This window comes from Canis lupus, chromosome 9 (genome assembly GCF_011100685.1).
Source record: "Canis lupus familiaris isolate Mischka breed German Shepherd chromosome 9, alternate assembly UU_Cfam_GSD_1.0, whole genome shotgun sequence".
NCBI lineage: Eukaryota > Metazoa > Chordata > Mammalia > Carnivora > Canidae > Canis > Canis lupus.
This window is the reverse complement of record NC_049230.1, coordinates 16,286,619-16,430,797: the sequence shown is the minus strand read 5'-3', so window position 1 is coordinate 16,430,797 and position 144,179 is coordinate 16,286,619. Positions and strand designations below refer to the sequence as shown.

At 38.7% G+C, this 144,179-nt stretch overlaps 2 protein-coding genes and 1 pseudogene across 13 annotated transcripts in view; 2 read left to right on the top strand and 1 right to left on the bottom strand.

Annotated features, from left to right (window-relative positions):
• LOC106559243 overlaps nt 1-41,387 on the top strand; it is a 52,792-nt gene extending 11,405 nt beyond the window's left edge. The window contains exons 6-15 of one of the 2 annotated variants that reach the window (XM_038546985.1): nt 10,916-10,969; nt 11,561-11,661; nt 15,873-15,923; nt 24,637-24,690; nt 25,423-25,527; nt 27,074-27,178; nt 34,441-34,494; nt 34,967-35,071; nt 40,191-40,244; nt 40,948-41,387. In XM_038546985.1, the coding sequence (XP_038402913.1) occupies nt 15,899-15,923; nt 24,637-24,690; nt 25,423-25,527; nt 27,074-27,178; nt 34,441-34,494; nt 34,967-35,071; nt 40,191-40,244; nt 40,948-41,072 (627 nt within the window). In that variant the 5' untranslated portion in view covers nt 10,916-10,969; nt 11,561-11,661; nt 15,873-15,898 and the 3' untranslated portion in view covers nt 41,073-41,387. Of the gene's footprint in view, nt 1-10,915; nt 10,970-11,560; nt 11,662-15,872; nt 15,924-24,636; nt 24,691-25,422; nt 25,528-27,073; nt 27,179-34,440; nt 34,495-34,966; nt 35,072-40,190; nt 40,245-40,947 lie in introns of those variants that run through there. The other variant, XR_005364320.1, reaches the window with a different exon arrangement.
• A 14,075-nt stretch (nt 41,388-55,462) lies between these two features.
• LOC100688281 lies at nt 55,463-56,668 on the bottom strand (annotated as a pseudogene).
• An 8,971-nt stretch (nt 56,669-65,639) lies between these two features.
• Nucleotides 65,640-141,727, top strand: EFCAB3 (EF-hand calcium binding domain 3). Of its 11 annotated transcripts, none has more exons than XM_038546962.1 (19): nt 65,640-65,686; nt 73,551-73,634; nt 75,890-75,943; nt 76,586-76,690; nt 78,080-78,133; nt 78,588-78,693; nt 83,846-83,881; nt 88,947-89,000; nt 90,481-90,585; nt 99,359-99,412; nt 111,030-111,120; nt 114,788-114,864; nt 121,625-121,768; nt 123,479-123,550; nt 124,638-124,758; nt 130,855-131,048; nt 131,404-131,588; nt 138,229-138,351; nt 141,253-141,727. In XM_038546962.1, exons 6-19 carry the CDS (start codon nt 78,633-78,635, stop codon nt 141,577-141,579), a joined length of 1,644 nt encoding a protein of 547 aa, XP_038402890.1. In that variant the 5' UTR covers nt 65,640-65,686; nt 73,551-73,634; nt 75,890-75,943; nt 76,586-76,690; nt 78,080-78,133; nt 78,588-78,632; the 3' UTR covers nt 141,580-141,727. The 11 variants fall into 11 exon arrangements, with proteins under 11 accessions (XP_038402890.1, XP_038402887.1, XP_038402888.1 ...); XM_038546959.1 differs by having other exon boundaries at nt 83,846-83,899; XM_038546960.1 differs by lacking the exon at nt 78,080-78,133 and having other exon boundaries at nt 83,846-83,899.
• Nucleotides 141,728-144,179: the final 2,452 nt, after the last annotated feature.

Genomic DNA, 144,179 nt, shown 5'->3' with positions numbered 1-144,179 from the left:
CTGGATTTCAAGCTGTATTACAAAGCTGTGATTATCAAGGCAATGTGGTACTGGCAAAAAAAATAATAAAAACAGACATATAGTTCAATGGAACAGAATAGAGAACCCAGAAATGGGCCCTAAACTCTACGGTCAACTAATATTCGACAGGGAAGCAGGCAAGATGGCAGAAGAGTAGAGTCTCCAAATCACCTGTCTCCACCAAATTACCTAGAAAACCTTCAAATTATCCTGAAAATCTATGAATTCGGCCTGAGAATTAAAGAGAGAACACCTGGAATGCTACAGTGAGAAGAGTTCGCGCTTCTATCAAGGTAGGAAGACGGAAAAAAAGAAATAAAGAAACAAAGGCCTCCAAGGGGGAGGGGCCCCGCGAGGAGCCGGGCTGCGGCCGGGGCGAGTGTCCCCAGGACAGGAGAGCCCCGTCCCGGAGGAGCAGGAGCTGCACCGACCTTCCCGGGGGAAAGGGGCTCGTGGGGAGTTGTAGCAGGACCCAGGAGGGCGGGGATGCCCTCGGCTCCCTGGGACACTAACAGACACCTGCGGCGGGCAGGAGAGTGCGCGGCGGGACCCGGAGCAGCTCGGAGGGGCTCCGCGGAGGGGGCTGCGGGCCGGGAGCGCGAATCCAACAGCGCAGGCTCCTGAGCACAGGGCGCCGGGACACACCCAGGATCCGGCCTCCCCACGGGACAGGCAGAGGCCAGGAGGGCCCAGGACAGCAAGGACCCTCCTGCCCCGGAGCCTCCAGGCCCTGCAGACGGAGAGCTCCGTGGTTCCTGCCGGAGCTGAATCCAGGTTTCCAGAGCTGGCCCCGCCACTGGGGCTGTTGCTCCTGGGGCCTCACGGGGTAAACAACCCCCCACTGAGCCCTGCACCAGGCAGGAGGCAGAGCAGCTCCCCCGCTGCTAACACCTGAAAATCAGCACAACAGGCCCCTCCCCCAGAAGACCAGCTAGACGGACAATTTCCAGGGGAAGCCAAGGGACTTAAAGTACACAGAATCAGAAGATACTCCCCGGTGGTTCTTTTTTTCTTTTTCTTCTTCTTCTTCTTCTTTTTTTTTTTTTTTTTTTTTTGTTGTTGTTGTAGTTTTGTTTTGTTTTGCTTTTTGATCTGTTTCCTTCCCCCACCCCCTTTTTCTCCTTTCTTTCTTTTTCTTTCTCTTTTTCTTCTTTTTTTTTTTTTTTGTTTTTTTCTTCCTTTTTTTTTCCTCTTTCTCTTTTCTTTCCTTCTTTCTCTCCTCTCTTTTTCTCCTTTTCCCAATACAACTTGCTTTTGGCCACTCTGCACTGAGCAAAATGACTAGAAGGAAAACCTCACCTCAAAAGAAAGAATCAGAAACAGTCCTCTTTCCCACAGAGTTACAAAATCTAATTACAATTCAATGTCAGAAAGCCAATTCAGAAGCGCTATTATACAGCTACTGGTGGCTCTGGAAAAAAGCATAAAGGACTCAAGAGACTTCATGACTGCAGAATTTAGAGCTAATCAGGCAGAAATTAAAAATCAATTGAATGAGATGCAATCCAAACTAGAAGTCCTAACAACGAGGGTTAACGAGGTGGAAGAACGAGTGAGTGACATAGAAGACAAGTTGATGGCAAAGAGGGAAACTGAGGAAAAAAGAGACAGACAATTAAAAGACCGTGAAGACAGATTAAGGGAAATAAACCACGGCCTGAGGAAGAAAAACCTACGTTTAATTGGGGTGACGCAGGGTGTCAGACTGGATAAAAAAGCAGGACCCATATTTGCTGTCTACAAGAGACTCATTTTAGACAGAAGGACACATACAATCTGAAAATAAAATGTTGGAGAACCACTTTCCATTCGAATGGTCCTCAAAAGAAAGCAGGGGTAGCCATCCTTATATCAGATAAACTAAAATTTACCCCGAAGACTGTAATGAGAGCTGAAAAGGGACACTATCTCATACTTAAAGGATCTATCCAACAAGAGGACTTAACAATCCTCAATATATATGCCCCGAATGTGGGAGCTGCCAAATATATAAATCAATTATTAACCAAAGTGAAGAAATACTTAGATAATAATACACTTATACTTGGTGACTTCAATCTAGCTCTTTCTATACTCGATAGTCTTCTAAGCACAACATCTCCAAAGAAACGAGAGCTTTAAATGATACACTGGACCAGATGGATTTCACAGATATCTGCAGAACTTTACATCCAAACTCAACTGAATACACATTCCTCTCAAGTGCACATGGAACTTTCTCCAGAATAGACCACATACTGGGTGACAAATCGGGTCTGAACCGATACCAAAAGATTGGGATCGTCCCCTGCATATTCTCAGACCATAATGCCTTGAAATTAGAACTAAATCACAACAAGAAGTTTGGAAGGACCTCAAACACGTGGAGGTTAAGGACCATCCTGCTAAAAGATGAAAGGGTCAACCAGGAAATTAAGGAAGAATTAAAAAGATTCATGGAAAGTAATGAGAATGAAGATACAACCGTTCAAAATCTTTGGGATGCAGCAAAAGCAGTCCTAAGGGGGAAATACATCGCAATACAAGCATCCATTCAAAAACTGGAAAGAACTCAAATACAAAAGCTAACCTTACACCTAAAGGAGCTAGAGAAAAAACAGCAAATAGATCCTACACCCAGGAGAAGAAGAGAGTTAATAAAGATTCGAGCAGAACTCAATGAAATCAAGACCAGAAGAACTGTGGAACAGATCAACAGAACCAGGAGTTGGTTCTTTGAAAGAATTAATAAGATAGATAAACCATTAGCCAGCCTTATTAAAAAGAAGAGACAGAAGACTCAATAAAATCATGAATGAGAAAGGAGAGATCACTACCAACACCAAGGAAATACAAACGATTTTAAAAACATATTATGAACAGCTATATGCCAATAAATTATGCAATCTAGAAGAAATGGACCCATTCCTGGAAAGCCACAAACTACCAAAACTGGAACAGGAAGAAATAGAAAACCTGAACAGGCCAATAACCAGGGAGGAAATTGAAGCAGAAATCAAAAACCTCCCAAGACGCAAGAGTCCAGGGCCAGATGGCTTCCCTGGGGAATTCTATCAAACGTTTAAAGAAGAAACCATACCTATTCTCCTAAAGCTGTTTGGAAAGATAGAAAGAGATGGAGTACTTCCAAATTCGTTCTATGAGGCCAGCATCACCTTAATTCCAAAAACAGACAAAGACCCCACCAAAAAGGAGAATTATAGACCAATATCCCTGATGAACATGGACACAAAAATTCTCAACAAGATACTGGCCAATAGGATCCAACAGTACATTAAGAAAATTATTCACCATGACCAAGTAGGATTTATCCCTGGGACACAAGGCTGGTTCAACACCCGTAAAACAATCAATGTGATTCATCATATCAGCAAGAGAAAAACCAAGAACCATAGGATCCTCTCATTAGATGCAGAGAAAGCATTTGACAAAATACAGCATCCATTTCTGATCAAAACTCTTCAGAGTGTAGGGATAGAGGGAACATTCCTCAATATCTTAAAAGCCATCTATGAAAAGCCCACAGCAAATATCATTCTCAATGGGGAAGCACTGGGAGCCTTTCCCCTAAGATCAGGAACAAGACAGGGATGTCCACTCTCACCACTGCTATTCAACATAGTACTGGAAGTCCTAGCCTCAGCTATCAGACAACAAAAAGACATTAAAGGCATTCAAATTGGCAAAGAAGTCAAACTCTCCCTCTTCGCCGATGACATGATACTCTACATAGAAAACCCAAAAGTCTCCACCCCAAGATTGCTAGAACTCATACAGCAATTCGGTAGCATGGCAGGATACAAAATCAATGCCCAGAAATCAGTGGCATTTCTATACACTAACAATGAGACTGAAGAAAGAGAAATTAAGGAGTCAATCCCATTTACAATTGCACCCCAAAGCGTAAGATACCTAGGAATAAACCTAACCAAAGAGGTAAAGGATCTATACCCTCAAAACTATAGAACACTTCTGAAAGAAATTGAGGAAGACACAAAGAGATGGAAAAATATTCCATGCTCATGGATTGGCAGAATTAATATTGTGAAAATGTCAATGTTACCCAGGGCAATATACACGTTTAATGCAATCACTATCAAAATACCATGGACTTTCTTCAGAGAGTTAGAACAAATTATCTTAAGATTTGTGTGGTATCAGAAAAGACCCCGAATAGCCAGGGGAATTTTAAAAAAGAAAACCAAAGCTGGGGGCATCACAATGCCAGATTTCAGGTTGTACTACAAAGCTGTGGTCATCAAGACAGTGTGGTACTGGCACAAAAACAGACACATAGATCAATGGAACAGAATAGAGAACCCAGAAGTGGACCCTGAACTTTATGGTCAACTAATATTCGATAAAGGAGGAAAGACTATCCATTGGAAGAAAGACAGTCTCTTCAATAAATGGTGCTGGGTAAATTGGACATCCACATGCAGAAGAATGAAACTAGACCACTCTCTTTCACCATACCCAAAGATAAACTCAAAATGGATGAAAGATCTAAATGTGAGACAAGATTCCATCAAAATCCTAGAGAAGAACACAGGCAACACCCTTTTGAACTCGGCCACAGTAACTTCTTGCAAGATACTTCCACGAAGGCAAAAGAAACAAAAGCAAAAATGAACTATTGGGACTTCATCAAGATAAGAAGCTTTTGCACAGCAAAGGATACAGTCAACAAAACTAAAAGACAACCTACAGAATGGGAGAAGATATTTGCAAATGACATATCAGATAAAGGGCTAGTTTCCAAGATCTATGAAGAACTTCTTAAACTCAACACCAAAGAAACAAACAATCCAATCATGAAATGAGCAAAAGACATGAACAGAAATCCCACAGAGGAAGACATAGACATAGCCAACATGCATATGAGAAAATGCTCTGCATAACTTGCTATCAGGGAAATACAAATCAAAACCACAATGAGATACCACCTCACACCAGTGAGAATGGGGCAAATTAACAAGGCAGGAAACAACAAATGTTGGAGAGGATGTGGAGAAAAGGGAACCCTCTTATACTGTTGGTGGGAATGTGAAGCGGTGCAGCCACTCTGGAAAACTGTGTGGAGGTTCCTCAAAGAGTTAAAAATAGACCTGCCCTATGACCCAGCAATTGCACTGTTGGGGATTTACCCCAAAGATACAGATGCAGTGAAACGCCGGGACACCTGCACCGCGATGTTTATAGCAGCAATGTCCACAATAGCCAAACTGTGGAAGGAGCCTCGGTGTCCATCGAAAGATGAGTGGATAAAGAAGATGTGGTTTATGTATACAATGGAATATTACTCAGCCATTAGAAATGACAAATACCCACCATTTGCTTCAACGTGGATGGAACTGGAGTGTATTATGCTGAGTGAAGTAAGTCAATCGGAGAAGGACAAACATTATATGTTCTCATTCATTTGGGGAATATAAATAATAGTGAAAGGGAATATAAGGGAAGGGAGAAGAAATGTGTGGGAAATATCAGAAAGGGAGACAGAACGTAAAGACTGCTAACTCTGGGAAACGAACTAGGGGTGGTAGAAGGGGAGGAGGGCGGGGGGTGGGAGTGATTGGGTGACGGGCACTGGGCGTTATTCTGTATGTTGGTAAATTGAACACCAATAAAATATATATATATATTTTAAAATTTCACAGCAATAACTTAATTTTTTTAAATTCATAATCCTGAGAACACTTAATCAAAAACCTCCCATTAAACTGAAAATGTATGAAAAAAAAGCTAATATTCGACAAAGCAGAAAAGACCATGCACTGGAAAAAGGACAGTCTCTTCAATAAATGGTGCTGGGAAAAATTGGACATCCACATGCAGAAGAATGAAACTAGACCACTCTCTTTCACCATACACAAAGATAAACTCAGAATGGATGAAAGATCTAAATGTGAGACAAGAATCCATCAAAATCCTAGAGGAGAACACAGGCAATACCCTTTTTGAACTTGGCTATAGCAACTTCTTGTAAGATACATCTATGAAGGCAAAGGAAACAAAAGCAAAAATGAACTATTGGGACTTCATCAAGATAAAAAGCTTCTGCACAGCAAAAGAAACTGTCAACGAAACTAAAAGACAGCCTACAGGTTGGGAAAATGCTGTGTGTCACTTGCCATCAGGGAAATACAAATCAAAACCACAATGAGATACCACTTCACACCCATGAGAATGGTGAAAATTAACAAGACAGGAAACATCAAATTTTGGAGAGGATGTGGAGAAAGGGGAGCCCTCTCGCACTGTTGGTGGGAATGTGAACTGGTACAGCCACTCTGGGGAACTGCGTGGAGGTTCCTCAAAGAGTTAAAAACAGAGCTACCCTACAACCCAGCAATTGCACTACTGGGGATTTGCCCCAAAAATACAGATGCAGTGAAACGCCGGGACACCTGCACCCCATTGTTTATAGCAGCAATGTCCACAATAGCCAAACTGTGGAAGGAGCTACAACGTCCTTCAACAGATGAATAGATAAAGAAGAAAGAAGATGTGGTCTATATATACTCAGCCTTTAGAAAGGACGAATACCCACCATTTGCTTCGACATGGTTGGAACTGGAGGATATTATGCTGAGTGAAGTAAATCAATTGGAGAAGGACAATCATTATACAGTTTCACTCATATGGGCAATATAAGAAATAGTGAAAGGAATTATAGGGGAAAGGAGGGAAAATGAGTGGGAAAAATTAGAGTGACAAAACATGAGAGACTCCTAACTCTGGGAAACAAACAAGGGGTAATGGAAGGGGAGGCAGGCAGGGGGATGGGGTGACTGGGTGCCGGGCACTGAGGAGGGCATTTGATGGGATAAGCATTGGGTATTCTACTATAGTTGGCAAATCGAGCTTCAATTAAACATATATATAATATATATGTTTATGCTTTATATAAACATATACAAAATATTTTATACATTTTATTTATGTGTATATATATATTTATATACATATAAATTGAGAGGTGAGAAGCTATTGCATTTGGTCCTCAGGCTAGAGTATATTATGTTACACATGAAGCAAAAATAAGTATTTATACACGCAGATCAAATAAACAGTACTCTGCTTCCCTCAGTGATTCCCATCATATACATGATTAGCTAGTATACCTTTGTTGTTGTTCCTAGGAAATCAGCACAAACTTTCCTGCTATCTTAGAATAAAAAACTGAAAGAGATTTCTGAAGGTCCGTCCTGATAGAGAAGCTGAAAGAAATTTCAAAGTTTTCTTCTTACTTAAACTCAGTGAAATAAGTAATAAATGAAGGCTCTCTAAGGACAGGAGCCATTTCTGTGTTGCTCACTATTGTATCCCAGTGCCTAGCACAGGTATGCAGATATTTGATACTATATAAATATTTGTTGAATGAACAAGAAATGAAATTAATTACATAATGTGTTTAGCCACACTATTCAAGGCTTTCAACAAGGACTTTCCAGTTATTGTAATTAGTAGGTATTCACTGATAGTTAACTGGATATTTTATGTAAAATGACAACGTGCTATACATATAGCAAGAGCCCTCAAGGTGCAAATCTGCTAAATAAATGTATGGAGAGGAGGTGCCTGGGTGGCCCAGTCAGTTAAGCATTTGTCTTTGGCTCAGATGATCTCAGGGTCCCTGTTCTGCAGGGAGTCTGCTTCTCACTCTCCCTCCGCTCGCTGTCTCTCTCTCTGTCTCTCTCTCTTAAATATATATATTTATTTAAATATATGGAGAAGGTATACTGGAAACTACTTCAAAAGAAGAATGGCACTGAAGGGTATTATGCTGAGTGAAGTAAGTCAATCAGAGAAGGACAAACATGATTTCATACATTCGGGGAATATAAAAAATAGTGAAAGGGATTACAGGGAAAAGGAGAGAAAATGAGTGGGAAATATCAGAGAGGGTGACAGAACATGAGAGACTCCTAACTGCGAAATGAACAAGGGGTAGTGGAAGGGGAGGTGGGCAGGGGGTTGGGGTGACTGGGTCACGGGCACTGAGGGGGGGGCACTTGACGGGATGAGCACTGGGTGTTATACTATATGTTGACAAATCAAAATCCAATAAAAAATATACAAACAAATAAATAAATTTGACCTTAAAAAAAGATGAATGGAATTCCACAGTAATAAATAGCATATTTTTCGTAAGAAATTCTATAATATGCATAATTTCTAAGTTGGAGGGGTTGCCCTAAAATACACTGCATCTGCAATCCTGGAAAAATATACCGATATAAAAGCTAATTCTGTCATTCTGACATGTTCCATTTCACTGTTTAAAATGTTTAATATTACCATGTGCAAAACATTATGCTACTTATTGGACTAGAATGTCTAGGTGGGATAAGGAATAAATACATTCTTTTCATTTAAAGGCACTCGCAATCTTTGAGCATGCAATGAACAGATCTACTAGAAAAAATGTAATAAACTAAGCTAACTTGGCAGTGTCTGACTGGAGAGTGTTAAATTGGGAAATAGCTAGACTTAAAATTCCAACTTCTTGCTCTTTTTCCAGGGATCTGGTATAGTAGGTGGTATAAAGTGAAGAGAACAAGCCTGAGGAGGGAGATGTTACATAGTGTGTAGAGTTGGGATATTAAAAGAAAGTAGAGAATAAATAATGAAACTAAAGTTAATGTTTTTAGAGGATAGTTTTCCCTTTCATGCTTATCTGCATGTGTGTATTCAACAACAAATCATAAAAAAATTAATTCTTTTGCTCTACTTAACAATATTTCTCAGTCAGTACACAATTGTGTCTGTCTGAATTGTGGCTTATTTTTTAGCTTCTGGGATGGTTGATCTGCATAAACTGCTAAAAGAAAGAAATTTAAAAAAAAAGAGAAAAATTCACAGGTGAGCAAATTGTTTTGTGAAAAGAAGTAGAACTAAAATGTAAACACTTCGCATTTACATACATATTTAAGGTTGTGTTTTCTTATTCTGTTATTGACCTTTAACTTCTACTTTTTTAACAATTAAAGTTTGATTCTAATGACATGAAAATTACTTTGGATTATTTATGTTTTGGCAAAAATGTGGCACTCTCAATAACAAGTTCTATATTCTCTGAAACTTCATTTTTTTAATAATAAATTTATTTATTTGTGTTCAATTTGCCAACATACAGAATAACACCCAGTGCTCATTCCGTCAAGTGCCCCCCTCAGTGCCCGCCCAGTTACCCCCACACCCCGCCCTCCTCCCCTTCCACCACCCCTAGTTCATTTCCCAGAGTTAGGAGTCTTCATGTTCTGTCTCCCTTTCTGATATTTCCTATGAAACTTCATTTTTCATGTTGTGATTCACTCCAATGGGCAACCTGTTCATTCACTTATTTAACTAACATCTACTATCACCCAGTAAATTTTAAGGTGAAATTTTGGCAGGGATACAAATAATGTGGGCAGTGAAGATCATCTATCTCACAAGTCAGGCAAAGTGAAGAGTAACAGATTTTAGTGATGATAATAAAATTTAGATTAGGTAGCTGCCTATACATAACTTAGATCACTTTGCCTCCTATATATTCCTTTACTACAATTTGGGTTAACTCCTCTGAGGTTATTAAGAGCATTAGAAATAAGTATTTTATTTAGAACTCTCACAATAACTTCTGATAATTGTAGATAACCCTGTGCAAGCTTAGACACTTCATCATTTGGATTCAGAAGGCAATTCTCATCTGTTACCATTCCTTTCTTTTAAAGGAGGAAAAGTTGAAGCCAAGGACATACACAAAGCGCTGGGAAACATGGGGATAGAACTCACAGATAGAGAGCTCTGGAGGTTGTTGAAAATGTTGCCAATGACTAGTAGGTAGTTTACATACTGTGTATGTATGGAGTATCTCTGTGCTAGTGTAAACTTCAGTGTGAAAGCATATAAAGAATGGTTTCTTATAAAAATCTAAAAGGCAAAAAGATCAACTTTAGTTGTAAAGAAATTATGACTTTGACATTTTAGGTATATATTAGAGGGTATAATATCTTCATACCTGGGCCCTGCCATCAGGAGTATCATTACTCTGGGGTGCCTGGCTGGCTCAGTCAGTAGAGCATGTGACACTTGATTTCATGGTTTTAAGTTAAAGCCCCACATTGTGTGTAGAGATTTCTTAAAAATAAAGTCTTTTTAAAAAGAGTATAGGGACGCCTGGGTGGCCCAGTGGTTGAGCCTCTGCCTTTGGCTCAGGGCATGATCCCGAGGTCCTGGGATTGAGTCCCGCATGGGCTCCCCTTGGGGAGCCTGCTTCTCCCTCTGCCTATATCTCTGCCTCTCTCTGTGTGTCTCTTGTGAATAAATAAATACATCTTTTAAAAAAAAAAGAGAGTATCATTACTGAGGGTAATGAAGCTTAATCAGGGCAAAGATAAAAAGAAGGCTAAATTAGTAGGTTGTAGAGGAAGGAAAAGGAGAAATCAGTTTGAGGAAAAAGGTATATTTGTTTCAGTGTAGAATGGACAGATGGTTCACATTAAGAATTTTATTTTTTTTGGGATCCCTGGGTGGCGCAGCGGTTTGGCGCCTGCCTTTGGCCCAGGGCGCGATCCTGGAGACCCGGGATCGAATCCCACATCGGGCTCCCGGTGCATGGAGCCTGCTTCTCCCTCTGCCTGTGTCTCTGCCTCTCTCTCTCTCTGTGACTATCATGAATAAATAAATAAATAAAATAAAAAATAAAAAAAAATAAAAAAAAAAAAGAATTTTATTTTTTTTCTTATTTATGAAGAGGTATGTGGGCCCGGGAAATGTAGGCATAGAACTTAAGATATTTTTAAAGTATATATTTATGAAATTATGCCCTTCCTACTCCTTTTTTTAACTATCCATATAACCTTTTTTTTTTTTTTTTTTACCTTAAATGTATCTTATTTCACAGCTGATGGAATGGTAAAGAAAAATACATTGCTTGATTATATAAAAGCTTTTCCTGGTAAGTGAGAATCTTAACAAATGGCAAGTAAAACTAAGATCTGCAGACTTTACCTTAATTTTTAAAAGACCTTACCATTACACAATAATTAGATTATTGATTTTACTATCCCTTTAGCCTGTAAATCTACTTTAGATGCAACTATATCCAATTAATTTATAGTTCTCTGACCCTGAAAAAGTTTCAAAATTTATTTGCTATCCAGAGCTCTAGTTATTGTCCAAAATAATCAGGTTGACCATATATATTACACATATATGTATAATATAATATAAAAAGACAGTATGTGGAATTGATATGTAAGTACAATTATATATAATTTATATATTATTTTCTTCTAAATACATCTTTCCTGCAAACTATATAAAGAACCCCTAGGATGAGATTGGCAGAATATATTCTATTTCTGGCTTCCACAATAAACCTCTGTTGTGCAATGTGTTGAACATGTCCCACATGTAGCTGAAAACAGGTTTTGTGGGGTTTTTTAGTTATTGTGCTCTGGCTTTGTTCCATTCAGTTGGTGTGTGAATATGGCCAGTATTTTTCTTGGATACAGTTATTTTTTATCCTTATTTCTTCTTCCCTGAGGTGGAAAGTGTCGCACCTCTAAAATAGCATCCTGGAAAACTTGGGTTATGAGCTGGAGGGTGAGGAAGTTGAGGACCTGCAGAACCAACTGCCGACTGATGGTAAGCATGTTGTTGTGCCTTCAGGGAGAGTGAGCTCCTCTAATAAAATTTGCAAGTGTATTCATATGGGAAAAGATATTACCTCAGATCATTAGTGTCTAAATCAGTAATCTGTTAAAACAGTGACAGCCACCTGCAGAACTGAATTCCTAGATGCCAACTAGAAATTGACAGATCTAAGAAGCAAGTGAAGAAATGAAACAAAGGAAAGTCAAGAAATTTTACAGTCAGAAAAAAAAAGTAAAAATCCCTTAAATCGGGATCCCTGGGTGGCGCAGCGGTTTGGCGCCTGCCTTTGGCCCAGGGCGCGGTCCTGGAGACCCGGGATCGAATCCCACATCAGGCTCCCGGTGCATGGAGCCTGCTTCTCCCTCTGCCTGTGTCTCTGCCTCTCTCTCTCTCTATCATAAGTAAATAAAAATTAAACAAAACAAAAAAAAATAAAATAAATAAAAATAAAAAAATAAAAAATAAAAACCCTTAAATCATCATAAATTTTAACTAGACTAAACAAAGGAACATATAATGGCAGAAAAGACAAGTAATCACTTCCCCAAATCTTTACTTATCTTGAAGATTATCTTCAGATGAGAGATATTTTTCATTGGTCCTGCTTATTTCTGGGATTTTCTCCAGCATCATGTGGATATACCTGCTCCATGCTTCTTGCTCCCTCTTCTGGCAGTTTTTTTTTTTTTTTTTTTTTAATTGAAGTTCAATTTGCCAACATACAGTATAACACCCAGTGCTGGGCAGCCCTGGTGGCGCAGCGGTTTAGCACCACCTGCAGCCCAGGGTGTGATTCTGGAGACCCTGGATCGAGTCCCACTTCTCCCTGTGCCTCTGCCTCTCTCTTTCTCTCTCTCTCTCTCTCTCTCTTTCTCTGTGTGTGTCTCTATGAATAAATAAATTTAAAAAAAATAAAAAACAACACCCAGTGCTCATCCCACCAAATGCATGCCCCCCTCAGTGCCCGTCACCCCATCACCCCCACCCACCTCCCCTTCCACTACACTTTGTTTCCCAGAGTTAGGAGTCTCTCATGTTTTGTCACCCTCTCTGATATTTCCCACTCATTTTCCCTCCTTTCCTCTATAATCCCTTTCACTATTTGTTATATTTCCCCATATGAATGAAAGCATATAATGATTATCCTTCTCTGATTGACTGACTTCACCCAGCATAATACCCTCCAGTTCCATCCACATCGAAGCAAATGGTGGGTATTCGTCATTTCTAATGGCTGAGTAATATTCCACTGTATACATAGACCACATCTTCTTTATCCATTCATCTGTCGAAGGACATCGAGGCTCCTTCTGTTTCTTCTCTGGTTCTTACAACACACCAGGCTGGCTATTGAAAACCTCTCTTTTGTTTTCCAAAAGGTGGAGCTACAAGCTCAAATTTATGGTTTCTCCCTCGCCCACAGACCCTAGTGTGTTTTCTGAAGGCACTCACTGTTTACTCTCACCACTATATTCAGGAGTATGCACAAGAAGCTTGCAGCAGAGTTAGGGGTGTGGGGTTAGCACTATGGGTGTTGGAACTGCCCCTAGGCCAGGTGTGGGGTTCTTCCAGTGAGGTTCCTCCAACAATTCATGGACAGGCTTCTCTACTGAGTCTTGAAGGCAGTCAGCAGAGACTACACTTGTTTAACGCTCTTTAATATTATCTGCCTATTCCTGATCTCCTCCTTTTCCCCAGTCATAGAAGTCCCACCTCAACACTTTGGGTGCTGCAGGAAAAAAACTGGCTTCTCTAGCAGCATTCCACATAGCTGGGGTAGCTAGGAAATCACAACCCTCCCTCCCCCTCATCCCCATCCCAGGGAAAGATTGCCACCAGCTGGTGCAGCCCAGCACACTGTTGCCTTAGGAGTGGGGCAGCACTGTCAGGATTCCCCTTACCTCTCCAATGCCTCCAAACTCATTGTTAGATCCTGTGGAGGGCTGGAATCTCTCCTCTTAAAAGCTGGACCTCCACAAAGCCCTCTCTTTGTGGGTGTCTGCCCAAGTCATCACTCTCCTGAATTTTCCCAACCACAACTGAGAGGAGCTGTGGCTGGTTGGCAAGTTCCTACTGATTCTGCCGCCTGCACTAAAGTCTTTCTCCTTGTTACTCAATACCCATGTGGGCAAATTCCTGCGGGGTTTCTTGGTATATGGTGCTGGATCCCATAATGCCCACAGAGATATTTCTGTTCATAAATAGATGCTGAATTTAGTAGTTAAAAAGGGGGACAAGAAAGAGGGATGTCTTATGCTGCCACGATGCTGACATCATTCCTCAATAATTATAAAGTATTAAATGCCTGCTATATGCCACAAACAGTATTTGGCACTTGAAGTATGCTAAATAATACTAAATAAATAGTCCTCAAACAACTTTGAGAAATAGATTGTTATCTTAGTTTCCCTGATTGGAAATTGAGGGTCAGCCACAGAAGTCAATTGACTTGCTCAAAGCCACGTGACTGCTAAGTAGCAGAGAGAAGTTGTCAACCCTGTAAAAGTCTATATAGGTTTATATAACTTCAAAGTTTTGTCCTATCTACTAAATAATATAGCCTTGTATAAGAGAGGTAAGCAGTGCTTCAAAGACAATGATATGAGTGATACCTTCAGGGGGCTGTGTAATATGGCCTGAGAAATGAGGATTTTCAACCAGTAATCACACAAATTAAATGAAGGATTCAGAAAAGATTGGAAAAAAAAGAAAAAATTGGAAATCTTGATGGCTGTGGAATTGTAAGCATAAAGAATGTGCTGAGTAAGCATTGCACATGGAAGTAGCCATCTACAATATTTTAGGTAGGTGAACCCACTATAATATACATTGCTTTTAAATCCTGTGATAGTAAGGTGGCCAAACATCAGAGTACTCCTGGATTCTAAAGTAGAATAAGCCGAATGGAAAGCAGGTCCAGCAATGCTTTTAAAACTGCCTAGCTAAAAAATAATGAAAGAGATTTTAGAGGAAAGGAGAGAAAATGAGTGGGAAAAATTGGAGAGAGTAACAAAACATGAGAGACTCCTAACTCTGGAAAATGAACAAGGGGTAGTGAAAGGGGGTGGGCGGGGGTTGGGTGACTGGGTGATGGGCACTGAGGAGGGCACTTGATGGGATGAGCACTGGGTATTATATTATATGTTGGCAAATCAAACTCCAATAAAAAATATACATATATAAAATAATAATAATAATAATAATAATAATAATAATAATAAAACTTCCTAACACTGCTGGTATTTACCAGCAAAGAATACAAAAATACTAATTTAAAGGGACACATGCACCACAATATTTATAGCAGCATTATCAACAATAGCCAAACTATGAAAAGAGCCCAAATGTCCATGGATTGATGAATGGATAAAGAAGATGGGGTATGGGGATCCCTGGGTGGCGCAGCAGTTTAGCGCCTGCCTTTGGCACAGGGCGCAATCCTGGAGACCTGGGATTGAATCCCATGTCGGGCTCCCTGTGCATGGAGCCTGCTTCTCCCTCTGCCTATGTCTCTGCCTCTCTCTCTCTCTCTCTGTGTGTGACTATCATAAATAAATTTTAAAAAAGAAGATGGGGTATGTATTTAATGTATTTAAATATATAATGGAATATTAGCCATAAAAAAAGAATGAAATCCTGCCATTTGCAATGACGTGGATGGAGCTAGAGAGAATTATGCTAAGTGAAATAAGTCAGTCAAAGAAAGACAAATACCATACAATTTCACTCATCTGTGCAAATGAAGAAACAAAACAATCAATCTTGGGAAAAGAAAAGAGAGAGGAAAACCAAGAAACTGACTTTTAACTATATCTAACAAACTGATGGTTACCAGAGGGAAGGTGGATAGGTGTATGGGTTAAATAGGTGATGGGGATTAAGGAGTGCACTTGTGATGAGCACAGGATAATGTATTGAAGTGTTAAATCAGTAAATTGTACATCTGAAACTAAAAGCAAACAAAAAGAACTTCCTAGCACTGCTATGTATAGAATTTTATACTACAATTTTTTCTTTTGTGTTATATATTTATCATATTTATAATTTGATTCTTCAATTCCATGCTTATCTGGGATACATTTATAAAACAAATTTGGATAAATTTTTAAATTTCAGTGTTATGTTCTACAATATAAAGTTTTTATAATGTTTTCTGGATCTGAGTCATTATGGCTGGGTCTTGTTTGCACATTATCTTACAGGTGAAAAGGTTAAACTGAATACACTCATGGAAAATGTAAGGCCATTCAAAGGTGAGTGAAATCTTATAGGGAAAAGTCATTTTAAATACCAATATCCTGATGCTTTTCTATTATGCTTTTAAACATTTTATTCCTGATACTGACATTGTTATTCTTGTTGGTACATTAGTGGTATCTTTTATATAATGATCCAGATTGGTTTGGGGCTATATGCTTTTTGAGCAAACTACTGATTTTTTATATCTTAGTAAAATATCTTATATTCTCTGGATTTTTTTTCAATAATGCATATCACTTTCCATTGTTTGAACAGCCAAAAATCTATGTTACCACAATAATTGGCATGATAAAACATTAGTATAAATCCTTTTTCTGAATAACTTATCACATAGGCAAATAAAAAGTAATATACATGCCATCTTTATAGAGTAATTTATATAAGCCTTTGTATAAGTGGTTCTAGTCTCATACAACTCCCATTTCAGAGTTTTTATTTATCCCACTTTTATTATATTAGAGCATTCAGAAAGTATGCTCTCCAGAATTATGAGATTTAGTTCTGTTTTTGACATTCCCTTAGAGTACTGACTCAGCACTTTTATCAACCCTGCTCTCAATTCTGCAATTAAACTTCGATGAAATTCATAATTAAGAATCATTCATAATTCTTAAATTTTCATCAGTCTATAATTTCCATCTTTTCAAATGAATCAAGATTCATGTTGATGAAGTAAGTGACATTTTGAAAAACACAGGGCTAGAACTCACACCTAAGGAACGCTGGAAGCTGCTAAGAACTCTGCCAATTACTTGTAAGCATTTATGATACTGCTATGGCCTTTAGGAAAATATATTTTGAGTATATATATTGTTAGGGTAGGTAGGGAATCATTAAACATTTATTAATTGGAGAAGGACAAACATTATATGGTCTCATTCATTTGGGGAATATCAAGAGTGAAAGGGAATAAAGGGGAAAGGAGAGAAAATGAGTGAAAATATCAGAGAGGGTGAAAGAACATGAGAGACTCCTAACTCTGGGAAACAAACAAGGGATAGTGGAAAGGGAGGTGGGCGGGGGGTTGGGGTGACTGGGTGACAGACACTGAGGGGGGCACTTGACGAGATGAGCACTGGGTGATATGCTGTATGTTGGCAAATTGAACTCCAATTTAAAAAAATAAAATTAAAATTAAAAAATAAATTAATAAATAAAAATTTAGTAAATATATATTTATATTCAATGTATTTATTGAGAACTTCTTAGGTTGTGGGATTAAAGACAAAAATCCTTGCATTCATGGAGGCTACTGTAGGGGATGGAATTGGCTGTATTGTGATTTAGAACTTCATAAAGAAATTAGGATTTTTGGGATCCCTGGGTGGTGCAGCGGTTTAGCGCCTGCCTTTGGCCCAGGGCGTGATCCTGGAGACCCGGGATCGAGTCCCACGTCGGGCTCCTGGTGCATGGAGCCTGCTTCTCCCTCTGCCTGTGTCTCTGCCTCTCTCTCTCTCTCTCTGTGTGTGTGTGTGACTATCATAAATAAATAAAGTTAAAAAAAAAGAAATTAAGATTTTTAAAGTGATAAATTTTAATTCAGGATATTAACTATGAAATGTCTGACAGTCCTAAAACATAGTGAGAAAGAAGTGGGAGAAAAAAAGAGAGGAAGTCAGGTAAAAAGTGTCAAATCAAAGAGATGTAAAGTTTTAGAACTGTAAAATGGATAAATTTAAATTCTTACTCTCTTCCTTCCCTTTATTCTTTTTTTAAATAATAAATTTATTTTTTAATGGTGTTCAATTTGCCAACATACAGAATAACACCCAGTGCTCATTCCGTCAAGTGCCCCACTCAGTGCGCGCCACCCAGTTACCCCCAACCCCCGCCCTCCTCCCCTTCCACCACCCCTAGATCGTTTTCCAGAGTTAGGAGTCTTCCATGTTCTGTCTCCCTTTCTGATATTTCCTACCCATTTCTTCTCCCTTCCCCTCTATTCCCTTTCACTATTATTTATATTCCCCAAATGAATGAGACCATATAATCTTTGTCCTTCTCTGACTCACTTATTTCACTCAGCATAATACCCTCCAGTTCCATCCACGACGAAGCAAATGGTGGGTATTTGTCGTTTCTAAAGGCTGAGTAATATTCCATTGTATACATAAACCACATCTTCTTTATCCATTCATCTTTCGATGGACACTGAGGCTCCTTCCACAGTTTGGCTATTGTGGACATTGCTGCTAGAAACATCGAGGTGCAGGTGTCCCGGCGTTTCATTGCATCTGTATCTTTTTTTTTTTTTAACATTTTTATTTATTTATGACAGTCACAGAGAGAGAGAGAGGCAGGGACATAGGCAGAGGGAGAAGCAGGCTCCATGCACCGAGAGCCCGACGTGGGATTCGATCCTGGGTCTCCAGGACCGCGCCCTGGGCCAAAGGCAGGCGCCAAACCGCTGCGCCACCCAGGGATCCCTCATTGCATCTGTATCTTTGGGGTAAATCCCCAGCAGTGCAAATGCTGGGTCGTAGGGCAGATTTATTTTTAACTCTTTGAGGAACCTCCACACAGTTTTCCATAGTGGCTGCACCGGTTCACATTCCCACCAACAGTGTAAGAGGGTTCCCTTTTCTCCGCATTCTCTCCAACATTTGTGGGTTCCTGCCTTGTTAATTTGCCCCATTCTCACTGGTGTGAGGTAGTATCTCATTGTGGTTTTGATTTGTATTTCCCTGATGGCAGGTGATGTGGAGCATTTTCTCATGTGCATGTTGGCCATGTCTATGTCTTCCTCTGTGAGATTTCTCTTCATGTCTTTTGCCCATTTCATGATTGGATTGTTTGTTTCTTTGGTGTTGAGTTTAAGAAGTTCTTTATAGATCTTGGATACTAGCCCTTTATCTGATAGGTCATTTGCAAATATCTTCTCCAACTCTGTAGGTTGTCTTTTAGTTTTGTTGACTGTATCCTTTGCTGTGCAAAAGCTTCTTATCTTGTTGAAGTCCCAATAGTTCATTTTTGCTTTTGTTTCTTTTGCCTTCATGGATGTATCTTGCAAGAAGTTACTGTGGCCAAGTTCAAAAAGGGTGTTGCCTGTGTTCTCCTCTAGGATTTTGATGGAATCTTGTCTCACATTTAGATCTTTCATCCATTTTGAGTTGATGTTTGTGTATGGTGAAAGAGAGTGGTCTAGTTTCATTCTTCTGCATGTGGATGTCCAATTTTCCCAGCACCATTTATTGAAGAGACTGTCTTTCTTCCAATGGATAGTCTTTCCTCCTTTATCGAATATTAGTTGGCCATAAAGTTGAGGGTCCGCTTCTGGGTTCTCTATTCTGTTCCATTGATCTATATGTCTGTTTTTGTGCCAGTACCACACTGTCTTGATGACCACAGCTTTGTAGTACAACCTGAAATCTGGCATTGTGATGCCCCCAGCTTTGGTTTTCTTTTTTAAAATTCCCCTGGCTATTCGGGGTCTTTTCTGATTCCACACAAATCTTAAAATAATTTGTTCTAACTCTCTGAAGAAAGTCCATGGTATTTTGATAGGGATTGCTTTAAACGTGTAAATTGCCCTGGTTAACATTGACATTTTCACAATATTAATTCTGCCAATCCATGAGCATGGAATATTTTTCCATCTCTTTGTGTCTTCCTCAATTTCTTTCAGAAGTGTTCTATAGTTTTGAGGGTATAGATCCTTTACCTCTTTGGTTAGGTTTATTCCTAGGTATCTTATGTTTTTGGGTGCAATTGTAAATGGGATTGACTCCTTAATTTCTCTTTCTTCAGTCTCATTGTTAGTGTATAGAAATGCCACTGATTTCTGGGCATTGATTTTGTATCCTGCCATGCTACCGAATTGCTGTATGAGTTCTAGCAATCTTGGGGTGGAGACTTTTGGGTTTTCTATGTAGAGTATCATATCATTGCGAAGAGGGAGAGTTTGACTTCTTCTTTGCCAATTTGAATGCCTTTAATGTCTTTTTGTTGTCTGATAGCTGAGGCTAGGACTTCCAGTACTATGTTGAACAGCAGTGGTGAGAGTGGACATCCCTGTCTTGTTCCTGATCTTAGGGGAAAGGCTCCCAGTGCTTCCCCATTGAGAATGATATTTGCTGTGGGCTTTCGTAGATGGCTTTTAAGATGCTGAGGAATGTTTTCTCTATCCCTACACTCTGAAGAGTTTGATCAGGAACGGATGCTGTATTTTGTCAAATGCTTTCTCTGCATCTATTGAGAGGATCCTATGGTTCTTGGTTTTTCTTTTGCTGATATGATGAATCACATTGATTGTTTTACCAGTGTTGAACCAGCCTTGCGTCCCAGGAATAAATCCTACTTGGTCATGATGAATAATCTTCTTAATGTACTGTTGGATCCTATTGGCAAGTATCTTGTTGAGAATTTTTGCATCCATGTTCATCAGGGATATTGGTCTATAATTCTCCTTTTTGGTGGGGTCTTTGTCTGGTTTCGGAATTAAGGTGATGCTGGCCTCATAGAACGAATTTGGAAGTACTCCATCTCTTTCTATCTTTCCAAACAGTTTTAGTAGAATAGGTATGCTTTCTTCTTTAAACGTTTGATAGAATTCCCCAGGGAAGCCATCTGGCCCTGGACTTTTGTGTCTTGGGAGGTTTTTGATGACTGCTTCAATTTCCTCCCTGGTTATTGGCCTGTTCAGGTTTTCTATTTCTTCCTGTTCCAGTTTTGGTAGTTTGTGGCTTTCCAGGAATGCGTCCATTTCTTCTAGATTGCCTAATTTATTGGCGTATAGCTGTTCATAATATGTTTTTAAAATCGTTTGTATTTCCTTGGTATTGGTAGTGATCTCCCCTTTCTAGTCATGATTTTATTTTTTTAAAGATTTTATTTATTTATTCATGATAGACAGACAGAGAGAGAGAGAGGCAGAGACACAGGCAGAGAGAGATACAGGCTCCATGCCGGGAGCCCAAAACGGGACTTGATCCTGGGATTCCAGGACTGTGCCCTGGGCCAAAGGCAGGTGCTAAACCGCTGAGCCACCCAGGGATCCCTCATTCATGATTTTATTAATTTGAGTCTTCTCTCTCTTCTTTTTAATAAGGCTGACTAATGGTTTATCTTATTAATTCTTTCAAAGAACCAACTCCTGGTTTTGTTGATCTGTTCCACAGTTCTTCTGGTCTCGATTTCGTTGAGTTCTGCTTGAATCTTTATTAACTCTCTTCTTCTCCTGGGTGTACGATCTATTTGCTGTTTTTTCTCTAGCTCCTTTAGGTGTAAGGTTAGCTTTTGTATTTGAGTTCTTTCCAGTTTTTGGGTGGATGCTTGTATTGTGATGTATTTCCCCCTCAGGACTGCTTTTGCTGTATCCCAAAGATTTTGAATGGTTGTATCTTCATTCTCATTTGTTTCCATGAATCTTTTTAATTCTTCCTTGATTTCCTGGTTGACCCTTTCATCTTTTAGCAAGATAGTCCTTAACCTCCACGTGTTTGAGGTCCTTCCAAACTTCTTGTTGTGATTTAGTTCTAATTTCAAGGCATTATGGTCTGAGAATATGCAGGGTACGATCCCAATCGTTTGGTATCAGTTCAGACCTGATTTGTGACCCAGTATGTAGTCTAGTCTGGAGAAAGTTCCATGTGCACTTGAGAGGAATGTGTATTCAGTTGAGTTTGGATGTAAAGTTCTGTAGATATCTGTGAAATCCATCTGGTCCAGTGTATCATTTAAAGCTCTCGTTTCTTTGGAGATGTTGTGTTTAGAAGACCTATCAGGTGTAGAAAGTGCTAGATTGAAGTCACCAAGTATAAGTGTATTTTTTTTTATATTTTTTTTTATAAGTGTATTATTATCTAAGTATGTCTTAATTTTGGTTATTAATTGATTGATATATTTGGCAGGTCCCACATTCGGGGCATATATATTGATGATTGTTAAGTCCTCTTGTTGGATAGATCCTTTAAGTATGAGATTGTGTCCCTCTTCATCTCTTACTACAGTCTTTGGGATAAACTTTAATTTATCTGATATGAGGATGGTTACCCCTGCTTTCTTTTGAGGACCATTTGAATGGAAAATGGTTCTCCAACCTTTTATTTTCAGGCTGTAGGTGTCCTTCTGTCTAAAATGAGTCTCTTGTAGACAGCAAATAGATGGGTCTTGCTTTTTCATCCAGTCTGACACCCTGCACCTTTTGATGGGGTCATTAAGCCCATTCACGTTCAGAGTTACTATTGAAAGATATGAGTTTAGTGTCATCATAATATCTATTCAGTCCCTGTTTTTGTGGATTGTTCCATTGGACTTCTTCTTAATGGGGAATTTTAAGAGTCCCCCTTAGAATTTCTTGCAGAGCTGGTTTGGAGGTCACATACTCTTTTAGTTCCTGCCTGTCTTGGAAGCTCTTTATCTCTCCTTCCATTCTGAATGAGAGCCTTGCTGGATAAAGTATTCTCGGTTGCATTTTTTTCTCATTTAGGACCCTGAATATATCTTGTCAGCCCTTTCTGGCCTGCCAGGTCTCTGTGGAGAGGTCTGTTGTTACCCTAATACTCCTCCCCATAAAAGTCAGGGATTTCTTGTCTCTTGCTGCTTTAAGGATCTTCTCTTTATCTTTGGAATTTGCAAGCTTAACTATTAGATGTTGAGGTGTTGAACGGTTTTTATTGATTTTAGGGGGGGGATCTCTCTATTTCCTGGATCTGAATGCCTGTTTCCCTTCCCAGATTAGGAAAGTTTTCAGCTAGGATTTGTTCAAATACATATTCTGGCCCTCTGGCCCTTTCGGCGCCCTCAGGAACCCCAATTAAATGTAGGTTTTTCTTCCTCAGGCTGTCACTTATTTCCCTTAATCTGTCCTCATGATCTTTTAATTGTTTGTTTCTTTTCTCCTCAGTTTCCCTCTTTGCCATCAACTTGTCTTCTATGTCACTCACTCGTTCTTCCACCTCGCTAACCCTCATCGTTAGGACCTCTAGTGTGGATTGCATCTCATTCAATTGATTTTTAATTTCTGCCTGATTAGATCTAAATTCTGCAGTCATGAAGTCTGTTGAGTCCTTTATGCTTTTTTCTAGAGCCACCAGTAGCTGTATAATAGTGCTTCTGAATTGGCTTTCTGACATTGAATTGTAATTAGATTTTGTAACTCTGTGGGAGAGAGGACTGTTTCTGATTCTTTCTTTTGAGGTGAGGTTTTCCTTCTACTCATTTTGCTCAGAGCAGAGTGGCCAAAAACAAGTTGTATTGGGAAAAGGAGAAAAAGAGAGAAGAGGAAGAAGGAAAGAAAAAGAGAAAAAAAAGAAAAAAGAAAAAGAGAAAAAAAAAAGAAAAAAGGGGAGAGGGAAGCACAGAAATCAAAAAGAAAAAAAAACAAAAACAAAAAACAAGGGGGAGTATCCTCTGATTCTGTATACTGTTAGTCCCTTGACTTCCCCTGGAACTTTCCAGTGCTGCTTGGTTAATAATTTGTTTTTCCCCCGTTTGTCTAGCTGGTCTTCTGGGGGGAGGGGCCTGTTGTGCTGATTTTCAGGTGTTAGCACTTGGAGGAGCTGCTCTGCCCCCTGCCTGGTACAGGGCTCAGTGAGTGATGTTTATCCTGTTTATCCTGTGAGGCCACTGTGAGGTTCAGTGGGGGTTGTTTACCCTGTGAGGCCCCAGGAGGAACAGCAACAGTGGCAGCGGCCAGCTCTGGAGCCCTGGATTCAGCTCCCGCAGTCACTACAGAGCTCTCAGCCTGCAGGGCCTGGATGCTCCGGGGGGCAGGGCCACTGATCCGCTCAGCTTGGGGCAGGAGTGTCCTTGCTGTCCTGTGCCCTACTGGCCTCTGCCTGTCCTGGGGGAGGCCGGATCCTGGGCTGTGTCCCCGGTGCCCTGTGCTCCCGGGCCTGCGCTGGTGGATTGGTGCTCCCGGCAGGGCAGCTTCCTGAGCCACTCCGAGCTGCTCCCGGGCCGCAGGGCGCACACTGCAGCCCTTTAGGGAGCTCAGCCACGGGGTGTGGTGCTCTCCCCGGGGCGCAGGTGTCTGTTAGTATCCCAGGGAGCCTGAGGGCATCCCACCCCCCCGGGGTCCTGCTCTAACTCTCTGTGAGCACCTTTCCGCCCGTGAAGCTCCTGCTTCTCCCTGTTGGTGCTTTCCTGTCCTGGGGACACTCGTCCCAGCCTTAGCCCGGCTCCTCGCGGGGCCCCTCCCCCTTGGATGCCTTTTGTTTCTTTATTTCTTTTTTCCCCGTCTTCCTACCTTGATAGAAGCGCGAACTCTTCTCACTGTAGCATTCCAGCTGTTCTCTCTTTAAATCTCAGGCTGAATTCGTAGATTTTCAGGATGATTTTAAGGTTATCTAGGTAATTTGGTGGGGACAGGTGACTTGGGGACCCTATTCTTCCACCATCTTGCCCCGCCTCCCTTCCCTTTATTCTTAAAGCCAAAAAAGAGAAGGATGTGTGAATAAGAAATTAGATAAATTTGTAAAGCCAATCATGGGACATTATGTCTTTAAGAAATAGTCTAGGGGCACCTAGGTTAAACATCCAACTCTTGGTTTTGGCCAGAGTCCTGGAATAGAGCCCAGTGTAGTTGGGTTCTGTGCTCAGCGGGGAGTCTGCTTCCCCTCTGCATCTCCCACTGCCCCTACCCCACACTCATGCTCTCTCTCTCTCTCTAAAATAAATACATAAATGTTTAAAAAATAATAATCTGTACTCTTGTTATGAATTGCTGTTTTACTTTCTCTGTTACATCAATTATGACTTTTCTTATAGCTGATGGAAAGGTATATCACAGTCGATTGCTACATGGCTTAAAGACTTTCCAAGGTGAGTGATAAGCATTATAAGAAGTCAAGTGAAAATGAGATCTTTAAGTTTTGTGCTTCTTTTTGGAAATCCCTTTAATTGCTTAATGATAACAATAGCTAATTTCTCTTGATTATAATGCCAGGCACTATCCTAAATACATCTAGCAACTCATTTAATTATCACAAAACTCCTAAGAGATCATGTGCTTATATTAGCACCATTTTACAGATGGAAGATATTAACTCACTTGCATAAGGTCACACAGTTTGAACTTGGGAAGAGGATTTAAACCCATATTTGAGCCTATTCTGTTAAATATAACAATTAGGCTATTAACCTTTTTCATTCTCCTTTATGACTTATAACTCAAGCTCAAGTAATCACTAAGTTTGTAGAAATAACTTACTGTTATAAGAGCAGGCTACAAACTCAGGAACCAGAATTATAGCTATTGTTTCTGACATATTCCTTTATGAATAATAAATGAAGAATGAGTAATAGGCCTCATTTCTTTTATTTGCTTTAGAAGTCTACAACAAGTTTTAGCAAAGTGTATTGTAACATGTAAAGGACATGTTCTTTTCTTCACATTCCCCAGCCCTATCCCTTGACCCCTTAGTTTTATGTTTTCCTTGAACATCTGCATTGAACTTTGCTTTCCTCTTTCCCATTGGGGTTTGATGCATAGACTTATCTAGAATTTTTAATTTTAGACATAGTTTCACATTTTAATTTTACCTCTTTATTAAGGTGGGAAAATTTTAGATAATAAAATAGAATTCCTTCTGGAAAATTTGAACTATGATCTTGAAGAGAAAGAAATCCAAGATCTACACAATCATCTGAAAATTGACAGTGAGTATTTCATTTAACCACTTACCACTTCCTGTCAGAAAAAAATCTTTGAAATATTCTCATGAAATCTGAGTATTCTTATTCAATTCCACTGAGAAAGTTAGAAGTACTTATAGAGTTTTTATCCTCGATGGTGAGAAATATGACTTCTGATTATTATTCTCAATATTGTCAGAGGACCAACATGGCACTGGTAGATTTAAATTTAGCTAGGAATATCAAAAGAGCTCTTAGAGGAAAATAACAGAAGTTATTGAAATAGATGTCAGAAAAGATCAGAGATTGACAAAACCAAGTGAGGAAGTAGGATTGTTTAGTATGTAATGTACAAATAGAGGCTATCATATTCTCATTTAACAAATACGAATGTCAGGTTGGGTTGAAGTAGAGGCTCAGTGATATCTGACTTTAGACTAATAATGTGGCCCCAAAGAAATAGCTTTTAAGTGAAAAGGATCAAGTGGAAAAGAATTACCATACCAAACAATCATGTTAGCATGTTAAAACAACTTCTTTAGGGATCCCTGGGTGGCGCAGCGGTTTGGCGCCTGCCTTTGGCCCAGGGCGCGATCCTGGAGATCCGGGATCGAGTCCCACGTCGGGCTCCCGGTGCATGGAGCCTGCTTCTCCCTCTGCCTGTGTCTCTGCCTCTCTCTCTCACTGTGCCTATCATGAATAAATAAATTTAAAAAAATAATAATAAATAATTTAAAAAAAAAACAACTTCTTTAGAATTCTATAAGGTGGTTGGACATTAAAAAATTTTTTTAAAGAACATATTTCCTCTATGTAAGGAATGACAACTTAGAAATTTTCATAGAAAAAAAGGGACCCTATTCCCAATAATAGTACATGTTTTGTTTAAATACGATTTATGATTTGCATTTTAGAGAATGGAAATATTTCACTGACCTCCTTTATGAGTACAGCAAAGTTATTTTCTGGTGAGTGAGAAGTAATGATGAAAAGATATAAAATTTTATTTTATTTATTTATGATAGTCACACAGAGAGAGAGAGAGAGAGGCAGAGACACAGGCAGAGGGAGAAGCAGGCTCCATGCACCGGGAGCCTGACGTGGGATTCGATCCTGGGTCTCCAGGATCGCGCCCTGGGCCAAAGGCAGGCGCCAAACCGCTGCGCCACCCAGGGATCCCTGTACATACCATTTTTTAATTGCATATCCCAATATTCCAAAACTATACACAAGCCTTATTTTACCAATATGCTGATGGCATGTTTGTTTTTAAGAATGTAGATGGACTTTTTATTACCTGTGGTTTTAGAAGTATCATTTTTTAAGAAGTATATTTTATTATAGGCTGGTTGGCTTGTCCCTGTTTTTTTAGAGCAGTAATAAAAGCATTCTTTTGATGAGGCTTAAAGGAAACATGTTATCTCTTAACCCCTTCTTGTGATAGTTAGATAGGCTTCATTGTCTCCTTGTTCTTCTGCAGTTACATCTCTAGCAAGTTGAAATACTGCTCTTTTATTATAACTATCTTAAAGTAGATATGAAAATGTACATATTTCCCATCTTTTTAAAGGTGGTAAAATTAATGCCAGTGACACACAACTCTATCTGGAAAATGTAGGAATTGAACTAACAAGGAAAGAAAGCCTGGATCTACTGAACATACTGCCACTGGATGGTAAGCATTTCAGGCACTGCATTTAGATTTCAGAGAATATTGGCCTTGTGAGTTATTATATAAAATTCTGGAAGTGTAACTATTTAAAGTCCCATTAAAAATTTTTAAAAGGAATGACATCACCAACATGGCACAAGTTGTTTCTCCTCTTTAATCCCCCTTTTTAATCAATGAGTTGTACACCCACACACAAACAAGAGTACCTGTGTGAGTGTTTTGGAAACTGGCACCTTGCCGCAAGGGACCCAGGAGGAGTCTCACTCCTCACTCACCAATCCAATTGGTAAGAGACAGACAACCACCCAACAAGGCTGCAGAACCAACAGTCAGCAAAACTGCCTACACCTCTCTCATTGCTGTCAGGCAAAGATCAGGTGAGTGCTGATCCAGGCATGAGAACTTTCAGAAATCCAGCCTTCCTGAAGGGAGACTCCAGCACACCATCAGAGAAAAAGAAAGAGAAAAGAAAAATATGAGTTTGGCCACAGTGGAGGCAGTAATTATCTCAAGGAGAGATATATTGGCCACCATGACCTCTCCCACAAGGGAAAGGAAAGCAGTGAGTGAGTGCCTGGCTACCCACCCCAGCACATCAGGACCAGCTGGAAAACCCTATTTCTCTCCACCAGCATCCGGAGCATTAAGGTGGTTGCTCTCTGACTGGGAAAGAGGCAGAGAGACAAATTTCAACTGGCTTTAAAGAGATTGTGCTCAGCAGGAAGTCGACCCATGGGCCTTTGGGAGTACCACTCCTTGGGATCTCCCTGTAGTTGTCTAGCATCTCCAATGGCCAAGTGCTAAACCCACACCTCCCCCATTCTGCTGCTAGGTCACAAGTGCAACCTCTAGAGTGAGCTACAGTAGTAAGCACGCTCAGCAAACAAGCTATCAGGAGTCACAAGGAAGAAACCATAAACTTAAGCTATATCGCCACCTAGTGGAAAACAAAAGTTTTCAGTAGCCAACCTGGTGAATTCTAAGAACCAGAAAAAAATACAAAGGCTTAAAATTTGGCCTCAAAGGCACTCTGACAGTATAAGGTAACATCTCACTGTGGTTCTGATTTGCATTTCCCTGAGATATTACCTTATACCTGTCAGAATGGCTAGAATCAAAAAGACAAGAAATAACAAGTGTTGACAAGGACATGCAGAAAATGGAACCCTCATGCACTATTGGTGGGAATGTAAATGATGCAGCCATGGTGGAAAACATATGGAAGTTCCTCAAAAAGTTCAAAGGAGAAATACCATATGATCCAGTAATTCCACCACTGGATATTTACCCAAAGAAATACAAACACTAATTTGAAAAGATATGTGTACCCCTGTTTATCGCAGCATTATTTACAATAACCCAGATATAGAAACAGCCCAAGTGTCCATCAATAGATGAATGAATAAAGATGTGATATATATATATATATATATATATATATATATATATATATATATATACACACAATGGAATATTACTCAGCTATTAAAAATGAGATCTTTCCATTTGTTTGGGGGTTTTTTATTTTTATTTATTTATCCATGAGAGACACAGAGAGAGGCAGAGACACAGGCAGAGGGAGAAGCAGGCTCCATGCAGGGAGCCCGACGTGGGACTCAATCCTGGGTCTCCAGGATCACACCCTGGGCTGAAGGTGGTGCTAAACCACTGAGCCACCCAGGCTACCCAGATCTTTGCATTTGTAATAACATGGATGGACCTAGAGGGTATTATGCTAAGTGAAAAAAGTCAGACAGAGAAAGAAATACCATTTGATTTCACTCATATGTGAATCCAAAAAGAAAATATTAAACAAATAAACAAAAAGCAGAATCAGACCTATAAATACAGAGAACAAACATGGTTGCCAGAGGTGGGGAAAGTGGGAGATGGGCAAACTGGATGAGGAGAAGATAACTGGAGATGCAGGCATCCTGTTATGAAATGAACTGTAACTGGAGATACAGGCATCCAGTTATGAAGTGAATGAGTCATAAGTACAGCACAGAGAATTTAGTCAGTGGTATTATAATAGTGTTGCATGGTGACAGATGGTAGCTACACTGTAGTGTGTATCATAAAGTATTGAATCACTATGTTATATACCAGAAACTAATGTAACATGTATCAACTATGCTCAAATTAAAAAATAAAAATAAGATAAATATTGGGAAAGTTAAAATTAAATTTAGCTACAAAATGAACAAGAAGAGTGAAGGAAGCATACCTTCACAAAGACAAAGGAAAAATTCATAATAACAGCACCATAGAATATAACACTCCATCTGAAAGCACTAGGCAAAAAGTTAAGTTACCTACTTAACTTCAAATGCAATAGAAGCGAGGCATCTGGGTGGCTTAGTGAGTTAAGCAGCCAGTTCTGGATTTCAGCTCAGGTCATGATGTCAGAGTCCTGGGACTGAGGCCCACAAGGGGCTCTGTACTCAGTAGAGAGTATGCCAGAGAATTCTTTCTCCTTCTTCTTCTGCCCCTTCCCCTGCTCTCTCTCTCTCTCTCTGAAATAAATAGATAAACCTTTATAAAAAAATGCAAAAGCAGCAACACATAACTACAAGGAATATTTAAAATCAAAGAAATATGACATCACCAAAAGAAAATTATAATTCTCCAACTGAGCTCAAAGGCATGCATATTAAGATCTAATGGATAAAGAATTCAAAATAATTGTTTTGAAGAAACTCAGTGAGCTACAAGAAAACTCAGAAAGAAAATTCAGGGACACCTGGATGGCTCAGCAGTTGAGCGCCTGCCTTCAGCCCGGGGCGTGGTCCTGGAGTCCCAGGTTCTAGTCCCACGTCAGGCTCCCTGCCTGGATCCTGCTTCTCCCTCTGCCTGTGTCTCTGCCTCTCTCTCTGTGTGTCTCTCATGAATAAATAAATAAAATTTAAAAAAAAAAGAAAGAAAATTCAATGCCATCAGGAATAAAATGTATGAACAAAATGAGTTCTTTACCAAAGAAATTGAAATTATGAAAAAGAACCAAACAGTAATTCTGGAGCTGAAAAATTAAGTGAGTGAGATGAAGAATGCAATTGAATGCATCAGTAGCAGGGCATACAAGATGCAAGAAAGAATACATGATCTAGAGAATAGAAATTTTGAAATAATATAGAAGAAAAGAAAGAAATTTTAAAAGCAGAGAAAGCCTATTTGAGCTACAGAATTCTAATCAAAAGACAAACATTAGAATAATCAGTCTCCAGAAGGAGAAAAAAAAGGGAAAATGGGACAGAGAATTTATTTAATAGCTGAGGGTACTTAGGTAACTTAAATGTCACACTCTTGATTTGGGCTCTGGTCATGATCTCAGTCGTGAGATCAAGCCCTGAATCGGGTTCTGCCTGGAGTCTGCTTAAGATTCTCTTCCTCCTGGGGATCCTTGGGTGGCTCAGCGGTTGAGCACCTGCCTTTGGCCCCAGGCATGATCCTGGAGACCTGGGATCGAGTCCCATGTCAGGCTCCCTGCATGGAGCCTGCTTCTCCCTCTGCCTGTGTCTCTGCCTCTCTCTCTCTCTCTCTCTTTCTTTTTCTCATAAATAAATAAATAAAATCTTTAAAAAAAATTTCTCTTCCTCCTCTCCTGCTGCCCCTCCCCCCAACTTGCACTGTTCTTGCTAAATAAATAAATAAATATTTTAAATCTTTAAAAAGAAAGGAAGGAAGGAAGAGCTGAGAACTTCCCAAACCTGGAGAAAGAGCTCGATGTAAAAGTCCACAAAGCTAATAGATCACCCTATTATCTCAATGGAAAAAGAGTTTCTCCAAGACATCTTATTTTGAAACTGTCAAAAATCAATAATATTAACTAGACTTAACTGTGATCACTTTACAATATATACAAATATAAAATTATTATGTTGTAAACCTGAAACTACTATGTTATATGTCAATTATATCTCAATTTTAAAAATTAATGCTAAAAAATCCTAAAGAAAAGAGGAAAAAGCAAATGTAACCTAGAAAGGAACCCCTACTATATACTATCAACAAATTTCTCAGCAGAAACTCTGCAGAGTTTAATCACAGATTCAAAGCATTGAAAGATAAAACTTGCCAGCCAAGAATACTTTTCCAGCAAAGTTATCCTTTACATATGAAAGAGGAATACAGGCTTTCCCAGACAAACAAAAGCTGAGGGAGTTCACCAATAATAGACCTGTCTTGCAAGAAATACTTAAAGGAGTTATTAAGCTTAAATGAAAAGACGCTAACCAGTGACATGAAAACATACAAAGGTATACAACATATTGGTAAAGGTGGAAAATATGTTAGACTTAGAAAACTTTAATTCTACAATAGGATGGTATGTTAATCACTCAACTATAGCATAAAGGTTAAAAGAAAAGTAGTAAAAATAACTAGAGCTACTATAAATTGTTAACAAATATGCATATTAAAAATAGGTAAATTGTGGCATCAGTGATGTGAAAGGGAGAAGTATAATGGTGAAGCCTTTGTAGGTGATTGAAGTAAGTTGCTATAAGCCTAGAGTGAACTATTTTATCTATAAGATATTTTCTGTAAACCTGTGGTGTCGTAACAAAGCAAAAATCTAAATTAAACTTAGATTAATTTAAAAGATAAAAAGAAGGGAATCAGAGGACAGCACCACCGAAACTTACCAATTTACAAAGGTAGGCAGAAACAGAGGTGAAAAGAAACAATGAATAAGCCAGAAAGCAATGAATAAGATGGCATTAGTAAGTCCTTGCATACCAATAATTACTCTAAATGTGAATGGATTGAAATCACCAATCAAAAGTAATTGGATGTTTAAAAACAAGATCCAACTATATGCTGCCTATAAGAGACTCACTTCAGCTTTAAGGAAACACATAGACTCAAAGTGAAGAGATGGAAAAAGGCATTTCATGTGAGTGGAAACCAAAAGAAAGTGGGGATAGCTATGATTTTATCAGACAAACTAGATTTTAAACCAAAAATGGTAACAAGAGACAAAGTCATTATATAATGATAAGGTGGTAAAATCATTAAGATTATATAATAATCATAAATATATACAAGCTCACCATCAGAGTATCCAAATATATTAAGTAAATACTAACAGATCGAAGGGAGAAATAGACAATACAATAATAGTAGGGAACTTCAATGCCCTGCTTTCAATAGTGAAATAAGTTCATTATCCAAAGACAATGGTATGAAACTAGAAATCAACATGAGGAAAATTGGAAAATCTACAAATATGTGGAAACTAAACAACATACTCTTGGTGAACCAATGGGTCAAAGAAATCAAAGGGAAATCAAAGAATACCTTGAAACAAATGAAAATGGAAATACAGCATACCAAAACCTATGGGATGCCTTAAAAGCAGTTCTGTTGGAGAAGTTTAAAGTGATGAATAGGGCAGGCCCCACTGGCTCAGCAGCTTAGCGACACCTTCAGCCCAGGGCCTGATCCTGGAGACCTGGGATTGAGTCCTGTGTCAGGCTCCCTGCATGGAGCCTGCTTCTCCCTCTGCCTGTGTCTCTGCCTCTGTGAGTGTGTGTATGTCTCTCATGAATAAATAAATAAATAAAAGCTTTCCCAAAAAAAGTATTTAAAAAAAATTTTTTAAATAAAATAATAAATAAATATGTCAGGAAATTAGATCACAAATAAGCTATCTTAGTTTATCTCTAAAGAAACTAGAAAAAAAGAATAATTAAGCTTGAATTTAGCAGAAGGAAGAAATAACAAAAATCAGAGTGCAAAGAGTGGAAGTTTGACTCCTTTGCCAGCCTATATGCCTTTTATTTCTTTTTGTTGACTGATTGCTGAGACTAGGACTACCAGTACTATGTTGAACAACAGTGAAGAGAGTGGACATCCCTATCATGTTCCTGACCTTAGGGGGAAAGTTCTGTTTTTCCCCATTGAGGATGATATTCGCTGTGGGTCTTTCACATATGGCCTTTATGATGTTGAAAAATGTTCCTTCTATCCCTACTTTCTTTAGGGTTTTTATCAAGAAAGGATGCTGTATTTTGTCAAATGCTTTTTCTGCATCTATTGAGAGGATCATATAGTTCTTATCCTTTCTTTTGTTAATGCAGCATATCACATTGATTCATTTGTGGATGTTGAACCACCTCTGCAGCCCAGGAGTAAATCCCACTTGGTCATGGTGAATAATCCTTTTAACGTACTGTTGGATCCAATTAGCTAGTATCTTGAGAATTTTTGCATTCATGTTCAAAAAGGGATATTGGTCTATTATCCTCCTTTTTAGTGGGGTGTTTGGTTTTGGGATCAGGGTAATGCTGGCCTCATAGAATGAGTTTGGAAGTTTGCAGAAGAATGAAACTGGACCACTTTCTTACACCATACACAAAAATAAACTCAAAGTGAGACAGTAATCCATCAAAATCCTAAAGGAGAACAAAGGCAACAATCTCTTTGACCTAACCCACAGCAGCTTCCTACTAGACGTCTCCAGAGGCTAGGGAAACAAAAGCAAAAATGAACTATTGGGACTTCATCAAGATTAAATGCTTCTCCCTAGCAAATGAAACAATAAACAAAAATAAAAGCCAACCTATGGAATCAGAGAAGATATTTGCAAATAATATATCAGATAAAGGGCTAGTATCCAAAATCTATAAAGAACTTATCAAACTTGGGGATCCCTGGGTGGCTCAGCAGTTTAGCACCCTGCCTTTGGCCCAGGGCGTGGTCCTGGAGTCCCGGGATGGAGTCCCCCATCAGGCTCCCTGCATGGGGCCTGCTTCTCACCCTGCCTCTCTCTCTCTCTCTCTCTCTCTGTCATGAATAAATAAATAAAATCTTTTTTAAAAATTAAGAGAAAAGTAAATGTAGAAAGAGCCACTTCTGGCATAAAATATTCTGTCCTTACCATTTAAGTCTTAATTTGAGAGTAATGTTCTCTCTGGAATATTCCTGTTATGGATAAACATTTTTAAATGTTGGATCCAGCATCTACAGCAAGTCTAAAGCTAAAGATATGGAAAAGGTGATAAAACAGTTGTAGAAAGGAAAGAAGGACACTTTAGAAAAAGAAAAAAGAAAAGAAAAGAAAAAATCTGTTTCAATGTGTTGGAGTTCCACCAATAGTATATCTGATGCCAGAGAATGGATAGTTACCCTGAGAATCTTAGTCATTCCTTTGCTTCCTTCTTTGGATTATAACATAATAACTTATAAAATCTACAAATATCTAAATATTACTATCTTTCTCAATTTCCACTTCTTGGTAAACTAAATTAAACATTATGTTACAGATCATATAAAGGGGTATAAAAATAGATTGATGGATGGAGTGAAGACATACAGAGGTGAGTGAGAAGCATGCTGGGAAAGAGAAAACATCTTCATTTCAGCTTTTGCATTTACTATTCTCAAATCTTATTTCTCAATTATTAGATTAGCTAGCATTCTCAGTTGTATACAATCATATTTGGGAAAATTGCCTATGCTATTTTGTCATTGTAGCAAATTTGAAGTCTTATTTATTGGTAAATTGTGTATTGGTTGTCTCTTTGGCTATAACTCATCTGTCTTGCCTGGTTTTCTCTTTCTTCTGGGTAAACTCACCCTAGAAACTGCTGTGGTTGTGTTTTCTGGAAAATTGATAGGGAGAACTTTTCCACTCCTAATCCTTAACTAATATTTTGATCATTCCAAGAGCTTTATGGTGACATTGCTTTTTACTTCCTGTTTCTGTTGGTCAATTTATATGACCAAACATTTTTTCCCTCTTTGGCATAAATACAAATTTATTTTATTCTTATGTCTTTCTTTCTTAAGGAGGAAAGGTTAATGTCAATAAACTAGATGATGCTCTTGAAAACATGGGATTCTCACTTGAAGAGGAAGAAATGGAGGAATTATGCAGTCACCTGTCAATTGATGGTGAGCATTTCAAGTACACAGTGAAAGGAAATTTTTATTTTTTTGTGGAAACCTCTCAAACATATTAATTTCATGGGAAAAGCCAGAAGTTTATATAGATCCAATGCTAAAGAGTGGAGATATATTGTCTCAATATTGATCTTAGATAAAACATCAGTAATTGCTCATGTTGCTGCTTACAGAGTTCATATGCCAGAGAATATTAAAATGAGATGACAGTCAGTGCTGGGATCAAGTAAATATTAAAAAATAAAACAGAAAATTATATTTGAGGGGTGGAAGAGAAATTTATAAAGGAATTCAGAAGGCAACAAAAAGAAATGGGGTAGAAGAGTGCTGGAAACTATTAAATGCTATTTGTACTGTTGCAAAATATATATAACATATATCTAACAATTGCATTAAATAAACTCATAGGTATCAAATTTTAAATTACACAGATATTACCCACTTCCTCAAGACTATGATCAAGTAGCCCATGAATCTTAATTTTAAATAAGCAATCCCCCCTACAGTTAACTTGCTGAAATAGCTAACCTTTATGATATAAAGAAAAATATATATTAGTAAATTTATGTGAGATTAGTACTTTTTGGCATGATTATTAGCAACATCATCTGATCAAAGCACTCTATAAAACTCTTAGTGTCTTGAACATCTTAACTTCGTTAGCTTCTTGAAATAATTCTGTAGACTGATTAGTAGTTTGATAAGCATCTTAGAAGTGTTGGTTTACCTAAGCTTACCTAATATGATCTGATGAATGCTTGAAATCAAGACTTTCTGCTTGTCAAAAAAGTAATCTCCTATTTTTTTTCAATTCTAACCCTTTTTCACAACTCTGTCTGTAATATATGAGCCAAGTAAGATTATATAAAACTCCTATTGGAATTGGAATATGGCCCCAGCTGAATATCTCAAAATAAATATTATTGCTTCTGTTCAGTAAAGGTACCAAGTACTGAGTTTTAAATATATAACCAAAGAAACAAAGATACAATAATAAACCAAAGAGATCCAAGGAACAGAGAGACAGTAAAAGCACTTTAAACAAATTTCTGCTCTAATGCAATGCTCTATTGTTTAATCTGAAGTCATTCATAACCCACTGGTTGCTTTGACATTAGCAATTGCTGCCACAGAAGCAGAGACTTTGTATTATTTGCTTTGTATTGCCAGCACTGAAAATAGGGCCTGGCATATAAGTAGGCATCCAGCAAATAGTTGATGAGTTAAAAATGAAAAAAATCAGCCTACATCTAGGTGTTGACTGAGATCCTCCATTTTGGGATACTGACAAGAATTGGCACACCCTCAACTGCTGTAGCTGCTGAAAACAAAGAAGGCAGCTTAGATAATCACAAAGGTTTGAGACAATAAGGAGCTCAGACTAAGCTGAACAATAAGGTTTATCTCCTACATGAGACCACTCTGTTAAGACATTGATTGATGAATGGATAAAGAAGATGTGGTATACATATACATGTATGTATATATATATATGTCATAAGTCAGACTTATGACAGAGCTCAGGGACATATACAGATCACAGAGTTATAAAGCAGGGTTGATCCTGACAGTCCTTTGCACAGTGATCTTCAGATCTTAAAAGAAAAATAAGGCATAGACTATATTTTGCTTAACTTCTCTTTTAAGGAGAATGGAGAACTGTGATATTCATATAAAAGGGAATAGAGCTATGTGCAGAAAGGGAGAAATCTGGGATGAAGGCCGTACTGCTTTGGAGACCATGATGAAGAGCCTGGGATCTTAACCTTTGTACAGTAAAGAGTTAGTAGAGGTTTTTAAGTTAAAAAATAGAACCTTACACCTGAGGGATCCCTGAGTGGCTCAGCAGTTGAACTTCTGTCTTTAGCTCAAGTTGTGACCCCCAGGTGCTGGGATCGAGTCCTGCATTGGGCTCCCTGAATGGAGCCTGCTTCTCCCTCTGCCGGTGTCTCTGCCTCTCTCTGTCTCTCTATCTTGAATAAACAAATAAAATTTTTTTATGTATCTTAAAATATATATAATATATGTGTGTGTGTATATATACACATACACACATGTAAGTAATGGAATATTACTCATCCATAAAAAGAATTAAGTCTTGTCATTTGCAACAATATAAATGGAGCTAGAGAGTATAATAAGTGAAATAAGTCAGATAAAAACAATGCCATATGATTTCACTCATTTATGGGATTTAAGAAACAAAACAGTGAAGGGAGAAAAATTAGAAGGAGAGAGAGAGAGAGAAATTAAGAAATAGACTCTTAAGAGAACAAACTGATGATTACTAGAGGGAAGGGGAGTGAGGGGATGGGTCAAATAGGTAATGAGGATTAAGGAGTGTACTTGTTGTGATGAGCATAGGATGATGTATGAAAGTATGGAATCACTAAATTCTACACCTGAAACTAATATTACACTTTATTTTAACTAACTGGAATTCAAATGAAAGCCTAAAAATCTTTTTAAGAATAAAAGAGGTAGCTCTTTTATATAACGTACAGAAACCAGTAAAAAGAGTCAAGAAAAATGAAGATGCAAAGGAATATCTTCCAAACAAAAGGACAAGATAAAACTCCAGAAACAGACCTAATGAAATGGAGATAAGTGATTTACCTGATAGAGAGTTCAAAACAACAATCATAAAAAAATGATGTTCATTGAGGTCAAGAAAACAAGTCATGAACAAAGTGAGGATTTCAACAAAAAGATAGAAAACATAAGAAAGTACCAAACAGAAATCCCAGAGCTGAAGAATAAAATAACTGAAATGAAAAATTCAGTAGAGGGATTAGGCATCAGACTAGATACAGTGGAAGCAAGAATCAGCAAACTCAAATACAGAGCCATGGAATTTATCCAAACAGAGGAGCAAAAAGAGAAAGAGTGAAAAAGAGTGAAGATAGCTCATAAGATTAATGGGCTACCAGGAAGTGAACCAATGTTAACACTGTAGGAGTCCCAGAAAGAAAAGAAAGAGAGAAAGGGACAGAAAGCTTATTCAAAGAAGTAATGCCTGGAAACTTACTTAACCTGAGGAAAGAAACAGACATGAAGATACAGGAAGCTCAGATAGTGTCAAATAAGAGGAAACAAAGTTAGCCACACTAAGATACATTATAATTAAATTGTTAAAAGCTACAGGCAAAAAGGAAGTCTTAAATGTAGAAAGAAAAAAATGTGTTATATACAAGAAAATCCCCATAAGACTATCAACAGATTTTTCAGTAGAAACTTTGCAGACCAGAAGAGGAGTGGCATTATATATCCAAAGTATGAGAAGAAAAAGCTGCCAACCAAGGATACTCGGTGAAGTGGTCCTTCAGAATTGAAAGAGAGAGTTTTCCAGGATCACCTGGGTGGCTCAGTTAAGTTCCTGATTCTTGATTTCTTGATTTCTGCTCAGGTCATGATCTCAGGGTTGTGAGATCAAGCCCTGTGTCAGGCTCCACACTCAGTGTGGACTCTGTTCCTCTCCCTCTGCTCCTCCACTGCTTTCTCTCTCTCTCTCTCTCTCTCTCTCTCTATATATATATATATATATATAATATAATATATATAATATATCAAATAAATAAATAAATAAATAAATAAATTATTTTAAAAGAGTTTTCCAGACAAGCAGAAGCTGAAGGAGTCCATCACTACTAGAGTAGCCTTGCAAGAAATGCTAAAGAAACTTCTTCACAAAAAAAAAGAAACTTCTTTAAACTGAAACAAAAGGATGCTAATTAGTAATAAGAAAACATATGAAAATATAAATTTCACTAGTAAAGGAAAATATATACTTAATTTCAGAATATTCTAATATAATAGTAGGGTATAATTCACTAATCTAATGTAAACATTAAAAAAGTATTGAAAATTATAACTACATTAATTTGTTAGTGGACACACAGGTAAAAGATGTAAGTTGTAATAAAAACTTTGTAAAAGAGTGGGAAAGTAAAAATGTATACCTTTGGTATGCATTCTTAGTTAAGTTCTTATAAGCTTAAAATAGACTGTTATAAATATGTTTTGTGTAAGCCTCATGGTAACCACAAAGCAAAAACCTATAATGGATGCACAAAAGATAAAGAGAACAGAATCTAAGCATACCACTAAGAAAATAATCAAATTACAAATGAAGACCCCGAGAGAAGAAAGGATCAAAGAAACTGTGAAACAGCTAGAAAGCAATTATTAACAAAATGGCAATAGGGCATAAACTCTTTACTAGAAGATGAGTAAGGTCAGAGGACCTAATGTAAAGCATGGTTGATAACACTATATTTATCATTGAAATTTGCTAAGAGTAGAAAATGTAAATATTCTCACACACACCAAAAGACAAATTTGTGAGGTGATAGATGTGTTAACTAGATGGGGGATTCCTTTCATGTGTAGGTATATCAAATCACCATGATGGACACTTTAAATATATTACAATTTTATTGGCTGATTATACTTCAATAAAGCTAATATAAAAGACAAAAAATGAAAATAATTTCTCTTCTTCCATTCTGACGAACGAGGAACACAAAAAAAATTGAATAGATGTATCTACCATATTTAGTTTTTTTCTTTTTTCAACCTTATGCTTATATAGTGTGAAAATAATTAGAAAAAAAAGACTTTAGGCAACTAGTAAGTCCTTATACTTTATCCTACAGTTTAAGAATTTTATGTAGGGGACCTGTTTTAGTCCACTCAGGCTGCCATAACAAAACACTGTAGTCTGTGTGACTTACACAACAGAAATATATTTTCTCACAGTTCTGGATACAGGGAAATCCAAGATCAAGATACCAGCTGATTCAGTTTCTGATGGGGATTCTCTTCCATGATTGCAGAGCCTGTCTTCTCACTGTGTCTTCTCATGACATGGAGATAGAAAAGATGGAGAAAACAGGGAGAGACACAGAGGGAGAAATACAGACAGAGAGAGAAAGAGGTATCTTACAGTCCTGTCAGATTAGGGCCTCACCCTTATGACCTCACAACCTTAGTTATCTCTTAAAGACCTTATCTCCAAATAGTCATATCAGAAGTTAGGGCTTCAAAATATGAATTTGAGGGGACACAGTTCCATAGCAGGACTATATCTGAATTTTGTCTTATCTTGCAGAAGAGAGAAGAGTTAAACTGGATGAACTTCTGGATCAAGTACATGAAGTTTTAGGTGAGTGAGAAGAAATGATGATGATGCATGATAAAAATAATCTCAATATTTAAGAAAAGTTATATTTAAGTATTTCCTGTTATTCTATGCATGACATATTAATCCTGTCATTATATATCTTTCAACTGGTAATGTATATATAACTAAAGAAACAGCCTTATAAATTAAATGTTATTCATTATTATAATCAATTGTTACCTCCATCTTATTCAAAAAGCCACAGTGTAATACCTAAATAATAACCCCTATCTTCTTTGGAGTTTTTCAGTGATATAATTTTATTTTCTACTGTTTGAATAACAAAATGCCAAGGCAAATTACACATACAGGTAATATAACCATCTGAACAAGCTCATAATTTAGGTAAAAATAAAACAATAGTGCAAACACTACATGCTGGCAGAATACACCAGTTAATTTAGTGGGATGTTAAAACACCAACTTTCTGCATGCTGTATTAGTTCCTTGTTCCCAATATTAAGGAACTCCTTTTTAACAGAAAGAAGTTCCATTTCTGAAAAAAAAAAAAAGTTCCATTTCTGAATCTCCTTTCTAATTTTATGTAATTAGACAACACTTAATATTTCCATTGCTTTTTATCATATATTTGAGAATGATACGACACAGAAATAGTTGATATGATGATGGTGATGATGATTTAAAGCTTCAAATTTGACTTTTTACTATTGTTTTCTTTTTTAAGGGGAAGAAATTAACTATGAAGACCTAGAAAATATTCTGAAAAACATAGGGTTAAGACTCAAACTGAAGAACTCTGTGTTGATGAAAAGTTTGCCACTTGATGCTGAGTATTTAATTTACCAATGAGGTATTCATCCACCCAGTAAAAGTTAATTGGTTGCCATTGTACTAGACATAATACTAGGCTCTGAGTTACAAAGATGCATGAGACAAAGTCCAGTTTCTAAAAACACTCAGTGTAGAGATGGACAGCACATACAAAATGAAAACAGAAACAAATGCTATCCACTATCTATTCGGCTATAAAAGTGTAAAGGAGTTGTTGACCAACTATGCCTGGAGTTTCTAAGGCTTCACAGAGTGGTTATTACTTCAAATAGGCCTGAAAGGTTTGATGGTAAGAGGTGCCAAGAACTAAAAATAAAAGCATTGAAAAAGGCATAGACATACCTGACTATGTATAATTTCATGTTGATCTAATATAGAGTACACATTCACATTATGTGAAGATATACTTTATTAACTTGAATCAATCTGATCAATAATTTAGATATAATCTATCCATGAAATAGGATAATAACAATCCCCAGCTATGGTGATGGTGAGGATAAATAAAATGATAGGTATGGAAATCTGAGAAATTTATAAATTTTTTGAAATACAAAATAAAGATATTAGTTATTAGATTTTCTATTTCAGGGATCCCTGGGTGGCGCAGAGGTTTAGCGCCTGCCTTTGGCCCAGGGCGTGATCCTGGAGACCCGGGATCGAATCCCACGTCGGGCTCCCAGTGCATGGAGCCTGCTTCTCCCTCTGCCTGTGTCTCTGCCTCTCTCTCTGTGTGTGACTATCATAAATAAATAAATTAATTAAAAAAAAAAGAAAAAAAAAAGATTTTCTATTTCAAAAACCCAGTAATGTTTATTAAATAATTTCTATATTCAAGTCATTTTTCTAAATTCAGGAGCTATGAAGATATATGCCAGAATCTTACTGTTCAAAATAACAATTTCTGCTTTTAAAAAGTTCATAATCTAGTTGAGTAGATAAGACAGAAATACATATTTTAAGCTTCTGGATAAACAGCACTTTTTTCAATATTTGCATTAGCTTTACTTCTTCCTAAAATACTAAAAAGGCACAAAAGAAATTAAAAGGCATAATCCACAAAGACTAAGAGAAGAGAACATTATAGCAGATAAGAGATGTCAGTTAAATTTCAAAAAACAGAAAGTGGATGAAAGACCATAAAGATGAAAACTGAGCCTGAAATGGGAAACAAACAAGAAGAAGGCCACTGCAAGGGCACTTGGTTGACTCAGTCAGTAGAGACTGTGACTTCTGATCTCAGGATTGTGAGTTCAAACCCCATGTTGGATGTAGAGATTACTTAAAAATAAAATATTTTTTTAAAGGCAGCCATTTCACATCACAGAACCATAAATGGGGGGATCCCTGGGTGGCTCAGTGGTTTATCACCTGCCTTCAGCCCAGAGCATGATCCTGGAGTCCCAGGATTGAGTCCCACGTCAGGCTCCCTGCAAGGGGCCTGCATCTCCCTCTGCCTGTGTCTCTGCCTCTCTCTCTCTCTCTCTCTGTCTCTCATGAATAAATAAATAAAATCTTTTAAAAATATTTAAAAAACAAAACAAAAACAAAAACTAAACTATAAATGGCTCAGGAAGTGGAGGCACCAATTACCTCCAAAGTCAGGAATATGAGTATGGTTGAAAGTAGAAGAACTGATAGAAAATCTTTTAAAAGAGCAATGTGAGGTACCGGGGAGCGGGGGGTGGGGGGCCCTCAATCAGTTGCGCATCTGCCTTTGGCTCAGGTCATGATCTCAAGGTCCTGGATCAGCCCTGCATCAGGCTCCCTGCTCAGTGGGGAGTCTGCTTCTCCCTCTGCCCTTTCCCTCTGCTTGTGATTTCTCTCACTCTCTCTCTCTCTCTCTCTCAAAAAAAAATTTTTTTTAACTGTAACAACAGGCATAGATCATTATATAATGATAAAAGAGTCAGTTAATCAAGAGGATATTACAATTATAAATGCATATGCACCCAATATCAGAGCACCTAAATATAGTTAGCAACTACAACAGATCTGAAGGGAGAAGTAGAAAACATACAATAGTAGGGGACTTCAATATCCCACTTTGAACATTAAATATATCATCTAGACAAAAAAAAAAATCAATAAGGAAATAGTGGGCTTGAACTGTACCTTATACCAAATAGAACTAATAGACTTATACAGAACATTCTATCCAACGTCAAGCAAAATACACATTCTTCTCAAATGCACAAACAACATTTCCCAGAAGAGGTTATACGTTAGGTGACAAAAAAAAAAAAAAAAAGTCTTAGCAAATTAAAGGTTAAAATCATAGTAAATGGAGCACCTGGGTAGCTCAGTGGTTGAACCTTTTGGTCAGGTCATGATCTTGGAGTCCTATGATCGAGTCCCACATCAGGCTCCCCACAGGGAGACTGCTTTTCCCTCTGTCTATGTCTCTGCCTCTCTGTGTGTGTTTCTCATGAATAAATAAATAAAATCTTTTTTAAAAATCATACTATATTTTTTCACTGCAATGATATGAAACTAGAAATCAGGAAATCCCCTACTATTATTGTACATTTTTCTATTTAAGATTTACTCCCTTAGCAAATTTCAAGTATACAATGCAGTATTGTTAACTATAGTCACCATGCTGTGTATCTCCAGAATTTATTCCTTTTATAACTGGCATTTCTACCTTTGACCAACATGTTTTCATTACCACCTTGCTCCCTGGCTTGTGGTAACCCCCTGCTACTCTCTGCTTCTATCAGCTTGACTTTTTTAGAGTCCACATATAATTGAGATCATGTAATATTTGCCTTTCTGTGTTTGGCTTATTTTACTTAGCATAGTGTCCTCTAGGTTTATCTGTAGTGTCACAAATGACAGATTCATACATATTTATAGTGAAAATATCTTTTGTTCTATTGATCCTCTTACAGATCCTTCTTTGTCCCTTATGATACATATTTTGCCTTAAATCGTATTTTGTCAGGTATAGTACTGTTACCCCAGCTGCCTTTTGGTTCATATCCATGCTTTGGTTTTCAAGCTTTTGTATCTTTTTGTTCTAAGTGTGTCACTTGTAGACAATATATTCTTTGATTTTGTCTTTTAATATCATCTGATAGCTTATATTTTGTAGTTGAGTTAAATGCATTTATAATTATCATAATTATTATATAGGACATAATTCTGCTATCATATTTCAGTTTCCATTTATACTGTTCTTCTTTTGTTACTTTTTTTCTGCCTTTATATTTCCCTTTAGATTCATCAAGTTTTATTCAGCAGGTTGAAAAATTACAGTGGTTGTCCTTAAGACCCATATTCATGGCCACTTTCCTTATTGACTTCTTAAATTTACCAATCTGTATCATCCCCCAGATAAGCCAAGAATTTTATTACACTCTCACATCCTATTTGTCACTGAGTTCTTCATACAGTGCACGGTGAGCACTGCAAAATGTGTAGAATCGTTGAATCACTATATTGTACACCTGAAACTAATATAATACTGTATGTTAACTATACTGGAATTAAAATTTTTTAAAAAGCTGAGACAACCCTTAGAAAACAATCACCCACAAGAAACTCCAGCAGGCTACATGTATGAAGTACATATCCATATGTATGCATACATGCCTATACTTGCCTATACTTGCAAGTGCTTACTTACATGGGGAACCTCAAGGATAGGGGGGAAAGGCTTTCCAGATGAGGAAAGCAATGCATACAAAAGCATAAAATCATGCAAAATCATGAATATTAAGAGAGCAGCAAGTATTTCTTTGTGACTAGGCTATAAACTTCATGTTACAAAGTAGCAGGAAACAAGGCTGGAAAGGTATCCTGGTGAGACCAAAAAGACCTTACACCAGGCTGTGGAGTTGAACCTTTATCATCTTGAGGTAGTTCACAGAATTCCTTTATAATTCTTTTAGTTAACGTAGAGTTGATGGTGATCTTATCACTCCTGATTTTGATCCGTATTTTTTCTCTTTGTATTTGGTTACCCTAGCTAAAGGTTTATCAATTTTGTTGATCTTTTCAAAGAACCAATATCAATTTTCCCTAGTGATTTTCTGCTTTTCCTTTTTATTAATTTCAGCTCTAATCTCTATTATTTCCTTCTTTCAGCTTACATTGGATTTAGTTTGCTCTTCTTTTTCTCTATTCTTAAAATGAAAATCTAGGTTATTAATTGGTGATTTTTCTTCTTTTCTAATTTGGTGTTTATTTATAACTATAAGTTTCCTCAAAACACTCGAGTGCATTCCAAAAATTTTGATATGTTGTATTTTCATTTAATTAGAAATACTTTCTAATTTTCAATATGATTTCTTCTTTGATCCATGGTTACTTAGAAATGTGTTTTTTAACTTCCAAATATTTGTGAATTTCCCAAATTTCCATCTGCTGTTGATTTTTAATTAATTCCACTCTAGTTAGAGAACATAGTTTCTATTATTTTAGTCCTTTTAAACTGAATGAGACTTGTTTTATGACCTAGTATATAGTCTATCCTGGAGAATGTTTCATGGTTGGTAATATTGTTCAAATCTTCTTTATCTTACTGATTTTTCTGTTTAGTTATTCTATCCTTTATTGAAAGTGGGATATTAAAGTCCCCAACTATTGTTCTTGAATTGCCTGTTTCTCTCCTGGATCTCAGACTTTAACCTACTGGCAGTGATATATCTAGAGTATTCCTCATTTATAAATCAATACTGATGACAATGCAGGGGCATTATTGGAAGCAAAGGCTCAAACTTAGAAGATATCGCTATGCTCCAAAAAAAGATGATGAGGGCTTGAGCAAGAGAAGTACACTTAATAACAGATAAGAGATTAATTTGGGATACATTTTAGAATTAAAATGAATAGAATTTGATGACTGATCACATGCGAGTTAGGAAAAACAAGAAAATTTTTAAGAAAACAAAGACCCTTTGGTGGCTAAGTCATCAGTTATATTATCACCCAATTGAAGAATTCAGGGAGACATTCAGGTTACAATGTCAAGAGAATAGTTTTAGTTTTAGACAGGTTTACTTTAAGAGACCTACATTCATCTAGAAATATGGATGAATATGGTTGGAAATGAATACTCTAATAATTCAACTTTACTTAGGAAGTTAGCAACCCACAGATTCAACAAAGCTTAGCAACATATCAGAGAGCTAATAAGATTATTAGCAGACCAAAAGAAGCAGTGAAAAAAATCAATGAATGGAGGAAATATTTGATAAGAAAAGTTTGAAAGTAAGCAAATCATAAGGAGGAAACAGTATTAAGAGAAAGACAGAAAAACATTTACCTAGAGTAGATTCAAAACTAAGTTCAGAACAAATTCGAGACAGAGAATAATTTTCGAAGTAATATACATTTATATCAATCACATCTAGCATATGTTATCATGACCTAATAGTGAGAGCAACAAGTACTGACTAGGAAAAGTTTCCAAGATAACAGTTCTCATGGGAAAAACAGCAAAAACCTGCGATTAATCTCACCAATTCCTCTAATTATATGCCATTGTGGAAAAAATTTAGGAATTGGAATAAGATGCCGATTTAAACCTCAGCTCTGAAAATTCCTGACTGTGCAAGATTGGTCAAATTAACCCCTCTGATTCTTAGTTTCCTTTTGTTAAAAATAAATTAATGGCTACCTTTCATAAACAGAAGTTCCTAGTGTAGAGCTTTTATACTAGTAATAATAACCAGTATGCATTCATCTCAACACAATGCCACTTAATTATGCCTTTGCCCTGGCCAGAGAAAGTAAATTTTCCACAGGATAGTTATTTATTACTGGAAATATATAATTTCCCGGTATTTTTTATCTGCCTGTGAAAGGATGTGGATATTTTTCTTATCACATTTTCCAGGTATCTTGAAAGTTTACTGAAATGCCACAACTGTGATTTTAGTGGTGAAAGGATAAGCCATCTCCCTGAATACTACTTTTCAGGTCAATAAGCCCACAGGAAATAGCATTAGAGACCTGCTTCAGACTATTATAAGTCTTCTGTGGGACTAATTGAAATACATGAAAATGGACGAGACATTTTCATGTGAGGCACTGACCACCTATCAGGCTGTTCCTTCTAAATACCTCCATTTAAAAGGAAAATACAAAATAAAGACTTAAAAAAATACAAAATTTTTAAAAATTGTTATTCAAGCCCAATTAGATTGATCAAAGCTTTTTCAAATATATATTGAGTGTGGATAGTAGAAAAAGACAGCTAAGTGTTGCCTGTCATTTGAGTATAGAAATAGGCATTATCAATGCTCCAAGTCAGATTTTCCTACTGTACTATTTGCCCCTTTTAAGATGCATATCAGCCTCATAATCAGTAAAATGTAGGTCTTCCAGATCTGAAAACAGAAAAGGCTACTCTTTTTTTTTTTTGAAGGCTACTCTTTAAATGTCAGTCCAGTGCTCTGCTATGTAGAGCTTATCTTAAAAGAATAAAAACTGAGGTTAGAAGTGTGAAATTAAGTATTTTTTTATAATCAGACCTTTATCTTTCCACATTTTCCATTTGATAAGAATATAGGATAAAATTCCAGAGCAAATAATTAAAATTTGCTGAATTTTGCGTTGTACTTCAATGTATGACTTTTATGTCTTTCTTCTATTTCTCTCTATTACTGTTTTTATGCATAAAATTCTGTCTTACAGATGAGGAGAAAATTGAAGTAAGTGTGGTAATGGATGAAGGAAAACTTTTTACAGGTGGGTTAGATCTTTATTACCTCATTATTCAACATCTATATATCCCAAGTGTGGATCTACAAAAACCAACCTTCCAAGAGCTCATTTAGCTGGAGCAAGAAAAAAACATATAAATAAATGCAATAAAATGTTACCAGTGCTATGTTAAAAACCTATACAAAGTAAAGAATGGCCACTTGCACCTGAGGAAGAGAAATTGGGAAACGCTTTAATAGAATGGGCAACACATGAGGTGATCTTTAAACTATAAGTCAGGCTTACCAGGGAGAGTAGGATGGGCATACCTGATAGAGAAAAAAATAATAATAAAGGCACCAAAATGAGAAACCATATGATGCTTTAAGGAACTAGAAAAAATCTGGAGTAGCTAAAGCATAAATGCTGTCAGGAGTTTGGCAAAGAATAAACTTAGAGAGTATGATGTAGGATGTGGTGGGCTGAGTAATGGCTCCCAAAGATATCCAGGTCCTAATCTCCAGAACTTGAGGAATGTTACCTTATATAGGCAAAGGGACCATGGTGATGTGACTAAGGATCTTGAGATGGGGAAGTTATCCTTGATTATACAGTTGGGCCCTAAATATAATCACAAGTATCCTTAGGAAAGCAAGGTGACTATTGATAACAGAAAAAGTAGAGGGAGGGATCCCTGGGTGGTGCAGCGGTTTGGCGCCTGCCTTTGGCCCAGGGCGCGATCCTGGAGACCCGGGATTGAATCCCACATCGGGCTCCCGGTGCATGGAGCCTGCTTCTCCCTCTGCCTGTGTGCGTCTCTGCCTCTCTCTCTCTCTCTCTCTGTGTGACTATCATAAATAAATAAAAATTTTTTAAAAAGCCACACACACAAAAAAGTAGAATAGGCTTGCAGTATAAATCACTTTAAAAAAAAAAGAGAGAAAAGAAAAGAAAAAGTAGAGGGCAATGCAACAGCAGAAGCAAGATGCTGCATTGCTGACTTTAAAGATGGAAGAAGGGGAGTAAGTTAAGGAGTGTAAGTGGTCTCTAGAAGTAGAACATGGAACCATCCCACCTAATACATTGACTTTAGCAGAGTGAAACTAATTTTGGGCTTCTAATCTCCAGAAGTATAAGAGAAACTGTATTGTTTTAGGCCACCATGTTTTTGGTAATTTGTTACAGTAATAGGGAACAAATATAAGAGACAAATCACAAATGGCCTTGAATATCTAGTAAAGGAGTATTAATTTCATCCTGCACAGAGAGGGGAGTCATTCTAGGATTTTAAGCAGGGGACCATGTGATTAAATTTACAAATTAGAAAATATTGCTCTAGCAGCAATTATATAAGGGATGGATGGAGGTGTGTGTACAAGAAAAGAGTGAAGGAAAGAATCTAGAAAACATATTGTAACTGTCCAGGCAAAAGAAAATAAAGGGCAGAAGTAAATAATTCTCTATGAGACTTGAGAGGAAGGGACATATAGAAGAGATGTTACAGATATAGAACCTGTAGAATTTGGTTACTGATCAGGTATAGAGATAGAGCAAAAGGATTGAATGAAGGATAATGCCTCAGTTTCTGAGCTGGGTAGTTGGATGGGTGACAGTGACATTGACCAAAATAAGGAATTCAGTAAAATAAATTTAGAAATAAAGATACAGTTTTCATTTTGTTCATATCGAGTTTGAGGTTCCCATAAGACATCTAAGGGAGATTGAACCCAGGCAGTTAAATATGTAAGAATCTGAGGCCACCTTTTTTTCTGAGACAAGCAGACTTCAAGTCAGGAAGGATACAGATACAGAGAATCTACATATATATGGGAGTAAAATTCAGAGGACTTTACCTAAAAGCTTCAAGTTTCCCAGTATAGTAGGAAACAATCATCTACTAAAAGAAAGGGCCCAGTGGTGGGGTAGAGGACTTTAAGGAAAGTGTTGATGATTTTGGATAACTCTGATAGAGAATAAGAACTAAAGTTGGTGAGGAATATATGAAAGCCTTGCTGATAAGTGCCAAGAGTCTAACCAAAGTCAGATATTATAAATAAGTAATGGCAACTTTTCACATGATTATGATATTCTTAAGTTGGACCAAAGTAGGAGATTATGAAGGCTGATGTGCTGAAAGAGTAAAAGCATAAAGATATTAAAAGTATAGTCAAGAGAGTGGTTAAGTAGTGCGGATAAGAGAGGAAGTGAGGTTATGATGGAAATTATGAACTTGGAGAAAAGTGAGAGAGGAGGAAATGAAAGTCTCTATAGAAACACTATAATGGGTGTGGTAGGAGTAAGGAAGTAAAAGAGTAATATGAGGTTCTGGCCAAAAAGTAAAAAGTATGTTAGAATTTAAGATTTTAGAGGCAAAACATCTCCAGGTGATGACAAAGTTCAGGATATCCATGATGGCTAACTAGTACAGAATTTAGGAGACAATCACTGAGAATAAAGAGCTCAAGAAATTTGGAAGCCATATTGTGGAGTTAACTATCCAGATAAAGACTGGAATTCCCTATAATGATGCCAGGAATTTGGGTGCAAGAAGTCTATAAGTAATAGGACAAGTTCCTGAAGTGACCAAAAAGTCAGTGACAATAAAAAGAAAGCCAAATACCATAATTCTAACAAGAGGAGAGGTTTGAGTATGGCCAGAAAGCAGCAATCTGGATCTAGGAGATTGCAAGCCCTAAGGCAAATGGGATATAGAAAAAAAGAGAAGTTTTCTCTCAGAAGAAAGAAAAGGAAAAAGAAAAATCTATCAGGAACAGGCAGTGTTCAGTTGGGGAAGAAGAGTCTGTAAAGAGACTAAAGATATAGAGAAATTCATATTCAATGAAATAATGAGTCCAAGAAGGCACTTTGGGAAGAGTGAAAAAAATCCTAACAATGGAAAGAAAAATCAAAGTGGTAAAACACAGAATAGATTTGAGAGGACATATAATTTTGCAGACTTACATTCTGAAGAATGGGGATGATACAGATAAAAGGTGTGATTAGACTGATAATCTTGAAGCAAAGGGCCCATGTATGTCAAAACGTGATCAAGTTGGCAGACTAGGAAATTGCTCTGTTTTGTCTGAAGAGTTATTCCCTTGGCTGGTTACAGGGGGATAGTAGAAGTTCCAATAGTCCAAGGTGTCACATAAGAGGTCTGAAGCAGTTAGGGGAAAACAACTCTTGTGCACACTTCCTACCAGGCACTTATGCAGAAGACTGGCTAACTCCCTAGATATTATCCTCCCAATGGAAGCACTGCAGTATGGTTCCAGAGGACTACAAGTAAGAGTTTTCTTTTTCTGGAATTGGAAATGATTAGGAGGTCCAAACTGTCCACCTAAATGGCATCTTCCCCCCCACCCCACCCCCACACACACACGGGCTTTATTGAGATATAATTGATATATAACATTGTATAAGTTTAAGGTACACAATGAGATGATTTGATATACATATGTATTTCAGAATATTTACCACAATATGGTTAACACATTCTTCACCTCACATAATTACCATTTTGTTGTTTTTGTTGCTAAACTGCATCTTCAAGCTAGAGGGAAGAGCCATCATGAAGGAAAGTTTCACATAACCATCTTACAAGTGGATTGGGAAATGGCTAAGGGGGGCAGAGCTAAGTGGTAATTCCCACCCTTCTAGCCAGGAACTAAAACCAAGTCCATTACCAAACAAAACTTGTTAGCTTTGTGTGTTGTCCATTTTTAGGACAGTCTGGTATTCCCTTGTCTGTCTCCCTTTGGCACTTTACATTAAAGCCCTAAGAATAAAAATATCCAAGTGCTAGTTTTTCTGGGACACTCAAAAGAAGGGAGCTTAGAAGACTACATCTAATTTCCCAGCCACCCTTACTGGAAGTCCAAAAAGTATACTGGGTGATAGTAACCGCCAAGAAGAGAAGAAACCAAGCCCACCAAATCCCTGAGGCATGACAGAGAGCCAGTCTGGGTTAAGAAAGTAGCCCCTGGAGAAAAGCTCTGTGTGGTTCCATGTTATATAATTAAGAAGACTCTGCAAGAGACACGTGGGTGGCCCAGTGGTTGAGCATCTACCTTCGGCTCAGGGTCGGATCCCAGGTTACTTCCTGTGAGGAGCCTGCTTCTCCTTCTGCCTCTATCTCTGCCTCTCTTTCTGTGTGTTTCTCTTGAATAAATAAATAAACCTTAAAAAAAGACTCTGCAAAACCAAGATTTTAATGTTTACACAAAATTATACTTCAATAGCATTGTTTTCCTTATTGATTATTCTCTCACTCTATATACTGATGAATGTTTACATCTACTGACTCCTAGCCTAAATTTAATCATCACTGTTTTAGCCAGAAAGCTCTAGGAATATGTCTTTGCTAGCATTCTTTCAGCTTTACATCATTGTTTAATCAACAAATGCCATATCAGCATTTTTTTATAATATAGGATCATCATTCCTCAATTTTCAACCATTACCACCTTTTACTTTTTAAAGGTGAGAAGGTTGGGGCAGCCCGGGTGGCTCAGTGGCTTAGCACCACCTTCAGTACCGGTTGTGGTCCTGGAGACCCGGGATCGAGTCCCATGGCAGGTTCCCTGCATGGAATGGAGCCTGCTTCTCCCTCTGCCTGTGTCTGTGCCTCTCTCTCTCTCTCTCTCTCTGTGTGTGTGTGTGTGTGTGTGTGTCTCATGAATAAATAAATAAGATTTTTAAAAAATAATAAAGGTGAGAAGGTTGATATGAGTAACCTGAAAACCTTTCTAGGAAATATGGGGATAATGTTCACAGAAGATAAAGGCCTGAAACTACAGAATAAGCTTCCAGTTGATGGTAAGCACTAAAAATATCACAGTGGGAGGGAAAACAAATCACAGTGGCCTTCAAGGAAAGTTGAGTGTGTGAACTTTTGTAACTAATACTTTCTATTTAAGGAATGTTTCATCCCCCCAAGTCCCATCTCTAAAATGATTTCACCAAACTGAGAACTGTTTCCACCCTTAAGTTTTATTCCTGGAAGTGAAATAATATGAATTTTTAGAATAAAACACTTAAAAGTCTGTGTTTCTGAATTTATGCATGTTTTACTTAAATTCATTTAAATATCAACAGTACTGCCTGAAACTGAATTTTTCCCTTTCTTCCAGCCAAGGGAAAGGTGTATGTGAACAGATTGATGAAAGAGTTAAGGTTTCTTGAAGGTGAGTAAGAAGCATGATGCAAGGGCAAGTAAAACCGGTCATCAAGCTTTGCTTTTATTTTCAAAAACTCTTACTATTTTACAATTTTCAGATTATTAATCCCACCTACCCCAGCCATTTAAGTCAGTGTTTATTCTTTATATACTTTAAGCACACTATAGTCACCAAAATGTTTTAAATATAGTAACCCAAAAGCAGTGGTTCCCAAATAAAATTGTACATCAGAATCATAAGGGGGAAAATACAGCATTCAAAACACTAGGCCCCTTTCTAGTCATATTGACCTTGAATTTCCAGAGATAGTATCTAGAAACATATGTCCTCAAAAAGTTTCCCAGAGTATTGTGATACAGTAAATCCATGGATTGCTCAACAGATGGCTGGTTGAATGGATGGTTGGATGGATGGATGGATGGATGGATGGATGGATTGATTTATAGTTAATCCATTGATTTAGCAAGTTTTGAATTCTGTGCAAACACACGTATAAAGGCTGATTTTTAGTCTTTGCCTTGACTTACAAATACCCTTAACTCTTTACTATCTTCTCTTAGATATTTTCCTAAAAGTCCTAACAGAATCTCACAGATCAGAATTTAAGAATTTCTGACTTACATACCAAAACCACATTTACTTGGATAGTTTAACTGTTCTTTGCTCTTCATTGTATATGTAGTACTGATATCTAAGCATGACCTAGAATAACCCACTCTACATTACAAATATTTTTCATATCCCATCCCTTTCTCTCCTAAGGGGTGAAGATATCTCCAAATAAGGAAGACATTTTCTTGAAAAACATGGGAATTGATCTTAAGGAGAAAGAAATCAAGGAACTGAAGGATCGCCTACCAGTTGATGGTGAGAGTTTTGAGTGTCAATATATCCCTTAGCCAAACTTTGGACTTGAGGCTAGTCTCAGTTCTGGAATGACTGAAGATAGGATGTATATGAAAAGAAGAAAAAGAGTGAGTAGGCCTTTATCATAGCTATCAAACTGGCCCAATGGCTATCACTAGGGAAGGATCACCAAGAATCCTGCCCCATATAGATGGCAAGTGTCACTCTTCACAGGAAATGCCAGGATCTAACAGAATACTAAAGATTTTAATCTTTGAGTCCCTATTGCTAATCCAGCATTAAATAGAAATGGCCAACACTACGGTCCTGACACATTCAAGGTACTGTTTTAAGCATTTTACATATATTGTCTTATTAGATCTTGCAAAAAACTCTACAAGTCAGGTTCTATTTTTACCCACATTTTACATATAAGGAAACTAAGGCACAGAGAAGTCAAGTAGTGTGCCTACTGGAATTTAATTATTTAGTAAACATTTATGGAGCATCAATCTTGTGCAGACCTTTAAACTAATGCTGAGATAATTGGAATACAAATGATTCTTGGTATCTCACCCTTAGGGGAATTTACAATCTTAGGATTATTATTACACATAAAACAAGAGTGTGAACACATTTGAGTAGTGATGGATTACCACCTTGACCAAGTCATAAGTGGAGAAAGAGCATGTCCCATAGGCAGCTTTAAGGTTCCAAACTAAATCTTGCCTATTAGAGCAATAACATCTTTTAAGTACTATCTTAACATTTCAATCCAGTCTTTCTCAAACTTGCAGGTTTACAAACTACTAAAACTGTATCCATTGACTTCTAGTAACTTCAGATTTTGAGAAACAGACTAAAGGAACTAAGTGCATCAATTATGAAAAAGTCTTTCAACTAAGGATAGGTATTGCAAAACAAAAGTTTTGTCATCATACTTGGGAACTTAACTGAATATATCAACATGATGATTATCATGTTGGCAACCTAAGAGCAGCCAGACAAGCATACCAGCATTCTGTCCTTTAAGGGGATCACTTGATGCCAAAGTGATCATAAGCCCAGAGGTAAAATCAGCACTGACAAAATGGAAACATAATTTTTAAATAAAATTTTTTAACTCTTTGTTTTTTCGTCTCATTTATAATTTTAATCAAAGCATTGCTATTCATTTTTTCTTAACTCTTTCTTATAAGCACCAAATTTTATTATTTTTTTAGCACCAAATTTTAATATCTAGGTCAATTTTTTTGGGAAAGAAACACCATCAAAGAACTTCCCTCCAGAATAAAACAATGATGTTCATTCCTCCAAACAACCGAATTTGAAGTCTACTGAAACAAAACAAAGAAGCACCCCCACACACACACACACAGAAAAGTAACAAAAATCACATTCTAGGAGTTCAGTGCATTTAGTAGCCTTTGCTGTGCTGTCTAATCATCCTTCAGCTGACTTTTTTTTTAATTGGAGTTCAATTTGCCAACATATAGCATAACACCCAGTGCTCATCCCAACAAGTGCCCCCCTCAATGCCTGTCACCCAGTCACCCCCACCCCCCCGCCCACCTCCCTTTCTACCACCCCTTCAGCTGACTTTCAAAAAAATTAACACCCTAGCGCATCAAAATATACATTTTCCATTTGCTTTGTTTAAATTAAAAATAATAATTTAAAAAAAAAAGAAAACTTGAAGGAATTCACAATCAATTGCCTGACTCATTTCTATGTCATGTATAGCCTATGAAGGTCAGGAAGGCTATTTGCAGCACACATGATTAGAAGAGATTGGTCTTCAAGGTTTAGCTTTCTTCCAAACAGTGTAAAATACCCACAATTCCAAGTATGAGGGAACACAGATGATCTCCTTTGAGAATTCCACAGGACAATACAAGTGCCCAAGCTGTTCTTCATAGAGCAACAAGGCTTCTGTCAAATTCACACAGTTACCCTGTGTAAAATATTTCCCATCTTGTTTCAGTACTTTCATTGAGAGGTCAAGAATCAGTCTGAGAAACTCCCATGTGGAATCTTCTTCTGGAGATGTGGAGATTGGAACAGCTGTCAAATCATTAATCACATAATCAAACTCTCTCCCTTCTTTGGCGTACCTCTTCAGTACTGGAATACAGTCTTCTATTAGAACCTGATAGGAGTCTCCTTTAAGATTGTTTAAGACGTCACCACATGTTTTCCGCATGTATTTCTTATATTCATCAATCACCATTTGGTCAATCTCTACCATAGTGACCATCTTTGGTTTCAGTTTGACTATTTCACATAATATGCCCCATCTCCACCCCCCAGAATCAGTACATCTTTGCCACTGTAGTCTTCTTTTCCACTGCCCTTGATGTCCTGGGTAAACGCCAAATCACTCTCCGCCAGATTAACATCCCCACTAAGGATGAGAATATATCCAAACTGCTTCGAGTGTAAAATTTTAGTGTTCTGATAAGGTGAATCTTCATCATACACTACTTCATCTATGTCATACTCAACCAGGCGACCATGAGCAGTGGGCCAGTATCTGTCAATGGCCCCTCCTCGAAGTATGGGTGGTAACTGCTTCACCCGCTCAGTACTGTCCTGACTCAGTCTTTCATTCTTTCTTCTACTTTGTTCAAAAGACTGTTAACTTCTTGGCCTTGCATATCGCCATCATAACTCTATCCAACAACACAAATCCATGTGGGTAAATTATCGAATTGGCAAAGCTGCCATTTTTGTTTATGTAGGTCGAAAGATAACCATGGTCTTGCCAGGTGTACACCAACTCCGTCATCCCTTGCTCCTGGAAAATGAACTGGAGGCCTTTTAGAATGGTCTCGCCATCAGCTCTGGCGCCGAGCTTGAAGTCGAGCATGCTGTGCCGTGCTGCTGCCATAGTGAGGCGAGGCCCTGGGCCATGCCTGGGGCAGGCGGCAGTGGGAGACGTGGGGGGGGGGGGGGGGCACAGTGGGATGCGGCCGGTGGGGAGTGGGGCGCGCGGGTGGCCGGGCGAGGAGGAAATAAAATTTTTTAACTCTTTTTTTTTTCTTTTTTTTTTTTAATTTTTTAACTCTTAAGACATTTCAGACCCATGCCTGAAAAAGAGTAGCCTAATAAATAATAGATTGTCTTGAAGGAAAAGAGTGCTTTAAACCTTGCTAATGTGTTGTGCTGTATGGATTTTGATAGTGTAAAATACAGGAGCTATATTAATTTAAATTGATGACATGAAAAATAATAAACTTCTAGCAAAAATGTTTTTAAATGGTTGAATTTGGAGTTTCTATTTCAATTTTTCTAAAAATCTTTTTGATGCTTTTTTGCCTTAAAGATAATGGGAAGATTGACTTAAATGTGTTGATGGATGAAGTTAAAAATATTACAGGTGAGCAAGATGTTACAGTGATGAATATATTATATGGTCTTAAGGTTTTATATGGAACTATATTTTTAACACAATAGTGTTTTATCCCTCCATTTATTCACTTAAGAACTGTTTGCTCAGCACTTACTACATGCCAAGCATTGTTCTAGACACTTAGCATTCATCAGCAAACACAGCAAAGATCATTGCTCCCCTGGAGCTTAAATATTAGCAGGGAAACAAGCAATAAACAATTGACATAATAAGTCATTATAAAATATGTTAGAAAGTGATAGATGCTATAGAAAACAATGAAAAGTAGACTGAAGGAGATTGGAAGGGCAAGGCATATTGGGGAAAGAGTCACTTGTGGCTTTAAACAGCTAATCAGGCCTCCTTGAGAAGGTGACATTTGAGCAAATACTTGAAGGAGGTGAGGGTTTTGTCCATGTGGAGACTTCTAGAAAAAGAATTTTAGGAAGAAGGGGCAGGGACTAAGACCCAAAGGCAAGAACGAGCCTGGACTATTCAAGGAACAGCAAGAAGACCAATGTAGCTGAAGCTGAATAAGGAAGGAAAAAAATAATAAGAGATGAGGAGAGGCAGGTGATGAAAGCAAGATTAGTCAGGACTCTGAAAGCTCTGCCAGGATTTAGGCTTTCTTCTGCGAGAAATGGAAAGCCACTGTAGGTTTTAGACCAGAGGCATGATATGATCTGATCTATGCTTTCATCAGATCTTCCTGGATTCTGTGTGGAGAACAGACTCAAGGAGTGGGGGAGGAGTAGTGAGTAGAGCCCTAAAAGGGCTTTTAAAGTAATCCATGTTAGAAATTATGGTGATTCAGGGATCCCTGGGTGGCGCAAAAGTTTGGCGCCTGCCTTTGACCCAGGGCGCGATCCTGGAGACCCGGGATCAAGTCCCACGTCGGGCTCCCGGTGCATGGAGCCTGCTTCTCCCTCTGCCTGTCTCTGCCTCTCTCTCTCTCTGTGACTATCATAAATAAAAAATAAATAAAAAAAAGAAATTATGGTGATTCATATCAGGGTAGAAATCAATGAAAATGATAAAAAGTGGCTGGATTCTGAATATATTTTAAAAGGAGTTATTGTGATGATGGATTTTAACTAGACTTCTTGTGGTGGTCATTTCATAATTTATACCAATATCAAACCATTATGTTGTACACCTGAAACTAAAATAATGATATATGTCAATTATATCTCAATTAAAAAAAATAAAAAGAGTCAACAGGATTTCCTCATGGAAACTAGATAGAGGGAGAAGTCAGGGATGACTCTTAAGATTTTTGTCCTGAACAACTGACTGGACAGACTTGCCCTTGGAGCCTGGAGAAAATTGCCAGAAATACAAGTTTAGTTGGAAGAAAACTAGGAGTTCAGTTTGAGACATTTTAAGATACCTATTAGACTCCGAAATAGAGATATCAGGTAAAAGTTACCAGACAGTCACAAGTTCAAGAGATATCTTAGCTGAAAATATAGAATTGAAAGCCATAGGCATATAGATGGTATTTAAAGCCATGAGATTGAATGAATTCACCGAAGGAGTGAATATATATGAAGAAGGAAAGAGAACTAAAGAGTAATGCTAGAGCACTTCAACATTAAATGTTAAAGCAAAAGAAACCAAGAAGTGACCAGTAAAGTAGGTAGAAAACCAAGAGAATATGGTGTTCTGAAATCCAAATAAGTATACTAGGTCGGGTATCCCCAGACACAAACCCTGAGACAAGGATCATGTATACAGGTAGTTTACATGGGCGGTGAGCCCAGAAAACACAGGACTCTGAAAACTTCAGCAAACTTCAAACTTCAGCAAAGAGAAGTTTCAGGCAGTGAAGAGAGTTTAAGAGAAAATGGTAAGGTAAATATAAATCACAGGGGAGTAGGGAAGTGAAACGTGAATGAAGGCAGCAAATAAAATATGGGTTTATCAGGCAAGTTACCAAGAAGGTAACTGGAACTTAATTCCACTGGAGAATATCTGGGAAATTCTAGGTTACTTTTACACAAACCCCTCTCAGTCATTGGTTGAGAAATGCTCAAGGAGAAGGAGGCAATATTGCTCCACTGGCATTTCTAGCAGTAGAGCATAAGCAGAGTGAGCTCTGGCAACTGAAGAAATCCCTCAGACAAAGAGACACCAGCAATTGAAACTTGGACTAGCATGCATTAACTGGTAAGTGTTGAAGAGAAATGATCCAGGCATCTATAGCATCTGCTACAGGTATAAGCCAGGAAGACAAATCAACAGTCAAACAGATCAATAGGTCAAGTAAGATAAGACCTGAAAAGTGGCCATCGCATGTGGCCACGTTAGTGATCTCAATCACAAAATACCAAAAATATCACAAAATCAGTGATACCAAAAAGAGAAGTTTCAGGTAGTGAGGGTGGAAAGAAGCCTGACTGAAGAGAGTTTAAGAGAAAATGGTAAGGTAAATATAAATCAAAACCATCATGACATACCAACTCACATCAGTTAGAATGGCTAAAATGAACAACTAGGGAAACAACAAATGTTGGTGAAGATACAGAGAAAGGGGAACCCTCTTAGACTGTAAGTGGGAATGCAAACTGGTACAGCCACTCTGGAAAATACTATGGAGGTTCCTCAAAAATCTGAAAATAGAACTACCCCACAATTGCACTACTAGGTATTTATCCAAAAGATATAAACATAGTGATTCAAAGGGGCATATGCACTCCAGTGTATATAACAGCAATGTTGACAATAGCCAAAATAAGGAAAGAGCCCAGATGTCCATCAACAGATGTATGGAGATGATAGATAGATAGATAGATAGATAGATAGATAGATAGATAGATACACACTAGAATATTACTCAGCCAACAGAAAGAATGAAATCTTGCCATTTGCAATGATGTGGGTGGAACTAGAGGGTATTATGCTAAGCGAAATAAGTCAGTTGGAGAAAGACAAATACCATATGATTTCTTTTGTTTTTTAAAGATTTTATTTATTCATGAGAGAGAGAGCGAGAGAGAGGCAGAGACATAGGCAGAGAGAGAAGCAGGTTCCCGTGGGGATCCTGATGCGGGATTCAATTCCAGGACCCTGGGATCACAACCAGAGCCAAAGGCAGAGGCTCAACCACTGAGCCACCCAGGCATCCCAATACCATATGATTTCACCAACAATGTAGAATTTAAGAAATAAAACAGATGAACATAGGGGAACGGAAGGAAAAATAAAATAAGATAAAAACAGAGAGGGAGACAAACCATAAGAGACTTTTAACTATAAGAAATAAACTGAGGGTGGCTGGAGGAGAGGTGCCTGGGGGGTATGGGGTAACAGGGTGATGGGCATTAAGGAGGGCACTTGATGCAATGAGCACTAGGTGTTAAATGCAACTGATGAATCACTAAATTCTACCCTTGAAACTAATAATACAGTATATGTTAACTAAATTGAATTCAAGCTAAATTTTTTTTTAAAAAAAAGAGAAAATGGGAAGACAGGATTTAGAAAAGGTGTGAATATCTGAGAAATTTTGCTGCAAAGGGGAGCAAAGAAGTGGAACAAAGAGGCAAGTAAGTCGAAAGTGGTGTCAAGAGAAGGCTTTTTTTTAATTAAAGAGATAAAAGAATTTATGATCAAATGGAAGAGGAGGAAGTGGTGGTTTGAAAAGAAAAAAAGTGATATAGTCAGCAAGAAAAGCAGGAAAGTTAATACACTAGCAAAGTGTAGTGTGGTCATCCAGAAGAATTAAGGACTCACCTGAGGTTCATGATCCATTTAAAATGAGAACAGTCAGCACAGTTCACTTTAACACTAATTCAGCTGCCTGGCTGCAGCACAGAGTAAGCACAAACTTGTATTTAAACAGGATTGAGCTTTTGCCAAGTGGATATATTGAAAGCAAGGGCAGAGCAATTTCAATCCAGTCTTTCAAAACTTAAATACACTTAGCACTTTCTTTGCTCACCATTGCTTTTTACTTCTGTTCTTTATTGGGTTCAGTTTCATTCTTCCTGAAGTACATCCGTCTTAGTCATTTCAACAAGAGTTAGTCTTTGAAAATATCTTTATTTTACACTCAGCCTTGAGTCATGCATGCTTTGACTATGTCAAAGACTCCTAGATTATCATTCTACCTAGAACCCTGAAGTGTGCTGCTAGTATCTCCAAAAAGTGTAATGATACTGGTTCCACAAAGTTGAAACTGGATTCATCTATTGCTACAGGGAAGGAACTTCTGACAGCTTTTCAGACTCTCTCTCTCTCTCTCCCTCTCTCTCTTTCCCTCCCTCCCCTGTCCCACCACCCATACATTGGCAGAATTTAATATAGAACCAGCCAGCAAAAGAAAAATGTGGTCTAGAGTCCGAGCCTCAGCATCCCAAAGCAGAGGTTAGAAGGGTAGGATTGGAGCTAAGAGATAATAATTAAACAGCTGAAATAGCCTACCCTTTGGGCTACTCAGCTATGCACCCTTCTACACATATTTGAACTCAACTTCCATATAACAACATAATAACTCTGCATTTCCAAGTTGTAAGAGGCAACTGTCCTTTATACAAATGAAGAGGTCTTCATTCACTCCCCAGAATGCGGAGAAACAAAGTTCTAACAGTCTCTGAGAGAGTCACGCTATCTCTGGGCTATGTTAATTCTCAAATTTAGTTACAGTCCCATCTGAATATTTAACCTAAATTTAAACCTGTAAAGTTAACCTATAATAAATGTGTATTCAAATTTAAAAGGGGAAAAAAGGGAGAAAGAAGAAAATACACACAATATATGTAGATGGACTGTTTTCTGGCCTCTCTTTTTGCTGCTAAAAGTCAGCTGTAAGTCTTCATTGTTTGTTTAGAGTTAATCTCTTTTTCTCTTGTAACTCTTAAGATTATCTCTATCTTTGAAATTCTCATTATCATGTGGCCAAGTGTGGACTTCTTTTCATTTTTCCTACTTGGAACTTATGATTCCTGAAACTGAACATTTATGCCTCTCATCAAGTTTTAGAATCTCTCAGACCTCATGTTTCACATATTGCCTCTCTTTTGGAAACTCCTAGTACATGTTTGTTGAACCTTCTCATTCTGCTCTTCATGTCTTTCTTTCCATATTTTCCCTATTTTTATGTTTTTGGCTTTTCTTAAACCTCTCTTCCAGTTTGCTGTCTCTACAACTGTGCAATAGGTATATTTTTATTTCTAAATATTGTTTTAGTTCTTTTCCAAATTGGCCCATTCTTTTCCCTGACTTCTTGTTCTTATGCTTTCTATGCTTTCTTTTCTCTTCGGTGGATTTTTAGATATGTGATTTCAAATATATCCCCAATCTGATATGCCCAGCTTACAGTGTAATCATGTAAATATAATTTTTTTTTACATTTACATGAAAATTTTTACAGAGAACCAGGTTTTATTGTCATTTTTAAAACTAGTCCCATTATCCAGGTAAAAGAAGAAGAGGAAGGGGAAGGGAAAGGGCACAGGGAGGCTTAGAGGAGGGGAAGGAGAAGAGGGAAAAGAGAGAAAATACAGATATTACATTAGTGATTGAATAGTTATTCATCAAACACATCTAAATCCCTGTTTTATTGATTATATATGAAATTGTCTTACATTGAGGATATCCTCTTAGGTTAAAAAAAATTCTGACTCCCGGGGCACCTGGGTAGCTCAGTGGTTGAGCATCTGCCTTTGGCTCAGGTCATGATCCCGGGGTCCTGGGATCAAGTCTCGCATCAGGCTCCCTAAAGGGAGCCTGCTTCTCCCTCTGCTTATGTCTCTGCCTCTCTGTGTGCATCGCTCATGAATAAATAAATAAATAAAATCTTTAAAAAAAAAAAGATTTTCTAACTCCCTTCTTGATTCTGAATAGCTAAACAAGGCTTCATTATGCCTAGCTCTTCCCCTGTACCTGAGAAGGATGTTTCATTATGTATGTATTTCTTACCAAAGGAGAGAAGATTCCTACTGAGGACCTGAAAAATGTTCTAAAAGACATGGGAATAGAGATTACAAACAAGGAACATAAAAAGCTTCTGAAAACTCTGCCAGTTTCTGGTAAGCATTGAAGTTCTACTTCACTGATACCTAAAAACTTACTCATTTGACAAATAGTTATTGAAAATCTGTTCTGTGCATGGCACTATCCTAAACTCTGGGAGAACAAGGACCATGTTTGCAATGACTATGTATCCTCATGGAAGGTTTCTTTTAAGGTTTCATATTAGAAATTTTACTATTTGGTGGCTCAGTCAGTTAAGTGGCTAACTCTTGGTTTCAGTTCAGGTCATGACCTCGGGCCCTGGGACTGAGCCCTAAGTGAGGCTCCACACTCAGCAGGGAGTCTGCTTGAGGGTTCTCTCTCTCCCTCCCCCTCTGCCCATCCTCCTGCTCATGTGCTCTCTCTTGCTTTCTCTCTCTGTCTCTCTAAAACAAGTAAATAAATCTCATTTTTTTAAAAAAAAGAAAGAATTCTACTGTTTGAAACATTTTATGTCAATTAAAAACATTTTTTTAAAAGACTCAATCCTAGCATTTAAAAAAATTCTGTTCTTATTATTTAAAGAACTGGGACCTCTTCAGTCAGAGGTCCTATCATAAGACAAACGTGTTCTTTTGTTCCTTTTGGGGAAATCTAAGGTCTAAGCCGGAAGAAGATGAAAGGGCAGGAAAGCTGAACAAAGAAAAGGTGAAGTCAAACTGGGGAAGAGAAAATGAGAAAGAAAAAGCTGTGTGTATTCAGCAAACTAGCTACTAACAATAGCCTTGTATACTTTGCATTTCATTGAAAATGAATTGTGATAAATTTCTAAATTTTCCCTTTCTGAAAGTAAACACTTTAATTTCTATGAATCATCAAAAACTCAGTAATGTTTTATCTTACAGCTGATAAAAAGGTGTTTGAGAAAGAATTACTGGAGGGTGTGAAATCTTTCAAAGGTAAGTGAGGAAAAGGATAAGGACAATAAAATCAAATTGTCGTAACTATTTTTTCTGATAAACATTTTACTCAACAAATATCCAAGTCTCTACTGTGTGTTAGGTACTTGAGAAAAATCTGGAATATATAAAGTACCATACAGAAAAAAATGCAATTACCCATAATCCCAGGTAATAGTACCTTTTTTATTATAGCTCTCTCTATTCTTTTCTTCTGTGTATATGTATGTATAGATAATTAAACTCCTAGGGTATATTTTATGTAACCTACACTTAATCCTAAAATTTGAGTGTAAGAATTCCACCATGCCAAAAACTTCTTTATAGGGAATCCCTGGGTGGCTCAGCAGTTTAGCGCCTGCCTTTGGCCCAGGGCATGATCCTGGAGTCCCGGGATGGAATCCCACATCAGGCTACCTTCATGGAGCCTGCTTCTCCCTCTGCCTGTGTCTCTGCCTCTCTCTCTCTCTGTGTCTTTCATAAATAAATAAATAAATAAAATCTTAAAAAAAAAAGAAGAAACTGATTTTAAAAAATAAAACTTCTTTATAAACACCATTTTAAAAAAAGATTTTATTTATTTATTTATTCATGAGAGACAGAGAGAGAGGCAGAGACACAGGCAGAGGGAGAAGCAGGCTCCATGCAGGAAGCCTGATGTAGGACTCGATCCCTTGACCCCAGGGCCTGAGCCAAAGGCAAACCCTCAACCTCTGAGCCACTCAGGTGTCCCAATATAAACACTATTTTTAATGACTCTATCATCAGGTTGTATTTATAATTAATCATTCCTTTTTTATTAAACACTTAGGTAGTCTCCAGTGTTTTGGTCTTATATATCTGTGATCTTTGTCCAACTTTAAGCCATTTTCTTTGCATAGATTCTTCTGGTAGATCCTGTAAATCTTACCATGTTTAAGGCTGTGATATATACAAATGGATAAAAATACTGGTTCCCATTATGCCCGGGCCACAATAAATTATTTTCACATTTTTTGATCCTTGCCAATTTGATAAATGAAAAATGGAATCTAATTAATGTTTAGATTTTTTGTTATCAATGAAGTTAAAAACTGTTTTTATATCATTGTCTTTCAGTCTTTTAATTATTCGTTCCTGCCTTTTGCCCATTATCATATTAGAATATGAGATTTTTCCTTTTTTTTTTTTTTTTTTAATGATAGGCACACAGTGAGAGAGAGAGAGACAGAGACACAGGCAGAGGGAGAAGCAGGCTCCATGCACCGGGAGCCCGACGTGGGATTCGATACCGGATCTCCAGGATCGCGCCCTGGGCCAAAGGCAGGCGCCAAACCGCCGCGCCACCCAGGGATCCCAGTTTTTTCCTATTAATTTGAGTGTCCTCTTTATAAATTAAAGATATTAGCACAATTGTCATAGCTACAGAAAATATTTTCACAGTTGGTTATTTGTACTTATACTTTATTATGTTGTATTTTTTACAACAATTTATTGAAATGTATTTTACAGAAGAGGGGCAGGCGGCGGAAGAGTAGGGTCTCCAAATCACCTGTCCCCACCAAATTACCTAGATAACCTTCAAATCATCCTGAAAATCTACGAATTCAGCCTGAGAATTAGAACAGCTGAAACGCTACAGTGAGAAGAGTTCGCGCTTCTATCAAGGTAGGAAGACCGGGGAAAAGAAATAAAGAAACAAAAGGCCTCCAAGGGGGAGGGGCCCCGCAAGGAGCCGGGCTGAGGCCGGGGCGAGTGTCCCCAGGACAGGAGAGCCCCGTCCTGGAAAAGCAGGAGCTGCACCAACCTTCCCGGGCGGAAAGGGGCTCGCGGGGAGTTAGAGCAGGACCCCAGGAGGGCGGGGATGCCCTCGGGCTCCCTGGGACACTAACAGACACCTGCTCGCCCAGGAGAGTGCGCCGAGCTCCCTAAGGGCTGCAGCGCGCGGCGGGACCCGGAGCAGCTCGGAGGGGCTCGGGCGGGGGCTCCGCGGAGGGGGCTGTGGGCCGGGAGCGAATCCAACAGCGCAGACCCGGAGCACAGGGCGCCGGGACACAGCCCAGGATCCAGCCTCCCCCCGGGACAGGCAGAGGCCCAGAGGGCCCAGGACCGCAAGGAGGCCCCTGCCCTGAGCTGAGCAGATCAGCGACCCCGCCCTGGAGCCTCCAGGCCCTGCAGACGGAGTAGTTCCTGCGGGAGCTGAATCCAGGTTTCCAGAGCTACAGCAACCACTGGGGTTGTTCCTCCTGCGGCCTCACGGGGTAAACAACACCCACTGAGCCCTGAACCAGGCAGGGGGCAGAGCAGCTCCCCCAAGTGTTCACACCTGAAAATCAGCACAACAGGCCCCTCCCCCAGAAGACCAGCTAGATGAACAAGTTCCAGGGGAAGTCAAGGGACTTAAAGTATACAGAATCAGAAGATACTCACTCCCCCATGTTTGTTTGTTTTTTTCTTTTGGATTTCTGATTGTTTCCCACACTCTTTTCTTTTTTCACCTTTCTTTCTTTTTCTTTTGCTTTTTCTTCTCTTTTTTCCTTTTTTTCTTCCATTTTTCTTTTTTCTTTTTCTCTTTTCTTTCCTTCTCTCTCTCTTTTTCTCCTTTTCCCAATACAACTTGTTTTTGGCCATTCTGCACTGAGCAAAATGACTAGAAGGAAAACCTCACCTTAAAAGAAAGAATCAGAAACAGTCCTCTCTCCCACAGAGTTACAAAATCTGGATTACAATTCAAAGTCAGAAAGCCAATTCAGAAGCACTATTATACAGCTACTGGTGGCTCTAGAAAAAAGCATAAAGGACTCAAGAGACTTCATGACTGCAGAATTTAGATCCAATCAGGCAGAAATTAAAAATCAATTGAATGAGATGCAATCCAAACTAGAAGTCCTAACAACGAGGGTTAACGACGTGGAAGAACGAGTGAGTGACATAGAAGACAAGTTGATGGCAAAGAGGGAAACTGAGGAAAAAAGAGACAGACAACTAAAAGACCATGAAGACAGATTAAGGGAAATAAATGACGGCCTGAGGAAGAAAAACCTACGTTTAATTGGGGTTCCCAAGGGCGCCGAAAGGGCCAGAGGGCCAGAATATGTATTTAAACAAATCCTAGCTGAAAACTTTCTTAATCTGGGAAGGGAAACAGGCATTCAGATCCAGGAAATAGAGAGATCCCCCCCTAAAATCAATAAAAACCGTTCAACACCTCGACATTTAATAGTGAAGCTTGCAAATTCCAAAGATAAAGAGAAGATCCTTAAAGCAGCAAGAGACAAGAAATCCCTGACTTTTATGGGGAGGAGTATTAGGGTAACAGCAGACCTCTCCACAGAGACCTGGCAGGCCAGAAAGGGCTGGCAGGATATATTCAGGGTCCTAAATGAGAAGAACATGCAACCAAGAATACTTTATCCAGCAAGGCTCTCATTCAAAATGGAAGGAGAGATAAAGAGCTTCCAAGACAGGCAGCAACTGAAAGAATATGTGACCTCCAAACCAGCTCTGCAAGAAATTTTAAGGGGGCCTCTTAAAATTCCCCTTTAAGAAGAAGTTCAGTGGAACAATCCACAAAAACAAGGACTGAATAGATATCATGATGACACTAAACTCATATCTGTCAATAGTAACTCTGAACATGAACGGGCTTAATGACCCCTTCAAAAGACGCAGGGTGTCAGACTGGATAAAAAAGCAGGACCCATATTTGCTGTCTACAAGAGACTCATTTTAGACAGAAGGACACATACAATCTGAAAATAAAAGGTTGGAGAACCATTTTCCTTTCAAATGGTCCTCAAAAGAAAGCAGGGGTAGCCATCCTTATATCAGATAAACTAAAATTTACCCTGAAGACTGTAGGGAGAGATGAAGAGGGACACTATCTCATACTTAAAGGATCTATCCAACAAGAGGACTTAACAATCCTCAATATATATGCCCCGAATGTGGGAGCTGCCAAATATTTAAACCAATTAATAACCAAAGTGAAGAAATACTTAGATAATATACACTTATACTTGGTGACTTCAATCTAGCTCTTTCTACCCTCAATAGGTCTTCTAAGCACAACATCTCCAAAGAAACGAGAGCTTTAAATGATACACTGGACCAGATGGATTTCACAGATATCTACAGAACTTTACGTACACATGCAACTGAATACACATTCTTCTCAAGTGCACATGGAACTTTCTCCAGAATAGACCACATACTGGGTCACAAATCGGGTCTGAACCGATACCAAAAGATTGGGATCGTCCCCTGCATATTCTCAGACCATAATGCCTTGAAATTAGAACTAAATCACAACAAGAAGTTTGGAAGGACCTCAAGCACGTGGAGGTTAAGGACCATCCTGCTAAAAGATGAAAGGGTCAACCAGGAAATTAAGGAAGAATTAAAAAGATTCATGGAAACTAATGAGAATGAAGATACAACCATTCAAAATCTTTGGGATGCAGCAAAAGCAGTCCTAAGGGGGAAATACATCGCAATACAAGCATCCATTCAAAAACTGGAAAAAACTCAAATACAAAAGCTAACCTTACACATAAAGGAGCTAGAGAAACAACAGCAGATGGACCCCACGCCCAGCAGAAGAAGAGAGTTAATTAAAATTTGAGCAGAACTCAATGAAATCGAGACCAGAAGAACTGTGGAACAGACCAACAGAACCAGGAGTTGGTTCTTTGAAAGAATTAATAAGATAGATAAACCATTAGCCAACTTTATTAAAAAGAAGAGAGGGGGATCCCTGGGTGGCGCAGCGGTTTGGCGCCTGCCTTTGGCCCACGGCGTGATCCTGGAGACCCGGGATCGAATCCCACATCGGGCTCCCGGTGCATGGAGCCTGCTTCTTCCTCTGCCTGTGTCTCTGCCTCTCTCTCTCTCTCTGTGACTATCATAAATAAATAAAAATTAAAAAAAAGAATAAAAGAGGAAAATCATGAACTAACCATTATCTAACCTCACATCCTCTTAAAATATTTTAAAAAAAAAAAGAAGAAGAAGAAAGAGGAGACTCAAATTAATAAAATCATGAATGAGAAAGGAGAGATCACTACCAACACCAAGGAAATACAAACGATTTTAAAAACATATTATGAACAGCTATACGCCAATAAATTAGGCAATCTGGAAGAAATGGATGCATTCCTGGAAAGCCACAAACTACCAAAACTGGAACAGGAAGAAATAGAAAACCTGAACAGGCCAATAACCAGGGAGGAAATTGAAGCAGTCATCAAAAACCTCCCAAGACACAAGAGTCCAGGGCCAGATGGCTTCCCAAGGGAATTCTATCAAACGTTTAAAGAAGAAACCATACCTATACTACTAAAGCTGTTTGGAAAGATAGAAAGAGATGGAGTACTTCCAAATTCGTTCTATGAGGCCAGCATCACCTTAATTCCAAAAACAGACAAAGACCCCACCAAAAAGGAGAATTACAGACCAATATCCCTGATGAACATGGATGCAAAAATTCTCAACAAGGTACTAGCCAATAGGATCCAACAGCACATTAAGAAAATTATTCACCATGACCAAGTAGGATTTATCCCCAGGACACAAGGCTGGTTCAACACTCGTAAAACAATCAATGTGATTCATCATATCAGCAAGAGAAAAACCAAGAACCATAGGATCCTCTCATTAGATGCAGAGAAAGCATTTGACAAAATACAGCATCCATTCCTGATCAAAACTCTTCAGAGTGGGGATCCCTGGGTGGCGCAGCGGTTTAGCGCCTGCCTTTGGCCCAGGGCGCGATCCTGGAGACCCGGGATCGAATCCCACGTTGGGCTCCCGGTGCATGGAGCCTGCTTCTCCCTCTGCCTATGTCTCTGCCTCTCTCTCTGTGACTATCATAAATAAATAAAAATTAAAAAAAAAAACACTCTTCAGAGTGTAGGGATAGAGGGAACTTTCCTCGACATCTTAAAAGCCATCTACGAAAAGCCCACAGCAAATATCATTCTCAATGGGGAAGCACTGGGAGCCTTTCCCCTAAGATCAGGAACAAGACAGGGATGTCCACTCTCACCACTGCTGTTCAACATAGTACTGGAAGTCCTAGCCTCAGCAATCAGACAACAAAAAGACATTGAAGGCATTCAAATTGGCAAAGAAGAAGTCAAACTCTCCCTCTTCGCCGATGACATGATACTCTACATAGAAAACCCAAAAGCCTCCACCCCAAGATTGCTAGAACTCATACAGCAATTTGGCAGCGTGGCAGGATACAAAATCAATGCCCAGAAGTCAGTGGCATTTCTATACACTAACAATGAGACTGAAGAAAGAGAATTTAAGTAGTCAATCCCATTTACAATTGCACCCCAAAGCATAAGATACCTAGGAATAAACCTAACCAAAGAGGTAAAGGATCTATACCCTCAAAACTATAGAACACTTCTGAAAGAAATTGAGGAAGACACAAGGAGATGAAAAAATATTCCATGCTCATGGATTGGCAGAATTAATATTGTGAAAATGTCAATGTTAACCAGGGCAATTTACACATTTAATGCAATCCCTATCAAAATACCATGGACTTTCTTCAGAGAGTTAGAACAAATTATTTTAAGATTTGTGTAGAATCAGAAAAGACCCCGAATAGCCAGGGGAATTTTAAAAAAGAAAACCAAAGCTGGGGGCATCACAATGCCAGATCAGGTTGTACTACAAAGCTGTGGTCATCAAGACAGTGTGGTACTGGCACAAAAACAGACACATAGATCAATGGAACAGAATAGAGAATCCAGAAGTGGACCCTCAACTTTATGGTCAACTAATATTCGATAAAGGAGGAAAGACTATCCATTGGAAGAAAGACAGTCTCTTCAATAAATGGTGCTGGGAAAATTGGACATCCACATGCAGAAGAATGAAACTAGACCACTCTCTTTCACCATACACAAAGATAAACTCAAAATGGATGAAAGATCTAAATGTGAGACAAGATTCCATCAAAATCCTAGAGAAGAACACAGGCAACACCCTTTTTGAACTCGACCACAGTAACTTCTTGCAAGATACATCCATGAAGGCAAAAGAAACAAAAGCAAAAATGAACTATTGGGACTTCATCAAGACAAGAAGCTTTTGCACAGCAAAGGATACAGTCAACAAAACTAAAAGACAACCTACAGAATGGGAGAAGATATTTGCAAATGACGTATCAGATAAAGGGCTAGTTTCCAAGATCTATAAAGAACTTCTTAAACTCAACACCAAAGAAACAAACAATCCAATCATGAAATGGGCAAAAGACATGAAGAGAAATCTCACAGAGGAAGACATAGACATGGCCAACATGCACATGAGAAAATGCTCTGCATCACTTGCCATCAGGGAAATAAAAATCAAAACCACAATGAGATCCCACCTCACACCAGTGAGAATGGGGAAAATTAAGGCAGGAAACAAATGTTGGAGAGGATGCGGAGAAAAGGGAACCCTCTTACACTGTTGGTGGGAATGTGAAATGGTGCAGCCACTCTGGAAAACTGTGTGGAGGTTCCTCAAAGAGTTAAAAATAGACCTGCCCTACGACCCAGCAATTGCACTGTTGGGGATTTACCCCAAAGATACAGATGCAGTGAAACGCCGGGACACCTGCACCGTGATGTTTCTAGCAGCAATGTCCACAATAGCCAAACTGTGGAAGGAGCCTCGGTGTCCATCGAAAGATGACTGGATAAAGAAGATGTGGTTGGGGATCCCTGGGTGGCGCAGCGGCTTGGCGCCTGCCTTTGGCCCAGGGCGCGATCCTGGAGACCCGGGATCGAATCCCACATCGGGCTCCCGGTGCATGGAGCCTGCTTCTCCCTCTGCCTGTGTCTCTGCCTCTCTCTCTCTCACTGTGTGCCTATCATAAATAAAAAAAAAAAAAAAAAAGAAGATGTGGTTTATGTATACAATGGAATATTACTCAGCCCTTAGAAACGACAAATACCCACCATTTGCTTCAATGTGGATGGAACCGGAGGGTATTATGCTGAGTGAAGTAAGTAAGTCAGTCGGAGAAGGACAAACATTATATGTTCTCATTCATTTGGGGAATATAAATAATAGTGAAAGGGAATATAAGGGAAGGGAGAAGAAATGTGTGGGAAATATCAGAAAGGGAGACAGAACATAAAGACTCCTAACTCTGGGAAACGAACTAGGGGTGGTGGAAGGGAAGGAGGGTGGGGGGTGGGGGTGAGTGGGTGACGGGCACTGAGAGGGACACTTGACGGGATGAGCACTGGGTGTTTTTCTGTATGTTGGTAAATTGAACACCAATAAAAAATTATTTTATTTAAAAAAAAGAAATGTATTTTACATACCATGCAATTCACCCATTTAAAGTGTATAATTTGGGATCCCTGGGTGGCGCAGCGGTTTGGCGCCTGCCTTTGGCCCAGGGCGTGATCCTGGAGACCCGGGATCGAATCCCACGTCGGGCTCCCGGTGCATGGAGCCTGCTTCTCCCTCTGCCTGTGTCTCTGCCTCTCTCTCTCTCTCTCTCTCTCTCTCTCTGTGACTATCATAAATAAATTTAAAAAATTAAAAAAAATAAAGTGTATAATTTGGGGCAGCCTGGGTGGCTCCGTGGTTTAGTGCCACCTTCGGCCCAGGGCGTGATCCTGGAGACCCAGGATCGAGTCCCACGTCGGGCTCCCTGCATGGATCCTGCTTCTCCCTCTGCCTGTGTCTCTGCCTCTCTCTATGAATCTCTCTGTGTCTCTCATGGATAAATGAATAAAAATCTTTAAAAATAAATAAAGTGTATAATTCAGTGGTTTTTAGTATATTAACAATTGCATGACCATCAGCACTATAAATTTAGAACATTTTCATCACCCTAAAAAGATACTATCTCCATTAGCCATCACTCCTCATTCCCCACAGCCCTCCCAGACTAAAAAACCACAAATCTACTCTCTGTCCATTATGTTGTATTTTGATACACATTTTTAATTTTTGTGTATTTAATTATGTCAGTCATTCCTTCTATGATTTCTTCTTTTTTCGTATTTAGAAAGTCCCTTACTATCTAGATAGCATATAAAACTTATATATATTTTATCTTTGATTTCCTAAGATTTCACTTTCTTCATTTATTATTTAACTCATCTGAAATTGACTCTGTAAGTCCTCCTATTTTATAGTGATTTGATCAAAACTACACCAATAGTTTTCAGTCATTTTGCCTCATTAACTCGAATTTTTCGTTATGTATAATTATATTAAGAAGGCAATTTGTTGTTACTGTAGGGAGTTTCAAATCTTACTTTTTGGCCAGAATAACATGATATGGTTTTGTCTTTGCCTAATTTACCAGTAGCCAAACTTGTTCTTTACTTTATTTCTCTCTTGTATAAACTTCTCTCAAAAGTTTAGTTATAGTATCATGTGCTCTTCCTGACTCCCACACAAGTTAATGTAAAGAGCTTCTTTTGCTCTCATTTCTAGGTAAGGTTGATGGCCTGGTTTTTCATTTTGTGACATCCTTATCTACTTTTTTCTTTCCTGACTCTAGCTAGGAAATGTTCTACAAAATACTGGGTTCAGACTTAAGAAAACGAAATCCAGGACCTGCAGAGTCACCTACTCCCAGTTATTGGTGAGCATTTTAAGATTCCTTGGTCTGGGGCACCTGGTTGGCATAGTCAATAGAACATGAAACTCTTAGCCTCAGAGACATGAGTTCAAGCCCCATGTTTGTTGTGGAGCCTGATAGATAGATAGATAGATAGATAGATAGATAGATAGATAGATAGATACATACATACATACATACATACATACATACCTTTATCCTGTAGATAATGACTAGTCTACCTCTCTCCAGCAGAGAGAGAAAAAACAGGGGCAGAGAGGTTGCTGCCAAGGTCCAGATGATAAGGGTCTTTATTAAGGAACTGCACTGGTGATAGAAGGGGAGGGCCGATGGGACGTGGTAGGTTAAAGAGAGAGGGATACTAGAAGTGTGAAGCAGAAGTTCATAGCTTATATGATTGGCATAAACACACACACACAAGCGGGGTGGAGGAGAAACAGAAAAAGGAGCAAAATGAAGACAAAAAAAGTTTAGAATAGGGGTGCCTGGGGTGACTCAGTCAGTTAAGCACCTTAACTCGGTTTCAGCTCAGGTCTTGATCTCAGGGTTCTGTGATCAAGCTCCAAAACAGACTCCTTGCTCAGCAGGAAGACTGCTTCTTTCTCTCCCTCTGACCCTCCCTCCCCTGCTCAAGCTCTTGCTTTCTCTCACTTTCTCTCTCTCAAATGAATAAATTTCTTAATTTTTTTTAAATCACATTTGTTAATATCACCACCAATCCAGTCAAAAAAGTGTTTAAGTATTAGGAACCTATCAAGTCATAGGGTGGATATAAGATCTTCTAAATTTAAATTTTCATTTGAAAACTCAGACTCTACCATTAAATATCTACTGTCAGTTGTTTTCTTACAATAACAGGCTCACTTTGTTCATTTTCAGGAAGATGCTTCACAAATACCAAATACTCTGAACACCTGGATTTTGTCCATTTTTGCAAATGAAAATAATGTTTATGAAAAAAGCAGCTACTTTGCTTGAGACTCAAACAATCACACAAGTTCTTTTTCTCAAGAAATCATTGTATTTTAGTATGTGACTGATGTGCTTTATACAAACTTTTCAGTTCGTTATACAGAATATTTAAAAATGTGTTCTCAAGGGTTAGGATGTAATAAAATAAATAACTTTTGCTATATTATCAGGAACATTCTTTTTTTTAAAGAGTTTATTTATTTATTCATGAGGGATGTGGAGGGGGCGGGCAGAGAGAGAGGCAGTCTCCATACAGGGAGCCTGGTGCAAGACTTGATCCCGGGACTCCAGGATCACGCCCTGGACGGAAGGCAGGCACTAAACCACTGAGCCACCCAGAGATCCCCTATCAGGAACATTCTTTTTTTATATATATAAATTTATACTTTATTGGTGTTCAATTTGCCAAAATATAGAATAACACCCAGTGCTCATCCCATCAAGTGCCCCCGTCACCCAGTCACCCCCACTCCCTGCCCACCTCCTCTTCCCCCACCCCTAGTTCGTTTCCCAGAGTTAGGAGTCTCCCATGTTCTGTCTCCCTTTCTGATATTTCCGACTCATTTTTTCTATCAGGAATATTCTTAAGTGAAACTGACATTCTTTTACTACAAGCATGTACAGTGAAGAACACAATGACTGCAAGTACATTTGTTGCCATGGCCTTGATTTATGCACAGATGCCAGCAGTTTCACCCACCACTGCTTTTGCATCATCAGTGCAAATGTCAAAAGTGTAAAAGACAAAGGGTATTGGGTGACTCCAGAGGTCCCTGGATCACACTTTGAGAACTGTGGCTCTAACCATCTCAGCCTTCTACTCAGTGCAATAGAACTAGGCCTGAAAGAAGGAAAACTAACATTTGGGATGGACCTGACTTCAAACAAACAAAACATTCCATTCATCATAACATTCTAAAGATTTTTAATAGCTCATAAAGTAAAAAAAGAAGCTATATTAATTGAATAGATATATACTTAAAGCTCAGACTTTTTGTTATATGTTTCTGTGGATTGAAAATATAATAAAAATTTTAGAATAAAACATGGACAATTATTGGTATTTCATACACCAAATCTTTATTTAGGAATTTTATATAGGGGCACCTGGCTGGCTTAGTCAATAGAGCCTGTGACTCTTGATCTTGGGGTTTTGAGTTCAAGCCCCATGTTGGTTGTAGAGATTACTTAAAATTGTCTTTAATCTTCAAAAAAAAAAAGAGTTTTATTTAATTGTTCAAGTCTTGTTATCTTCAACTAAATCTAAATTCTGAATTTTCCTACAGAAAACGAAAAGGTTGATTTGGATGTGTTGATGGAAGCAGCTAGTGCTTTTACAGGTGAGTGAGAACTTGTATACAACATCATAAAATTGAGATCTTGATGCCTTGTAGAGAATTACCTTTTTAAAGCAGTAGTTTACCCCCTCTAGCCATCAATAGTAAGTTTGCTTTGCTCTTTTATTTATTTTCTTATTTATTGATGATTTTGTCTTATTGACAATAATTTAAATCATTAGAGATTTAGGAGAAGCATGGGCACTCTCAAATATTTTGGCCAGTAACGTGTCCATTTCTCTAGTGTTTAAAGAATCAAAAGGTAGGTGAACATAGTGAATCTCTAATGTGAAGTTTTTGCATCAGGGGTTATGAGCACTATGAACAGTACAGTTAAGCCCCATAATTCAAGTCATAAAGCAGTAACAGAGGTATTACTTGCCAGCATAATTATGTCTATTCTGTATACCATCATAAGTCATTGGGCAGTTACACTCCATGCTATACTGACCCAGACATGGAATAGGAGTGTTATCTTCTTATTTTGATTAAAAATTTTTTCAGGTATTGAATTTTACAATAACTCGTGTATTTCAACTTCATCCTGCAGTTAGAAATAATGCTGTACTGGATTATGTTTTTCATAATTTAGAATAATTGTATTTTTTAATATTGTCACCTGAAATGATTCCCATCTATTCAAAGGAGAAAAGGTTGAAGCCAGTGACTTAAAAAATGTGCTGGGAAACATGGGAATTGAGATTACTGAAGAAGAACAGTTGATGCTGTCAAAAACTCTGCCAATCTCTAGTGAGTATTTAATATGCCATCATGGTGCTCAGGGAAATGGGGCACTGTGGGCTTCTGGGTGAGAATTGTCTAATGCCCTGAGAAACCTCCTAAGGAAAATGCAATCCAGACATAATAAACCCCATTCTTGTCCCTTGTGTTTTAGTTTGGAAGTGAGAAATTTACAGGTGAGAAATTCCTGTCTTTTTCATTCAGTCAATGGACACCTTGCTATATATTATACATATTATGAATGCTACACAACTAAATTCTTCTTTAGTCCCTTGAGTGTACTCCATATTCTCAGTGCTTCCCCTGAGAGCCCTCCCATCTCCCCATAATCCAGCAACTAAAAAATAAACATCTGAGAGCAGGGAACCTCCAAGACCATATGCCTAAGCTGTCAGTATTTGATTCTGATTGGTCAATGATCCAACCGGTCAGTCCCTCAAAAATTCTACCTCCTGGGCATCTGCATATACTCGCCCCCAGAGACCCTACCAGGCCAGCCTGTGCTTCACCTGGGCCTCCTGCCCAGTCTCAAGGACCTCCATGTAGACATCCCTCCACTCTCCAGCTTGTGTCCCCCAAGCAAGAGCAAGCCTGATCACCCACATCAGGGTGGGTGCTAGCACCCCTTATGGCAGAAGCAGCAGCCCAAGCAACAAATGCTCAATGCCCATCTATATTCTCCTCACATATACCTAAGGCTGTGGCCACTCCCTATGTCTAGCATTCCCCCAGATTGCTCTCAAGGGGCCAATTATGAGAATTGGAGCATAGTTAGGATATCAGCTCTGAGCAAACAGGGTAGAGATGCCAAAAGAAGCAGATGGACTATAATGGAGATGGCCACGTACATATGCCAGGCGCTGAGTATTCAGTCAATGCTTCAGACACTCCTTCCACAGGAAAGGGCACTCTGAGACAGCACCTATGGAGATGGACTAGGCTGGCAAATGTCCCTTGTTCTTTGTCCCTGTTGAATTCCATTTATGAAAAGAGTTTGCTGAGAGAACAAAATTTAAATATTGTTTTATACTACTGTTTGGGTTGATAACTATTTTTAATAAAATCCCTTTATAGGCTCTACCATCCAGGCTAAACATACATTTATAAGAATACCTTATGGGCCTAGAGCAGAGGCAAGAAAAAGAGAAAGACAAGAGTTCAAAGTACAGTTAAAGAAGGGAAAAATTAGAAGCACATATGTGGGTGTATTTGTGGCCTGCATCAGCTACTGCCGTGTGTTCCAACTGGGAAATAGATTGACCACATTGTGGGCATTCCTTTTATTATTATTTGACAGTGAAACAATAAATTTCTAGGGAATTATATAAAATGTCTTACAAAATTATAGAGTTCCTTATCCTTTTTTTCTCTTGACTTGAATTTTACCCTATTGCACAGGAGATGGAAAGGTATATAAGAAGAGATTACTGAATACTGTGAAGCCTCTCAAAAGTAAGAATTATGAGAACAGCAGCTAAAATGTATTATGCTTTGCATTTGCTTTTTTTTAATTTCCAATTAGAATAATGCTATTCCATTATTCCACTGGTTTACTGACACTGAACTTGAACTTTATAACCTACCACTCTTCTGTAGGTATAACTATATTAGAGGAAGTTATTCTTAGTAATATACAGCAAGTTCAAGATTCTGATTTCATTTATATTGGTTATCTTTATCAATTCATCAGACTTATCACTCTTCTTTTTCATCCATGATTATTTCAATTAAAAGTTATAGCACAATGTTGAGGGCGCATTTTCTCTTCTCAGCTCGAACACTGACTATCTGGGTTCAGTTAAATGGCCATTATTTCACTCTGCAGTTACAGCAGATGCATACTCAAGACTAGCATCTTCCACTTCTTGTACTAACTTGTATTATTTACATCCTCTTTTTTCCTTAGGGAAAACATGTCAGTGTCAAGAATCTGAATGCTATTGTAAAGAACATGGGGATTCAGCTTGAGAAAGAGGACTACCAGGATTTACTGACCCAGCTGCCCATTGATGGCAAGTATTTCAGATACCACCATACCTCAGGGCAAATCTTAGGGCTTCTATATGAGGGCTTCTGAAAGTCAAGCTATTTTTTAATCTCTTTGAAAAAATTTAAGAAATATTTCAAACATCTATTAAAACAGAAAACAAACAGTACAATGAACACTTCTGTAGACACTGGCTAGAGTTAACAAATATTACCATTTTGCCATATTTCTTTCATATATCTTCCTTCCTTTCTTTCCCTCCTTGAACACTTTTTTAATAAGACAAAGTTTCATTACTAACTGAATAAGACCAATTTAGTTGGATAAAAATGTCACACAGAGGCCAAGTAGAATTCATTAGAAAGAATTTGCTAAGGGGTAAGTCCCGGGCTAAAAGTCCCTGAATTAGAGGGCTCTTAGATTCAAACGCAGAGCCAGTGGCTTCCCATTAAAAACTTGATGAAAGGGGCACCTGAGTGGAGTAGACCTAGGTGTCTGTTCAGGTCATGATCTGGGGTTCTGGAATTGAGCTTTGCCTCAGGCTCCCTGCTTAGCGAGGAGTTGGCTTCTCCTTCTGCCCCTCCCCCTGCTCATGTTCTCTCTCTTTCTGTCTCTCTCTTTCTCTTTCTCTTTCTCTGTGTGTGTGTGTGTGTGTTTCTCTGTCTCTCTCAAGTAAATAAATAAAATCTTTTAAAAAACTTGATGAAAAACAACTTGTTAAGAGAGTCAGACAGCACATCTTTCAGCACAGCCAGCACAGGCCAAACCAAAATAGTTCTTCCCTAATTCAGGGTTCATATCCTCAACCAATGGGAAGCTGGCAAATGTAGCTAAGGCAGGCCACTGTCAGCAGCAAACACCATTGCTGCCCCTCCCTGTAGCTGGCCTTACCATAGAAAATAGTTTTAGCCTACCCTATAGTTTAAAACTTCACTTTCCCTGGGTGATTATTCATTAGGTTGTCTGGTGCCTCTTCTTATCATGTAAAAATCACTATGAATTATTTTTCAGTTGTGACATTGTCCCCACATATTAGCCAGGGACCCTTAAAATGCTTCCTACCAGGAAAGGTGTTGTTACCGATGAGTATTTTGAGACCCTTGATTTAAAAAAATTAAAAAAGGGGACGTCCAGGTGGCTCAGCGGTTGAGTGTCTGCCTTCAGCCCAGGGCGTGATCCTGGAGCCCCAGGATGAAGTCCCACATCGGGCTCCCTGCATGGAGCCTGCTTCTCTCTGCCTGTGTCCCTGCTTCTCTCTCTCTCTGTCTCTCTCATGAATAAATAAATAAAATATTTTTAATTAATTAATTAATTAAAATAAAAAATTTTTAAAGAACAACATTTTTTTCTATTCCAAAAGTGACTACTGTAACCCTGGAATTTATTCATTCATTTAGCTAGAACAACTCTATATGCAAGATACTGAGCTGACAGTTTATACTTGGTTGTACAAAGAAAATTAAGGCATGATCTCTGCTCTCAAATAGCTTAATGTCGTGAGGGGTGGAGGTGAGGAACATAAAATTTAGAGAGTAAGATTGATGGCATCCTGTTAAGGTTTAAGGGTCAGCTGCTATGTAAATAAATGATGTCTAGGTTTCAAATTCCATCTTGTCTATTGAAATATACCTCCTTATTGGGTCTGAAGAAACGGAGATCCTATTAGGAGGGACTACAGGTGATCCTTGAACAACACAGGTTTGACTGTGTGGATCCACTTACATGCAGACCTTTTTTTTAAATAAATATAGTACAGTGGTATAAATGTCTTTTCCTTATGATTTCCTTAGTAACATTTTCTTTTCTCTAGCTTGCTTCATTGTAGGAATACAGTTTAGAATACATATGACATACAGAATATGTGTTAATTGATTGTTTATGTTATCTGTGAGGCTTCAGGTCAACAGTAGGCTCTTAGTAAAGTATTTGAGCAGTCGAAGGTAACACATGGATTTTCAACTCTGTAGGGGGGTTGACACCTGTAATTCCCACATTGTTCCAGGGTCAACTATACTATTAAACCTGCTTAACCTCTGTGTTAAGGGTCATTTGATACTTTGTACAAAGTGGTATTCATTAAAGGGATGTTCACTTAAACTTTTTAATCGTTTTCTTTGTTCTTATTTTGAATTAAAAAGAGTAACTAAAGAAAACTATGAAAAACAGATGAATTTGAACCCTTTATATTACAACTTAAATTTTTCATATAATTTTTCCAAGTCTAAGATTTGGTCTGTGTGCCCAAATTGTCTTCTTAGAGAATAAAATGGTTGAGTTGAATGTTGTGATGGATGACGCAAAAGCTTTTACAGGTAAGAAGTTGTGGGAAAAGGGAATTCATTATTAACTAAGATGTTAATGCTTTTTTTAATATCTTATTTTATTTATTTAAATTCAATTAGTTAACATATGGTTAATGTTAATTATAATGTATCATTAGTTTCAGATGTAGAATTCAGTTCTCATCAGTCATACAATGCCCAGTGCTGATTATATCATATACCCTCCTTAATGTCCATCAACCAGTTACTCCAACTCCCCACTCCTGCGCCTCCAGTGACCATCAGTGTGTTTCCTATGATTAAGAGTTTCATGGTTTTTCTCCCTCTCTGATTTCATTTTATTTTTCCTTCCTTTCCCCAATGGTCCTTTGTTTTGTTTCTTAAATTCTACATGTGAGTGAAACCATATGATATTTGCCGTTCTCTGACTGACTTATTTTGCTCAGATAATACCCTCTAGTTCCATCCATGTTGTAAATGGTAAGATTTCATACTTTTTGATGACTGAGTAATATTACATTGTATATATACCACATCTTCTTTATCCATACATCTTTTTTGTTTTGTTTTGTTTTTTATTATTTTTTTGGAGTTCAATTTGCCAACATATAGCATAACACCCAGTGCTCATCCCATCAAGTGCCCCCCTCAGTACCTGTCACTCAGTCACCCCAACCCCCCGCCCACCTCCCTTTCCACACCCCTTGTTTGTTTACCAGAGTTAGGAGTCTCTCATGTTCTATCACCCTCACTTTTCATACATCTATCGATGGACATCTGGACTCTTTCCACAGTTTAGCTATTGTAAACATTGCTCCTATAAACATTGGGGTGCAAGTGCTCCTTCAAATCACAATGTTTGTATCCTTTAGATAAATACCTAGTAGTGCAATTGCTGGTCATAGGGTAGCTCTATTTTTAACTTTTTGAGGAACCTCATACTGTTTTCCAGAGTGGCTGCACCAGCTTGCATTCCTACCAATGCTGTAATAGGGTTTCCCTTTCTCCTCATCCTGACATTTGTTGTTTCCTGACTTGTTAATTTTAGCCATTCTGACTGGTGTGAGGTGGTGTTTCATTGTGGTTTTGATTTGTATTTTCCTAATGCCAAATAACCTTGAGCATTTTTTCATGTGTCTGTTGGCCGTTTGTATGTCTTATTTAATGCTTTATAGAAAAAAAATATTTTTTAAATATTTTATTTATTTATTCATGAGAGACACAGAGAGAGAGGCAGAGACACAGGCAGAGGGAGAAGCAGGCTCCGTTCAGAGAGCCTGATGTGGGACTTGAGCCCGGGACTCCAGGATCATGCCGTGGGCCAAAGGCAGGCACTAAACCGCTGAACCACCCAGGGATCCCCAAAAAGATATTTTTAAATAGTAGTTTTCTCTTCGGGCTATTATTGGCATGCTAAATTGACCCTCTACAGATTTACTGGTTAAATGTTTGTTTGATAACCTTACTGTTTGATTTGGTATTTTTCCTGTATAGACCTATATTATGTAGAGTTTGGGCCAATGTTTTCTGCTTCGCCATTGTTTAAACAATCAAACTATACCCTGAACACTGTTCAGTCTCAAGATGAAACCAGGAAATATGGTCACTATGTCAGAAAACCCCATAATCCAGGAAATAATGGCATTTGACTTAAACCTGGGATTATATATGCTTTTGCTTGAGTTAAAAGTATAAATTCTATTTCTGACATAATCTATACACCCACATGTACTCTGAATCTACATAGGTTAACAAGTTTCACTGTCAATTTGCTCTCCTAATTAAGCTTATACCACATAGGTAATCTTTTTCATCATTTGAAATCCTTCCTAAAATTTTTTTTTTAAGATTTTGTTTATTTATTTATAGAGACACAGAGAGAGAATGAGAGGCAGAGACACAGGCAGAGGGAGAAGCAGGCTCCATGCAGAGAGCCCGACGCAGAACTGATCCAGGGTCTCCAGGATCACGCCCCAGGCTGCAGGTGGCGCCAAACCACTGCGCACCGGGGCTGCCCCTAAAATTCTTATATGTTAACAATTTCCATCTTTCCAAAGGAGAGAAAGTTAATGTCAATGATCTGAACAATGTGCTGAGGAAAATGGGGCTAGTACTCACTGATAAGGAGAAGCAGCAGCTGCTGAAAACTTTCCCCATTCATAGTGAGTAGCACATCTTTGAAACCCAGATCGATGGGCATGTGTGTGTGTGTGTGTGTGTGTGAAAACTGCTAAAATTATATGTATATGTCCAATAAAACTCATTTAGAAAACACAGTTACACATAAGAAATCCTATTCTTGTCACTCCCTTTTGAACATTGAAGTTGGGGATCCCTGGGTGGCGCAGTGGTTTAGCGCCTGCCTTTGGCCCAGGGCGCGATTCTGGAGACCCGGGATCGAATCCCACGTCAGGCTCCCGGTGCATGGAGCCTGCTTCTCCCTCTGCCTGTGTCTCTGCCTCTCTCTCTCTCTCTCTGTGACTATCATAAATAAATAAAAATTTAAAAAAAAAATACAGTTTTGAACATTGAAGTTGGTAACATCTTTCACTGGTTTCCATCATCAAGGTTAAATTATCCTGTCCCCCTGGAGTACTGCGTCACCTTAGTCATGACCCAAGGGAAAGAGGAAAGGCAGGGGAATAAGAGTAGGAAGAAAAGGGTGAGAAATAGGGAGATAAACACTTTTTTTAATTCAACCAATAGGTAGATTTATATCCATGAAGGTTTTATCTTTGGTTTCATTCCTACTTGAGGGTAAAATAAAATAAAATCCTAAACAAATCTGAAGGGTTTTTTTCCCTCTGAAATTATGGATGTCATATTGTCCTTGTGCTGTCTTTGTTAACCTTCCCTTCACTTAATCTCTATTCTTAATTGTGTCTTGTCTTACAGCCAATGGAAAAGTATATAAAAATAGATTGCTAAAAGGTATGAAGGCCATCAATGGTAAGTGAGAAACATAATGAAAGAGCTAATAAAAATAAAATCCTTATGTTTACCATTTGCTTTTAAATGTTCCAACTTTGTTTCTTCCCATTTAACATATGAAGATACTAACATTTAGTTGAGTTAAATTGTCAGCAATTTAGTTCCAGAACAAGGAGGAGGCCTCAGCACAAAGAAATACTATATATTATAGATGAGGCATGTATGCTTTGATTCACCAGGGAAAAGGAAAATAAAAGGTTTTTATTTCCCGTGTAGATATTGCCAAATGACTTTTCCAAGATGGTATCTAGCAATGGTAACTCTCACTTGAAATGTGTCAGGGAGTCCCTTCCCTCATATCCAAGTAGATGTCTTCAATTTTGCTAATTTTTGCCTGTCTAATGAGCGAAAATAATACTGTATTTTACTTGTATTTTCATGGTTATTGATAAGGTTAGACATCTTTTCATATGTTACTGGCCATTTATATTCCTCTTTTATGAATTATCTATTTGTATATTTGCCTGTTTTTCTACTCTCAGTATGTTTTTTTTATATATATATCAATGTGTGAGGGCTTTTTTCTACCTTTGATGATGACCTTTATATAAATAAATAGTTGAAATGCAACTAGAGCATGTTACAAGAAATAGCACTGGACTCACTGTCCACTACTCCTATTCTTATTCTTGGCAACTTCAGTATCTTCCATATAGATCAGAGTTTTTGACTTTACAGTGCAATAGACCCCTTTGACAGTATGATGAATGGATCACTTCCTAGTATAATACTTTTAAATGCATAAAACAAAATACGTAATATTATACAGAAACTATATTAAAATACAATTTATCAAAACATTGATATCAATTATTAGTACTTACACATTTAACAAGTTCTGGTAGTAGATCTAATAATTATTAGAATTTTTAAATAGTGATGAGCATAAGCAACATACTACCATATACCAATATACCAATATATTTGCAACAACTACCATATAATATGAAAATGTCAGTGATCTGTATTAGTAACAAAGTCATAGGTTTTGCTACTACATGGTTTATTGCCTATACTAATCATTGAAGAAAATGCTAGATTTAAGTTAGTGACTAGTGAAAATAAAGATGTACAGTTGACCCTCAAATGGTATGGGAATTAGGGGCACCAGTCCCCTTTGCAGTCAGAAATCAGTATATAACTTTGACTCCCCAAAAACTTAAAACTACTAATAGCTTACTGTTGACCGAAAACCTTACCAGTTACATAAGTCAATCAACACATATTTTGTTATATGTATTATATATTATATTCTTACAATAAACTAGAGAAAAAATGTTATTAAGAAAATCATAAGAAAAAATACATTTGCAATACTGTACAGTATTTACCAAAAAAAGTCCACATAAAAGTGACCCCCTGCAGTGCAAACCCATGTCATTCAAGGGTCAACTATATTTTTTCCCAAACTCAAAGATTCCTTGAATTCTATCATTAAACGGTCCATAACCCCAGGTTAAGAAATCCTGATTAAATCCTAATTAACTCCTGATATAAGTCACTCATCCAACACCCTGACCACCTATTCCTTGACCTCTCTAATTTCAGTCATCTTTTACTCCCATCCCCTTAATTGCTCCTCACATGGTGATGGCCTAGAGCTTATCCTCATCTAATACTTCAACCCCAAAATCTCTATTTCATATACCCACTTTCTGACCTTTATCCTTCCAGTTTATTTACTATGCAGACATTTCTGCCATAACACAATGTAGGAATGCCTGAAAAACCTCGCTTTCTATAAAACTTAAATTACCCACTAAAGTAATGGAGTTTATGGGGAAAATTGGAGAAGTCCATCCAAAATGTGTGCCATTTGTAACCAGAACACTAACAAAAGCAGCAATACTGTGTGAGGAAGCTTAGCCCAGGTAAATAGCTCAGAGTAACTGGAGACTATTTAAAAAATAGATATGCAGATCCACAAGGAAAGAGTTGAAAAGCTGGCTTGCAGCTCTGAAATAGTATAGATGAAAGCAGAACTCTGAGCCAATGAACCTGGTTCCCCTTCCTATATTACAGGCACTTATTTTAAAATTTTATTAAAATAGAACTGAAAAGGCCCCTGCTGTATCCAAACCAGAATTTTTTCTTTTCCTTCTGACATTTGTAATTCTAATTCTTTCACTTAGGAAAAAATGTGTGTGAACCAACACACCCTCCACATTGCTGTGACATTATTCCATTCAGCAGTTGAAATCGTAAACTGATGCTGTTGAACAGGTGTGGTAGCAGAACAGAATGCAAAACTTCAATTCGAGCTATTCACCAGCCACCTGTAATCTCAGCTCGCATTGTAGGCTGGCCCTTCCACTTGTGCCCTAGATCTCCTTTCCACCTGCCTTCTCAAAGACTTAAGTCCTGCAGCTTTCCCCCTTTCTCTCTTGCATCATCAATTTCTCCCTCTATAGATTCCACTGACATGCAGATAATGCTTTCCTATTTTCCTTGTGCCCTACCAGTTACCACTCCATCTCTTGGTTCCTCTTCAGAGAAGAACCTTTCAAAAAGTTGTCTGGTGACTGATTGTAGCTACACTTGTGGTGAGCACAGCATAATGTATAAACTTGTCAAATCAGATGTTGTACACCTGAAACTAACGTAACATTGTGTTAAGTATGCTTCAAAAAGGAAGGAAGGAAGGAAGGAAGGAAGGAAGGAAGGAAGGAAGGAAGGAAGAAGAGGAAGGAGAAGGAAAGAACAAGAAGTTCTCCCCTCTCCGCCATGCCCTCCCTCCCTCCCGAATCCTACCCCGACCCTCCATCCCTCGCCGCACCACGCAACCTACCCAGCCCCTCCCCCGCCGAACAAGAAGAACAAAGAAGAAAGAAAGAAAAGAAAGAAACCCAAACTTGTGGTTACTCTTTGTCTCCACTTCCTCACTGCTCCCATTCACCCTTTAGTGCTCCTTTCCTGCCTTGGAATTGAACCAGCTCTCAATCATCAATGACCTCTATCTCTTGCCAAGGTTCATGGTCAAGTCTCTGTTCTTATTTTACTTGATATCTCAGCAGCATTTGACATAGTGACTAACCCCTCTTTATTGAAACATTTTTTTCTCCAGACTTTTGAAGCCCCATACTCACCTGGTTTTTCCTTTCCTCATAGAGAGCTGCTTCTCAGTTTCTTTTTCAGTTTCTGACTTTTTCCCCTGCAAGATCTGTAAATAATGACCTGTCCAGGACAAGACTCTTGGCTATGATTTTTTACCTGTATCTTCTTCCTAGGAGCTTGCATCCAGTCTCATTGGATCAGATATCTCCTTTAAGCTGATAAAAGCAAATTTATATCTCCAGTTCAACCTCCCTAAGTCAGGAATGGTATCTCAAACTAGCTATTTGAGTATCTCCACTTGGATGTCCAAAAGTCATCATGAATTTAATGGAATAGTAATTAATTCCCCTAAAAAGCCTTAAGCCCTCCTCATCTCAGTAATGGCATCCCATCTACCCTGCTGAGTGAGAAGGGGGGCGGGGTTAGGGGGAGATGAGAGGAAATGAATAGTTTTCTTCCTTGATTTCTCCTTTCCCTTATATCCCACATTTTTTTTAAGATTTTATTAATTTATTCATGAGAGACACACAGAGAGAGAGACAGACAGACAGACAGACAGAGGGAGAAGCAGGCTCCATGCAGGGATCCTGATGTGGGACTCGATCCCGAGACTCCAGGATCTCGCCCCAGCCAAATGCAGGTGCTAAACTGCTGAACCACCCAGGGGTCCCTATATCCCACATTTAAATCTAGGTTCTACCTGAAAAATATGTCCTAAATCCATTTATCACCACCTATACTGCTGCAACCCAAGACACCAGCATCCTTTTCCTGGGACACTCAGATCATCTCAGATCATCTCCTCTCTAATCCCCATTCCTCCAGTTTCCATATCCTGCATACAGTAGCCAGAGTGATCTTCTGAAAGCTGAAATCAGATCAAATTACTCCCCTTCTTCAGGGCCTCCAATGAATTCCACTGCAACCAGAACAAAAATCACAACTTTATCATCAGGCCAACAGTGCCCTTCACAATTTGGCCCGTGTCACACCAGCCTTTTCTCTGCCTCTCAATCATATCAAATTCTTCCCTGTCTTAGGGCTGTCCCATGTACTGTTTTTCAAATTAGAATGCTCCTCCCCTAATTGTTTATATGACTATCCTCTTCCCAATCATTCAGGCCTCAACCCAAATAGATCCTCCTCAGAGAGGCCTTCCCTGACTTCCCTGTCTAAAGCAATCCTAATGTTACACTTTATTATATAACTCTATGTTATTTTTATAACATCTTAATCTTAACAGTATCTGAAATGATCTTTTTTGTTTTACATGTTATCTGTTTCCCTCTGCTAGATGTATACTCCTTGACATCAAGAATTCTGCCAGCTGGTTTACTTTTGTATCCCCAAAGATTAGCAAAGTGCCTGACATATAGAAGCTACCCTCTATATGTTTGTTGATTAACTGACTACAATAAAAAAGTACTCGAGGTCAGGTTCATTTGTTGTGTCTCCCTATACTGACCTCTAACCAATCACTGCTTAATTTAATCTTAACTCTGGTGGTCTCTAAAGCAAAGGGAAAAAAAGGAGATACAAGAATGATTCATTAGAAATTGAAAACTTGGGCAGCCCTGGTGGCCCAGCAATTTAGCGCCTGCCTTGGCCCAGGGCCTGATCCTGGAGACCCGGGATGGAGTCCCACGTCGGGCTCCCTGCACGGAGCCTGCTTCTCCCTCTGCCTGTGTCTCTGCCTCTCTCTCTCTCTCTCTCTCTCTGTGTCTCTCATGAATAAATAAATAAAATCTTTAAAAAAAAAGAAATTGAAAACTTTCTTCATTTCTAAGATAACACTATTATCTCTGAGTCTGTAAAGTTCTAAGGAAAATTTGGGGGGAAAATGCTGAATTCTTCTAGCCTTCATAGTTTCAGAATTTATGCATCATAAATTTTGTGGGTCTCAGTAAGACCAGCTTATCTGATTCTTAAGCTTATACTATCTGCCTTACAGGTGATAGAACAATTGGACTGAATCACTTGATGGATGCTATCAGTTACATCAAGGGTAAGTTGCAAGCTATGATGAAAGGATATTATAAGTAACACCTTAATGTTTTGCAGTTGGTAGGGAAAAATATTTCCCCTTCATATATGTTTAAATTCTTGCAAATATATTCCATTTTTATGGATGTTTCTGAACTTGGGTAAACAGTAATTACTGTATGTTTATGTAACAATGCCCATATTCTCTGAAATTTTCCCCAAAGAGTTTTTCAACATAGTAATAGGTATCAAGAGTCCAAGAACTATTCTTTTTCCCCCACAAACCCCACTCACAGGAATTTATCCTCTGAAAATAATTAAGCTGAATAAAAGAAAAAAAATCTTACCTAAAGCCCTTCAGAGAAATTTGAAACAGCCCTAAATATCTAACAGTATGGGAATCACTACAGACACCATGGCCTGTTAGGCTAGTGGGATATTTGTGTTGAAATGTTAACCATAAGGATTATGTGGCAACTTGGAAATATGTTAATGATATCATATTAGGTTGGAAAAGCAAAATACAGAATTGTGTATATATTAAATTTCCATACAGTGAAAGTATAGCCTTATTGTCAAAGGCCAGAAGTAAAATATGAAAAACTACAAATGGTTTTTGTGGTAGGGTAGTAGAATTATATTTTTACCCTTTATTAATCTTTAATGTTGTTGCATTATTTTTATAATGAATGAGAAAAAATTACTTCTGTGTTGAGATGAATAAAATTCTTGGAATGCATAGTGATCAGAGAAGTAAACTCCAAGCAAATATTTTTAAATAAAAATAAAATTTTAAAAACTGGTCTAGGGATCCCTGGGTGGCGCAGCGGTTTAGCGCCTGCCTTTGGCCCAGGGTGCGATCCTGGAGACCCGGGATCAAATCCCACGTCGGGCTCCCGGTGCATGGAGCCTGCTTCTCCCTCTGCCTGTGTCTCTGCCTCTCTCTCTCTCTCTCTCTCTCTCTGTGTGACTATCATAAATAAATAAAAATTAAAAAAAATAAAATAAATAAAATAAAAACTGGTCTAGAGAAACTTAATTTTCAAGTAGGGTAGGAGGAAGGGTAAAAAGAAAACCAAATCCCTGTATGTAGTTTAACTTGCTATGGATTTTGCAATACCTCACCTGTCAATTCCTAACCTTGTAATGTACTTTCTTTTTTGTAGCCACCAGAATTAAAGACACAGGAATTTTTTCTTTTACGATTCATTCATTCATTTTAAAGAGACAGAGAGAGCACAAGCAGGAGGAGAAGGGAGAGAGAGAGAGAATTTCCAGCAGGCTCCAGGTGCAGACTTTGTGCTGAACACAGATTCTGTCTCAGGACCCTAAGGTCAAACCAAGAGTTGGATGCTTAACCAACTGCACCACGAGGGTCCCTGACACAGGACTTTTTTCAGAACCTCCTGTTGATTTGGGGTATATATGTGGGCGATAACATTTTTCATCTTTTATAGATAGTTCTATAATATTTCCACTATTTGTTTCTTAATTTTTCTAAGGAGAGGTGATTGATATCCATGACTTAGAAAACTTTCTAGCAAGTGAAGGAATCAAGCTCACAGAAGAAGACATGAAGGAGCTGATGCCTCATTTGACAGTTAATGGCAAGTGTTTTAAAAATTCTCTTCTCAAAAAAAAAAAAAAAATTCTCTTCTCTTCCCAGAAGTGTCTTTGTTATCCTGTATATATGATCCTCAGAAATTATCTTTGTCTTTTCATCACCTCAACAATGCTTCTCAAACTTGAACATGCATATGAATCACCTGGGCATTTGTTAAAATGCAGATTATGATTTGGGTCTAGGTTGGAGCCTGAAAAATTCTGCATTTCTAACAAGTTCTCGATGATGCCAATGCTACTGGTCCATGGACCACACTTTGCCTATAAAGGTCCTCAAAGATGAAGAAATGATACATTAAGATTGTGCCCAGCCTTTCATTTCTTAAGTCACAAGTACAAGCAATATGTTAAGGTATGATTCCAGTCCAAAAATAAGAATGAAAAATATTAGAGTAATTGAAATTTAAAAATAAAAATGAGTATTAAAGAAAGATATACAAGAGGAACCCAGGGAAGTTAAGGATTAATTGATTTCATTTATGTTTGCTCTTTTGTTTGCTTATTGCAATTTGTATTATTGAATCTGGCTACATGCTTATCTGCTGGCTCTTCTGTTCTATAGCTACTTTATTTTTTTTTCTATAGCTACTTTAGATGAGTCTTTTTCTTTTCTACTATTTTCTTTGCTGTTCTATTTTTATTTTTTTTTTAAAGGTGATCTGAGAGCATTTGCGGAGTAGCATTTCTTACTATCATGCTTCAGTGATGTTTCTGTGCATCTCTGACCTTCAGTGTAAAAGATTGTATATTGACTTCTTCAACCAACAAATATTTATTGATTACTGAATATGTCCAGGCACTATACTAGGTACAGGAATATAAGAGTGAAGCAGGGAGTATAGACTTGGTTTCTCTGCTAAACCTAACTGAAAGTAGGAAGTAAAACACTGAACCAGTATGTTTCTCAAATCTTGGTTTTAAAGCAATAAATTTGAACTTACTCATTGCAAACATCACTTTCTGTTCTCTCCAGCTTACTATATCTTCTTATTCACCTAGACTTTCTTCCTCCCCTCTCTCCAATGGAGGAGAAGAGGCTCTTTTCAACACCTCCAAATCCATCGCTCTTGACCTTATCATTTCCTAGTTCTTCAAAAATTATTTTTTAATTATTTTTTAATTTTTTTTTTAATTTTTTTTTTTTTATGATAGTCACAGAGAGAGAGAGAGGCAGAGACACAGGCAGAGGGAGAAGCAGGCTCCATGCACCGGCAGCCTGACGTGGGATTCGATCCCAGGTCTCCAGGATCGCGCCCTGGGCCAAAGGCAGGCACTAAACCGCTGCGCCACCCAGGGATCCCTAAAAATTATTTTTTAAATTGAGATATTATTGACATATAACGTTATATTTCAAGTGTACAACATGATGGTCAGTTATTTTTATTTTAAAAGAATCGTTTCTTCCATAATTCCTTTCCAACACATTCAATTTCATCTCTTTCTTTCTACTCTATGAAGAGGCCACATGGTCCACCACTGCTTTTTTTTTTTTTAAGTTTTTATTTATTTATTCATGAGAGACACAGAGAGATAGGCAGAGTCATAGGCAGAGGGAGAAGCAGGCTTCCCTCAGGGAACCTGATGCAAGACTCAATCCCAGGACACCGGGATCATGCCCTGAGCCAAAGGCAGACACTCAACCACTGAGCCACCCAGGTGCCCCCTCCCACCACTGCTTTTATTTTTTTTTAATTTTTTTTTAATTTATTTATGATAGTCACACAGAGAGAGAGAGGCAGAGACATAGGCAGAGGGAGAAGCAGGCTCCATGCACCAGGAGCCCGACGTGGGACTCGATCCCAGTTCTCCAGGATCGGGCCCCGGGCCAAAGGCAGGCGCCAAACCGCTGCGCCATCCAGGGATCCCTGCGCCATCCAGGGATCCCCCACCACTGCTTTTAAAAACTAACCTTCAACTGGTTCTTCTGCCTTATAATCATAATCACTCATCCCTCATTCCTTTCTCAGCTCACTTTTATAGGAGCCACTTCTGCTTCCTCTGTTCACATTCTCTCTGAATCCTTGCAATTGGCTTCTCTGCTCACATAGCCCTTGACTCAACTGAAATAGCCCTCAGAATCCGAAATTACTAATGATTTCCTTTGCCAGCTTCACATATTCTAGCTTCCAAATGTGGGAACAACTGAGGGTTTATTTCTCAGTCTTCTCAGTTTTAATTCCTTCCTACCCTTGATTATATCACTTCCTGATGGTGGCTTCATTATCAACTCTCCATGGCAGCAGATCTCAAATCATAGTGCAGGGACACTCTCTCTTTTGAGAGGTCCATGAGATTGAAACTATTTTTAAAATAACAGTAAAGGGCAGCCCAGGTGGTTCAGCGGTTTAGCGCCACCTTCAGCCCAGGGCGTGATCCTGGAGAACTGGGATCAAATCCCATGTCAGGCTCCCTGCATGGAGCCTGCTTCTCCCTCTGCTTCTCCCTCTGCCTGTGTCTCTGTGCCTCTCTCTCTCTCTCTCTCTGTATTCTCATGAATAAACAAAATCTTTAAAAAAATAAAAATAAATAAAATAAAATAACAGTAAGACATTATTTGCCTTTGCCATTCTCATTCATTCACAAATGTACAATAGATTTTCTAATAAGCTACATGACATATCCACACATGATATCTGAAAAAGCTATTAAAATATTTCTTTTCTGGGTGCCTGAGTGGTTCAGTTGGTTGAGCAGCAAGCTCTTGATTTCCACTCAGGTCATAATCTCAGAGTCGTGAGATCAAGTCCCATATCCAGCTCACACGCACATACAGCCTGCTTAAGAGTCTCTCTCTCTCTCTCTCTCTCTTTCTCCCTCTGCCCCTCCCTTTGCCTCGCACTCTCCCTCTCGATCAAAAATAATAATAATAAAATATTTTTTTTCTGACTACATAACTCTGAGGCCACATTTTCTTCAACAGAAGAAATATATCATAGCAAACTAAATGCAGAAACAGATTGAGAATCCCAGCTGTCTTCTATTAAGCCAGACATTAAAGAGATTTGCAAAAATGTAAAACAATGCTATTTTAGTTTAGGCTGCTATAACAAAAATACCATAGGCCGGGTGGCTTATAAACAACAGAAATGTATTTCTCACAGTTCTGGGACCAGAAGTCCTGAGATCAGGGTGCCAGCAAGGTTGAGTTCTGGTGAGAGCCCTCTTCTGGGTTTCAGATTGTCACCTTCTTATGGCATCCTCACATGGCAGAGAGAACAGAGCAGCAGGCTTTCTCCTGACTAATCCATTCATAAGGGTCTGTCTTCACAATCTCATCCTATCCTAATCACTTCCCCAAAGCCCCACCTCCTAATACCTTTACACTGGAGATAGGATTTTAATATCTGAATCTGGAGAGACACATTCAGTCAGTAATACTACCTTTCCCACTAAATTTTAATGCCTTAATTTTCTCATTTCCAATTGACACATATTTTTCATTAAAAAGTATGTTAACATGTACTGGATTTATTATTGCTATTTTTTTTTTTTATTGCTATTTTAAAACCTTTTTTGGGGACGCCTGGGTGGCTCAATGATTGAGCATCTATCTGCCTTTGGCCCAGGGCGTGATCCCAGAGTCCTGGGATTAAATCCCACATTGGGCTTCCTACAGGGAGCCTGCTGCTCCCTCTGCCTGTGTCTCTACCTCTCTCTCTGTGCTTCTCATGAATAAATAAATAAATAATCTTTAAAAAGAAATAAATAAAACCTTTTTTAAATTTCTCAGTTTTAATATCTAATATGGTAATTATAACCCACGTAATAGCTATAACACACAAACCTTTTGGAGGTCCTCAAAAATTTTTAAGAATGTAAAGAAGTCCTGAGACTAGCATGTTTGTTCTCTGGATTATTCTTTCTCACCACAGTATTTTCAGTTGCCTGCTATATCTTTTTTTTTTTTTTCTTTTTTAAATGTCAGCTGAGTCTGGAAAAGATACTGCCAGATCCAAGTCCTGTAATATCCCTTCTCCACATGTAACCTTTGGAGTGTCATACCTTGAAACACAGAAAAGAGGAACTGTATTGAAAAAGTAGAGAGATTTGTCTCACTAAGATTTATCCTTTCTTCCAATACACTCACCTGAGGGAAAAATGAATCTAATTCCCAAGCAAACCAGTTTCTCTAGTTCTTCTAACTCATGGGAGAAGTTCCAGCCTGCCATGGCATTTTAATAATTTCACAACTTTTATCAGTTTTTATGAGTTTTTTTATTTAAATTCAATTAAATTAACATACAGTATATTATTAGTTTCAGAGGTAGAGTTTAGTGATTCATCAGCTCATATAACACCCAGTGCTCATTACATCACATGCTTTCCTTAATGCCTGTTACCCAGTTAACCTTTCGCCCACCCCCCTACCCTCCAGCAACCCTCAGTTTGTTTCCTCTATTTAAGAGTGTCTTATGGTTTTGCTCCTTCTCTGATTTAATCTTATTTCATTTTTCCCTCCCTTCCCCTATGATCCTCAGTTTTGTTTCTTAAATTGCACACATGAGTGAAATCATATGATAATTATCTTTTTCTGATTTATTTTGCTTAGCATAATACCCTCTAGTTCCATCCACATTGGATGCAGAGAAGAGGAACCCTCTTGCACTGTTGGTGGGAATGCAAGCTGGTACAGCCACTCTGGAAAACAGTATGGAGGTTCCTCAAAAAGTTAAAAATAGAGCTACCCTATGACTCAGCAATTGCACTACTGAGTATTTACCCAAAAGATATAAACATAGTGATCCAAAGGGGCACCTGCACCCCAACGTTTACAGTAGCCATGTCCACAATAGCCAAAATATGGAAAGAGCCCAGATGTCTATCAATAGATGAATGGATAAAGAAGATATGGTATATATACACATGGAATATTAATTACTCACTTTTTATGTGACTTCTCTGTGTTTGATTCAAATGCTTTACAGGAAATGGGAAAGTTAGAGTACATTCAATAATAGAGGACCTGAAGAAGTTTAAACATGAATGGAAATTCATGATTCACTTTATAAAAATGGATAATCTGGTGCTATGAGTTTATTTTTATATGTGTTTTCTCAGTTAAAAAAGTAATACTATTCATTATAGGAAATTTCTATGTTCAAAAAAATGAAAGAATGGAAAAGGAAAATTTTAATAATTTCTAATCCTCTCAATGATAATCTATAACTTTTCTCACCCTTAATTTTTCCCCTTATACATACAAAATTTTTGAGCAAATTTGTGCTTTAAAGTCCTGCTTTCAAAGTACGTTTCCATTTTCTTATTAATACTTGAAACTTACCTATTGATAGGTACATCTGATGACCCCAAATTCCTTTCTGGATGCCTGTGAAATTTAACACATAACCTCAGTACTTTCTGTTTGCAGGCCTCTTAACATATTTATTTCTAAAATAAGTTTCCCAATGCCAAATACCACCGTCTGTACTTACTTAGAAAAGAATGAATGGGAGGTTTGAAAATGATGCTGTGAAACTCATCAGGAGAGGCAAGTTAAAACTTGTCTTCTGTCCTCTTGCTCCTAACACAACCTCAATCTGTACTTCAGTCTCCAGTCATTTTGATTTGCTCTCTATACCAGCATTTTTCAATGAGAATGATTTTTTTTAATTGATGTATCTCTGAAAGCCTGCTAGTGATTCAAAAAGAAGAATTTAAGAATAATTTAAGGTGTTTTATGTAAGTATCTACAAAATGAATCTTAATAAGAGAAGATAAATTTAAATTCTGGGCACCCACACTTAAATTTCCAAATGAGTTCTGTTGTCTGTTGTATTTTATTATTTGCAAAAGAAAAAAAGATGTCTTTGAATAGGTCCCATTCTATCCCATATATTGCTGCTTCTGACGCTGGTGCCAGAAAACTTTCAAAAATGTCTGCTTAGTAGCTTTTAACCCCAGCATTTAAAATCATGGTGATAAATTTAAAGATGTTAGAAGCAATCCTCTGTGATCCTATATAAGATCAGTGTTCATCTGGCAGCCCAGGTGGCTCAGCGGTTTAGTGCCACCTTCGGTCCAGGGCCTGACCCTGGAGACCCCGGATTGAGTCCCACTTCGGGCTCCCTGCATGGAGCCTGCTTTTTCCTCTGCCTGTGTATCGGCCTTTCTCTCTCTCTCTCTCTCTCTCTCATGAAAAAATAAATAATTTTTAAAAATCAGTGTTCATCAATAAGCATTTATTGAGTACCTAAGCACTGTGAAAAAGAAAGTTCAGCAATAAAAAAGAGACAAGCTAAGTTCCTGCTCTCAGCAAGACTGTTTTTGAGTAGATAGTATATGCTCAATAAATGCTTGTGGATTTGACTAATAGAGGTTCTAGTCTCCTGCTTTCAGATAATGGAAGATGCACTAACCCAAGCAGCTTTATCAAGGTCATTCTCATAGTAACCCTCCCAATCTGGGCCACTCAAAAGAAGTAGTTATATAACACTATATAAAACCCCAGGGGACCTAAGTGAGTCACCCAAATCAGAATCCATTGTTAAAACCCTTTTACAAAACTGAGAGAACACAACTTGCCAGTCCTGTCTGCTTGCTTTTCCATCCTTTTTTATCCTCTTCCATTTCTTCTTTCTACCTGTTTTTCTTCTCTTTTCCCTGTCTCTATTAATAGACTATTTTTATCTCACTCCTGCTGCCACTTGTTTTCCTAGTACTGTTGCCTTTTTCTCTTGTGTTTCCAGTCTCTATTAAACATACATGTTTCACATGCCTACCCTGCTCTCCAAGCACTTGCTTTTTTCACTACCTAACCCCATTCCACTTGTTGCCACCAAAATGTATCTTATTCTGTGAGGTCCACTGTGCATTAAAGAATATGTAGACATTGAAAAGTATGTTTCATAATTTTAGAAACTTCCAATGGTAGAGTCTATTACACAAATTCACCAGATACTACTTAAAGTCCACTTACTAACTTTTCTTATGGATATAGGTATTTAGGGAACAGATTTATTTCTGAATACAGTATTAACATTTTTTGTACATTCAAACACATGCTACCTATGATTTAATTTTTCACTCTCAAATTTCTGATGACTAGACTCATTTTTTAGAGAGTGGCATTTTTTTTTTACACTTATGTATCTTTTTCTCTCCAATTCCCATTTCACCATTTCTATTTTTCTAAGGAATAAAAGTAAATTTCAGCTACCTAAGTGTAATAATATGAATATGACACTTCTATGTGAACATCATCAAGACCTGTCAATAATTCATGTCATTTGATGTTAAACATTCAAATTTCACCTCTGGCCTGCAGTGATATAGGTTGTAGGGTTCTGTATGAGATTTTCTAAAACCATACTTATTAGGTCTATAGGGGAAAACTCTAATATACATTTAGAAAAAGGCTATTGTGTAAAATCTGCCTCTTGTCAGAAACAGTAATCTTCCATGTCACATTGCTAACCAGAGTGGTACCACATGCAATATTCTAGGATGGCATAGGATGCCACCAGCAAACTAATGTCTAGGCAGGGAGAAGAACCAAGCAACAGAGAAAAAGAGAATAATGAGAGGGAAGGGAGGGAATAAAGGTGTTTGGTAGGTTTTTCTTAATCCTACAAATAATGTATTTTGTATTAGTATTAATCTCTCCCTTTGCATAAAGAAAATATACCTATTTTATCTGTACTGCCTTCTACATGATATATTACCCTGTATAGCCTTCACAGCCTAAAAGTACTACCAAAACTTTTCCATGTTTCCATAGCATAACCTGCAACTGAGCTTTCTTGACATTAAAATATATATTATTGACTTTACCTGGACAAACTAAACCAAACTTAGGGAATTGAACTATTATACCCAGCACTTTTCTCCTGAGTTAATCTCCTTGTGTATATAAAATGAAACTATGTGACATTTTGAGGGAAAAAAAGAAAAGAACCAGTACTATTAAAGTACTTGTTTGGTTGTTGTTCTGGCCATGGGATGAGGTAGAGCAAGGAGGGGAGATTTTGTAGTCAATATTTTAACATACATTGCATGCACACATTTCACAGGAGAATTCACTAGAAAGAAATCTCTATACTATTAAAAGGCATATAATTAGTCAACAGTTCATAACCAAAGCACTAAGGAAAATGAAATGGACAGTAGGTCATTCTCCTCAAGTCAACAAGTTTTCAAAGTCACTTCACTTCCTTTCATCCTAAAAGATGATAAATGAATAGTCTTAGGGCAGCCCCTGTGGCGCAGCAGTTTAGCACCTGCAGCCTGGGGTGTGATCCTGGAGGCCCAGGATTGAGTCCCATGTCGGGCTCCCTGCATGGAGCCTGCTTCTCCCTCTGCCTCTCTCTGTGTGTGTGTCTCTATGAATAAATAAATAAAAATCTTTAAAAAAAATGAATAGTCTTACCTTCAATGTTGACTCTATAATGCTTTTTCAAAAACAATTTTTTGGAGTTTGATACACTAAGGCACCAAAAATGGCTGTATAAATTAAGAGGTTTATCACTAACTAGAGATGAAAGAGTGCACTTGTCATGATGAGCACCAGTGTTGTATGGAAGTGTTGAATCACTGAAACTGAATATACAACTGAAACTAATACTGTACTGAATGGTAACTAACTGGAATTTAAATTAAAATTCTTAAAAAAAAAAAGGGGTATGTCATATATAACTGACATTTTCTTCACTTTCCCACTCATCAGAAGAAAAGTTAAAAGAAAAATTGTAATGTCCTCCTATACTACTTTTTAAAACTTTAGAAATGCATATAATTTTGACTCTTAATCTTGTCTTTAAGCAAAAGGGATGGTGCCACCACATAAGTTGGTGAAAACTGGACATGATACTGAAGGTGAGTATGAGACCTAATGTGAAGGCATCGTCATGATGGGATTTAATACTTTGACTTATATATTTCAATCCTATGGTTATTTTCCCTCATTAGTTTTGTTAGCCACTACCCTTCTATCTACTTGCTGATAGGCAACTGTAAACCATTCTCTCTCCAGCTATTTTTCTGAGTTCCTTTTGCTTTTATAGTCCACACCACACTGCATCACATGTGATTTATCAGATATTTTCCATTGTTTTCTAATGGATTTGTTTGTGATTAATTTCTTTTTCTTTTTTCTTTTCTTTTTTTTTTTTTATTTTTTGTAAGATTTCATTTATTTGAGAGAGCAGAACAGGAGAGAGACAGAGCCACGTGAGCAACAGTGGGGTGGGAGAGTACAGAGGGTGAGGGAGAAGCAGGCTCCCCCTAGCAGGGAGCCCAATGTGGAGCTTAATCCCAGGACCCTGGGATCATGACCTGAGCAGAAGGCAGAGCTTAATTTACTGAGACACCCAGGAGCCCCCATGATGAATTTCTTTTCATCTCTAGTTACTTTGTTTCTTATTTGGTACGATTTATAGTGCAACTACACAGAGCAAATGATCCTAACTCTGCTACTAAAGAGATTAATTCAATTCACACTGTGCTTTAGTGGTCTTATCAATAAAATGAAAAAGGTGAATTAGATTAATGATGTTAGTTCTGTTCTTTTTCAGCTGCAAAATTCTAACTTTTGTGGTTGAAAAGACATCATCAAGAAAATGAAACAACAGGGATCCCTGGGTGGCGCAGCGGTTTGGCGCCTGCCTTTGGCCCAGGGCGCGATCCTGGAGACTCGGGATCGAATCCCACGTCGGGCTCCCAGTGCATGGAGCCTGCTTCTCCCTCTGCCTGTGTCTCTGCGCCTCTCTCTCTCTCTCTCTCTCTCTCTCTCTATCATAAATAAATAAAAATTAAAAAAAAAAACCTAAAAAGTTTATTTAAAAAAAAAAAAAAGAAAATGAAACAACAACCCACAAAACAGGTGAAATATTTGTAAATTATTTATCTGATAAGGGTCTGATATCCAAAGCAAAACATAATAATATAAGACATTTGTAACTCAACAATAAAAAGACAAATAACCTAACTTTTTAAATGGGCAAAAGATCTAAAATCATATAAAAATGACTGATATTCACATGAAAAGATGTTCAACATCGTTAGTCGTTAAAGAAATGCAAATCAGGGCAGCCCCCGTGGCGCAGCGGATTGGCGCCACCTGCAGCCTGGAGTGTGATCCTGGAAATCCAGGATCGAGTCCGCGTGGGGCTCCCTGCATGGAGCCTGCTTCTCCCTCTGCCTCTCTCTCTCTCTCTCTCTCATTGTCTCTATGAATAAATAAATAAAATCTTAAAAAAAAAAAAAAGAAAAATGCAAATCGAAACTTCAAGCTACCACTTCACACCCACTTGGATGTCTACAAAAAAAAAAAAAAGACAATAACGAATGTTAATGGGGGCATGGAGAAATTGAGAGTCCTCATATATTGCCAGTGGGAGTGTAAAATGGTGCAGCTGCTGTGGAAAACAATTTGGTAATCCCCAAAATGTGAAGTATAGTTACAATATTACCCAGCAATTCCACTCCATGGGATATACCCAAGAAAAATGAAAACATATGTTCACACAAGAATTCTTACAAGAATGTTCATAGATAGAAACAAGACCTGTAATAGTTAAAAAGTGAAGAAAATCCAAATTTTCTTCAACTGATAAGTGGATACACAAAACGTGGCCTATCGATAACAATGGAATATTGTTCAGCCATAAAAAGAAATAAGGGGATCCCTGGGTGGCTCAGCAGTTTGGCGCCTGCCTTCAGCCCAGGACGTGATCCTGGAATCCCAGGATCGAGTCCTGCCTCAGGCTCCCTGCATGGAGCCTGCTTCTCCCTCTGCCTGTGTCTCTGCCTCTCTCTCTCTCTCTCTCTCTCTCTCTCTCTGTCTGTCTCTCATGAATAAATAAATAAAATCTTTAAAAAAATAAAAAGGGGAACCCTGGGTGGCGCAGCGGTTTAGCGCCTGCCTTTGGCCCAGGGCGCGATCCTGGAGACCCAGGATCAAGTCGGGCTCCCGGTGCATGGAGCCTGCTTCTCCCTCTGCCTGTGTCTCTGCCTCTCTCTCTCTCTCTCTGTGTGACTATCATGAATAAATAAAAATTAAAAAAATAAAATAAAATAAAAAATAAAAAATAAAAAAATAAAAAGAAGTATAGATACGTGCCAATGCTGATGAACCTTAAAAACATTATGCCAAGTGAAAGAAGCCAGACAAAAAGGCCACATATTATATTGTTCTGTTTATATTAAATATCAAGAATAGGCAAATTGATAGAAATAGTAGATTGCCTACAGGCAACCATATGGGGAGTAGCTGCTAGTGGTACAGGGCTTCTTTCTACATGATGGAAGTATTCTAGAAGTAGATGGTGGTGATGGTTATACAACTTTGTGAATATACTAAAAACCACTAAACTCACCCTTTTAAAAGAGTGAGTTTTATGGTATGTGAATTATGTTTAATTGTCTTTAAAGTATAGGACTGACAAAAAAAAAAAAAAAAACCCACAAGAATGCCAAATCTGTACCTGTTTACTTGTCAAGCTCTGTAAATGGAAAAAATAAACAATAGGCTGGCCCCAAATATAAATCTTAGTCCCAAAGCACCTTCCATATACCCAGTGTATCTATCTGTGGAACCCCACTTATGTCCTGGGACTATCAGCCCCACAGATATCACACCAGTCTACCAGTTCTAAACTACCTAGGATATGCCCACAAGTAAATTAAATGAAATTGCCCTTCATCCCATGTGGTTCTGGTTAGATAACTATTGGTGTACCTAAATTATAATACATGCCTATTCCCTGGGATATTTTAATTTCTTATGTATACCACCCTATTAATTTTGATGACTTCTGTCACCAATATTCACTCACAGATCATGGAAACCTGAATTTGGGTGAACTGGTCCCACTTCCCTGTCAGCTACTTTTGCCATCTTTTATATCGTTATTCTTTGTTCCTAGCAGATACTAGGTATCTGCTGAAGGAATGAATGGATGCCTATATCCATTCATTTAAACAATCAGTTAGTGTCTGCCATGTGCCAAGCATTATTCTACATGCCTAGGACAAAAATCCCTACCCTCACAGAACTTACACTCCAGTGAAGAGATATATCTAACAACAACAACAACAAAAATAAGATAATAGTATGACAGAGACTACAAAGCATAAAATAAAGCAAGGATACTTTTCCAAAGAAGATATCCCGATGACCAACAGATACATGAAAAGATACTCAACATCACTCATCATCAGGGAAATACAAATCAAAACCACAATGAGAGACTACCTCATACCCATCAGAATGGCTAAATTAACAACTCAAGAAACAGGTGTTGGCAAGGATGCAGATAAAGGGGAACCCTTTTGTGCTGCTGCTTGGAATGCAAACTGGTGCAGCCACTCTGGAAAACAGTATGGAGGTCCCTCAAAAAGTTAAAATTATAACAACCCTACGATCCAGTAATTGTACTACTAGGTATTTACCCAAAGGATACAAAAATACAGATTCGAAAGGGTACATGCACCTCAATGTTTATAGCAGCATTATCAACAATAGCCAAACTATGGAGAGAACCCAAGTGTCTATCAACTGATGAATAGGTAAAGAAGATGTGGTGTATATATACAATGGAATATTACTCAGCCATCAAAAAAATAAAGTCTTACCATTTGCAACGATGTGGATGGAGCTAGAGTGTATTAGCTAGGTGAAATAAATCAGAGAAAGACAAACACTATATGATCTCATTCATATGTGGAATTTAAGCAAGAAAACAGATGAACATACGAGAAGGGGGGAAAAAAGGAGAGAGAAGCCATAAGAGACTTTTTTTTAAAGATTTTGTTTATTTATTCTTAGAGTGCCGGCAGGGGGAGGAGCTGAAGGGATAGGAGAGGGAGGGGAAAGAACCTCAAGCAGACTCCATGCTGAGCACAAAGCCCGATGTGGGGCTCCATCTCACCACCCTGAGACCATGACCCAAGCCAAAACCAAGAGTTGGATACTAGATAAACTGAGCCACCCAGATGCCCCAAGATTCTTGACAATAGAGAACAACCTGAGGGTTGATGGAGGAAGGTGGGTGAGTAAAATGGGTGATGGGTATTAAGGAGAGCACTTGTGATGAACACTGGGTGTTGTATGTAAGTATGTATCACTGAATTCTACTCCAGAAACCAATATTGCACACTATGTTAACTACCTAAAATATAAATTTTAAAAATGAAAAAATAAATAAAGCAAGGAAGGGGGGTATAGGGAACTCTGGGAGCAGGGGAAGATAATCAAGAAAGGCCTTGCTGATAAAGGACATTTAAGCAAAAATATTAAAAGGTAGGGAGTGAGCCATGAATAATCTGAGGCAAGGGATCCCTGGGTGGCGCAGTGGTTTAGCGCCTGTCTTTGGCCCAGGGCGCGATCCTGGAGACCCGGGATCGAATCCCACGTCGGGCTCCCGGTGCATGGAGCCTGCTCCTCCCTCTGCCTGTGTCTCTGCCTCTCTCTCTCTGTGTGTGACTATCATAAATAAATAAAAAATTTAAAAAATAATAATAATCTGAGGCAAGAGCACTCCGTGTAGAGGGCAAAGCAAGTGTAAATGCCTTTTTATAAGAGCATGTTTACAGTATTTGAGAAAAGGCAAACTGGCCATTCTGGCTAGAACAGAGTGAACAAGGGCAATGGGGGACATAAGATCATAGAACTAGGAGACAGGGCTATCATGTTTAGTCACATAGTCTATGCAATGCACAATTGCAGGGTTGTGCAATAAGGTATCCCAATAAGGGCGTAATGCAGGTGCAACCAGTAAAGATCATATAAGTCTTGAAGGCTATTGTAAAGGTTGGATTTTTACCGAGTGACATAGGAAATTACTAGAGAATTTGAGCAAAGACATGATGTGATCTGACTTAGGTTTTGAAAGGATTATCCTGGCTTCTATGTGTAGGATAAACTTGACAGGTAGTGGACAAGGCAAGAGCAGAAGCAGGGAGACCTGAACAGCAGGTAGAGGTGGAGATAGTGGAAAGTAATTTGGTTACATTTATATTTTGAAGATGGAATCAACAATATTTCCTGCTAGATATATTCCCTGATGTATCCCAGGGCCTAGAACAAAATAGGCACTAATAAAATATTTACAGAATAAATGGATTGGATTAGATGTCAAATGCAAGAGAAGAGGATTGAGCATATTCCATATTAATCTTTATTAAGATTTTAATAAAATCTTTAAGAAAAAAGAATGAAATTGCTATTTCCTAACATGAAGAGATGAATGAATAGGTGACTGGATACATGGTGTTATATTTGTTGAGTTAGTAAATTCATTCAAATCCATATGGATACAAATATTATGAAAAGAAGAGCTATTAAAAATCAGAGCATTTAGTGGTTTTCAGAACATGGGTTAAGCAATTTAATATTAAAACTTGCTATAAAGTTGATGCGAAATTTTCTCATATTTGGGGGGGGCATTCAAAGATTTTATTTATTCATGAGGGACACAGAGAGAGAGGCAGAGACACAGGCAGAGGGAGAAGCAGGCCCCATGCAGGGAGCCTGATGTGGGACTTGATTCCAGGACTCCAGGATCACACCCTGGGCCGAAGGTAGGCACTAAACTGCTGAGCCACCTAGGGATCCCTGAAATTTTCTGATATTTTGGATTGATTCTCAAGAATAAACAAACAGGAGGAATATATTTTATATTTTCCCCTTATTGCCTTATAAGTATTATTCTTATAATCCCCCACACACCCTTGCACCGCATGCCTTGTTTGAATGGTATGGGGGCCAGGGTTTATTGCTGCTCCAAAAAAACCCATCCATGTATTTGTACATAAATTTTAAAATTATAACTATTGGTCTGAATGAGTGATAACTAAAGTCATATTGTGTAAAGGGGAGTAAGACTTTTAATTTCTGCAAATATTTCCGTTATCATTAATCTAGACTAGTCAGGAGGGAGCAAGAGAGGAATTGGGGCTCATCAGGATTAGGCCATCCCAGAGGATTTTGCCTACCCAGCCTACCAGAGTTGAGGGTAGGAAATAATATTTCCTTCATGCTGACATACCCTGATGATTTCTAGATCATAAAGATTAGGACAAGCCAAAGGGGAGGGAGTAATGATGAAGCACAATATCTCTGTCCAAAAAGGAAAGAACACCTTGCCTTTACCAAGTCATTCATTGAACACCTCCTATGATTCTGTCATAGAACACTGAGCTTCTGACCTCAAGGTGCTTACAGTCAGGGAAAGCAAAACAGCCAGGGAGAAAAAAGAGAAACTCTGCCTGTAAAGAAATTGGCCTACTGGGGCAGTATCTCTAACAGAGAGGTAGCTACTTTTTTATTATTCTGAAAAGTCCAGTTCCCATTAATCTGGTAAATGATAGAACTTGTAAAATGTTCGTCTCTTTAAGGCTCATATATCTTTGTCTGTACAAGATGGATCAGATATTATATATTAGGTTTTCAGAACTTACAAATTATAAATCACACTGAGACACAACATTTTGTCATGGAGTTTTTCTGCTTTAGCAAACAGTACTACATAGGAAGAAGCCTAATACCAGATATCCTGCCCCATCTAATATTCACTTCCTTTTTATTCCTTATAAGGTCAGAAGAGAATATGAGCCTAAATAACTATTAGAGTAATATGGTTGAATTAATTCCCATAGAAAACAGCTATATTCATTCAACATTCCTACTCAAATATCTTTAGGATTCCCCAGTGCTAATAAAGTGCAGACTGCCTTAGCTTAACAATGAAGATGTGTATATGTCTAAAAAAAACAAAAAAAAAAAAACAAAAAAAAAAACAGATTAAATGAATGACATGCATGGTATAAGAAACTAGAAAAATTAATAGGGACTATGGCAATCAGGAATCTTAATGATTTTAGCTAAAAGGTTGACACTTGTTCTGCTCTAGCCAATTACTGCTATACCAGAATGTGAGCCATTTTCTGATCTTTGGGTTTTTCATGCAAAGTCCTAAACTGATAACTCTATGTTTTCATTTATGAAATTTAAATTTTTTAAATGCTCTGTAAGGCAAATGAAACTTGTGTGAGATTCAGATTCACAATCTCTGCTTCTGTTTACCACCCAATCCAACATACCTAATCCTTTTTGCTTCCACTATCTCACTTAATGTAATCCTATCCTCTAATGTAGCTGAACTGTTTCTCATCTCCTAATTTTTATGATTATTCTACATGCTTTTGCTCTTTTTTCACTCTAAATTGCTCTTCCCTCAGTGCTACATGTTAAAAATTCTGCTTCTCCATACATATAAGACCCAAAGCAGTAAACTCTTAGAAGAAAACGTAGGAGAAAAGCTTCATGACAGTGGGTCTGGGAATGAGCCCTTGGATATGACACCAAAAGTAAAAATTTTTAAATTGGACTGCATAAAAATCTAAAACTACTGTGCATCAAAGAACACAATCAACAGAGTGAAAAGGCAACCTACAGAATGGAAGACAGTATTTGCAAATATTTCAAATAATAAAGGGTTAATATCTAAAATATGTAAAGAACTCCTACAACTCAACAATAACAACAGAAAAAAAAAGCGGGCAAAAGAACTGAAGAGACAGTTTTCCACAGAAGATATACAAATAGCCATTAAGTATATGAAAAGATACTCAGGGTGTCTGGGTGGCTCAGTCAGTTGAGCCGTCAGCTCTTTTTCTTTTTTTTTTTTTTTAAGATTTTATTTTATTTATTCATGAGAAACACAGAGAGAGGCAGAGACACAGGTAGAGGGAGAAGCAGGCTCCATGCAGGGAGCCAGATGTGGGACTGGATCCTGGGTCTCCAGGATCATGCCCTAGGCCTAAGGCAGCACTAAACCGCTGAGCCACCTGGGTTTCCTGAGCCATCAGCTCTTGATTTCAACTCAGGTCATGATCTCAGGGTCTTGGGATTGAGCCCCATGTCAGGCTTCATACTCAGCAGGAAGTCTGCTTGAGGATTCTCTCTCTCTTCCTGCCCCTCTGCCCCGTCCCTGCTCATGTGCTTGCTCTCTCAATAAAATAAAAAAATAAATCAAAAAAAAAGAAAAGATCCTTAACATTACTAATCACTAGGGAAATATAATTTAAAACCACAGTGAAAGATCCCTGGGTGGCGCAGCTGTTTGGCGCCTGCCTTTGGCCCAGGGCGCGATCCTGGAGACCCGGGATCGAATCCCACATCGGGCTCCCAGTGGGAGCCTGCTTCTCCCTCTGCCTGTGTCTCTGCCTCTCTCTCTCTCTCTCTTTCTCTCTGTGACTATCATGAATAAATAAAAATTAAAAAAAAATAAAAAATTAAACCACAGTGAGATATATCACCTCACGCCCATCAGGGTGGCTACTGTCAAAAAAAAAAAAAAAAAAAAAAAAAACAGAAAATGATCTAGAAAAATTAAAACCCTTGTGCACTTAGTGGAAGTGTAAAATGGTGGCAACCATGGAAAACAATATTTCTTTAAAAAACTGAAAATGGAATTACCATGTGATCCAGCAATTTACTGCTTGGTATATATCCAAAAGATTGAAAGCAAGGTCTCAAAGAGACATTTGTACACCAATGTGTCATAGCAACTTTATTCATAGTAGCCCAAAGGTGAAAGCAATCCAAGTGTCCTTTGGCAGATAAATGGATAAATAAAATGTGGTACATATAATTATTATTCAGGCTTAAAAAAGAAGGAAATTCTGACACATGCTACAACATGGATGAACCTTGAGGACATTATGCTAAGTGAAATAAGCCAGTCACAAAAAGACAAATACTGTGTGATTCCACTTAGATTTCTAAAGTCTAATTCATAGAAAATAGAATGGGATTAAGGGGAAGGGTAAATGGAATGCTATTATTTAATAATTTTAGAAGCTCATTTTTGCAAGATAAAAAAGTTCTGGAACTTGGTTGCACAACAGTGTGAATATACTTAACAATACTAAACTGTATGCTTGAAATGGTTAAGGTAGTAAATTTTATGTTTTTTTACCACAATTTAAAATAATAATATTAATATTAATATACTTCTCAACAATACTATCCAATAGGAACTGCCAGTATTTCCATTTTAATCCTGGTAGGCTCTAACAGAGTAGGTCCTTATTAAATACTTGTTTAATTAATTTATAAATTAAACCATCCCTTTCTTTCCCTTTGCATCACAAAGCAGAATAGGAGGCAATGTACTAAGTTCAGAAACACTAGGGAAATGTCAAATTATGCTCACAATAGGGATGTTTGGGTGGCTCAGCGGTTGAGAATCTGCCTTCTACTCAAGGTGTGATCCTGGGTCCCGGGATGGAGTCCCACATCGGGCTCCTTGCAAGGAGCCTGCTTCTCCCTCTGACTATGTTTCTGCCTCTCTCTCTGTGTCTCTCATGAATAAATAAACAAGATCTTTAAAAAAATTATTCTCATAATAAATAAACTCTGAGAGCAGAGATAGGAAGCCTATAAAACTGCAGCTACTAAGTGAGGCCTGAAACAATTTTGAGGACTGAAGCTAAACCTTGGGTGTCAAAGGTATCTATCTATGCTTGGCCCTGAGGAAGATTAAAAACATGCCCAATTCCTGTGCTAAATGATTTACAATGCCATGAGACATTTAAGACCTTGAATATTAAAGTTTCTAATTTTAGAAATATTTTAGATTTTTTTTAGAAATATTTTTCTATTAAAGTTTCTAAAGTTTCTAATTATACAGTAATAATTTGTAATTGCTTTTTAAAATTACTCCTTCCAATAATATTATAGTCTTCAACCCTATGAGAGTTTTTGTTTTGTCCTTCCTAAGCTTAAGCAATGAATGAAATGGTTCTTAATCACCATTCAATCAAGGCATTTAGGTAAAAATTTTCATTTGAACAACTTCAGCTCACTAATGTTTAACATGGAATACAAAATTTAAAAACAAAAAACTTCCCCTTCCCTGAAATCCCCACAATGTCAAAATGTTCTCATTCTGCAAATCACACCCACACATACCCCAGGGGTGCTAAGTAAACCACAGTGAAAACATGGTTGCTCTAAAGCTGGAAGGGGCTCGTAGGTCATTGTCACCTAGGCCTAAGCCTGAGAAGTGAATGAGGTCACAGTTGTATGATGGAACAAACCCCCTTATTGGATTCTTGATCTGATTGAAGCCCAGAGGTGGAAGGAAGCATGGCTTAAAAGTAGGCAAATATCTGGATTTTGTAGGAGTCTATGCTGAGTCTTTTTTTTTTAATCTATCATCTCTATGAGAGATTGAAGGTAGTTTTTTAAAGTAATGTTTATTTTGCACTATGAGGATGATTTCACAGCACCTTTCAAGTGCCTAAATTATTGAGCCTCTCCGGAGTTCCCATCTCTGTGGTAGGTTTCTAGAGTTTGAATACATGTAATGGGGTTGTTTAGAAATGACTGGCTTTCCAGGCTCTGAGATGAAGACTTGGGAAAATGGACCAAACTGTAACTAAACATTCAAAGACTTTTCTTTGTGGCTTCCTAGTAGTTATCTATTATTCCTAAATCAGCAATCCAGTGTTCTTGCCAGTGAACCACCTAATACAGTCTATACTTTGAAAATTGCAATTGGAGAGGTAAAACCAACAATAAAAGGGGGAAGCCCTACCAACCCAGCTTCTGATCTATAGGCCCTGATGCCCAAACTCTGCCTAAGTGGAAAGGCAGGACGAGGGAGGCTCTAGTGGTTAAAAGTCCATTTGGGAGGTTTTAGAGTGGCAAAACAGCATTGTATCCCACCTCCACTCCTACATTCAAGAAAGACCAATGCACTCCTAAGAATTGACAGGGCAGGGACAGACCTCCCAGAAGGAAATCCTGGGAAAATCTTAGTACCAGGCAGGTATCCAAGATATAAACAATTGGGTAAATATTTTAGAAATGCTGTCACATTTTATTCTCTGTCAATTATGACATGAAATTGTCTACTTATTTCAAAAATAAATTTTGTTTTTACTTAAAGTTACTTAAATAACTTTTCCACACACTTCCAGGATGCTTTATCTATGTCACACGGTACCATTTACTTTTATACATGATCAGAGTGACACTATTTGAAGGGGGAGACAACAGTAAGATATTTTGCTTAGAGATCTCAGGACAGTGAAGGGGTTCTTACACATGGCCTTCCAACTTTGCACATACATCTAACTTGAACATGTGCACATTTGCACATGTTCCTCAAGGCCCTGGACTTCAAACTCTAGGTCTTGAGCTAGAATAGTTGCTAAAGAAAATAGAGGAATTTGGGCAGCCCGGGTGGCTCAGCAGTTTAGCGCCACCTTCAGCCCAGGGTGTGATCCTGGAGACCTGGGATTGAGTCCCACGTCAGGCTCCCTGCATGGAGCCTGCTTCTCCCTCTGCCTGTGTCTCTGCCTCTCTCTCTCTCTCTCTCCCCTCTGTGTTTCTCATGAATAAATAAATAAAATCTTAAAAAAAAAGAAAAGAGAGGAATTCATCTGTGATTTGATCCTATTTGTATCTTCTGAATTCCAGACAGAGTTACTGGCCCCATGGCAGTTTCTGACATTAAATCAAAACTTAAGCTGAATCCTCTAACAAAAATACCCAGCTTCCATGGCAAGAGGTAAGTAATGAATGTCTTCAGGTGATAAATAGATTAAGGTAAAGAATTTTTTTTTTTAAAGATTTTACTTATTTAGAGAGCACGAGCAGGGAGAGAGGCAGAGGGAAAGAGAATCTCAAGCCAACTCTGTGCCAAGCACAGAGCCTGAGTTGGGGCCTGATCTCATGAACCTGAGATCAAGACCTGTACTGAAACCAAGAGTCAGACACCCAACCAACTAAGCTACCCAGGTACCCCACATAGATTAAGGTAAAGACCTATTAAGGTGATAACAAATTTTAAATACCCACAAGGCTATGGGGAAACAAATTAGAAGGCTCTTCAAGTACCCAAAGATAAATTTATTTATAAAACTAAGCATATGAAAAAAAAACTAAGCATATGAATTGAAGATAAAGTTTTTTTTTTTAAGATTTTATTTATTCATTCATGGGAGACACAGAGAGAGAGGCAGAGACACAGGCAGAGAGAGAAGCAGGCTCCCTGCAGGGAGCCCAATGTGGGACTCAATCCCAGGACTTCAGGGACTCCAATCCCATGCCCTGGGCTGAAGGCAGGTGCTCAACTGCTGAACCACCCAGGTATCCCAAAGATAAAGATTCTTTATGAAAAGAAAAAAATATATGTCCTTTTAGATTGGAGAAACAAAAAGTTCTCTTTCCTGTTCCCCTCAAATGAGAGAGAATTTTTGCGTAAGAGGACAGACTATCGTAGAGGGCTTAAGAAGTTGTCAGTAATACATTAAGATATTTTGAGTGCCAGTTTAACAGAGAATAAAGTTAGAGGATCAGAAAGAAGACCTAATCCCTTAAGCAAGTCAGTCCAGAGAAAGGGTCTGTAGCTCAACCATGGCCAGAAAAATGAAATCTGGGTAAATTGGCTGTGACTAACCTTACGCTAAAATTGGGAAGGGAGATATGTCTGTGACATTAAAAATAGCTTTTTTCGGGGTAGCCTGGGTGGCTTAGCGGTTTAGCGCCGCCTTCAGCCCAGGGCATGATCCTGGAGACCCAGGATCGAATCCCATGTCAGGCTCCCTGCATGCAGCCTGCTTCTCCCTCTGCCTGTATCTCTGCCTCTCTCTGTGTCTCTCATGAATAAATAAATCAAATCTTTAAAAAAATAAAAATAGCTTTTTTCTTAGTCTGATAATTACAAATTCCAGTAAACTGTAGCCACAAATGACCAAAAGAAAGAGCTTGGTCTATATTTTATCACAGCATAAGAAGAAAAGCCTCTCTTCTCTCTCAAACCATCCACTTTCTGTGCCATTTTGAGAGTATTTCTCCTACTGTCCTTGACTATGCCACTGCTACAGAAGTAGATTATTGACCTTTTTAGAGGCACGTGAGTAAGACAACCTTAAAGCTGCCAGATCCCTTGATCTCGTTGTTCCCTTACTCTGAATTACAAGCTGTCTCTTGAACTAGTGACATCCTTGTCATGGAAAGTAGTCAAGCACAGACTCGATAATACCACACGTAGAGGGAATTCCTCCATGAGATGAGAGGCCAGACTGGGCTCATTCCAAATCTAAGGTACTTCAAACCTTTGAAACATTATAAAATAAAAAGACTTTCCCATGCATGAGCCAAGGTAAGATTTGAAATTCTGCAAAGAGTATCCTTTAAAAAAAAAAAAGATTTTATTTATTCATAAGAGACACAGAGAGAGAGAGAGGCAGAGACACAGGCAGAGGGAGAAGCAGGCTCCATGAAGGGAGCCTGACGTGGGACTCGATCCTGGGACTCCAGGATCATGCGCTAGGCTGAAGGCAGGCACTAAACTGCTGAGCCACTCAGGCATCCCAAGAGTATCCCTTTTTTTATGTAACTAATAAAAACACACTGCCTGGCCTTCTACTTTCCTCTTGCTTCTTGAGAAATCCATATTTCTCCATCTACTGCATCTTTTATATCATGCAAAAGAAATTCATTTCTATTTAGAAACACAACAAATATAAAATGCCGTATCTGAGTAAGGGCCAACTTAAGTTTTCAGAAGTCCGAACAGATAATAGAACAGAAATATCAGAAGAAGAAATCAGTGTTATTAAAGCAGAGAAAATTAAAGGTAAAATTCCACACCTAAAAAGTTAGAAATGGTACATTTTGAGACCTTATCACTTCCTTTTTTCCCAGGTGCCTCTTTGAAAATGAGTTGAGGGGGGCACCTGGGTGCCTCAGTGGTTGAGCATCTGCCTTTGGCTCAGGTTGTGATCCCAAAGACCGGGGATAAAGTCCCACATGGGGCTTCCCTCAAGGAGCCTGCTTCTCCCCCTACCTATGTCTCTGCCTCTCTCTGTATCTCTCATGAATAAATAAATAAAATTTAAAAAAAAAAGAAAGAAAAAATTAGTTGAACCTACTGGAGACTGTAGAAGATACTAAATTCATAAACCATAACTTTTTAAATTTACCCATGCTTAGTATTTCTTCCCCTTTTACTTTTTTAACTGCTTCCTGTAGAAATAAAAACCAAGAGATTCCATATTAAAACTTTAAGCTTAGAAAAAAAATTTAAAAATAAAACTTTTAGCTTAGGATCAAAGCTAAACGTATTTTAAGTAAAATTAATTTATAAAATCATGATTATTTAAATCTACTTTTAAATAACTGTATTATAAGCAAACCCAGTTTTAGGTAATATATTTTTATGTTCCTAAATTAATAACCTCCTGCAGATCTATACAAACTATCTGCAAATATTAATATGTTTTCTCTCTTTCCAGATTTTATTTTTCTGAGAAAATGAAAAGTCACCCAAGGTTCCAAACTTTCTAGAAGCACTCTCTGCATCAGATGATAGATAGAAAGTTAGAAAGGAAAAAAAAAAAAAAAAGAAAGTTAGAAAGGTAGATAGATAGATAGATAGATAGATAGTTGATACACATAGAGATAATGTATAGCTATACTACCTCTATTTTATATGCTGGTAAAAATACAATTTGGCAGTTAAAGTCATAAAATAACTACAGTTACAAAGCTTTCAGTATAAAGATATTCACCATAAGATTATTTATACCATTTAAAAATTTAAAACATGGGGATCCCTGGGTGGCTCAGCGGTTTGGCGCCTGCCTTTGGCCCAGGGCGCGATCCTGGGGTCCCGGGATGGAGTCCCGCATTGGGCTCCCAGCATGGAGCCTGCTTCTCCCTCCTCCTGTGTCTCTCTCTCTCTCTCTATGTCTATCATAAATAAATAAATAAATAAATAAATAAATAAATAAATAAATAAATCTTAAAAAATAAATAAAATAAAAATTTAAAGCAACTTATATTTCTAGCAATAGGAATAGTGTAGGGCTTATATCCTTGAGCTTTGGAGTCAGATAAACCTGAATTTGAATCCCAGGACTTTCACCTATTATCTGCGCAATTTGGAACAAGTTATTTAATCCCTCTGAGCCTCAGTTTCCACTTTTGTAAAATGAAGAAAATCAGATTTTTTAAGGGTATAAGGGCAACGCAGGGATAGGGCAAATATGGACCTCAGCAGCCAGCATTTTTTCACTGCCCGTCCTGTAACTATTGGCGAGTGACAGTAACAGGTCCCTTAGGAGGTACACTGTGATGCTTACAGTCATTCCAGTCAACAAAAACTGATAAATGGAACTAATATTTGCTGGTTTCATATATGTATTAAATCTTTTCATGTCTTTTGTCAGGTATAAAGATTTACCAGAATCTCTCCCCTGCCAATTACAACACAAAGAAAAGAGGCTGAATACTTCACAAATTCAAGGTAATGAAAATCAGCCCTCAAATGAAAGCATAAACAATGACCCCTTGATAAATCTGATCATTTTCTTCTCTAAGAGAGATCTGTGATTTCAAGAGTTTTCTGTAGTACTCTGCTATTTGAGAGCAAAAGTTCTAATTCAGTGCCTAATTTGTGGGAAGGAAGGGGGATTACTTTTAAACAAACATCTTCCTTGGATTTGGACAGTCCTAGACAAATATTTTTATTCAATTAAGAACTTGTGGGTGTACAAAAGAAAAAAATGCAAAGTCAAATGGAAATCAAGTAATGGGGCAGTATAAATAGCTATACTGGCTATAGTTTATTAATCCAAACAGCAAATATTTATTTAAAGCCCATATTATACTAAGCATAGGAAACATAACAAGTAAAAAATCAGACATGGTCACTGTCACTGCCCTGATAGGAATTCTTTCAGGGAACCCAGACCATTAAACCATGAATTTTAGACTGAAACATTTAAATCACAATATGACACAAGTTATGAGGAAGTATAAAGTATTTGGGGAACATGAAAGATAGTCTCCTGACTTAGTATTGGTCAGATAAGAGAGGAGTCCTAGAGAAAGCTGGATAATGAGTAGGAAGCAAATAGTGCAAGGGAAGTATTCTGGACAGAAAGAGTGGAATCTGCAAAGGCCCAAAGGAAAGGGAAGGCATGACTCCTTAGAAAAAAGAAAAGAAAGAAAATAAATAAATAAAGTTAATCATGGCTGTTTTTGGTTCTGAGAAGGCTAATGCTTTACTCCTCCAAACTTGGAACCAATTGAAAACAAAACAGAAATCAAAGAATCACGTTTACTGCTGGGAAAGCTGGCTTAAAAACAAGAGATTGTCAAAATCAGAATTGCATTTTTCATTGTAAAACTGAGCTAAATGCCTTAATAATAACTATTTATAGCCTTCTAAAAGTTTAAGGTTTCTATCGTGCATTAATATACATTGGTGCTTGTATTAAGGGTTCCCAGGATCTATTTTTTAAGATTTTATTTATTTTATTTGAGAGAGAGAGAGAGCATAAAAGCAGGGGAAGGGACAGAGGGAGAGAATTTCAAGCAGACTCCACAGTCCATGCTAAGGCAGGGCTCAATCCCATGACCTGAACCAAAGAGATCTTAACCTGAGATCATGACCTGAACCAACCAAGAGTTGGACACACAACCAACTGATTCCCCAGGCGTCCCCCAAGGATCTATTTTAATCAGGTATTTTCAGACATACAGACACAGATATGACTGTTAAAGAGAAAGAAGTGTTTTATACTCATAGATCCCTAGAAGTAAGAGACACAGCACACCATGAAGGGCTGCACAGGGGCAGCACCAGAGTCACTCAGGAGGCAAGGAGTAGGTAAGAATGGGCAAGAGCCTTCCTTACATGTGGTTTCTGCAGGAAGGAACAGGTTCTAAACATCATCTATATGCTGACAATTCTCAAATGTGTATGTCCAACCAGAGCCTCTCTCCCCAGCTCCAGGCTCATTTCTGACTGCCTCCTCAACACTTCCAATTGTATGTCTAGTAGACATCTCAAAATCAACATGTCTAAAACTGAACTCCTGATGTGTTCCTCATACTCTCTTTTCTATTGTAGCTAAATATATATAACATAAAAATTATAATTTTAACCATTTTCAAGTGTATATGTACAGGTCAACACATTAAATATATTTGTATGTTCTATAGCAATCACCACATCCACCTCCAGACATTTTCATCTTCCCAAACTGAACCTTCACACCCACTAAGCAATAACTCCCTATTCTTCCTTCACCTCAGCCTTTTACTCTTAAAATATGCTCTACCCATAGCCTTCCCCATCTCCTTTGACTGTTCTGGAAAAAGTTTTGGAGACATCCTTGACACTTCTGTCTCAGCCTACTGATCAGTCCACCAGGAAACCTCATGGGCTCTCCCTTTATTATTTTTTTTAAATTATTGGAAGCTTCTTTTTTTTAAGATTTTATTTATTCATGAGAGACATACACAGAGAGAGAGGCAGAGACACAGGCAGAAGCAGGTTCCATGCAGGAAGCCCGACGTGGGACCCAATCCCACCCCGTCTCCAGGATCATGCCCTGGGCTGAATGCGGCGCTAAACTGCTGAGCCCCCCAGGCTGCCCTGGCTCTCCCTTTAAAATATATCTAGAAGCAGCCAATTTGTACCACCTCTGCTACAACCCTGATCTGAGATACATTGTTGTTCACCCACAACAGCCCCCTGATGCTCCATACTTCTACCCAAACGTAATGACACCTAGAGTGATCTTGCTAAAACATAAGTCAGGGAGCGGTAAGGGGAGGACTGACCTGAGGGACTTTGAAAATGGTGTTTTGACTACAAACTCTAACACAAAACACAAAGGAACTATACATAAACAACGTACTCTAGCCAGTACAGTTGTTTCTCATAGGGGTATAGCTTAAAAATTCTACAATTGTTATACTTACATACTAGGATGGAATAACTCAGGAAATGGACGGTGGGCGGTGGGAGCCAGGATTCTCATTGTTGGAGTGGGAAGGTGTGAAGTTACAGAGAAACTGGGTGAGAAGGCTAAAGTGAACCAGCAGTACTGGGTTAGATTTGAGACATCAGTGTGAACACCTGTGAACTCATGTTTAGCTTCATAGGAATACACACAAGTAAATCAAGAAATAAATATGTGTATCAGCATTCATACACATATTTCCTAGCTCTGTCTGTTGAAAGGACTTAAGCACTAACACCCCCACAGCAACAAGCATACCCACCACCCAGAAATTTAAATGCCCTTTTCCTATAAAAGAAGCAGAGTTGCTTGGATAAATGGTTGATTCTAGTGCCTGGGTAGGGAATATACAAGACAAACCTGCAACATCTTACAATGACAAAGTAAGGAAGTTCTCAAAAAACAAAAGGATGGGATCCCTGGGTGGCTCAGCGGTTTAGTGCCTGCCTTTGGCCCCGGGCGTGATCCTGGAGTCCTGGGATCGGTTCCCATCGGGTTCCCTGCATGGAGCCTGCTTCTCCCTCTCTGCCTGTGTCTCTGCCTCTCTCTCTCTCTCTCTCTCTCTCTCTCTCTCTGTCTCTCATGAATAAATAAAATCTTAAAAAAAAAAAAAGGACACAGGAGCTTTTCAAAGGGATGCAGAGGCCAACCTCAAAGGGGGTTCACAGTGGTTAAGGCTGGAGCAATTTGGGCAACAAAAATAAAATAGTATTGGATTATAACTAAAAGTATAAAATAAATACCTGCAAGTCACTCCTGACAGAATGGAGACTGAATTTTTTAATGGAAAAGAGATAATCTCTCTTACAAAAGAATTCCAGGGGATCCCTGAGTGGCTCAGCGGTTCAGCACCTGCCTTTGGCCCAGGGTGTGATCCTGGAGTCCCAGGATCGAGTCCCACGTCGGGCTTCTGGCATGGAGCCTGCTTCTCCCTCTGCCTGTGTCTCTGCCTCTCTCTCTCTCTCTCTCTCTCATGAATAAATAAATAAATAAAATCTTAAAAAAATAAACAAAAGAATTCCAAATAATGAATGTAGATATTACCTCCTCCAGGAGGTAGAACTTAGATCTCCTGTCCCCAGCTCTCGGTCCCTTGAGTCTGGACTTCCTTTAGTGACTTACTCCAAAGAGTAAAATATGAAAAGGAGGGAAGTAATTTTATAGTGGAAGACCCCAACAGACACTCCCTCAGCCAAGGAATCAAGATAAATATCAGTGATAAGTCATATTGATAATACATAACCTTAATATACTGATGAGAATAGCACTTCACTTTGGTCTTCTTTCTAAAAATCCCTCATCTCAAGCAAACCATGAGAAAAACATTAGAAAACCCCAAACTGAGGGACTTCCACAAAATACCTGAACAATATTCCTCAAAACTGTTAAGGTCTTCCAAAACAAGGAAAGCCTGAGAAGCTGTTACAGAAAAGGGGCTAAAAAGATAAAACAACTAAATGTAATATCCTGGAAAAGAAAAATGGCCTTAGGGAAAAACTAAAGAAATCTGATTAATATCTAAAGTTTAGTTAATAGGGGCAGCCCTGGTGGCTCAGCGGTTTAGTGCCTGCCTTTGGCCCAGAGCCTGATCCTGGAGACCTGGGATCGAGTCCCATGTCGGGCTCCCTGCATGGAGCCTGCTTCTCCCTCTGCCTCTCTCTTTCTCTCTCTCTGTCTCTCATGAATAAATAAATAAAATATTAAAAAAAAAAAGTTTAGTTAATAGCACTAAACCACTGTTGGCTTCTTAGATGTGACAAATTGAATCAGAGTACTCTAAGATGCTAACATTAGGGGAAACTGGGTGAGGGATCTACAGGAATTCTCTGGGCTATCTTTGCAATTATATCTAAAACCAATCCAAAAATAAAATTTGCAACTATATCTAAAACCAATCTAAAATAAAATAAAAAATAAATAAAATTGTAAAAACGTTACTGTGCATGCACACACACGCACACACACAAACACACACACACATCTTTCTGACCTCTCCAACTCCTCTCCTGTTGCTCACTCTGCTCCAGCCACACTAGCCTTTTGCTGTCCCTGGAACATATCAGGCCCATTCCCCTTTGTGCCTTTGCTCTTGCTCTTCCCTCTGTCTGGTCCTCTCTTCTCCCAGATATCCACTCCCTCACCCCCATCAAGTCTTTGCTCAGATCTCACCTATTTAATACAAGCAACTTACCCCTCAACCCCTGGAACCGCCAAGCCCCTCGACCTGCATTATTTTTTCTTTTTTCCAGAGCACTTAACATCTTCTAACCTTCTTTTTAAAAAGATTTTATTTTTTCATGAGAGACACACAGAGAGAGAGAGAGAGAGAGGCAGAGACATAGGCAAAGGAAGAAGCAGGCTCCATGCAGGGAGCCCGATGTGGGACTCAATCCCAGGACTCCAGGATCACACCCTGAGCCAAAGGCAGATGCTCAACCACTGAGCCACCCAGGCGTCACCATCTTCTAACCTTCTAACGTGCTATCCAACTTACCTATTCATTTCATTTATAGAAGGGCAGAGATCTCTGTCTGTTTAGGGCACTAATGTACCCTAAGCACCTGAAGCAGCACCTGGCACATTAGGGCACTAATGTACCCTAAGCACCTGAAGCAGCACCTGGCACATTAGGGCACTAATGTACCCTAAGCACCTGAAGCAGCACCTGGCACATGCCTACTGACATGCTAGAAATACTGGGAGAAATTAGAAACAAGTTAGAGATGACTCCAGCCCTAGAGAAGCCTTCCTTCAACCAAGGGAGAAAAATGTTACCTACTCACACAATTTTAAGGCAGGTATCATTATATCTCCACAAGATGAATCACTCTCATACATACAGATGCTAACACTTGAATGTGATATGAAATAAGTTTTATTCTGGTGCCATTTGAGATATACTTTATTCTGGGTTAATTTCTTCATTCACTAATTTTAGAAAATACATGTCTAACTTTGGTTCCATTTAATGCCCTGAGTATGTCTTTGAAAAAAACTTTTGAATCTATTCAACACATTCACATACATATAATTTGGGTCCATTTTGGTGCCTCCATTTTCTGTTGCTGCCACAACAAATTGCTACAAACTTAGCAACTTAAAACAACACAAATTCATTATCTCACAGTTCTGTGGGCCAGAAGTCCAGCTCGGCTAGTTCCCCTTTTCTGGGTCTTGCAAGGTCAGAATGAAGGAGCTGGCCAGCCTGATTTCTTATCAAGAGGCTCTGAAGAAAAATCTGCTTTCAAGCTTATTCAGGTTCTTGGCGGAACCTAGTTCCTTGTAATTCTAGGGCTGAAGTGCCACTTCCTTACTGGCTATCAGCCAAGAGACTCTCTCACTCCTTAAGGCTCTGGCTCTCTGTGTGTCACATCACTGTGCCCCTTCCATCTTCAAGCCAGCAACAGAGTCCAGTCCTTCTCACATCTCTCTTGCTTCTAGCTGCCTAAGGGACCCTGTGATTAGATTGGGCCCACTCAGTAATCCAGGATGATTTATCTTAATTATATCTGCAAAGTCCCTTTTGTCCTATAAGTAATACATTCACAGGTTCCAAGAATTAAGGTGTGGACAGCTTTCAAAGGCCATTTTAGCAATATATTTGGTTTTCCACCAAGTAGTTTATTCTAGTTCAAATCTCTTGGAAGGATGCTGTCCTTTATATGAGATATCTATTAAGGGGTGCCTGGGTGGCTCAGTTGTTTAAGTGTCTGCCTTTGGCTGAGGTCATGATCCTCAGAGTCCTGGGATAGAGCCCTATATGGGGCTCCCTGCTCATGGGGGAGCCTGTTCTCCCTCTCCCTCTGGCCCCCTGCTAACGCACACACATGCACACTCTCTCTCTTTCAAATAAATAAATAAAATCTTTTTTTAAAAATGTCTGTTGGGATCCCTGGGTGGTGCAGCGGTTTAGCGCCTGCCTTTGGCCCAGGGCGTGATCCTGGAGACCCGGGATCGAATCCCACATCAGGCTCCCGGTGCATGGAGCCTGCTTCTCTCTCTGCCTGTGTCTCTGCCTCTCTGCCTCTCTGCCTCTCTCTCTCTCTCTCTCTCTCTGTGTGTGTGACTATCATAAATAAATAAAAATTTAAAAAATAAAAAATAAATAAAAATAAAAATGTCTGTTAAGTACGCATTTTTCTCTCAATACTTTTCCAGAACATGATCTCCAGTCAACCATATAGTCTGTCCTAGTTACCAGAATATGTACTTATTCTTGAATAACTGCCTAACTTAATTACATTTCCTCAGCCTTCCAAGATGCCTACAACTTCTTTAACAAGGATAAAACTGGCTGTATTGATTTACATGGAATGATGTGCACTTTAGCTAAGTTGGGAATGAATCTAACCAAGCGTGATGTCTATAATGAATTAAGGTGTGCTGATATTGATCGTGAGTATTTGACTTATGATTATTTTTCTCATAAAAGGTTTTTATAAACATATTTTTTCTTTCATAAGAAATCTCATTTATTATCAAAGGTACATATATGTGTTTCCCTTTGAGGGTATCAGTAAGGTATATGTACAAGTCACAAAATCAAAGTAATGCAGAAAAAATCAAAGTAATGCTACAAAATGGACTATTCTTTGAAAAACCCTGTGTGGAAACTAAAAGTGACTGTCACATTCATATTAAATTCAGATTACCTGTCATGACGTACATTTCCAAGGGTGCGTTGAAATAACAGATATAAAGGCATTGAGAATTTCAAAACTGACATGTTACCAAGAAACTCTAAGCCCCTTGTTTCCGTTTGAATCATATAGTACAAATTTTCCTTCGATCCTTAGATGCCACCTAAATTATATTTTTATTTTTTTAAAGATTTTATTTATTTACTCATGAGACACAGAGAGAGAGAGAGAGAGAGAGAGGCAGAGGGAGAAGCAGGCCCCATGCAGGGAACCCGACATGGGACTTGATCCTGGGACTCCAGGATCACACCCTGGGCTGAAGGCAGGCACCAAACTGCTGAGCCACCCAGGGATCCCTTGTTTATATTTTTAAAGCTTTGAGATACTTCCTTTGAATATACTGACTAAAAAAAAAAAAAAAAAAAAAAAAAAAATGAATATACTGACTAGTGATTACAGCCCAAGCTGATATGTTGTATGGAATATATATTCAGTGCATTATCTCCTTTCACCTCTCCCCACCAAACTACCAGTGCCTCATTAAAGTAGCATAAGTTCCACCTATGAATCAATGTCACCAGTTAATTAAGGTGTCACTTGTTTCTACTAACTCTGCCCAATTTTCCTGTTCTTGCATCAAAACACACACACATGCCTCTAATAGCACTAGCCTATACATTAGAGGAGAGTGGGTACAATTTTGGGGTGTTATAATAATAGAAACATCAGGGGATCCCTGGGTGGCTCAGCGGTTTAGTGCCTGCCTTCAGCCCAGGGTGTGATCCTGAAGTCCCAGGATCGAGTCCTGCATCAGGCTCCCTGCATGGAGCCTGCTTCTCCCTGTGCCTATATCTCTGCCTCTCTCTGTGTGTGTCTCTCATGAATAAATAAATAAAATCTTTAAAAAAAAAAAAAAGAAATAATCAGAGGTGGGTATGGTGTGGGAAAGCTGGAATGGATTCCTTGAAAAAATGGCAAGTCTCTAGGAAAGGAGTGAGTAGATAGGACTGCAGGGGCTGAAACCCCCTAGTTTGACGTTTATACTCCCACCATTGCTTCTGGTGGCTGTGGGTCATTCAAATTCTGGTGCTAAAACCACTTCAAGACCAATTCTCCCCTGAGCAAGTCTCCAGCTTTTTTTTTTTTTTTAAGATTTTATTTATTCATTCATTCATGAGAGACACAGAGAGAGAGGCAGAGATATAAGCAGAGGGAGAGGCAGGCTCCCTGCAGGGAGCCCTATACGGAACTCCATCCCAGGACCCCAGGATCACTCCCTGAGCCAAAGGCAGACAGACGCTCAACCACTGAGCCACCCAGGCATCCTGCAAGTCTCCAGCTTTAACATGCTGTCTGATTTTAACTATTGAATAGTCCAAGGTGTTTTTATTTTTTCTTTAATATATAATTTGATTACTGAAATGCATCTTATGTCCTTGTTCTGAGCCTTAGATTTCTGTTGCAGGAGATGGGAAGGTGAATTTCTCAGACTTTATAAAGGTGCTAACAGATAAGAAACTCTTCCTTAAAGCTGTGGGTAAGTAGAGATATTACTGAACAGATGGTGGTTGGGTGGCTGCAATTCACTGCATAGTAACCATTATTCATTTAGGCCTCAGATCAGGAGACAAGTGAGGAAGGCATATTCTGGGATGAGATTTACTGTCTTACTGCTTCTCCAAAACAATATTTGCTAAGCAAATTGATACAAGTTTAGAATTCTAACTTAAATGTGTCAAGTCCTTCTGCAGGAGACACTGCTTTTTGCCCTCCAATGCAAACACTTAGAATAGTGTAGAAAAATTCAGTCACCTTTTATAATATTCTTTACCAAATGCATGTGCCACTTTGGGAGGTACTCTCTTTACAAATGATTTTTTTTTTTTTTTTTTAGAAAAAGAAAAATGCTCTCTCTCATGCAAATTTGGGGTATAGACCATTCACTATTCCAAAAATATCCTCCTTATCCTGATGAAGTCCGCCCTCAGTACAAGGACTGGAGAGTCAGCTGGAGGTTAAAGAGCATATTCTCACACAAGGTCATAAATGAGGTGGAGGTGTCCTTAACATACTGTTATTAGTCCTCTGAGGATTTGTTTATGAGTTTAACAGTCTGCATGGGAAAACTAACTACAATTTGTGTCATGTTTTCTAGGATAAATATATTCCAAATTCCAAATACTGTATATGGTTTTGAAAATACATTCATTCATAGGCAGTGAACTGTCCTTAAAAGAGGCAGAAGCTACTGCTTCAAGTACTACTGTAATAATGAGGGTTTGCCTGCAAGCCTGAGATATGTTTATCAGCAATTCCTTTACCCAGAAGAACAAGACAATAGTCCTTAATGCATAAGTCGTGTTTATGTTAAATGTATTAACTTATAAGTCAATATTTATTTAGAAGTCATGGAACTAAAGTATTTTTTAATGATTAATCAGTCTATTCAGTAATCAAAATGACCTTTCTACCAAATGAAATGGATTTTGAATGTTTTTCTATAATTTTCTAGTACCTGGATTAGTATTAATATTGTAAATAAAATAAAAAGACTGTAAAAGGCTTATTACTTCTTTGGATAGATATTTTTTCAGAAGGCATTTTGAATTTTTTCCCCTTCATAGTTCCAGAAAAGGAGAAATGTTTAGATTTAGCTGGCAACCCAGGGATCCTGTTGTTTGAAATACTATCAAAGCTTGTAGAGACTTCAGCTTTACCAAGAAAGGCTATAATGGAAATAGTAAGGTAAGTGGCAAAGAAGGATAAAATCAGCCTTCATAGAAGCACTTATGAAGATATTTACAAAGCAGTCACATCTGATTAACATCCTAGTCCACAGGGTATGCTCCAAAACAAAGGAGAAGGGGTCTGTGGCAATGCTCACATGCCACATGAGACCTATTCCTTCATCCCCACTCTACTAACTCCGAAATCACAAGATGGACCTCAGACCATCTCAGGGCCTACTGAAGGCATAAGATGGCCAAAAAAGTTCAGACTCTCCTACCCTAGGCTATAGAATCCAAGAAGAGTAAGACTTTTCCAGGGATGACTTTGGGTGGCCTTGGAAATCTAGTTTGGAAGATGTTCCCATTCATGCTGGAACTACCAGGGGCTCCCAAGAGATCTTTTGACTCTGGATTAATGTAGAGCGATTCCAGACCTCCCAAAGTAGCCTTTGGATTGTAGCTGAGCCAGAACTGGACTTGCAAATAGAGGATGAGGAAACATTCTCACACCCAAATGTGCTTTATTCCAGTAAATACCACTAAAGATAAATTTCCTCAATCTATTTTCATCATTGTATTATAGATATTTAATATTGCTGTTATCAGTCCTTTTAGCTCATACTCTTTCAAAGCATCCTGCTTTCCCTCTTAGACTTAAAAATACAGAATGTTTTCAGAATCTTCAATGGGTAATCTCTCTATGCTATCCTATATCTGTCAGATATAGAATCAAAGGGTACATAAAATTCTACTCTTTATTCCGATTCAAAGGCATTTATTAAATGCCTGCTATTGGTACACAAATTTGGCACATTGCTTAACTTCTCAGCCTTGGTTTCCTCACCTATAAAATGGAAACAACAATAATAATACCTACCTTACAATAATAAAACTAAAAATACCTACTTTATAGGACAGTTGTGGGGATATGTGATAATGCAGGTGAAGTGGTTCAATAAATATTCCTAGAGCTCAATAAATATTATTATTTTGTGGAGGTAGCTAGAATAGTCATAGAACATATATATTATTTATTTTAATCCTCACCTCCTTAATGGATACTATTATCCTCATTTTAAAATGAAAAACCTGAAGTACAGGTAGTTAAGTAACTTGCCCAAGGAGCAATGGTGCCTGGATTTTAGCACAGTCTAATTCTAGAACCCATGCTCTTATCCATTCCCCTAGACTGCCTTTCACATCCAGTAGTGCTCAGGAAATCTTAGCTAGTGTTTTTATTATGACAAAGATTTTGGCTGTTACTTATCATAAACCTGGTTTCTAAGGAAATCAAGTGTTTAATACATAGCATTTGCATGTAAGGAACTTAAAATATAAATTGAGAGAAAAGCCATAAGTATGTAGATAACTAAATATGCAGATGTGAAGTGACACAAAATATAACACATAATTAATTGTCAAATGAGTGGCAAAGAATCATTCATTCCTGAGAAAGCTGATCTTGAGTTGGTTAATCCTAGATTTTTATAGGTATGCCCATAGTTGATTATAGCATTTATTGAGCATAGCATGCTGAGTGTGCACTTTACATGCATTAGCTTTTTTGTGGATTACTGTCTCCTCCCCACCTCCATGACTTGCCCACTCCACCATCTATTCTCAGCACGCCCTCTGCCTACCTGATGTCTTGACACATACAGCAACAAATGGTCCTTTTTTCTTTTTTTTTTTTTTTACAAATGATCCTTTTAAAACATTATCAGATCATGTTGCTTCTCTGCTCAAAACCTTCAAAACTCTCCATTCCCCTCAGAGTACAAGCCTCACACTCTACATGACTTACTGGCCCTCTAGATTATCTGCACTCACCTCTGAACTCTTTGACTTCATCTCCTGTTACTCTGTTCAACCCATGCTGGCCTCCTTGCTGTTCCTCAAATAGACCAGACATGCTCCCACCTCCAGGCTTTTGCACTTGCTGATCCCCCTATCTGGAATGCTCTTTGCCCAGATATCCACATGAGTCACTATCTCCCCACCTCCAGGTCTTTGTTCAAATACTGTCATATAGTAGGGACTTCTCTGTCCCCCCATCTAAAATTCAGCCCTCCTACCACTCCCTGTCTCCCTTTCTCTTTTTTTCACACTATCACCTTCTAGTATAGTATATAATTTACTTATTTATTTTGTTATGTATTTTCTCATGCTGCTCTCCATGAGAACAGGGATTATTTTTGTCTGTTTTATTCACTGTTATATCCTTAGTGTCTAGAAAAAATTATTTACACTCAATAGCCCTCTGTTGAATGACCTCATTTAATCACTACTTCAACCATGTGAGGTAGGCTCCAACACCCATTTGACAGGCAAGGAGAACATGGCGTAGAGAATATCAGGCTGTATACCTAGCCCAGATCCCTCTCTAGGGTTCCATCTGCTTACTGGGCAGTCCCATAGGTACCTCAAACTCAAAATGTCAAAACCTAATTCATCTCCCTCACCCAACCCCACTTCTACTAGTTCTTCCACTTGGCTTTCAAATGTCAGTGAGTGACTCCACTGTCTCACTGTGTTTATCCAATTGCCAAAGACCCAGCATCCTCCTCAGCTGCTGCTGCTGCTCTGTCAATCCCCACATCCAACCAATCATGAAATCCTATTTGACCTCCTAAACCTACCTCTTAACTGTGCACTTCTCTCTATCCCCATGGTGGGGAGGGGGTGAGGAAAAAAGCAAAGGACTGAGGACAGAACCATGAGCAATTCCCATACTTATGGAATGGAAAGAAAAAGAGAAGTCAGCAAACGAAATATGAGTCAAAACATTAGTCATCATGAAGGGAACCATGACAGTGTGAAGTCAAAGAAGCCAGAGCCACAGAGAAATCCAAACCAGGATAGACTTTCCCCCAGTATTAAATGCTAAAGTGAGGCCAGATGAAGTCAGAACTAAATGGGTAGAGTTAGATCTGACAGTTAAGATGGTAGTTAAGAAATCATAAGGGAGGGGCACCTGGGTGGCTCAATTAGCTAAGTGTCTCCCTTCAGCTCAGGTCATGACCCCAGGGTCCTGGGATGGAGCCTCAGGTTGGGCTCCCTACTCATTGGGGAATCTGCTTATCCCTCTCCCTTTGCCCCTCCCCCTGCTTGCTCTCTCTCTCTCTCTCTCTCTCTCTCTCTCAGTAAAATCTTCAAGAAAATAAACTTTAAAAAAAAAAAAGAATTTTAGAGGGCATAAACCCACAAAAAAAGGGAAAACACTGGACAAGAGATATCAACATAATTTGGGAAACTGAAAGGAAATGGATGACTGTTTACCCGCTGGTAAACTCAGAACAAGTTGACACCTGAACACCTGCTGTGGAGAAGGTCAAGAAGCCAGTTCTCATCATAGAACACCTGACAGGCTCAGGAACTGAGGCACCAACAACCTCTGAAAGTAGGGAGCAGGAGAATCCTGAAACAGAAAGACTGGTTAAAAGTAACATGAGAAGCAGGTTGACCCTTAGATTCTTTTCCCTAACCCCACACAACCAAGGGACTGCCCTGACAATTACCTTTCTGAAGAAGATATACCAGAAGTATTGTTTGGACTCGGGGATATCAGACATAACTAAGTATGAAGGTATCAGAGTGGAAACCCAGAATTATGTGAAAGTCCACTTATCGAATGATGAGGCCCCCCGCCCCACCAGTCACCTTCCCCTTCCCTAGGTCCCAATGTGCTGACAGCTAGATTCATACCACTCAATTAAAATATCAGACAATCCCTCACCAGGGTAACTGACTAGCCAAGAGAGCAAAACCCATGGATAATCACAATTAAAAGGCCTCTTAAGGGCATCTGGGTGGCTCAGTCTGTTAAGCCTCTGCCTTCTGCTCAGGTCATGATCTTGGGAGTCTCAGGATCAAGCTTCTGCATCAGGCTCCCCGCTCAGTGGAGAGTCTGCTTCTCCCTCTGCCCCTTACCCCGCTCAAGCTCTCTTGGTCTCACTCAGTCTCTCTCAAATAAATAAAATCTTTTTTTAAATCTCTTTAATTGGGCTCCACCCAATTAGCTGACAGTGAAGTTCCCACTCAATACAACCCACCATACCAAAAAGCTTCTAATTGGTCTTAAAGAATGTTTACTCTCACTTTTAAATATGAATAGGCATCCAGGAACCAAAAGGGATTTCAGGAAAATCTGTGTTATTAAAGAAAGATTGCAAAAGGAAATAAGGGAAGAAGAAGGGAAGGAAGCCACTAGTTATAAATACAACATGGTATGTAACCGGTGAGCAAAGATTAGTGTGTCAGGGAAGGGGAGAATATAGACTGCAGCAGTGTTCTCAAATTCTAGCACACATCAGATCATCTGGAGTGATTGTTTCAACATTGCTGGATCCTAGGGTTTCTGATTCAATAGATTTATGTGAGGATCAAGAATTTGTATTTTGAGGGGTCAGTTTCTTATTTTGGCTCGGTTAAGCTGCTGCCTTTGGCTCAGGTCATGATTCCAGGGTCCTGGGATGGAGCTCCATGTCGGGCTCCTATTTAGCAGGAAGTCTGCTTCTCCTCCCTCTGCCACTCGCTCGCCGTGCTTGTCCTCTCTGTCTAATAAATAAATAAAATGTTAAAAAAAAAAATTTGCACTTCTGGCAAGTCTCCAGTGCTGCCGATGCTGCTGGCCTGCAAACCACACTCAGACCTGTAGAGTATACAGAGGATACTTGGAGGGAAAGAAAAGGTGAACCTTGAAGGACCTGGTAGGAATTAAATTACACTAAGTGTTAATATGTTTTCAGAGAAGAGTGAAAGCACTGGGGATGGTTGGTTTCAAGGACAGGGAAGGAATTATCTGATTATAAGCCAACCCTAGGAATTCCTGGGTGGCTCAGTAGATTAGACATCCAACTCTTGATTTTGGCTCAGATCATGATCTCAGAGTCATGGGATGGAGGCTTGTGTTGGGCTCTGCTCTCAGCAGAGAGTCTGCTTGAATTCTCCCTCTCCCACTGTTCCTCCCCCACTCGTGCTTCCTCTCACTTTCTTTCTCTCTCAAATAATCTTTTTTTAAAAAATAAATAAATAATCCAGGCTTCAATCAGAATGCTATTGGCACATCTACCAAACCACTGCTGCAGTTCCAAAGTTTAGAATGAGTTCTTTCCCTCTTTCTGAGAAGAGAAGAGAAAAAAAAGTTGCCTGTCATCATCTCAGATCCCATTGTTATAAAAGAAAAACCTGTCTACATAATGATGAGAAACCAAGGTGTTATATTTTGTCCTCTGGGACATTAAGAAGTGATGCTCCTCTGCCCAGCATGCTGAGAAGTGTGAGGTCTTCCACATTCATACTGAAGCCCCACTACACCAAGTCAGTAAGAAACAAGTCCTTCCCTCTCAGCAGCCAGGTCTCTACCACAGCTGCAAAGGAAATCCACCATTCTAGCTACAAGAAGGAATCTGATCTACCATTAATATTTAAGGCATGCATGTCTGTACATCAGATGTTACCTTTGGGGATGTTTGTGCTATGAATGAGAGTCCTTTAGCATACATAGCCTGATGTAATTTTAGAATTTATAACATAAATGAATACCAATAGATCTACTAGATCTGTTTATACACATGTTCATACACATACACACACACAACTGCAAAGAAATGTAATCAGTAGTGATTTACCAAATAGTAAAATTACAGGTGATATTTTCTTTTTTATACTTTTATTTTTCAAACTCTATGCAATAAGGATTTCTTTTAACTAAAAGTTACATTTTAAACTCAACATAAAGTAATATAATCATAGGTATGTTTAATATTTGCATTCAAGCTGGTACCACTTAAGGTTTTGTCAATGATCACAATCAATAGATATTTTTCTAGACAGGACTGAGGAGTTTGGGGCAGAGGAAGGAAACTAAAGCCCAGAGACTAGAAATATAAACTAGCCAAATAGCCTGTGCAAAGTATTAATAGATATTCTATAAATGTCACAGAAATAAGCATTTAATAATATTGAACAAATATGCAAATTAACTTTAAAATAAATGTATTCATCATGCAACTTGCAACTGGACTTTTTTTTTTCTTTTTGTCTAACAGACACTTTTTCAGTAGGACTATACAGCACTTTTTATTCTTTTATGGATTAATTTTTTTTTTAGCTATTTCCAAAGAAAATTCCAGGAAACCACATCAGGAATGTCGTGGAGCCCCTACACTACGGGTTATGGAAAAAGGAGATTTAAACTAGATATATGCACACCTCCAAGTTCAAGCACAGCTGCCTTTGCAAATGCTGCCCGGATTGCAATAATGAGAGAAAAGGATTTACTTAAATTTCTTGAAGAGCTCAAGAGTAAGAACCATTTGTCCTCTCCCATTGTTGTAAAGGACTTATTTGTACATTACTAGTCAGAAATAAATAGTAGAGGCCAAGTACTATAAAAGCAGAACCACAGTCTATTCTGAGTGACAGATATCATTTGAAAACAAATCTACATCCTCACCTGAGTCCTCCTGATACAAGTGAAGCCTAGAGTCTGGATGAAGCCTAGATTCTGTGGATGGGGAGGGAGGTCAAAAGAGTGAAAACAGGGGTCATGGCCACTGAGAAGACTAGACACAGAGCAAAACAGGCACTGCATGCATGTCTTTTATGTAAATTTATTCCTACACTGTTCATAATACCATTTTTGTTTTTATCTTTTAAGGGTGCAATCCTCCTTCAGGTAGCCCATATTCAAAAATACCCGTCTTTCCATTGTTTCCTAATGTGGACGGGGTGGTGATGGGAAAGCCATTCAAAGACATACAGAAATTAGAAATGCTAAGGAAAAGAGAGCCGCTGAACTTCTTTGAGAACTATTTTTTCCATAAAAGGGATTGGAAAACACAGGTAAGATTTTGGTTATGTCACATTAGTTAATTTAAATACTTAGGTTTTCAAGTCCTAATTTAACAGAAGAACATCTTTTATGAGATTTTTGGTTTTCATTTATTTTTTTTTAATTTTTTGTATTGGAGTTCAATTTGCCAACATATAGCATAACACCTGGTGCTCCTCCCTCCAAGTGCCCCCCTCATTGCCCGTCACCCAGTCACCCCAACCCATTTTTAATGACATTTTCAGTCATTATATTTCAAGATTTCTATTTATTCATGAGAGACACATAGAGGCAGAGACATAGGCAAAGACACAGGCAGATGAAGAAGCAGGCTCTCTGCAAGGAGCCTGATGTGGGACTCAATCCCAGGACCCCAGATCACAACCTGAGCTGAAGGCAGACACTCAACCACTGAGCCACCAAGGTGCCCCTTAGTCATTATATTTCAAACCAGATTCCATAGCTGTGCTCCTAAATTTAAGCCCAGGTACAAATATTTCATTTAATTTCAACAAATAGTTAAACTTAATGAAAACTACCTTACACTTGGGGATAGAGGTGAGGAGTATAAGAATAACAATAAAAAGCTCCTTAAATCCTACCTATGCCTGCTCTCCCTTCAACTTAGTGGCCAGAAGCTGCATTTGGGGCTCCCTCAACTGGCTCTAGATCATGGTTGGGCCAGACACCATGGGATGAGAGAACCAGATCCTCAACTGAGTGGAATGATGCTGTGACAGAGGCGCCAGCCTGCCCTTGGACTAGAACTCTACTTATAGTCCAGCTACATCTTCTGGCCTCCTTCAAGCTCTGAGTTTTAAGCTGTCAGGCCACCATGCCTTGGTTTCTAGAAATTCTCTGAGGAAGCTCTGGGCTTACTCCTGGTTTATGACAGGCCTCCCAGCCTGCAAAACAACATCAAGATTTGACTGGAGACCAGCCCACCGTGTGAGGCATCTCCGGGTTCCAGAAGTCCACGTGGTGTTCACATTACAATAGAACCTCTTAGAAGAATAATTAATTAATTAATTAATTAAAAAGAACCTCTTAGAAGGCCTTCCAGGCATAGGGTTTAAGAGTCTCCAAGGCTGGAATGAGGGGGTAATGGGGAGTTGCTAATCAGCAGGCATACAATCTCAGTTATGCAAGATGAATAATTCTAGAGATATGCTGTACAACACTGTGCCTGTAATTAACAAAATGTACACCAAAAAATGTGTTAAGAGCATAGATTTCATGTTAAGTATTCTTACCACAGTAAAATAAAAAATTTTTAAAGATTCTAGAAGAAAACAACAGGTGTTGGCAAGGATATAGAGAAAAGGGAAAGCTCATACACACACCCACACCCACACCCCCCCACACACACATATATGCATAATGGAATATTGCTCAGTCATAAAAAAGAATGAAATCTTGCCATTTGGGGGCAGCCCGGGTAGCTCAGCGGTTTGGTGCTGCCTTCAGTCCAGGTTGAGATCCTGGAGACCCAGGATCGAGTCCCATGTCAGGCTTCCTGCATGAAGCCTGCCTCTCCCTCTGCCTGTGTCTCTATGTCTCTTATGAATAAATAAATAAAATCTTTTAAAAAAAATCTTGCCATTATGCAACAATGTGGATGGAGCTAGAATGTATTATGCTAAGGAAAAGAAGTCAGTCAGAGAAAGACAAATACCATATGATTTCACTTATATGTGGAATTTAAGAAACAAAGGGAAAAAAATAAGAGAGAAGAAACAGACTCTTAACTCTAAAGAACAAACAGATGGTAACCAGAAGGGGATGGGTAGGAGGATACGTTAAATAGGTGATGGGGATTAAGGAGGGCACTTGTGATGAGCACCAGGTGTTGCATGCAAGTGTTAAATCACTATATTGAACACATGAAACTGATATTACTGTATGTTAACTAACCAAAATTTGAATAAAAACTTTTTAAAAAATAAAGACTCTTGGAACGCCTGGGTGGTGCAGCAGTTGGGCAGCTACCTTCAGCTCAGGTCGTGATCCCAGGATCTGGGATCAAGTTCCATGTCGGGCTCTCTGTGGCAAGCCTGCTTCTCCTTCTGCCTGTGTCTCTGCCCCCGCCCCCTCTGTGTGTGTGTGTGTGTGTGTGTGTGTGTGTGTGTGTGTGTGTGTCTCATGAATAAATAAATAAATCTTTTTAAAAAAATAAAAAATACTATAGAGGAGTATCACAGTAGCAGACTTGATCTTTATCTCTGCAGATGAACTCATCATATCCACAGGCAGATATTACGGACAAGTTGGACATTAGGGAAACTTTATTCCCCTTTAAATTTATTTCCCGGGATCCCTGGGTGGCACAGCGGTTTAGCGCCTGCCTTTGGCCCAGGGTGCGATCCTGGAGACCCAGGATCGAATCCCACGTCGGGCTCCTGGTGCATGGAGCCTGCTTCTCCCTCTGCCTATGTCTCTGCCTCTCTCTCTCTCTCTCTCTGTGACTATCATAAATTTTAAAAAATGATATAAATTTATTTCCCAACACTAAGCTCTCCACCTGTGATCCTTATCTGTTTACTGTCAATCTCTTCAGAATATAAGGGTCATTTAGGCAAGTACTTTCTTTCTTTCACAATCCCTATCACCTAGAACAGAACCTGGCCCATAGGAGACTAAATATCTTTTGGATGAAAGGAAAATATAATACAAAACCTTTATTCATTGAAAGCAAGATTGTCTCTAATCATATCAGCAGAGAAAGTGTCAATAGCTTCCTAAATGGTCCCCTTTTTTTATTTTTATTTTTTATTATTATTTTTTTATGATAGTCACAGAGAGAGAGAGAGAGAGAGAGAGAGAGAGAGAGAGGCAGAAACAGGCTCCATGCCCCAGGAGCCCGATGTGGGACTCGATCCCGGGTCTCCAGGATCGCGCCCTGGGCCAAAGGCAGGCGCCAAACCGCTGCACCACCCAGGGATCCCCTAAATGGTCCCCTTTTATCTTTGTTCTCTGCAGTCTATTCTCAACACTGCAACCAAAGTGGCTCCACTAAAATCAACTCAAAACTTTCCAAAGGCTTTTCATATCATTCAGAGTAAAAGCCAAAATCTTTACTATAACTCACAGAATCCTACACAATCTAAGCCTGAGACTTCCAATAATGGTAGCCACAGTGGTTATTTAAATTTAAAGAATTGGGCAGCCCTGGTGGCTCAGCGGTTTGGTGCTGCCTTCAGCCCAGGACCTGATCCTGGGGACCTGGGATCGAGTCCCATGTGGGCTCACTGCATGGAGCCTACTTCTCCCTCTGCCTGTGTGTGTCTCTGCCTCTCTCTCTCAGAAATAAATAAAATATTTTTAAAATGTTTTAAAAAAATAAATTTAAAGAATCACCTGAGTGGCCCAGGAGGTTAAGCGTCTCCTGATTTTGGCTCAGGTCATGATCTGAGAGTCCTGGGATGGAGCCCTGCAACTGGCTGTCCGCTCAGCAAGAGGTCTGCTTGCTCTCCATCTGCCCTCCCCACCCTACACTCTCTCTTTTTCTCTCTCTCTCTCTCTCTCTCTCTCTCTCAGTAAATAAATCTTTTTTAAAAAAAGAGAAAGAGGGGCAGCCCTGGTGGCGCAGCAGTTTAGCGCCGCCTGCAGCCCAGGGTGTGATCCTGGAGACCTGGGATCGAGTCCCATGTCGGGCTTCCTGCATGGAGCCTGCTTCTTCCTCTGCCTCTCTCTCTCTGAATGAATAAATAAATAAATCTTTTAAAAAAATAATAAAAAAGGAGAAAGAAAAAAGAATTACTGGTTTGGGGAGTACTAATCAACAAGAACTAAAATACCATACACCACAGTGACAAGGGAGATGAGGAGGGTTGTATTCAGAATTAAAGTTTTCCAAGTTCATTTTATTGTTTGAGTAGAGACTTAGGATATTGGCCAAATCTATATTTCATTAAAGTTATAATAAGTGTTTAAAATGTGAGGATAATCAGTAAAATGAATCATGAATAATTTAATGAATAATTATTAAAACAAGTAACTGTCAAATAGAAGGGGGAAAGAACAAGAAAAAAAGGGAAAACATGGAATAATAGAAAGTACAAAACAAAATAGGCAGAAAAATCCAAATATATAAGCAATCACAATAAAAGATAAAATATACTAGTTTTTTAAAAAGTATTAAAAAGGGAAAAACAAACAATGGATCATCTTTCAAAGTCTAAAAGGATACTAAGACTGATTTTTAATAATTTTCAGACATATATTCTTTAAAGGAGACACACCTAAAATATAACACAGAAAGTTTGAAAGTAAAAGGACAGAAAAAGATACATCAGGCAAATACAAATCAAAGTGAGCCAGTATCAATCTATTAATATGGGGAAAGTAAAATTTAAGGAAAACATAACTAAAGATAAAGATGATATTTAATTTTTTAACTCATCAGGAAGATATATAACTATCCTGAATGTGTATGCACCTAGCAAATTGACAGATAAGGTGACAGTTAACAGAATTGTAAGGATTAGACTTTTTAAAGGCATTATGCATGCTAAGAAGGTGAATAAGTAAATCCATAGTCACAATGGGAAATATTTATCATGCATCTCCAGAAACATAAAGCAAACATAAAAAACACAAAATCTTTTATTTAAAAAATTAAAAAAGGAAATCAACTGATTTTACAAAAAAAAATGTTATCTGTTTAAGGAAAAGAGATATGGAACATGGCAGAATCAGAATCTAGGAAAAGTTGTTTCAGGACAGGGGGAGCTTGAATACATTAGTAGCTGGGAAGAAGGGCCCTGAGAGTCATGATTCTCCTTTAAAAAAAAAATTATTTATTTATTCATGAGAGACAGAGAGAGAGAGAGAGAGGAAGAGGGAGAAGCAGGCTCTGTGCAGGGAGCCTGATGTGGAACTCTGTCCCAGGACCCCGGGATAACAGCCTGAGCCGAAGGCAGACACTTAACAGCTGAGCCACCCAGGCGTCCCGAGCCGTGATTCTCAATCCTGGCTGCACAACAGAACTACCAAGGAGAGCCTTGAACAACCCTGTGTTCAGGCCACAACCCTATCCAATTAGAGCTGGGGATGGGGCTTAGGCTTCAGTATTTTTAGAAGTTCCAACATGCAGCCAAAGCTGGCAACCACTGCCCAAGGAAGAGAAACTGAAGATGGAAGAGGGGGCAGGACTAGCTACAGAATTTGTGGAGCCAGGGGCAAAATGGAAATTTAGGGCCCCTTCTCCAAAAATTACTAAGAATTTAAAGACAGCAACAGCAGAGCAATAAACCAAATTCAGGGATCTTCAAAGCGCATAGTCCTATGGGATTGAACAGGTCACACACCCATGAAGCCAGCCATGGAACAAGGAAAATCTAAGGGAAATGGTCCAGGAGGGAAATTAATAAAGATACAGGGGCCTTGGAAATCAGAAAAAAACTCTTACATATAAGAGGCAAGGGCAGAGGGGTACCTGGGTGGCTCAGTTGGCTAAACATCTGCCTTCAGCTCAGGTATGATCCCCTGGGTCCTGGAATCAAGTGCTATGTTGGACTCTCTGCTCAGTGGGGAATCTGCTTCTCTCTCTCCCTTTGCTCCTCCCACTCCCCCGAGCTTGCACACTTCCTCTGTGTCTCTCTCTCAAATAAATAAGATCTTTTAAAAAGAAGAAGCAACAGGGCAGCAGGGCAACCTGGGTGGCTCAGTGGTTTAGCGCCTGCCTTCCCCCCAGGGCGTAATCCTGGAGTCCTGGGATCGAGTCCCACATCAGGCTCCCTGCATGGAGCCTGCTCCTCCTGCCTGTGTCTCTGCCTCTCTCTCTCTCTCTCTCAAGAAAAAATAAATAAAATCTTAAAAAAGAAGAAGAAGAAGAAGAAGCAACAGCAAAGAGGAAAAATCAGGCAACACAATGGAGAAATCCTAAGGTGCAAAAAAGAGTTAAAAGAATTAATGTTATCTAGTCCTGGTGAGACGATCATTAGCTGAGGGAGTGTGCAGATCTGGTTTTCCAGCAGCCACTAGGAGGACAGCTATGAATGTCTATAAGAGGGTTAAGAGCATTCAATGAAGAAAAGTAATGTCAAGCAGTCCCAAGGGCCTGGATGAGACTGGGTACTACACGTTTTCAAAGAAAGCAATCTGGGGCGCCTGGCTGGCTCAGTTAGTAGAGCATACAACTCTTAATCTCGGGGTTGTGAGTTCAAGCCCCACATTGGATGTAGAGATTACTTAAAAATAAATCTTAAGAAAGAAAGAAAGAAAGAAAAGAAAAGAAAGAAAAAGCAAGCAAGCAATCTGCATGTTTACATGATTTCTACCAGCACTGTTCAGCAGCCCAGGAACAGGGAAAACAGCCAGTTCCCCAGTTGAAGTTTGGAAAGTAAGATGGCTTGGAAAATTTGGCCAGGACAGAGTTGGTTCCCCTCCACCCTCCATATCTATCCCACACATAAACCATCTTCTGGTCTACATATCTGAGTAAGTTTCATTATGAAAGAGAATTTGCTAAATGCTCATTTATACACAGCGCTATACCAGGAGCCCACAAAATATGGACAGGTGGCTTAGCAATAACCTTATAAATCAATACAAACCCCTTCCTAATATGATGTGTTTCTGTTTATTATGTCTTGGTTATATAATTCAACCCAAAATATATCTTTAATCTTCTTTTTTTAATGCATAAAGGCAGAAAATATAAAGCCTATCGACCCAGTCTCAGGCTATCCAAGTGACATCCTGGCTATTGACCAAATATTCAAGAAGAAGCAGAATTGGACAGTGATGGATGCAACTGCTATTAAACAGCATGTGAGTGTTCACTGTTGCATCCCTTCCCAAAATGTGTTGACAAGAATATTTTCCACTTCAATACTACAACCACACATCCCAAAGATTTTTTTTCCAGCTCTACATCTTTAAAATAAGACAAGATCATTTCTCATTGTAATGATGCTTCTTGCTCTATGATCCAATGGATTCAAATGTTAGCTGTTATAATTCATCCTGCTAATCACCCATGGAACCATACCTAGCATTGTTTCTGGGACATTTGTTTGTGTCTTGCTGGAAATAGCAACTAGTTAAAGCAGTAAACCAGCAGTTATAGTGAGCAGGTGTACTAAGGGAATCATGATTGAGTGCTATTTCTTACAGCAGCTAAAAGAAGAAGAGTTTAAGTGCACTTCCTAGGTGCCAGGCATTCGCACTCTACAAGAACTCTACAGGCACTAATTCACTTACTTATCACAACAATCCTTCCAGATGTTATCATTGTCATTTTATAGATCTGTGTAGAGAGATTGACTTGTCTAAAGGCAGAAGTAATAGAGGAAGTAATAGAGCCAGAATTATAAATATGAGGAGCTTGGCTCCTTGAATCCACACTCTTAACCATAACTCTATGCTGCCTGTCTGCTTTTGTGTCCTGACATATTAGCAACTTTTGTACTCCACAGAGACAGACTAGGGTGTTAGTATTTCATGGCACCTCCCTTCTACATTTGACACTAACGATCAAACTCTCCTCGACATTTTCTGCTTCCTTGGCCTTTTTTTTAAAAAAAAGATTTTATTTATTTATTCATAGAGATGCAGAGAGAGAGAGAGGCAGAGACACAGGCAGAGGGAGAGGCAGGCTCCATGCAGAGAGCCTGACATGGGACTCAATCCAGGGTCTCCAGGATCACGCCCTGGGCTGCAGGCGGCGCTAAACTGCTGCACCACCGGGGCTGCCCTTCCTTGCCTTTATAATACTGCATCTTGCAACTCTGTGTCCCTTCCTCTTCCTTTTCTTACCTGAATGTTCATCCCTTAAGGCTTGGTATTTCCTTGTTTTCTAGTCCCATCCTACTGCTCTTCCTGTTATATGCACTCATCCATTCATTTGTTTAGTAGATATTTATACACTATTAACAAAGTTCTAGGGCAGCCCGGGTGGCTTAGCAGTTTAGTGCCACCTTCAGCCCAGGGGGTGATCCTGGAGACCCAGGATCGAGTTCCGAGTCAGGCTCCCTGCATGGAGCCTGCTTCTCCCTCTGCCTTTGTCTGTGCCTCTCTGTGTGTGTGTGTGTCTCTCATGAATAAATAAATAAAAATCTTAAAAAAAAAAAAAAAAAGGTCTAGGAGTAGGGAATACCACAGCAGGGGGGAGGGGGGCATAGTTCCTCCACTCCATGAGCTTGGAGTGAAGGTGGAAGATAAGAGAAGGAAATATACATTGGTGATATATGAGGATCAATGAAGCTACAGGTGGTCGATACTACATGCCACAAAAAGACAAAGGAGTGGGCCCAACCTCTGGTGCATATTCATGCTGAAGTACATGGAGGCTACTTATAGCCAGAGACCTCCAGCCTACAGCAGCAGCTGCCTCAAGGGCTAAGAAGCTTGAGAAAATCAGTAAGGTGGCATACCTGTAACCCAGCAGAACACTGGGGATCTCTGAGTTAAGTGAAGGAAAAGCTAGGGCAAGTATTCTTCAGATGATCTCAGTCTACCCTCAGTGTTTCAGCTGCCACCTATATACTGATAAGGTATAAGTTAAGTTTGTCACTAACCTAGACTTCTCTCCAGTACCTTTGACTCATCTCACTGCCTGATGAACATTTTGACCTCACTGTCTTAGCATATCAAACTCTATACATGTCCAATTCAAACGCATCATCTTGCATCAAACTGGCTCTTCATTGGGGATTCTGTATCTCAGGGGTTGATATCACCATCTACCCTGTCACTGAAACTAGAAGGCCAGGAGTCATCCTTAATTTATATTTTGTCCTCACTCCTCACATCCACCTATGACCAAATATGGCGATTCTTGTTCTACTGAAGATTTTTCAAATCTGTCCTCTTCATCCTCTCCCTACTGCCTTAACTGAGGCCCTCATTAGGTCTTACCTGGACGATACCCTCCAACCTCCTATCCCTCCCTCACAGCTGCTCGCCTCACCCATTCTCCACACAGCTGCTGATCTAACGTGAAGCTCTAGCTACATCCCTGTCCTTGCAGATGAATGTTTCCCTCTCCATAGTGGCAGGATTTTCAACTATATATTCTGCTCCACACACTGAGATTTGTCTTGCTTCCATCAGCAACAGTGGCTTACTACTACTACTTACACTCAGTGATTTTCACTGAGAAAAGGGCTCTCAGCCTCACTGAGATAAGCCTAAGGGCCATGACAGCAGACAACACTTTGCCCACCTTACCTTCATCATTCCCTCCCTCTCACTTTCAAAACTTGATATTTTAGCAAAACCGTGCTTGTGCCTCCTACCAACTCCAGAGGCTTATCAGCTTTGACCCTTTATTTATGCTGTCTCCTTTCCCTGGAATGGACCCCCTCAATCTGGTCAAATCCTTAAGGAACTATTTAGCATCTTCTCCCTCCCTGCCCTAGGTTGGATTGAATGCCATCCTTGGCACTCCTTTTAGAACCAGAGACTATTTCCATCCCACATTTCCTCCTTGGTTTAGTATATTGTGTTCTTAATATTGTCATAAATGTGTTATCTCATTATTCCCAAAGTGGACATTTTGATTGCCCACCAACTCCTAATTCACATGTCCTCAAGAGGTTCCACCCAATGTATAACCTCACTGATTTTCAACTAGCCTGGAAATGTAAGTCTTGAGATATCTAGAATTGTGGTTCATAAGTCAAAGATATGTTACAGTAACTACTGCAAACGTCTGTTCTCTCACTGCAGGTGAAGAGGGCTACAGATACCTATAACTTGGGAATTGCCCTTGAACACCGGAAAAACATGCTAAACCTCTGGCGGAAGATCCGAGGGGATCTGATTGGAATAGACACTAAAAATGAGTCCTTTTATGACACCTTTTCTACCTATACATGGTCCTGGAATGTTTGCCAAGAATTACTTTCACCGAAGGACTTAAAGTTATATGATGCATACATGAATAGGAATACCTACCACAACTTTGTATTCTCTTCATCCTCGGATATCAGTGAATGTGATACAGAGACAGGAAGAAAAAGAAAACGGAAAGGTTTCAAAGGGTCTCAACAATGAAATTTCTACATTTTCTAAACAGCTCACTGCAAACTACTTTTTCATAGATCTCAAAATTATGGTTTCTTGCTTTTGTCTAGTACATTCTTAGCACCTGGAAATGTTGACATCTTTTGAATTCTGACCAGTAAAAAAGTTTAAGTCATAATGTGGTTTCCGTTTCCTTCTATTTTTTTTTTACATTTTTTAAATTTAAATTCAATTTGCCAACATTTAGTATAACACCCAGTGCTCATCCCATCAAGTGCCCTCCTTAGTGCCTATCACCCAGTTACCCCATTTCCCCACCCACCTCCCCTTCCACAACCCTTTGTTTCCCAGAGTTAGGAGTTTCTCGTGGTTTGTCTCCCTCTCTAATTTTCCCCACTAGTTCCCTTCCTTTGCCTTATAATCCCTTTCACTATTTCTTATATTCTTCATATGAGTGAAACCATATGATGATTGTCCTTCTCCATTTGACTCACTTCATTCATTCCACATTCTACATCTTCTTTATCTATTCATCTGTTGAAGAACATTGTGACTCCTTCCACAGTTTGGCTTTTGTGGACATTGCTGCTATGAACTGAGGGTTGCAGGCGTCCTGGCATTTCACTATATCAGTATCTTTGGGGTAAATCCCCAGTAGTGCAATTTTTGGGTCATAGGGTAGCTCTATTTTTAAATTCTTGAGGAACTTCCACACAGTTTTCCAGAGTGGCTGCACCAGTTCACATTCCCACCAACAGTGCAAGGGGGTCCCCCTTTCTCCCCATCCTCTCCAACATTTGTTGTTTCCTGTCTTGTTAATTTTCACCATTCTCACTGGTGTGAGGTGGTATCTCATTGTGGTTTTGATTTGTATTTCCCTGATGGCAAGTGATACGCAGCATTTTCTCATGGGCTTTTTGGCCATGTGTATGTCTTCTTTGGAGGAATTTCTGTTCAGGTCTTCTGCCCATTTCATGATTGGATTGTTTGTTTCTTTGCTGTTGAGTTTAATAAGTTCTTTATAGATCTTGGATACTAGCCCTTTATCTGATATGTCATTTGCAAATATCTTCTCCCATTCTGTAGGTTGTCTTTTAGTTTTGTTGACAGTTTCTTTTGCTGTGAAGAAGCTTTTTTATGTTGATTAAGGTCCCAATAGTTCATTTTTGCTTTTGTTTCCCTTGCCTTCATAGACGTATCTTGCAAGAAGTTGCTATAGCCAAGTTCAAAAAGGTTGTTGCCTGAGTTTTCCTCTAGGACTTTGATGGATTCTTGTCTCACATTTATATCTTTCATACATTTTGAGTTTACCTTTGTGTATGGTGTAAGAGAATGGTCTAGTTTCATTCTTCTGTGTGTGGCTATCCAATTTTCCCAGTACCATTTATTGAAAAGACTAACCTTTTTCCAGTGGATATTCTTTCCTGCTTTGTTGAATATTAGTTGACCATAGAGTTGAGTGCCCATTCCTGGGTTCTCTATTCTGTTCCATTGATCTATGTATCTTTTTTTTGTGCCAGTACCATACTGTCTTGATGATCACAGCTTTGTGATACAGCTTGAAATCCGGCATTGTGATGCCCCCAGCATTGGTTTTCTTTTTCAATATTCCTCTGACTATTCAACCTCACTGAGATAAGTTTAAGGGCCATGACAGCAAACAACACTTTGCCCACCTTACCTTCATCATTCTGTCCCTCTCACTTTCAACACTTGACATTTTAGCAAAACCGTGCTTGTGCCTCCTACCAACTCTAGAAAGACTCCATTCGGAGTCTTTTCTGATTCCATACAAATCTTAAGATTATTTGTTCCAACTCTATGAAGAAAGTCCATGGTATTTCGATGGGGATTGCACTGAACTTGTAAATTGCCCTGGATAGCATAGGCATTTTCACAGTATTTATTCTTCCAATCCATGAGCATGGAATGTTTTTCCACCTCTTTATGTCTTCCTCATTTTATTTCAGAAGTGTTCTGTAGTTTTTAGGGTATAGATCCTTTACCTCTTTGTTAGGTTAATTCCTAAGTTTTGGGTGCAATTGTAAATGGGATTGGTTCCTTAATTTCTCTTTCTTCAGTCTCATTGTTAGCATATAGAAATGCCACTGACTTCTGTGCATTGATTTTGTATCATGCCACATTGCTGAATTGCTGTATGAGTTCTAGAAATCTTGGGGTGGAGTCTTTTGGGTGTTCTATATACAGTATCTTGTTATCTGCAAAGAGGGAGAGTTTGACTTCTTCTTTGCCAATTTGAATGCCTTTTATTTCTTTTTATTGTCTGATTGCTGAGGCTAGGACTTCTAGTACTATGTTGAATAACAATGATGACAGTGGAAAAAAAAAATGATGACAGTGGACATCCCTGTCGTGTTTCCTGATCTTAGGGGAAGGCCTCTCAGTTTTTCCCCATTGAGAATGATATTCATTGTGGGCTTTTCATAAATGGCTTTTTAAGATATTGAGGAATGTTCCTTCTATCCCTACACTTTGAAAGGTTTTAATCAGGAATGGATGCTGTATTTTCCAGAAATGGATGCTTTCTCTGTATCTACTGAGAGGATCATATGGTTGTTTTTTTTCTCTTATTGATGTGATCTATCACGTTGATTATTTTGGTTTCCTTT

Bases quoted from the DNA above. Each gene is read 5' to 3' on its own strand.
- EFCAB3 (XM_038546960.1), top strand. From the start codon at position 78,633: ATGGGGATTCAGCTTGAGAAAGAGGACTACCAGGATTTACTGACCCAG. The intron at 78,694-83,845 runs GCAAGTATTTCA...CTTGTCTTACAG, and splicing joins GACCCAGCTGCCCATTGATG to CCAATGGAAAAGTATATAAA. The intron at 90,586-99,358 runs GCAAGTGTTTTA...CTTGTCTTTAAG, and splicing joins GCCTCATTTGACAGTTAATG to CAAAAGGGATGGTGCCACCA.